A 144,179-nucleotide genomic window follows, 5' to 3' on the forward strand; every position below is an offset into this window, starting at 1 on the left:
CGTGATTACACAATCCGAAAATTACATTCGTGCAAAAATTACTTGACCATTTGGAAGTGCGCAAGTGCGATGTACTTCCGATTCGATCTCGCCAAAGCTGTTACCACGGGTATTCAATTCGATGCTATTTTTCCCTAATAATGCAAAATTACTTGCGCATCGTGTTCTGGACGGTCTATTACAGGATCATCTGCAGAACCCTCAAACAAACGTCGTTATTGTGGCAGACGCTTTGCAACGTGAAGAAAAGTCAGATGTGGGAATGTTTCCCTCGATTCTTGATTGGGCATTTTCTCTTCGGCAGCCGGATTTTATACCTGTGTTTTCAGCCGAATTCACGTCACTGGTGCTGGCTCTACGCACATTAAGCGCATAAACTGCGCCAGCCGTGATGGTCACTAATTCGTTATCATTGTGCTCACCCTTACTGCTTCTCGTCACTTACGCGTAATGAGGACGTTTCATTCATCGCACCGGAGTACTCGATAACTGTGCCTGCCCACAAAGGACTAATTATAAATGAAAGTGCAGATTCTCTAGGCAAGGCATCGATAAGCGGCCCGATTCTCCCGCATTGCCCTTTGACTGCTCATGTCACTGCTTCTAGATTTCGCAGGAGTTTCGTTATGCAGGCATTGTCAGACTGCAGAATAACTAACTCTGTCAACTACCGACATCTTCTGTACCCTTGGCAAACAGATTTTTGCCGAAGATGAAACATTAAAGTCTCCATCGCGAAGCTGCACTGCCGCATACCTACGTTAAACTTCTATCTACACAGGTTTGGCCTGGTTCTGTCACTGTTATGCTCCTTCTGTGGCGAAGCGGAGACAATAGATCATTTATTTATGCCCTGTGGTCTTTATGTCTTTATATCCGTTTTTCTGTAATAAGAAAAAGACTACTGGAAATCTAGCTTAGCAATACAGGCCTAGATTTATCTGGGCCTGTGATCTTATCTTTTGGGGCCTCCATTATTGGGTTCAGGCACAGAAATGTGTGCTTGGCAATCCAAAATTACCTCACCGAAACTAATTGATTGCCATGTTAGACTGGTCCTCCCCCATTCCCGCCATAGTTTTTATTTGGTAGTGACTACAGTGACGGGGCCCAGCACTTTAACATTTGTACTACAGTGACGGGGCCCGGCACTTTAACATTTGTACTACAGTGACGGGGCCCGGTAATTTAACATATGCACAACAGTGACGGTGCCCGGCACTTTAACATATACACTACAGTGACGGGGCCCGGTACTTTAACATATACACTACAGTGACGGGGCCCGGCGCTTTAACCTCAGCCCTGCAGTCAACACTGTAGCGACGTCAATGGTCGCACTTCTTTCAAACATTCTATGCAAACAACTTCGAGCACTTCACGGCAGGCAGTGAACTTTATTAAGGTCCTGAGGAGCGACTCCGAAACCCCCTGAGGGGGCCGCCGCGAGCCGTTCCGACGTTGGGAGGGGCAGGCCGTGCCTGACCGCCTCCTCCCACTCTTCTTCCGTGGTAAGATGACCGTGGTTCCGTAACGAGGGACACCGCCAGAGCATGTGTTCTAAAGTTCAGAATGGATCTCCGCAATCCGGACACCTGCCTCGCACGGACGCGGCGTTAGGTTGCCCCTGTGATCCACCACGGCCGCCGCGAACCGGTTGGACGAACCGTATTGGGCGACGTCGACGAACGCGACCGATCGTGGATCGTTGGCGACGGATCCGAGAAGTGCGGCCGCTCGGGCCCGGCGTGTGCCTACATTGCGTTGCGGGTGCACGTTGCGCGGGAACGGCGAGACCGTGACGGCCTCCCGCGACCACGCGTCGAGCACGCACCGCCTTTCCCTGACGGGTTAAAGTCCAGCGCCTCCAGGATCCGCCTCCCCGCAGGCGAGGAAGCGAGCCTGACAACCTGGACTAACTTCTGTGACCCAACCTCATCGAAGGTGTTGTGGACCCCCAGCTGCATGAGCTTCTCGATGCTGGCGCCTATGGGGATGCCAAGCACTTCACGGACCGCGGTATTTTATTCCAGTACTGTCCACAACACCACGTGAATTTCACGATGTCAGCAACTTCTGTGCAGTAATGGAATACATTGATTGCACACATACGGATCGAACGACCGCAATGGGTACTTGTCCACGAATGTATAATCTTTTGCGTATGCACAACACCTATGACGATTATAATAAAGAAAGAAAGTTCACTCTAATGGAAGGGGAACGGTAAACACGTTAAAAAAGGCACGGCACATGTTCCTGCTTGTGTAGCACCAGATAATGAATATTCTACTGAATTAAGAAAAAGAAGCAGCGGGTAATTGCTCGCTTAGAAGACCGATAAACATACAGTTCGATTAAATTTGAGAAATAATGATATTGAAGCTTCCAAGACTTTAGAAGAAAAGAAAAAGAAAATTAAGACTGAATCATCGCGACGGAACATATCACAAGTCGCTATAGGCGTCGAAGACCCTAGCTATAACGAAATTATTTTTGAAGAGCTCCGATAGTGTCCATGCAACAATGGTTGCCTGCGTACTGTCAAATGCTCATATGCTGCGGCATAAAGCTCACGGCACGGTGCGAAAACGTGCTCGGAGCGAAAACGAAACATTGCGCGAGGACATGCATGCAGACGCGAAGTCGGTCACCGCGAACCCGTGCGATCGCTGCATTGCAGCTTCATTCTGTTATGCTACATTTAGTTACACAGACAGCTATCCCACTATAAGAACATATTTCACATAGTTTTCTCAGCGATTGCTTACGTTTCACGCAAACCGGTTCGGTGGAATCGATTGCGGCGACCGCTCGCAGTGTCCCAGCTTACTGTATGCAGTAGGCAAAGAGATAGCGTTTGTAAACCATGGTTACAGTTATGCATGGTAGAGACGCGCCTGCCACTTATAATGAACTTCTTAAACACTTCTATCTCTCGTGGCGACGATACCCTCCTCCTCACCCCAAGCTCACTAGGCCTCAGGCACTGACATTCAGACTGTTGCAGACAGAAACCTATCCCAACCTGTTCACGTTACATGCGATATATCCGGAGATTTACACTGATGACGCGTGCCCTGCTTGCGGGGATAGATCAACACTTTCGCACATGCTCTGGGGATGTATCTCTATAGCAAGCCCTGACCGCAGCTCAGCTAGGAGGGAGGCGGCCCTCCGCAACCCACTCCTGGCTGAGCAACGTTGGGCTGTCCAGCAGGCCCACGATGCGGCTGGCAGGCTAGGCCTGTCGGTCCCGTCGTGGGAGCGGCCTGCGACGTGCTAATATGCGTTCTACAGGACTGTAAAATAAAAGTCAATCAATCAATCAATCAATCAATCAATCAATCAATCAATCAATCAATCAATCAATCAATGTAAACCATTCAGTGCTTTCTGTTTGTCCAACATGATTATGTTAAAGGTAAAATACTGCCATTTCGAGAGTACTATTGGGGGCGACTCCGTAAGTCGTCCTCGCCCCCAATACCGACATCTTTATAGTGACGGCCCCGTAGGTGTAGTGTTGTTAAAGCGACGGGCCCCGTCACCGTAGTGTGGATGTTAAAGTACCGGGCCCCGTCACTGTAGTGCAGATGTTAAAGTACCGGGCCCCGTCACTGTAGTGCAGATGTTAAAGTGCCGGGCCCCGTCACTGTAGTCACTACCTTTTTATTTACTAATTTATTTATTAAATAAACAATGATATAATTATCTATTATTAGTCGTTTATTCCCAGTTCTATTCTGATTGCGTTTTCCCTCTCGAAAATTACTTTCTAAGCTCCAATGTTGAATGGCCAATTCGATTGTTCTTTATAAACCTAAGTTAAACGCTCATTTCATGGTCAATCCTCCACTGGGGATTCACAGACCGCCTGCAGGACTTTGACACAAGGGAGGGTAACAACCAACACTCACTGCATCCTTACATCATTACACCCTGAGGCGTTACACAGGGTGCGTATCGTCTGGACACCTGGACACACCCCTCTCCATGGTAATGAACGCGCTTATTCGGCAGCCCGACAGCAGCTAACCGGGCGCCATTGGAAGAGCTGTCCAACCCAGACAACGCACCGACAGAACCACCACACTACGCTGAAACTCTACAATATTACAGATATAGCAGGGGTCCCTTACCCCCACCACATGTTTCCGTTAACCGAGAAGATGCCTTTGCGTGGCGACAGATTCAAACTAATTCATTTCCCGGCCTCTTTTACCTTCACCTCTTCCACCCCACACTTTATCCCTCATACCTACTGCGGAGCAAAGCCCACGGCATATCATTGCACCTGGGAGTGCCCACATCCTCCGGGTTACTCCCCTATTCCTTCACCTTCACTTTCCTTCTTGGAGACTGCGCTGACCAGCTTAGACCCGCAAGAGCATCGACCGTTGATCCGGCGGATATGCGGAGTGGCGCGAGCCAATGGGGCCCCGAACTAAGGGCTCCACCCTACGAGGAAGTCACCCACCTCATTAAAAATAAATGTTTTCTTTCTCTCTCTCTCTTTCCCCACTGTGGAATGCGCCACAACCACTCAGGAAAACAACAACAACAGCTTAGAGACTCCTAGAGTTTTCGTGAATCCTCGTGCAGACCCAATGATTATGGTTAGCCTGTGCCGAATGTACGGAAGAGCAGGAGCTTCGCATTTTAACCGCTGTGTAACACTACATAAGATAAAGTATTGTTTTTTTCGGCGATATAGTTGCTTCCCCACATTTTTCTTTACATTGTAGCCATCCCTGCAAGCGCTTGCGATCGTTGCGCAATGTACAATAACCGTTCTTGTCGTGATCGCTGTTTTTTTCGAGCCACGCTTTATCAAACGAAGAAGAAGAACAGCAGCGGCACGCTTCTCGCGGCGACCGTGTCATATCCATTGTTTAAACCGCAGCGGCCTAATCATTCTCGGCTGATTACGACTCTCCTTGAATTACGCCTGCGTTTCGTAACTACCGAGAAGAAGACATGGCCCAAGCACAGCGAAAACGACCGCGGCAGCCACTGCAGGCATTCGACAACGCCACGTACGTGATATCGGGAGACCAGCTGGCCGGACAGGGGCCCTACAGCTACAACCCTCCGTACGAACGAAGCCAGGGATTCGACATGACCAGGCATTCCGATGGACGGCATCCGCCGCTGCTTTACCGCCGCGATGCAGACCTTTACGCCATGAAGTCTGCGTGGCTCGCAGCTCAGCGCGGTATCCCGGTTACCGGCGAAGCAATATGGCCTACGACGCCGAAGCGGATCGACGATCCACTTCCGCCTCCGAGCCACCTGCCAACTATGGGACCTGACCGCGCCGTGACGTTTTCGGCGAGGGCCGGCGCTGGCGTTAACCACGGTCGGGCCGATCCGTCGACGAGCAGCGCGACGACAAGCGCCACGACCAGCAGCAGCAGTGACAGCGGTAGCGGTAGCAGCACCGATCGCAGCGGGGCCTGCGACGCTTGCAGCGCGACGAGCGGCGGCGGCTCGGGTTCCGTTGTCCCCGAGCGCCGCACCCTCCGCGGCCCCCGACTCGTTCGCTCTCCGCCATCCAAGCGCCAGAAACGACGGGTGTCCTGGGCAACGTGCGCGCCCGTCGTAATGATGGCGCTGATTGTGGCGTCCCTGCTGCTCGTCTCCCTCGCCGCCATGGCACGCTCGACTCGCGTGATGGCCGCTGTCTCAGCCGTCGGCCGTCTGAATGTCAATAACCGGAAGCCGGAGCTGGTCATGTCGTCTGCCGAGGCCAGAGTGACCATCCTGGCCCCAGATCTGGTCGTTAGGTCACCGAAAGCGAAAACGACGAGTGGGCGCATCGCAGGTACGCTGAACGAGACCAGTCCCCGCAGGACCGAGGAAGACGTTGAGAGAACGACGGTCGCGGATGAAGCCGCTACTCGGCAGGTTACCGCCGGCAACGAGAGCGCGAGACAAGGCAAGCCACTGAAGCAGCCCGGCGGTCTCGAGGCCCCGGCGGGCGATTACGGAAACGTCGAAGTCGGGGAAAGCAGCGAGGACCTCGTGGCTTTTCCGTTCCAACGTCCCGTGAGTTCAAAGGGACCTGTTCAGTAGCGGCTGGGCGGCTGTTTTCGCAAGCGGTTTACACATAGGTATTGCATATGGTAGATGAAGCATAGATCTTCACGTTTCGGTTAATTTATTCGCACGTGTTGACCACGTCATTGGAAAGCAAAGTACACAGTCGTTGTTATAAGGCGAGGCCTTGCACGGAGCCCGAATGGACCACGTAGCACGGAGCGGCGAACAAGATGCGTAACACGTGGCCATGCACGTGACCGCCCGGGCGCTGTCTGTTTATTGGGGCTAGCTGTTTGATGATATTGGCGGCAGTTAATTGTACACACAAATAAGGCATCACATTAAAGATGGTCATTATCATTACACTGGTGCTGATAACTTATCGCTGCCCACCCCGTTTTCCTTATTGTCTGCAATACCCTCTTAGTTCATTCCGAAAACGTGATGCATATTATACAGGGTGTTTCATTGAACACTCCCAATTTTTTTAAAGACTGCCTGTGGCAGATAGCACAATTATAGTCCATGAGCTGGTATATTCGAACAGGCGGACATTACTTGCACAAAAAAATGGAAATGCATAGTCGCCTAATTAACGAAAATTCACCAATCAAGTTTTTAAGCAATTACCCTATGGCACATATTGCAATTTATAAATTCTTGCGGGTGAGACTGCAAGACCTGTCCACTTGAAAAGAAACAGCACTAACACCGCACTAGTTCGCCACCTTTTTGAGGCGGTGGGGCACCCCGTGGAAGCATGGCAACGCCACGGGGCGCCCGCTGGGACGAGCGTAAATGTAAACGCACGGAGCGGCTGTCGGGTAAGCTTTAACATCTTTTATGAGACTCCCGGTGACTGTTAACGAGGTGTCTTCGGTATAGCCAGCTCCACGAAAATGGCTCGCTTGTTGCTGAACGCTGCACGAAGCCTGGTGCTCATAGCATTCTTTAAGAGCAGCCCTCGGGCAGGTAGTAGCTATGCCTCTCCACTTTGAATGCTCCGAATGGTAGTCGAGCAAGTGCTTCTTGCTCCTAGGAGAGTGCATCCAACACAAGGAGCTAACATTTAGAATGATGTGAATATCTAAGAATTGTAAGCTCCCCATCTACTGGCAACTCATGAGTGAACTTTAGTCCTACTGCACATTTTTCAAAAACACTCAGAACGTCTTTTACAGCAACCTCTCTCCCCTCAGGCTGTATTCCTATCAGCACAAGTCATCGACATACATAGATACTTTAGCTGCAAAAGTATTGCCAAGTAACAAAATACTACGTCTATCAAGAACAGATAAAGAAAGCTAACTTAGAACAGGCTCTACGCGCGAACCAATGTAGGCACCATCTTTCAGGATCGTAGTGTCCCGGTAAAAATCAGTAAGGGTATAAGATACGTAAAATCTTAGCATCTCCACGAAATTGTCCACAGGTGGGTCAGCGGCATTTCGAAAGTCAACGGGACCGGACTCCTAGATATGCTCCCTGACGGAAGTGAAAAGCTCAGCTTGAGGGTGGGAGTAAAAATCACCGCCCAAGCACTCCGTACAGATGGTTAACCAGCGAAGCTAAAACGTGCGGCCCCGGTGTTTATCACTGCATGAATCCCGACGGTTCATTAAACGGCGGCTTGGTATAGGCTGCCGTATCCTCGGTAAGCAGTTGCTGCTTGCGCTGGGCTGCATGAGCCCGTTCTTGTGCCCGGGCTGCAGCACCTGCACGGCGTAGACGATCTCGCTCCCGGTTCTGCTCGTGATGTCGCTGATCGAAAGCTGCCTGCTCCTCAGGAGTACGTATGAAGCGTGGCCTAACCATTTCGGAGCCGGAGAGAGTGCTGCGCTCGCGCTCGGCTGCGACGAAGAGCAGCGACGTCACCAGTGGCGCAGCTAATCCAACACATACTAGATAGCACAAGGCCTTTTCACTCCGATCCATCACGTCATGTTACCTGGCCCGGCTGCCGTATAATCTAAATGGGATGCTTCCGAGTAGGCAAAAGTTATTTTTAAGTCACCGCTTTCGTCACGCCATCAATCACTCCGTATCTTACGACAAGCCCCGCACTCGCCTGAAAATCAAATCACACTCGTCTGGATCCCAGCACACGCCGGCGTTGTCCACCCGCACCTCACCAACCTCAACGAGGTTACACACTCCGTAGCACGAGGACTAGTCAACCGTGCCGGAGACGGTGCAGGTGCACCCGCAGGACGCGACCGCCTTACAAGGTACAACGACCTTGTAAAGTCATTTTACCTTGCAAGAAGAACCTTTCCCACCCCTCACCGCAAGTTAAACAGGGCACAGGCAACCACCCTTCGCCTGTTACAGACGAATACATACCCCTCCCTCACACGCTATCACACTATATACCCCGACATCTACCCGAGCCAGACGTGCAAGGTCTGTCAAACTGAATCGGCAACACTCCCTCACATGCTATGGGAGTGCAAACATCAATACCCAGACCTTAATCCCGTGACCCTCTCGTCGAGATGGCACGCCGCCCTGCGCAGCTCCCATCTCGACGACCAACTCTGGGCGACCCAGCAGGCCTACGAAGCGGCGAAGAGGCAAGACCTCGACGTCCCATCGTGGGAGGCCTAGGCCCAGCCGACTGAACTGCTGGTGCTCATTAAAGTTTACTCTCTCTCTCTCTCGTCACGCCAGCCTTGTCAATGGAAATTTCGAGCCACGTAGCGTGACGTCATGGATCGGAGTAAACAAGCCTTGCGCTATTTAGGTGGTGCTGACTAGTCGTGCACCTCCCTTTCTCAGTTTTTATTTTTCGCGCATGCGCATCGGGTTGCGCCGGAGGAGTTGTCGGCGTGCAAGCGAATGACAGACCGACATAACGGCTAGCCATATACAGCTTCACTGTAAAAATCTCTCCCACTTCAATTGAGAAGGCATAGAACTGTTCCCTAGTGTTTCCTGCGTCGATAGGTAGTTGACCAGTTGAATGGAACAGCGCAACAAGAACGGATCGCTGACAGGCAACATTTCAAGGTGTTTCTGAAGAAATTTTGGCATTCCCGCATCAGTGAATTTCCAGGCGCTATTAACTATGTCACAGCGATTGCATGAACACGAACTAGCCCAACTGCAGTCGTTAATGTGATGAAGGAACACTTCTGGGAAGAAAAATAATGTGACACCATATCTGTTACAGAAGTGACGTCATTTTTGTTCTCAAAGGCGCGAAATTTGTTTTGGTGGCCTGCCATTAGAGCTGTATTTTCAAATACTCCGCAATTCGACTCGATGGGCCTCTGGAGCTTTCAGCGCGGATAGAGATGCAGCAAAAAGTCAGCCGCACTGATGTGGAAATCGCATGCCTGCATGAGCATCATTTCCTTGCAGGCCGAGGAAAGCTTTCTGTGCACAGTGCTGGTCGCTTTGTCGGATGCCAAGCCCGTCGGCCAGCGTAGCCGCACGAAACCTGCTAAGTTTCACAATGATCTGGCGACTGTTAACTCGCTCCTTTTGACAGTACACGCTAAGAAACGATAAAATCACCCACGGCACAAGCATTCACACAATCGTTGAGAATCAAAGCAACACAACGCGTGGTGGGGGCGTATTGTAGCAGGTGATATTTAGGAGCGCGCCTTTCTGAATACGTAATAGATGCACTGCAGCGCAATTAAGTGATAGCGGCGTTAACGCCCCCTTTTTTAGTGGGCGCTGAAAGAAGAGGTATTTATCGTTAATGATACAGTAAAGTAGTTGTCTTTTCTTTCATTGCCGCACGCGTTCCGTCCAATGAATCGAACCGCCTCTCGCCTAAATAATAAAGTTTAGGAGGCGAGGGTCCTGTCAAGCTCCACGGATTTTACAGCGAAGCTGTTTATGCGGACCCTGTGCCGTCGTTGTCGGACATCGATAAGAAGAGGCCACGTGACCAAGCGGGAGAGGAGAAGAGCTGAACAGAGGAAAAGGGGTTGGAGGGACCCCTTTCCCCCTGTGAGAATGCTACCTTGTACGCTAGTCTCGTACGGTCGTCGCAACGATGCCTTTTCGGCGATCGAGGCAGATCAGCATCGAATTTATCGACGATGGATTCCAACCTGCCGGGAAGAAAACTGTTGGCTGTTTGCTGCCAACGAACAGTATTGAAACGCGATACTAGGAGCGCGTGGCTGCCGGAACTTCTTGCGCGAGCAAGAAGTGCCGGCAGCCACGTCAACCGTCAAACCAATCCAACCAACCGTCAAAACGATTGCAGCGACCGCCGTATATTGGGTTTTGCACCCAATATACGGAACTTTGGATTAGTGGTTCCGCACATTCCATCCCAGTTACAACTACAGGAAGACCACGGGTAGTGCGTGCTCCTGAGGAAGAAGCTGCATAATACCGCAAGCGTCAGCGAGCGTTAACTCGTGAACGGGCTCATCGTCGTGGGACCGACCTCGAGCTGCACGCCAGGGATGCAGAGTTTAAACGGCATCGCCGGAGGGGGGGGGAGGGAGGGGATCCCGAAGTACGCGTCCGAGATTTATAATATAGATTGCTTGCGAAGTTTGACTTGCATGGTGTAACACTCGGTGTAACTAACAGAGCGTCGCTGTTCGATCTTCTTCACGGACTGGAAGGGGCTGCGATTTTTTCCCTAGTTTTCTTGTAGAATGCATTTTGCATTATAGTGAAATGAAGTATTCGTATTATTAAAACATCTGGCTTGCCTAACGTCAGCATAGCGGCGCGTATACGTTGAGTGCTGGCGAATTGTTCGGCAGCTTAGGAATAAAACGTCAACAGTTGGTTTCGTAACAGATCGAATGTCAAAGTATGACCAAACATAGTCTTTCACTGTAGGTGCAGTCCAGCATCAAATACATTTGCGCCAGAATGTTTAAGACTGGAAATGAAGCACGATGAAACTAAAAAATAAAACATAGGTATCATCTATTTTATTGTCACTTTCAAGCCGTACTTGGACAAGTCAAGGAAGCCGATTGATTACAGCATGCATTGTACACAAAATCACGTCAGCCGGAAAACACAGCTGGCATCTGATGCGGCGGATAGGCCGTAGTCACATGAAGTATACGTCGCGAAATACGCACAAAGCAACCTCCCACGCAAACACTTCTAAAATCGAATAAAATATGAAGCAAACCTAAAATTGCTTGTCAAATACACACGCGGAGTTATTGGTATACAGCCATATTCGGTGTCTGCCGCTGCCGTAAACAAGGCCTTAAAGATAAATCTCTAGTTGCTATGGCGTCGGTTACTTGACGGCGTATAGCTTCTGTGGCGCGGTTTCCGTGCGACGATTCGTCAAAACACGTGGTACGGGAAGCGAAGGCCCACCTTATACCTCATGCGCAGATTTTGATAACGACTCGGCTGGTAACGCAAGGTTTCGTGAAGGGCAGGCGTACACAGTGACTCACTATACGGGAAGGAAACCATTGACGGCACACGAGATGGCAGCAATAGGTGGCACCTTGTCTACGACTCTTGTGCACTAATATAAAAGAAAACAAAGCTTCATTAGGAGAACCGACACAAAAAGTACCAACAAAACCAGCAGTAGTGCCATGAAAAAGCCGTTTAAGACTGTCCAAACATCCAGCAGTCGAGCTTCTATGTCCCGGTTGTACCGTCCGACGGTGACAAGGGTTCGTTTAGGCTCCAGTCCGCCCCCGATATCGGGGCCTTTGCACCGGTGGCAAGCGCGCAGCAGCTCCATCTCCTCGTTGCTCGAATCGTCTTCCGTCATCTCGGGCTCTTCTGCGCGGAGCTTCTCGGACAGCTGCATCGCCGTCGGGCCCCTCGCGTATTTTTGCTCGGAATATTTCCAGGCACTCGGTGCGCCGTTGGTCGAAGGCGCACCCTTGTCGGCGAACGCGCGTTGTCTTGAGGCGGTTCCGTTTCCGACGCGTGCTGGAGAATACCGAGTTTGTTCGGCGATTAAGGTTTCGGTGTGCCATTCACGTTTCTTGCCCTCCATGCGCGGAGTCCTCGCCAGTGGTCGCATTGTCCACCTTGTCGTACCACACTCGGAAACACGGGACTGAGTCTGATCGTTTTTGATTCCACGCCCTGCGGCAATGGAAACGTTGATTCCGCCAAGAGCCCGGAACGCATTGACCAGGAGACACGCTCCGGGTATTGAACAATGTCGGTGCACTGCCGATTTCAAGGACAAACGGGAGCGTTGGCCACATCTACCAAGGGCTCCCGGAGAACGCAGGTGATACGGCCCTACAAAGACGAAAAAACAGCAGGGATTAGAAGCGGCGGACAAATAAACGTGATCTGAAGCACCAAGGAAAGCGAAAATCTCAAATTCGCTTTTCTCAAATCGCAAATTCGCTAGAAAAATCGAAAATCTCAAATTCGCAAATTCGCTAGATTGCTGAAGAGACAATAGGACGGCGGCACAGTCGCGAACTATGAGAGCTAGTAAGCGTGCAGACACCAATTAAGGTTCAACTTGAAATTATAGCGCACTTATACTGCCGTATCTCGGAATCTGAGACTCAACCGAACAGAACAAATTACGAGCAAGTACGGAAAGCTTACGGAAAGATACAAGGCATTTTCATACTCACGCTAGCGCTGCACGAAGGAAAAACTTTCGCGGCCGTCTCTTCGCCGGCCCGAGCAGGCGACGCGAAGCCTAACAGCTTTTGTAGCCTCGTTAGGTGCCATGAGAGAGAGAGTGTGTGTGTGTGTGCGTCAAGAGGCGTCCAGTAGTGTGCGGTTAGGCAAGTTATCGATGGAGCGCGCGCTTGCGCAGTGTTTTGACACATGCGCATAAAACGACATCGTCTGCACTTTGGCCACTTCAGTATCACACTGAGTGATGGAGCGTCTTATTTTAGAAATGAACTGGCCGCGCACTGCGCTGGCGCAGGTGGCCAATTCCACGTGAGATCGAAACGGGTGCTATATCTGATTGTTTTTTTATCATTTTTCTAACAATACTGCACATTACTTACACGTGACTCAATAGTGCTAAACTGCTACTTACAGTTTGTCAACATAAAAAAAATTATTTGAAGATTTTCGGATGACAATGACAATTAACGGATTTGCAATTTTTCTTAAATTCGCAACAACGTTTAAGGCCACGCAAGTATAATGGGGCAAACATGTTTATTTTCGGCGCAAATGGAAGTAAGTGGGAAGTTGTTCACGACATTTTCTGTATTTGTGAACAAAGAAACCTTAAAAAATATTCACCGACTGTTACGATACTCCAGAATGCGATATCCGAGCGCAGCTCTATACGAGTTTTCATTTCGCGATATATTATCTGGCGCGGACAGTCTGTCTCGTGCGGCACGTTGCAAACGGAGGGAAGCGTTGCAAAACACGTAACATTCAAGAAGAACGATAGCGGCGAGCAAAGATGGCGATCGTCGAAAATCTCATCTGCGGGTCAAGCGCGTCGGCTTTTATACGTGACTCGTCGAAGGTTTCAGTGTAATCGCTGGTGCCCGCGTGGCTTCCAGAAGGCACTACACAATTGGCGTCACACATACAATCGGATTACAAGTACTATGGCGCCATCTCGTAGTCTCCTGCTGCACTATGCTTTCCTCCTCACTCTTTCGCCATGCTCTCTTCCTCCGTTTTGCAGCTCATGCTTTCACTGCAGCCTCCTCCCCCGCTTCCCTCCTCGCGCTCTCTTCTTTCATCGGCCGCTGCGCTTCGCGTTCGCTTTCAACTTTCGCTGTGTTCGTTCACTCGGCTACGACGGACAACGCCGATGCTTGCTGAAGGAACGGGAGCCTAACAGGCGCACCCCAAATAAAAAAAATAATGCTTGAAAACGCTACGCTTTTCAAACGGGCTCATCTTTGGGACTCTGTCTTTACTTCTGCGTACATCTCATATTGTCACGTTGTTGCGATTTACAGCATAGATAAACCTTTAGGTGGAGAAAATCCTGTGCGTTTTCAGTTTCTAGCTCATTTCTTAAAGTAATAAATTTTACGGTCAGCAGATGAAAATTCGCAAAATGCTGCTTCATTAAAGAAAATGTATATGGTGCCCCCCCCTCCTTCCTTATAACCTCGTTCAATGTTCCCAAAATTGTTGTCCTAGGACTGTGAAATAACATAATGAGAAAACATGTTGCATCCTTTTTATTGTTAGAATAAGTTACAAATATTCGAATATTGTGCTTCGAAATATACGTTCGTATTCCGGCAATGAGCATTTCCTGCGAATAGGTGATAACAAGGACACCCCTCGTCCTCTTTTCATTGTTGCTCAACGGCAAGAGAGAGGTATGTGTGGTCGGTGAAAAATATTTTCGGAAAGAAAAATCCTGTTTGAATGAAATGCACTCGCGCGGTCCGTGACTTCTGTGGAGCAGCCGATATTCCTCAACAGGCAGCACACACCTAGTAGCAAGGTTGCCAGGTCCAAAAAGTTAAAGTAGACTGGAAATCGCGAAATGTAGCCACAAAAGTAGGCAATTCATTGCAGGTGCATAAAACGTAGCCAAAAACATCACCAGGCTGCCGCCATAGCTAATCACAAAAGAAGAAACATTGCTGTAGCCGATTATAAACTGCTCCTTTTGTAGCTGTGGTATAAACTTTTTTAAAACAGGGTTGAATTGCCTCAGACAGGCTGGCCAACGTTTCGATAGGTGGACCTATCTTCGTCAAAGGCGGCCTCGTCATCCTCGGCGTGTTAGTTTTAAAGGGTTAGTGCAGTGACGTCACGTGCGGGTGTTGTTGCTGGCGGCTGGTTTTAAAGAGAGAGATTACAAGAGGGAACAGGCGCTGTCGTCCGACGTCTGTGAGCCTCATTCTCAAGACGAAGGGACAAGAGCGTGAGAGTGGGCACGCGGGGAGGAAAGAAAAGAAATAGAAGCAGAAAAAAGGGGAAAAAAAAAGCAGGGGGGTGCCAGGGCCGTACCAAGACACAACAAAGGGGGGGGGGAGTGAAAGAAAAAGAAAGAGAAAAATGAAATCTTTAAGAAATATGGGGGCTTGGGAGCGTGTTGGGGATGCGAACGGTTTGGAGGTAATCCGGGGGAGTCGTTGGCGGCATGTTTTTGAGGCATTAGAACGGCCGGTCAAGCAATAGGTCGAGTAATTTTGAAATAGTTAAGGTGGCGACGGGGAGTCTGCGGTGCAATGTGTGGGGTGAATGAAAGGCAGCGGCATGGTCTTTCAAGGGGCACTGCCCCACGCGCTTGACCACGCATATTGACCGAAGTCAATATGCCTTTTTCGGCGCCTCAACCATCGCCTTCTGGATGCCGCCGTAACGACACCTACGTTAAGCGCGTGGGGCAGTGCCCCTTGAAAGACCATGCCGCTGCCTTTCATTCACCCCACACATTGCACCGCAGACTCCCCGTCGCCACCTTAACTATTTCAAAATTACTCGACCTATTGCTTGACCGGCCGTTCTAATGCCTCAAAAACATGCCGCCAACGACTCCCCCGGATTACCTCCTAACCGTTCGCATCCCCAACACGCTCCCAAGCCCCCATATTTCTTAAAGATTTCATTTTTCTCTTTCTTTTTCTTTCACTCCCCCCCCCCCCTTTGTTGTGTCTTGGTACGGCCCTGGCACCCCCCTGCTTTTTTTTCCCCTTTTTTCTGCTTCTATTTCTTTTCTTTCCTCCCCGCGTGCCCACTCTCACGCTCTTGTCCCTTCGTCTTGAGAATGAGGCTCACAGACGTCGGACGACAGCGCCTGTTCCCTCTTGTAATCTCTCTCTTTAAAACCAGCCGCCAGCAACAACACCCGCACGTGACGTCACTGCACTAACCCTTTAAAACTAACACGCCGAGGATGACGAGGCCGCCTTTGACGAAGATAGGTCCACCTATCGAAACGTTGGCCAGCCTGTCTGAGGCACTACAACCCTGTTTTAAAAAAGTTTATACCACAGTGTGCCATTCCATCTGCCAGCCCCTTTCTTGTTTTTGGACTTCCTTTTGTAGCTGTAATGTTTAGTGCCCTTTTACTTATTTGAAACGTCACTTTGGGTATCGAGTTAGAACTGGTGACTTCGTATTCGGGAATTGTTATCCCTTTATAAATTAAGTGAACGCAAGTAGTTTTGATCGAACAAAAGTACCAACGAATAAGTCGTGTGCAATATTCTCGCTCTTTAATCATTAGTCAATGCATCCCTATGCCATATCTTAACTTTACATTGCTGTAGCCGATTATGAACTGCTCCTTTTGGAGCTGTTATGTTTAGTGCTCTACTACTTATTTGTAACGTCACTTTGGGGATCAAGTTAGAAATGGTGACTTTGTATTCGGGAATTGTTATGCCTTTTTAAATGATTAGGTAAACGCAAGTAGTTTTCACTGAACAATAATACCAGCAAATAAATCGTGTGCAATATTGTGCACTATTCTCACTTTTTACTCATTAGTAAATGTATTCCTGCTCCACATCTCAAAGTTGCAAGGGAGTATCATGTACTAGTCAGGATTTCTTTCCATTATTGATGGCGGTGATAGTGGAGTCTAAGTTATGTCAGAGGGTAAACTGTGTATGTGCCATTGGGTTTTAGTTTGCTTTCAATCTTATATCTTGCTTATTAAAGGGACACTAAAGGTTATTATGAAGTCAAGTTAAAGTGATAAAGCAATGCTCTAGAACGTCTAAGACGTCAATATAATCGCGGACAGAGCTTTAGTAACCGAGAAATTGAGGCAAATGCATGACACGAATTGAGACCCCCCAGCGACATCCCGGTACTAGCCCGATGACGAAGGCACTCCTCATCTTAGTTTAAGTCACTAGTACTAAACTATTCGTATTAAAAAGGTCATTTCATGAGGTTATAAGACGGGAGAAAATGCTTCTTGTCTACTTCTGCTTGATTCTAAAAAAAAAAAACATTTCGGCGTTACCCTTTAGTATGGATGGTCGAAAGGTTTCGTTTTCGCTCGACTCTGCGCGCTCGACTCTGCGCCGCGCGCGCTTTGGAGTTTCGCTTGTTTAGTCATCGCGTCGTGCTGTGCTGGTTCTGTTGGCTCGCGAAACTTGCATTTGGAACAAGCAGCGAGAATGCCATACATCCATGTCATGTCGTGGAATGCGCGAATGGTCCGCAGAACTTGGCTAAGGGCAGTTGCAGCGGCGAATACAACGTTACTTATCACTGTGTGCCAACGAGTGAACCTCTCCATTCGAAGTGGTTAAGTGCCGTACGTCTGCCACAGCGCCTTGGCAAAGAGCCGTAAAAACGCATAGTGTGCTCACTGCACTTTCGTCCAGAGGATCGCAAGTTCAACGCCGACTAACTGTGTGGAGTGCCTTTCAATGGAATGCTTTCCCGTAGCGCAATGGTTTTCCTTTGGTCTTGCCTGCATTCTCCGAAGCGCAAGAACAACTGCAGGTCGAAGACAGGGCTGCGTCTTCGATGGCTACGTATGAATGGTGCATTTGGTTTTCACTAAGGAAAAGCTACAAATGTGCGAATATGTACAGCCATGACATACAGTGTCCGTCGTAGTAGTACGCAACGACGCCGGCAGCGCGAGCCTTCCGCTGCAGGTCACGTTCATCACTGCTTAAATTGCTGAAGTCGAGCCCAGCATCGCGTCATAGTTGGCGTCATAAAATAAAGAACCAGCTTATCGTCGCGCGCTTTCCCTACCGCTAGCCACCATAGTTCCGCTTTCCCGCTGCTGTCGGCTCTGTCTTGGCTGTGTTTCTGGCCGCGCGTTTGCGCTTTGGGCAGAAAAGCCGTAGCGCCGTCTGCGGGCGCCATTTTACTCACCGACGGCACAACGTCACTATGAGACCATGACGTCACCACTCCTCGATTGGAGGGCGGGCGACGTGAAATGCGCTAGAGGTACGCGCACGCTTGAGAACGCATTTTCTGTTAAAATAAGTCTCTTCTTCGCGTGAAACAAGCGTTTGGAGGTTTCTGGGATGGTATTTCAGCGGTCCACGTTGACTTAATATTAACCTTTAGTGTCCCTTTAATGTGAATAGCATCCATCCATCCATCCATCCATCCATCCATCCATCCATCCATCCATCCATCCATCCATCCATCCATCCATCCATCCATCCATCCATCCGTCCATCCATCCATCCATCCATCCATCCATCCCTCCATCCATCCATCCATCCATCCATCCATCCATCCATCCATCCATCCATCCATCCATCCATCCATCCATCCATCCATCCATCCATCCATTCGTCTTATGACACACATTGTGTGTCATAAAAGGCTTAGTTCAGCGAATTATAGCATCTACGTGTTGCCTGGTTTGGCTGAAGTTTTACAGAAAAATGTTGATTTTAAAATATAGCCGGGAAGTAGCCAGGTAGCCAACTAAAAAAAATTTCTGCCACGAGCCTTCAAAAGCAGCCAATTTGGCGCAAAATAGCCAAACCTGGCAACCCTGCCAAGTAGCGGCTTTCCTATTTTTCGTCTGCTAGCGTGGAACAGAATTTGCGTGGGTTGCGTCGTTGCACTATTCCATAATTTTAAAGAAATGAGATGTCATGAGGCTTTTCCGCAGCACCCAGGCATATAAACCAGCTTCGAAAGGTTCAAAAGGTTGGTGATTGCTTTAGGACACAGCCTACGGGAAAGCTTCGGTACGGTTCTTACTGCTAAGTGAGACTTTGCTTGCTCTGAGCCGGTCGTTGTAAGGGAGGGTATATAATACGCTTCTCTTTTGCAGAAGCGCCCCATGTGTGGTGACGTGTTCTACACCCTCTGCCACCCGAGCTCCCAGCGCGAGTTCCACTACCGTCGCTCGGTGAACGCTTGCGTGGAGACGGCCGCCGACGCCGTGCACACGTGCAACCGAGGCGCCAACAGGTTCGCCTCGCTGACCCACTGCCGCCAAAGCTGCAAGCACGGGGGCCGCCGCCCGGCCGAGGAGTGTTTCGGCAAGCCGCTATTCACCAGCTGTGCCAGGTGACACATACTATCCTATATGCACGCGAGCCACGCTGTTAGTGCGACGCTAGCGTGTGGTTCGCGCTTAGTGCGCCTGGAATGAGGAAGCTTTCGGTGGGCTACCGCCTCGCCGGCCGCGTTGGTTCAATGACCCTGGCCTTGCGCCGCCAGGCTCGAGGTTGCGGGTTCGATCCCAGCTGCGCTGGCCGCATTCCGATGGGAGCTTAATGCAAAAGAAAAAAAAGAAGAAAAAATCCCGCGCATGTATAGCGCATTGAATGCAGGTTTAGTGAAGCCCAGCAGGTCAAAATTATTCAAGAGTGCCCAGTACTATGGCGTACCCCATAATCAGATCCTGGTTTTGGCGCACAGAACCCCAGAATTCGATTTTTAGATTGTCACCTTGGTGGCTTCTACTGAGAGTGGAAATTTCGAACAGAAGTGAAGTACTCCTTAGATTAGAGAAATATGCTATTCAATAAATTTGATAGCAATTTTTTTTATAGCTATCGCACACACACACACGCACACTGACCGACCGACCGACCGGACTTCTATTTCGATAACCGAAATAGAAGCTTTGATAACCGAATACCAATTTTTTCTTTTACAGCCTAGTTTGGTTTTCACGTTTCTTCTACAAACATGCCTTATTACTGCTTTTCCCACATTAACCCGCTGTCAGGTTTCCAGGTTCTGTTCCCATCATAATCCCAATTGCAGCATATCGTCGGCACGGTTTACAACTTTGCATTGCGTAAAGATTCGATGGCTTGGTAAGAGAAAGCAAAATCAGCGGCTAACAAAAATGAGCCGTTTCCTGACAGTAACGACTATGCAAAGCAAGCAGAGGCCAGCGATGTAGTCACGTTACGTGTCTTGCGGCTTAGCCCCGAGGTAAGCTACGATGAACACCGAACACGTGCTGCACATGCTGTCGTGATTGATAAAAAAAATTAAATTCTGGGATCTTGCACGCCGAAACTACAATATGATTGCAAGATACGCCGTAGTCGGGGACACTGGATCAAATTTGACCACATGAACTTCTTTTACCGTGCACTGAATGCACAGTACACGAGCGCTTTTGCTTTTAACCCCCATAGAAATGCGAAAACAGCAGAGACTCGCGTTGAAGATTGAACAAGAAACTTATACACTGGCTCAAGAGTGAAATATATGAAAAAAAAAGAAAATTAAATACACAATACCATTAGCATTATTGATGTCGTGTAATAGACGTGTACGCGGTATAAGACCATACAAACTAAGAGTAAGGAACCTGTTTAAAAAAGTAATTGCACGATTGCGCAACAAAGTAAAATAAGACCATCATTTAACAGAAGTTATAACCCGCCGTGACTGCTTAGTAGCTATGGTGTTGGGCGGTTAGGCATGATGTCGCGGGTCGAATCCCGGCCACGGCGGCCGCATTTCGATAAGGGCGAAGTGCGAAAACACTCGTATACCTATATTTAGGTGCACGTTAAAGAACTCCAGGGCGTCAAAATTTCCGGAGTCCCCCACTACGGAGTGCCTCATTATCAGATCGTGGCTTTGGCACGTAAAACCCCATAATTTAATTTTTAACAGAAGTCATATAACGGCAAACGCTAGCACCTTGCCTGCAATTGAACTTGATTGGTAGTACTCTGCTGAATTGCACAGGGCAGCAAAGCCTCGCCAAGCTTGAACGCTGCTTTTCTATACGTGCCATGTGGTTCTTGAAATAAACATACACAAATTCCTTACCCGCAGCATCTGCATGAAGTCAACAGAAATTGAAGCCGAGTGAACCCTTTGAGCAGTATTTATTGAAATGTAAGTTGAGCTTCGGTGAGGGTTACATTTCGTGATGAATTTCAATAACCTTAAAAACAAAAAGAAGAATGAATCTGGGAGAAAAGACAACTTCCCGCCGAAGACAACTTCCCGCCGGTTGGAGCAGGACTAAAAGCATTTTTATGATGACTGTGATGCTGCAATTGAACTGTGCACGACCACCACTCCAATCACTGCCTTGTATGTTTTATGCGCAACGTTTATCCACAACTACCACAACCAAGCACTTGGGGTGTTAGCCAGAGCCACTTCCCTTAGTGACGGCGGATGCGAAGGATCCGTGCAACCGCTAATGTCACGTGATGCGCGATCTTGGGGGCAACTTGTCATCGCTTGTTGGTTCACATTGATGATAACATTTACTTGCCCGCTTGGTTCCTCATTGTCACCGACATGTCGTATCCTCAGTTGCGCGTAACGCATGTCCACGCGTCTGCGAGAAACCTCGAAGCCCTGGCTATATATGCTTGCGCCACCGTTCGAGCGGACGCAGCTGTAAAAAGCGCAGGGGAGTTGCGCTGACGTGACTTCGCATTCCTTTCGTGGTCGGGCAGGCAGGACGTGCTGTCCAGTTGGTGGTTCTTCGAGGGCCGGAAATGCGTCCCCTGGAACTTCCCGTCGGGCGGGTGTCCGGCCGACGACAGCACCGTCTTCCGTTCGGCCCAGGAGTGCAGGGCGCAGTGCGTGGTGGGAGGACTCGGGCGTTCCCCGTGCCGTCCTCCCCTAGCGGTCACCTGCGAGGGCCACCACCTGAAGTACCCCTTCTTTGCTGACCTGTCCGCGACGGACGGTCGCATCCGATGCCTGCGCTCATCGCCCGACGTGCTCCGGGGTCGCCGGTGCCTGACTGGCGCAAATCGGTTTCGCACCCGTCAAGCGTGCGTAGTCAGGTGCAAAAACAGGCCGACGGCCTGAGTAAAGACTGAACAGCCCATCGTGTTGTCTTAGAATATAAGATTTGCAACGCGTGCGCTGGCCTCGAGCGTCTCTGATGAGGGCAGCAATAGTGCGGTCGGGGTTGCTTCGGAAAAGGCAACTTAATAAGTTTACTTACAAAAAATTTTTGAAGTAAATATGTATTTCACTACGACCATAGTTGAAAAGCTTGAGACGGGCTTTGCGTTGTCCGTCTATTCCGTTGAATTGACGAAGACGACGTCCGAAACGACAACGTATCACCCTCGTGTCTTCGTCTGCCCTAATCACCACTGCCACTGTACACGGCTTGCGTCGCAGAATCGAGGCGCAGCAGACAAATTTGTTTTGCACACGAATTTGGTATGCGAAAACACACCGATGCTATACGTAATCTGAGATTTATTTTCTCGGTCAGTACGTTACTAGCCCTTAATAATGCTTCAACTATTGCCACGAAATGTTACGCGATGACTACGTGCGCTTAAACTCGCATTTCTGCACTACATGCTGGGCAGCTGGCCCATAATATTGCATTGCGTATTATCCGGTTATAGTTTTATAGGCAGGCATAATTCTGTGCGATTGCATTGGCCTTTTTGTCATATACCAGTAAGAAGAATGTCCTGCGGTGGTACCATTGAGTCTCGCAGATAGAGAAAAAGGATAAATGAAAGGCAAGGAGGTTACCCAGGACTGAGCCTGCTTGGCTACCCTACACCGGGGGTATGAAAATGTGGAGGGAAAGATTAAAAGTAGAAGAGAAAGTCCGCTGTGGATTTCACCGACGTAGTAACAGTTTTGTGCTCTATATCACAGATGGTCCTCAGTCCGGTTTATAGACTTACATTCAAACCGGCAGCCTTCAAAAATCGCAGCAGCGTTTTTGTAGCCTCTTGTACATCCGATGTGTGAGGCCATGGTCCCACGATCTTGTACAATATGAATGGCTTTCTATCGAACTGATTTGGAACTTTGTAGACGTCAAGTCTCCCATATTGAAAAGATGGGCAGTGGCGCAGGAGGTGCAGTGGCGTAGCTAGGTCGTCTGGCACCCGGGGCCGATAGCTCTTCTGTCACCTCCCCCCCGCGGGTGTAGTCAAGCAAGGCGAGTATATCGACAATTTTCGGGTGTCTTCAGACGTACATGACCCCCCCCCCCCCCCCACACTACTAGCCCCCGTGCACCCGGGGCCCACGGCCCCCCGGCACCCCCCCGTTGCTAGGCCACTGAGGAGGTGTTTTATAGTCTTCTCAACACCGCAGGCATTGCACTCGGCGCTATCGGCCATTGCAATCGAGCATGCATATGCATTGGTGAATGCAACGCCCAGGCGTAAGCGGCATAGTATTGTTTCTTGGCGAGACTAGAAATGAAATAGACTCTAGACTCTGCGCTAACCCTGGCATCATACAAGATGTGGACGTGCTCGGCAAGGTGCGCTGCAGTGACCATAGGATGGTAAGAACTCGAGTTAGCCTAGACTTGAGGAGGGAACGGAGGAATCTGGTACGTAAGAAGCCGATCAATGAGTTAGCGGTAAGAGGGAAAATAGAAGAATTCCGGATCAAGCTACAGAACAGGTACCCCGCTTTAACTCAGGAAGAGGACCTTAGTGCTGAAGCAATGAACGAAAATTTTGTGGGTAACATTAAGGAGTGTGCAATAGAAGTCGGTGGTAACTGCATTAGACAGGACACCAGTAAGCTATTTCAGGAGGTGAAAGATCTGATCAAGAAACGCCAACGTATGAAAGCCTCTAACCCTACAGCTGGAATAGAACTGGCAGAACTTTCGAAGTTATTCAACAAGCGTAAGACAGCTAACATAAGGAAGCATAATATGGGTACAATAGAACATGCTCTCAGGAACGGAGGGAGGCTAAAAGCAGTGAAGAAGAAACTAGGAATAGGCAAGAATCAGATGTATGCGCTAAGAGACAAAGCCGGCAATATCATTGCTAATATAGATGAGATAGTTCAAGTGGCTGAGGAGTTCTGGAGAGATTTATACGGAATCAGTGGCACCCACGACGATAATGGAAGGGAGAATAGTCCAGAGGAATTCGAAATCCCACAAGTAACGCCGGAAGAAGTAAAGAAAGCCTTGGGAGCTATGCAAAGGGGGAAGGCAGCTGGGGAGAATCAGGTAACAGCAGATTTGTTGAAGGATGGTGGGCAAATTGTTCTAGAAAAACTGGCCACCCTGTATACGCAATACCTCGTGACCTTGAGCGTACCGGAATCTTGGAAGAACGCTAACATAATCCTAATCCACAAGAAAGGGGATGCCAAAGACTCCAAAAAGTATAGACCGATCAGCATACTGTCCGTTGCCTACAAAGTAGTTACTAAGGTAATCGCAAATGGAATCAGGAACACCTTAGACTTCTGTCAACCAAAGGACCAGGCAGGATTCCGTAAAGGTTCCTCAACAATAGACCATATTCATACTATCAATCAGGTGATAGAGAAATGTGCGGAATATAACCAACCCTTATTTATAGCTTTCATTGATTACGAGAAAGTGCTTGATTCAGTCGAAACCTCAGCAGTAATGGAGGCATTACGGAATCGCGGTATAGACGAGCCGTATGTAAAAATACTGAAAGATATTTATAGCGGCTCCACAGCCACCGTACTCCTCCATAAAGAAAGCAACAAAATCCCAATAAAGAAAGGCGTCAGGCAGGGAGATACGATCTCTCTAATGCTGTTCACAGCATGTTTACAGGAGGTATTCAGAGACCTGGATTGGGAAGAATCGGGGATAAAAGTTGATGGAGAATACCTTAGTAACTTGCGATTCACTGATGATATTGCCTTGCTTAGTAACTCAGGAGACCAATTGCAATGCATGCTCACTGACCTGGAGAGGCAAAGCAGAAGGGTGGGTCTGAAAATTAATCTACAGAAAACTAAAGTAATGTGTAACAGTATCGGAAGAGAACAGCGGTTTACGATAGGTAGCGAGGCACTGGAAGTGGTGAGGGAATACATCTACTTAGGGCAGGTAGTGACCACGGATCCGGATCACGAGACTGAAATAACCTGAAGAATAAGAATGGGCTGGGGCGCGTTTGGCAGGCATTCTCAAATCATGAACAGCAGGTTGCCACTATCCCTCAAGAGAAAAGTGTATAACAGCTGTGTCTTACCAGTACTCACGTATGGGGCAGAAACCTGGAGGCTTACGAAAAGGGTTCTGCTGAAATTGAGGGCGACGCAACGAGCTATGGAAAGAAGAATGACGGGTGTAATGTTAAGGGATAAGAAAAGAGCAGATTGGGTGAGGAAACAAATTCGGGTAAATGACATCTTAGTTGAAATCAAGAAAAAGAAAAGGGCATGGGCCGGACATTTAATGAGGAGGGAAGATAACCGATGGTCATTAAGGGTTACGGACTGGATTCCAAGTGAAGGGAAGCGTAGCAGGAGGCGGCAGAAAGTTAGGTGGGCGGATGACATTAAGATGTTTGCAGGGACAACATGGCCACAATTTGTACATGACCGGCGTAGTTGGAGAAGTATGGGAGAGGCCTTTGCCCTGCATTGGGCGTAACCAGGCAGATGATGATGATGATGATTGTTTCCTCTGTTCGCGGAAGCCTCATAGATTTATTTTGCAACTTGTACCAGAGTACTAATTATGTAAAGCAATTTCACAGATAGATTTAACGGCTATATGTACTAGTTATGTAAACCTCTCTCAACTGAAGTTCTGGCGTGCGTGTGTGCAAGAAAAATGTTTTTTTGTTTATATGATAATAAACTGAAACAAATTTGGATCTATACATAGGTATAAACAGTTGGTTCGAGAGTGCCTCAAAAGCACGCAGATCTTGTAGAATAGCACATGATATTCAGTGGTTTCACTGTAGTAGTATATATACATTTTGTCACCGATGTTACTTGCGAACGTTGGCAAAACGAGCTGAGGGTAGCCAAGCACAAAACTGTCCACCAGAGGTATTCGAACTCCCGCCTTTTCGGCAGTGGCAAGTCTCAGTGGGAGCCCGTGCCTCTCCGGAAATCTGTGGAAGGTTGTGGGCGCCACGCAGACCCCGAGAGTTGCGATGCGGCTGCATGCGTTTCGGAGGCTGTTACAGCCACCATTGTAGCGGACGACGACGACCTTTGTGTGCGTCGTGCAGAAGTTCTAAATAGCGGTGAGTTCACGGCAGCGGTACTGGCCGTGTGAACTAAATAAATTGACCAATTACCGTGATACTGTCACTGACACCAAAAGCAATGAGCGCTCATCACTCACTGGTTCTGGTGTGTGTAAAGTTATGAGGACGTTTTCTGAAATGACGCCTGGATACTCGACGTACGCACATGGTCAGTTTGGGCAGCTGGCCATAAAGGACTCTTCTTCAATGAAATTGCAGGTAAGGCGACCAATTATTTCCCCACTGTTCTTTGCCCGCTTGTGTCATGGCTACTTGGTATCGTAGGTGTATCGTATGTAGGCATTATCAGACTCCATACTAACGAATTTTACGAATTACCCACGTAATTTATATACTAAGAGCATCATTTCTCTGACGAAGTGTCCTTGTTATAGCAAGAAGATTATTATGAGCCCCGCTCCCCATTCTTAGTCGGTACTACAGGTCTGTACTATAGGAGGCATAGCACGAAGTTTCCTTGTTATAGCAAGAAGATTATGAGCTGTGCTCCCTATTCTTAGTCTATACTACTGATCTGTACTATAGGAGGCATAGGAGAGATCAGTGGCCCATACTAATCCATGCCTGCAATCCTGGATTTTGGCTCCTCTATTCTTGGGTTCAGCGACAGAAACGTTTTCGCTGCGGTCAGGACTCTTTCTAGATTGACTCCCCTTTTTTATTCAGCATTTTGTGTTTCCGATGACGTCGACAAAACTGCAGCAATGTCCACTGCGAGAGCCTGCTGATGGCGCAGTGAACGAGTTCAGTATCAGAATAATCAGTGGTCAGATTTTAAAATCTTATTTTGCTGGTAGACTACTCCCTGTGGCTCTCCTCGGAGTCTGCTGGCAACTACACTGTCATGCTCAAGGAAGCGACGGCACATCCAAACGACATGGTGGTTTCAATGGAAGGTGCGAACAGAAGCGTGCGCTTGAGCGTGCGGCTCGCAAGGGGCAGATGAGATGATAAATTGCCATCTGTTAGGCGACTGAAAGTAGTAGTTCCAACATTCTCCCGTGCCTATCAGATGGCGTTAGTCAATTTCCAATGTGTAGAGCAGTTAAACAGGATGGCTGATTTCGGTTCCACATTCCGAGCGCAGAGAGTAGAATGGGACCTTTCCGTCACGTCGTGTAATGCAATTATGTTCTTTCCATTACTCAAACCCATCGAGGACGGTGTCTCCGATAACTAAGTAGCCTTTATTCAACAGGTCGGTGCGCTTCGCTTTGTTCAACGCGAAGCTCACCAGTTCACTAAGATCTCTCTCAGCCAGTGGCCCCAAAATGCTTTCAGGTCTTCATTTCTTTTCACAGTCTTTTCAGCAACAAAGCGTTTTTTAATGTGAGGCAATTCTCTCGAAGTCCGGCAGTAACGTCACGGTAATTGCTTTTCCACTTCTCGATGTTCATAGACGCATCTCTGAATATGTCGATTATTTCTTCGTGTATGTTTTTTAACGTCTACTGCTAGCTTCAAACAATGCTTCGTTATGGGGCAGAGCTGCTAGTCGTCGACCTACTAGAAATCTCGTTTTGCAAAGCGGGCAGGGCTCGTTGACGTCGTCGTGGACGAAGGGCAGAGGACGTGAATTCAGAACGGCCTCGATTTCAATGAACAGTGTGGCGAGCTCAATATGTCCCTCTAGTTGTCTTCCCAGCATCTTCTCAAGCAGCTCTTCACGGAGTGTACAAGTCTCTAGCAGCATCCTTCATTAAAGGCTATGTCGCTGTTGCTTGAAAGACAGCGCTACATACGAGCCGCTACCAATGCAGACATTATGTCAAGCCGAGCCAGCGTCGTTGTTTTGATTGGCGCCACTCGTGTCGCTGCAAAGAGGATAGTACTCCGAGAGCTGCCCGTAAAATCCTACATGCGTCGGCAACTGCTCCGTAGTTGATCCCCTTGCGTCCGCAAGGATTTGCAAATTAGTCTTAGTGATTGGACTTTTAATTCTGGCGCCCAATAATGTAGGGATGCTGAAGCCTGCAATTACCGAGCTGCAGTTTCAATGGGCTAATCTGCCTTTTGAGTGAAGATGCACAGGTGGACTCATCTCGTCGTCTTACGCATCTCCTGTCCTCCAAAAACTCCTACAGTCACTGTTTCCTCTTGCAAAAATTGGCAACCTAGTGTGCGTGATGCATTCGCAGTAATAAAGCTGGTTGACTTCCGTTGGGGGGGGGGGGGGTGTTAGCGAAAATGATCCCGTAGTACTATGATAATGTCGCGCTTGCAATTCTCGACGTCAATGTCTGCAGCTGTACGACGGGGTTCTCTTGCGGAAGAAGGCTAACAGGCACGGAGGTCACATTATCTTTCCTTGTAAAGTTCGGCGCACGCATGGAGTTGGCATGCCTTCGTGGAGAATTATCGCAACTTGCTTAAGACAACGACAGCATTGGCCGTCCTTGGCGAGAATCTTATTTTTTAATGTCAGACGCACGTCTTCAATTATCGCAGATCTAGGCGCAATGCTTGCCTGATGTCAAAGCCAGCATAGGTGAGGCTCATAAGCCCCACTCTCTAGAGTCACTGCTTATGACACACTGCTCTGTGGAGAAGACCTCGGTGTATCTCTAATTTTCTGAACGTTTTCTGACGCTTTCGAAGATGACTACTGAGCCGGAGCTTCCCGGCAATGAAGTTGATGATCGAGGTTACTGCAACAGACGATTTAGTTCTTTCTCTGCTTTTGCCATGCGTTGCGCTGCCTCACCTTATGCCCGAGTTTTTGATTCAGCCGTGGAAGCAGTCGGTGGCTTGTACTGTTTTGCACTGTTTTCGCGCGCAGAAATGCGCACTCAGACCGTCTAACGGTGTCACTCTATGAGCCCCGTTCCTCTGATTCTCTATTGTAAAGCTCGTAATACTGCAGCACCAATTTTGATGGCATGACTCGCAAGAGAACCTGCCATAACTTAGAGCAGTAATTAGCGTGGCTAGTTCAAAGGGCTTAGAGAATCCTAATGCACTTATACTTGGTCACATAGGTGTCGAAGTTGTATGATGTTCGAAGACGACGCGACCGGCCTCTAGCCGAGGAGACATCGAAGGTGCTCTTGAACGATGATACTTTTATCTCCCAAGTGTTACTTGAGGATTTCCACTGTGTCCTTAAAACACTCTTCAGCTGCCCCGAGCCCAGATATAGCTCAAGTGTTGGTTCTAGCGGCGGCACCTTATACTTGGCGCTGATCGAAATTTGTTTGCTCGTAGGTTGCAAAGCTTGAGACGTACGGCCCTTTGAACCTCGAACTGCAAGTTTCGATGTCGTTGTGACAACCTTGTCTCCATATTTGCTAACGTCTGAGGTGTCACTCTCACTCAGCTCATTCGGTGTCTCGTTTAGAATGATGTCGTCAATTTTCTTGATCTACAAGTGGAGCGCATCAATCCGGTCATGCACTACGCTCGCCTGAGATGCTGAGAGCTGTTGCTGTGCTCGTAGTGCGCCTTCCATTTCGTTTTTAAGATGCCATCCAGTTGTGAGCGCAGGCTGTGGCGTCCCTGGAGTAGCCACTCCACGAGTCCGCCGGCTGTCGGGAACTCTTGGTGAATGCTCAGGGTTGGCAGCGGGATGCAAGGAATCGATGAAATTGACGTCGTCCTGAAGGTGCCGGGTCACTCAGCACCGTGTGATACACCAAAGTATGGGACGGCTATCACGCTATCTCGTCCAAGAAAGAGACTCCACGCCCTAACGGTACAATGGCTTTAATCAAAGAAACGAAGTGCCGCATGTGCTTGAGGTTGCCGCAGCTCGTGAGGAGCAGATGAAATGATGATGACGAATTGTCGGCCGTTAGGTGAGGGAAAGAACATGTTCCAAGACTGTCCGTTTCAATGCGCGCATGTCATAGCCTCGAACTCTTGATTTATTTAGCGTGCATCTTTAAAATAAGATTAGGATTGTTTGGGAATTTCACTCACCTCCAGCTTGTCTACCTGACCAGGAGGAGGTTGCCTATTACCCTAGGTATGTGCCAGAATACAGCAAGACAGAGAATACCAATCCTTGTCCCCCCCCATTACCAATCCTTGTCCACCCTACTTTAACCACAGTGGAAGGTGTCCGTCTCCACAGGAAGCGCAAGCACAAGATATTGAGGCATGCCCCAAGCATCTGAGACTGCGGCGGGCTCGAGTACAATACACGTATATGCAGTACCATAAAATACAATACAGGTTTATTTCTTTTTTGTGATGCAGTTCGAACATATACGCCCTCTGCAGCACCAATGAGACGCTTCACTTGCACCACTACGGCTGCGTCCCTGATACAGCCTACCCGACTTTCACACTCGAACGAACAACTCGCGCGAATCTGCGAATGTGTACTCCGAAAGATACAAAACAATGCCAGAATCATGACATGTAGTACTTTGCACAGCTACTGCGTCCCTGCTTCACGCCATGGGCTAAGCTACAAACTTCCCTTATTGATACCATGATCAGCGGCTGCTGCGTTCAAAAAAAAAAGAAAGAAGAGGAAAGCGCCCGTTGCTCTCGCACGCTTGTACAGGAGACGTGTTTTAATGCGTGCAATATATGCGCAATATAGCCACGCATTGCCACACCGGGCACGTTGCTGTGTGTCACCACGGTGCAGTTCTCGGGAAAGGTTTACGGCCTGAGATTGATGGGATTGTTACGACACCTTACGAGAGTTTCTGCACGAGTTCGCAATCAACTTCTGGATAAAGGGAAGCCAGCTTAGGGTTAGGATATAGCATTTCATGAAGTCATCATAGAATATTGAACTCAGTATGAACTCATCATAAAGTAAGTATTGACCCGAAGTAGTTGAATCACTTGGTAATAAATGACCTCGTTAAATTAGCTGAACTCATCAGTTTAATGAGCTGAACGTATTAAGTCTGTAAGCGTAAAAAAAGCCATGCAAAAACGACAATACGGTTGAAATTTTTATTTACTAATATTTAAAGAAATTACAGGTTCAAATAATGTATCACTGTGTGCGGATCCGTTGAAGTCAGGAAACCGCGATAGCAACACCAATGCAAAGCAAGTAGTCCGATTTGCTGCTACGCCTGGCGCACACGTTGGGCAAAGAAATCTTGATCAAAACTCATATAATTGTGTTTATAGCTATGAACATACAGCGTGCATTGAGTGACCTCATGCTGAACGAGAAGTAGGGCATCGTTAAAGAAAAGAACAGGGAACCACGACATCGGTAACTTTATGGCGCAGTTATATTGGCCAGCTGGTGCGGTCTTTGGGGGCGCCACGCGGAGAGACCGGCTGGCTACCACACGATGCACTTCTGTTCTGGGTTCATGATGGTGCCTGCCTTGCAGTTGAAGATGGACGAGAACCGCTCGAAGTTCATCAGCGGGATGATGGTCCTGCAAAGCATGCGAGCGTGGCTTGGGGTACGAAAGCACAGAAAGTCTTACTGTACAAGCAACAGTCGGCATATGCTGCAGTTTACGGCTGTGGGCCCCGTTGACTTCCTTCAACCTTTGTGCCCCGGCCCCGACTATCTCTCCGCGGATAGTCACGTGACTTAAGGCTTAAACGTAGAGTAACAAGTACTGTAACGGCGACCAGCAGATTCAACCCCAAGTCCTGTCTCGGATGCCGCCGTCCACGTAGTTAAAACGCGTACTAGACTTGTGTATGCCATCAATTGAAGCGGCAGCAGGTGTCGTCTAATAGAATGTCTTCTATAACTGAGCATCTGGTCACAAACAATTACTGCACAGCAATGGGACCACGTAGTTGGAGATCGCAGGGAGAGGCCTTCGTCCTGCAGTGGACACAAAATAGGCTGCTGCTGATGATGATGAATGGGACCACGTGAAATTGTTTCTGAACAACGAAAAGAAGCTGGCAGAACACGTGGAACACTTATAAGAAAAAAAAAGAAAGGACAAAACCACTGGAATGATGGTTCTTGTACTCAGAAGCATTGATGATATGGTTCGTTTTTACTCGCGGATGAGCTTTTGCATTATCTGTGCGCGGAAGGGAACCCACATTGACAAAATTTCTCGTGGTGTCGCCCACGATTGCGTGTTCACGCTACGTTTGCCTTTTTGCTATCACGCCAATGACTATCCTTAAATGCTGGCTTTTGTTGATATGGGTCCAGATTGTTGCGGATACATGCTTGTAACACATTATTTTTGTATTAGCGAAAAGAAGGGGAACCGAGTGGCCCGATTTTTGTCCGCCACGACCATATGAAGCTAACAGATATAGGCAAGAAATTGATAGGAGAAATAAATCTAATTTTTAATGTAAGTTTGAAAATGGTAGGCTAAAGGTAAATTAAAGTGGACGAAAAAAAAAATTCAACTTGCCAGTAGTAGGAACGTAGCCCACAACCTCCGCATTACGCGTGCATTGCACTACCAAATAATTGTGCTACGGCTACTGATGTTCCCACGTCCAAATTGGTTAGTTGGGTAGTTCAACATATGTTCAAGATCTGACCCGGTAGTGTTAAAAGCAGAGCAATGAGGACTGAGGAAAGGCGAAGCATCGGGTCCTACCAGGGAAATCGCATGTTCGACTCCTGTTGATCAACTTGTAACAAATTTACCTGGTGACAAGTAACATGAGGTACATGGCATGATGACTCCGGAATATTCATAGGAACAAACAAACTTGCCATGGATACGGGTAGGGTAGCGCGACAGAACGCACTCTGGACCCGACCATGTGAGTGAAATGAAATCCATGGCAGTTGTTACGTCGATGACAACTCACCTGAAGCGGTTGGGTATCTGGTCTCGGGGCCGCAGGTAGAAGTACATGGAGCGCTTCCGGGAGACCTCGCACCGCGACTGGGGTTAAAAGGGACAAAGAGAAACAGGAAGTAGCTAAGAGAACACTATACAAATGCACTAGCGTTTCCTCTTCACGTTGTAATAGAGAACGCGCAATGCAATAGTGAAAGCATATCTGGTTGTTTGTCTGGTCCGTAGGTAAGAATGCGGAACTCGCTGTCGGATGAAAGACTGACGAAAATATAAAAAAAGGACAATGGCGCCGCTTTCCGTATTTGCCTCCGTGTTAGTCTTTGGGCTCCGTAACCTTTACCAAGTAGAATAGCCTTCAATTCCGGTTTAAAAATTGGGACAGCTAAAGCAAGTATCGGAGGGCAAAAATGTACCAAAATATGGAAATAAATTAGAAAATTCACGAACAGATGGACGTATACGATCTTGCTTTGCCTTCTTCGTTGAAAAAAAAAATACTAGAGGACGCTTAAGCTTCGCCAATCAAAGATCCCCGAGTGCTTCTCACGCTTCCCGGCAACTGCAGTTTATGTAACCGTAATGTTCACCGGCACACGCTGCAGCAAGCAAGGAACCGAGGGGACCGCATCGCTCCTGCTAAGACGAACTTTAAACGGCAGCTGGAAAGTGCTATCGTGCTAAAAGGGATTTGTGTTTGAGTTTCCGCGTAGCAGAATTATGTTTTCTCGTATATTCAAATTACAATCTGACGCTATCGTGTCTGTAGGTTGTGTGTAAGCCGTACTTTACGATTTTTCTACGTATTTTACCTTGAGAAATTCAATTAGTTCTGTAACTTCCTTGCGCCACATGGAGGGCCTGCATGGTTGGGTACGCGTGGTTCAAAATTATTTCTTCCGAAGCGACGTCCAACGCGGGGCGCCGGGTGCCGACACAGGATTTTCTGCGACACGGGACCCTTAACGCTGTCGCATTAATATCCGACAAGAGAGAAATCTCAAGCTTCTGCAGCCCTTTAGGCTCGTTTGAGGCGACAGAACGGTCAGTCGAATTATTCTGGCGCTATGGCATGGCAAACCAGATACTGAACTAGTCAAGAAGAAGTAGAATGTACCGTCTAGCTGTAATTGTCGATAGAATATGTGCAGCTGCCCCTAAGCGCAGCAGTGAATTGACAGCGCCAAACAACACCCCACGTTGACCCCGTTAGCTAGGGACACTGTTAGTGAGGGCTTTCACGTAGGCTGGTTCTTAGTAACGGCTCCCACGGAGGTCGCGTTCTAACAAAACATCGTCGCAACCGTGCGCACTCCCATCTGACCCACTAACGTGGTTTCTATTTTCTATGGTCGGTTCCGAACCCGGTTACTCCAGGCCGGAAGGCCGATGCTTCAACCATTTGGTTACGGACGCATGCCAAAAAGGCAGCATAAAATACGTTCACGAATTTTCCTCGTGAATCTCAGCGCTTTGGGACGCTTGACTCGTTAGGCACGACGCATAGCAACAATTTATAATAATTGAGCGTGCACCTCGTCTAGCTGGAGAACAAGGTGGAAGTTACGATTTGTTAGGATTAGTTACGAAGGTGAAAGTTACGATTATAATTTGTTGCAGAAAGGAAACTCGTTAATCGGCAAATCGGGCAAGGCCATATAGTCAGACAGTGGGTGCGAAGTGCGACTGCATGCAAAGTCGGACGTTTTTCGACTGCTCATGCAGAAGAGGATGCGCAGTCTGCTCAGTTTGGGTACAGTCCAGTCAGCGAAGTGCAGCACAAAAAGCACAAAACGCCTCTAACCTTCTCGAGACACGGCTGCAAGTCTGCACTCGTCTGCACGAAAAGAAAGGATTAAGGAAGTGTCGCCGCTAAAGAAGACAAGGTTGGCATACATGCTGGCTCAGATTACTCGATAATTAACTGTTGATTATATCTCTAGTTTCTGTTTCTTTTTCGTGCTCATTATTCACTTATTTTGTATCCTACTCGTATCGTATTCCCCGTGCAATTATGTCGTCCTTCTCTTGTTTAGCGTCGACGCTTGATTGGGCCTTTCAGAGTTTGGCATTCTGGAATGCGGCCCTTCACCTCGGTTATTTTGTTGCTCGTTCGCGCTACCGCGAGGCATAGGGCGCAGTAGCCCCGAAGTTTTACGGCTTCTTCAAAACATGCGCACGAGGATCGCGCGACACGACACTCGCACGGCTGGCGGCTTTCCGCTCTCCCTCCATCTCCGACCCCGGTCTCCTCTCAACCGACGATGATGATGATGATAATGATGATGATTTATTGGCATCCCCTTCGAAAGGGGGCGGCGACAAAACGTCACCTATACCCTGTTTGAGCTAATCAAGTAATCTATAGAGATTTATCACTCTACACACTCTAAGACAGAGGTACACCCTTTGGGGTGTATATCTGCCATGCAACGATAATCGTCACCTGCCTTGCTTGCGTTTCCTTTCTTGAAAATGCCACGCCCGCTACTTTCCGGTCGGGAATGCTATGTCATGCTGATAACGCGCACGCCGTTCGTTATTGGGAAGTACCGTGCTCGCAGCGTTAAAGAAAGGAAATGCGGACAAGACAGATGACGATTATCGTTGTGTGGCAAGATACGGCCCAAAGGGTGCAATATTGTTCAAGGGTGTATAGCAATTTGTCTATGTTTCCCTAATCGTTTATCATTGCCTTAAAACCTCGGTGTCTACCTTGTATAGTTGCGTATGCCTGTAACAAATGCGGTCCGATCAATTTCTTCCCTACTTTTTCTCTACCAATACTCTAAACGTCTCTTGCTTATCTCGACTGCTGACTGGTTAATGCTTCCATTCACCTTAATGCGCCTTCCAGAAGCGCTTCCAGCACTACTGGAAGGTGGACGTTTCCTGCGGGTCTCGCTGGGTAAATACCTTCGACGATGACAATCTATTGGCATACCCTCTGAAACGGGGCAGTGACAAATGGTCACCTAGCCTGCTTGAGTTAATCAAGTATGCTACACGTGCTTGTCATTCTAGCATTTTTGTATACACATCCTTTCACTCTTCCGAAAGACTTCTATATCTACCTTGTACCGCTACCACATTAGAAGAATATAAGAGGTGTATGAACTGCGCGGTGGTGTCGTGGGGAGAGCGACTTCACAACTCGCCATAGTTTCTCGCGCTCAGCCGGCAGATGGCGCGATTAGTTCGAGGCCTTCGGGGGGCGGGGGGTGCTTCTTGCGTTGAGATAATGGGAAAATGAATTAACATCGTCGTTTTACGCGCGCTTTCTCAGCAATGTGTCGAGCCATTTAGCGCACTATAGGCAAAATGCTAGGTGCCGTGTTGTAACACCGGGTACAATTGAGTCGTGCAAGAAAATGTTCTTGTTTTTTACGCCCAAACACGATGACTTCTCTGAACAGTGCGCGCGATACCGAAAAATGGTCGATTCTTTCAGCCGAAAGACTATGTCTGCGAAAAAAAAAAAACATTTCGAGAGCGAAGGTGCATGCCTCCGAAACAATGATGCAATATACTGACTTTAGGTAGTCGCACTGAATCGCACAGGTTTAATCCAAACAATATAGATACTACTTCGGTTATCGTGTGTGCGCTCTTTGGCGTGGATGAGGAAAATGTAAAGAGATAATTTAATTGCTACATCAGCAGAAATTCCTAACCACAGGATCATCCTCCTAGAAACTGCGTGAGTAACCATGAACGGTTTAAAAAGTTAGACTCGAAGCTGGCTAGCGAGAATGAAAACTGATAACTTGGTTGATGACGCGAACTTAATTATTCCTAACTAAAGAAATTTGAGCCAATGCCTCGTACAACAGTTTATGCGGGTTTTCCAGCATATACAGGTGCGCAAACCTACGCAATAATGCGGGATAGACCACGGATATAGTGTTGGAAATCAATAAGTGGCAACCAAGCTTTTCAGTGGTACTTGAGCTGTTGGAACCGCTGTCGAACGCGGAAGTGAACTCGGCCACTTGGCTGGGCCGAACGCTTAGCAGTGCTTAGCAGCGCAGCGCCATAGCCGCTGAGCCACCGCGGTTGACGAAGCCGCATAATGTTAGGAAGTATATTTATATCGCCGTGTTGTTCTCGTAGATAGCCCTATTTCTCTGAAAAGCACTAAGTACAGTAAACTACGTCGCTCTATACCAACATGCAACAGTCGAGGGGTAACCTGCTCTAGCTCCCCAATGGAAAGGTGAGTATATGATCCAAAATCTTGACATTGCTCACCAGGGCGTACGCGATGAAGAACACCTGCTCCATGGTCCAAGGCTCCATGCCGGGTATGGAGTACATGCCGTAGCGCTCCTCGTACTTGGTCATGTACACCCGGAAAGCCTGTGTCGCGTAGGCGGATTCAGTACGCGGTCGGCTCGTCATTGGCTCCTTCCCCGGCACTTACCTTGAAGGCGAGTCGCAGGCCCGCGTTGTCGGCGATGCTCGTCTCCAGGGTGTTGTTGACGCTTAGCTGCGGGGATCACATAGGTTAAATGAGCTTTCTTTTAAATTATAAACACGCACGCCCGCACGCACATGGACACGGCCACAAAACAACGATGGTCGCCACTAAATGGGTTCACATCAGCGTCGCCATCTCAGTGCATTTGAAACCTTTATATAGACACGTAGCATTTTATAGCCCGTGTTCTCGGAACGCTTCTGCTAGGAACTGTTCTGCAGAGACGACTGTAGTAGTAGCTATCACATAATTACACCACTGGAAACCACGTTATTTCGCTTGAGGTTTTGGTGCTGCTCGTCTTATAGCACGATAGGACCGCATGTGTTTAGCAAGTTCAAAGTTAGGCAGCCTGCTTATTATAACCTTAACATATAGGCGGAATACTTTACGAAATTGGAGGAAAATCTTGAAGGTACTTTGTTGTTTTCAGTGAGGAGTAGAGCACTGAGAATGTAAAGGAATCGAGGGTTTCATAAAACGCCTGCCCCCTCGGTTTCAGTATACATCCACAGCCACTCTGAAGCAGCGTGCCTTTCTCACTTTTGCCGTTGTGTTAGCGACTATGAGTGAACGTAAGTATTTTGTCTAGTGAAATATGACATGAATACCATGCCTGAAATTCCCGATGGTCATATTTTGACCGTGCGAATTATGGTATTAAATATCCTTCCACTGTAGTTATTTGGGTACATGTCATTTCAACGTTCGGAAGTTTGAAACTAGGCAGTGTTTAACTGGTGACTGAACCAAAATATAAACTCTGACCTGGTCTTTCGAGTGCTTTCGAGTGCTTTCGAGGGAACCTAGTGCGTCCTATTAGCTACGAAATCGTACCTTTCAGCCATGTTATCCAGAATTACATAGTTGTGGAAAAGTAAAACTTGCTTTACTGAGCCGTTGCAACTCATGCGCATAAGATTCTCTTCTTGATACTGAGACATTCAAGAGTATTTGAAGAGAAATGTGTGCGCAAAACAGCATGAGGTTGTTTCGCCGCATCAATGAACTTTTTTTGTAGCGGATTTTGCGCTGCTTAGTGGGAAAATGCTCCCTTAATAGTCCTATATAACGGCTTTTTTATCAGATAAAGGAGCCTGCAGCCGCATGAATGGCCCTATCAGATGTTTCATCATTTGGCATGATTTTTGCAGAATATCATTTAGTACTGTTGGCGAAATGCAAAAGCTACCAACGAAAAGCTACCTGGCAGAAAGACGCAAATGCATTTCCCCATTCGGCCGTTCGAAGACAGTGAATTTTCTTTAGAGGGCTGAGATTTAGCCGCAACCGCTGAGGTTATGGTCTCCCGGATAGTGACAGGTCTGGAAGCACTGTACTAAATACGTAACGTTACGTTGGGGGTCCGCCTTAATATAAGAATCGCCGTGACTAAAGCGTTAATTTGACAAGTGCTGCCCGGGGCTCGAATAGCAAGGAATAAAAGGCAACACTCCAAAGTGCTACGTCCAAGTTTAAAATTTTGAGAGACGAGAAGTTAGGTTTGCCGCTTCTGAGTAGAATAGCCCGCCTCAGAAGCATAAACGCAGCTGATGATGGCGCTCTATGTGGGATCTCCGAGCCGATCGGCGCCAAGCCCGTGCCATGTATACCTTCATGCCGGTGATGGGGTTGTTGAACTGGTCGTACTGCTCGGAGAGGCAGCGGGCGCCGGTGACGAACTTGCGGTGCGTCTCGCGGGACCACCACTCCACCAGCTTGCCGTGCTCATCGTACAGCGCGCCTGCGGGTGCGCCAGTCAGATAATCAATGACCATGGCAGAGACGTTCGACAGCAAGTAGAAAAAGAAAAGAAGGGTAGGGGGTAGTGGGTGGAATAGAAGTGGTCTCGAATGAAAGGCCGGTGTTTCTCAGCCGCAGATAATACCTGTAGCCGTGTATATTCTGCTTAATTGTGGTGGCTCAAGGTATACACGTCGGACGTATCCGTTCAATTTTTTTTACAGACACGTTATACGGACGCAGCAGTTCCTTTAATTTTAAACTAGGCCGACGTATTCATTGGTTTTCGGCATGTTTCACTTTACGATGGGTCAGCCACAAGGGCACGCGGAATGGCTGCATGCGCGCTTCCTCCGCTTCAACCTTCCGGCTTGTTCGCGTTGCGGTGAAGCCAAACTGAGGGAGCGCAGCAGGAGCATATACCTAGCGTGCTCATCACTGCTGCAACAACTGCCGCATCTGTTTCCACATCGTTGACGTGCGCTTATACGGAAAAGAAAAGTGCAACCCATTGGATGTCTTTCGACGCGATACCACGACATCATGTAATCCTCGCAAATCAATCAATAAGGCGATTGCGCTATGCACCATCGATCCCCTTAAATGATTGGTGGAAAGGCGTCAGTGTTGCAGCCGCTGTTCGTGTATTTCGCAACTGCAATAGGGTCGCAGTCGAAACTGCGATCCTCAAATTAACGAAAAGCTAACGAAACCTATTCACCAAACAGTTAGCAACGCTGACGCTCTTTTAAGTTTCTTTCAGTTTTCGTTCGCGTACAGGTACGAGTGAGCCTGTACGCGAGTGAGACTGAGTATTTTTTTTTTGTCACTAAAAAGCAGTTACTTTTTCACGCGTATACTGGAGAACGTGACTTACTTGTACCACTATGCAGATCATTATTGAAAGCTTTGAAATTTGCAGCTCATGTATACGAGTTCCATGTGAGACGCCGTGCTGCTGCATACGGTTGCAAGGCACACTCCGTCATTTTCCGTACACACTTATACGTTGATGCTTCTTCATCTACTTAAATAAGTGAATTCTGTAGTGAATTTTATAAGTGAAATCTGGTCTGCACCGGCATGAGGGAGAACCTACGTACGCACAGTAGCCTGCTTCGATGGGAATCATCGTTAGCGTGGCAAAGGGTTCTATTTTCTAACAAAACAGACGATTAGCAGTAGCTGTAAGCGTTGAACATGTTATAGATGAAATGTTAAAATCGATTGTACGTAAAATGCACAAGTACTGTCCTCGGAAAAGAGCCAACTCAACGCAAAGTCAAGCGGCAGAAACGTCTTCAGTTCGTAGTCAGTGGTTAATATTGCGAGTTCAGAAATATTATAAAGTTTCTCGTGATTAGCGTCGTGGTAGAATCTGATTGCTACGCTAAGCTATCCGGGCATGATACTGGTCACTGTGCAGGTCTTTCTTTTTATTTTTAGTTTCTGCAGCAGTTTGTCCTGCGTGGCGAAACCCATTTTTCACGCCTCATCCGTCTTGGAGGAGTTCGTTCACCATCCAGATGCGGTTCGTCTTCTGTCCCTGCATCGCTTTGTGCTCACCTTGCTCCCCCAAGTGACAAGGTAACTCAGTCTTCATCCTCCATTGCAGCACTGCCTTTCTAGTTCCTTGGATACAGTACCGTGTGGATTACACTTATCTATAGGGTGGTCCACCAGCCGATTTGGTTGCCACCGTATCAGAAAAAAACTGGCAGTGGCTTAGCTCGGCTATTCCAGGATATACGTAGCGAAAGCTAAGGCATAGCATGGTTAGTCTTGGTTAATCTTGATTGCATGTCCAGGTTAGTCTGGTTGTCTAGCTATGTTGCGGCGTTTAGCCAGTCGTTCGGCGCGCTGTTCGTCTGTGTCCTGGGCGATTCGTTTCCTCTTCATCTCGTTCCGATGTCAATTCGAGGCCTCCTCCTGCTTATCCGAATTGTCACCTTCCATAGTGCCACCTCAAATATGGTTGCGGCGCACGCGAGCTCTCCTATTCAATCCTCCAACATGTTATCAGGCATGCCATGCAGCTAGCGAAGCGAGCGGAGGCGAGCGCAACGACGAGGAACGTGATGTGACGTCATGCCAAACGGCAGAGGCGGAAAGGTGCGGCGCTGCGCAGCGGCGGAACACCTGTGGCTCGGTGCTACTAGTGGCGCATGCGCAGTAGTAACTAGGGAGCGAGCGAGAGAGAAATATTCACGGCGTGGCGTGCGTTGTGATGTCATGTGCCTCCTCGGAGCACCGCCACGGTGAAATCGCAAGTTCGCGGCCAGCAAAGCTTTCGCTTCAAAATAAGTACCGGCCAACACAGCAATCAGACCACGCGTGTTCATGCCGCATGCCAGGTCTACGCCCTATAAAACAAACTGATCTGGAACGCAGCTGCTGCAGGCGCTCGCACAGTCCACAGCCGGCCACTGGACCGCTCTGGACAAGTGGTATTCACCTTGCACGTGGTCTTGTGCGAGAAGTCTGATGATATAACGGCATTTTTCACCAACGTAACGAACTCGTCTCTCCTACCTTGTAACGTCCAAACGCACATTGACCTCCAGCGTTAAGGCTGCGAAACCATTCAGCAACAGCTTCCTCAACTAACTTCTTTGAAGAACGTCTTATCGCGTCCTTTTAAAGTTCGTGTTTAACGAAGTTTTTCTTTTGTCAATGTTACGCAACAACTCTCCGGTGTAATAATTCGGCATCGAAAGCACGGTCAATAAATAATTAAATAAACAAATAAATAAATAAATAAATGATAGATGTTTTCTCTTTTCTTTCCAAAGGAGCGTAAAGAGTCAGCAGTATAGTTAGGTATGGCAACATACATCAACATATTTTTCTGCATTAAAGGACCACTTAAGGCATAACTAAATTGAGCTGTTATAACTTAGAATTCTACAATGACACAAAAGCCAACCTTACGTTGAGAATACGCTCTGTAAGCCAGTAAAGACGCAAAAGCTAAACGCATGTGGTCAGGTCAGTTTTGAAGTCTCCGCACCAGCGTGCAGTGACGTCATGAATTTAGAAACTGTCTACTCTCGTATAGATAACTAGCTGTTTACCGGTAAAAAAAAATTGACTACATTGTTTTCTGATGGCATCGAATATCCGAACAAGCAAGTTTGCAGAACTTCTCTGTGAACATGCTTTAAACATGAGAAAATACTTCAAAATCAGCGACGTCACGCTGACATATTGGCGAAGGGGTTGTGCAACTTAATTGAAGCATTGGAAGTTCGAACTCATTTTACAACTGGTAATCGACCTCTTCCTGCGAAGTTAACAAGAATACACTTCTGTAAGAGTACCTCATTAGACTAAAGTGGCTCAGTGTTTCTACTTAAAAGTGTCCCTTTATTCTATGGCAAAATCGTTTGCCTCACCTTGCTCCCCGAAGCCGAACGTCAGCTGCTGCCCCATGATGGTTCCGAGGGCGCCGAAATTGATCGGTCTGTCCAGAGAGGCAAGGATGAAAATCGCACGGATTTGTTAGCTGCGTGCCCGTAATAACAGCAGCGAAAGGAAACACTTTCGTTGTTTCTCCCCGTTAATTCGTGTAGCATGCGATAACCCACGTCATGGAACAGCTACAGTAGCAGCTCGAGCTGGCTGAGCGACGCCAATTACTACGCCACGCAAAGCTGCCTCGCTATAACAGGGTTGGTGCAAAAGCATGACGCGAGCTACTTGGGATGACCTTGTCAGAGACAGTCGACCTGCACTCGTCGGGCCCATGTATACAGAAATCATTTCTTCTTACTGCTCCCTAACTGAATGATCGTGTTCTTGCACTAGCCATCCACGTTGCTTGAAGGCTTTTATTGAGAGCGAGAAAGGGGAAGAGGAGGAGGAGGAAATAGTATGTTCTTAGTTACAAAAGAGAGACTGAGGCGCGAGTTCCGGCTTTTGTGGTAGGCTCATGCCTCTTGGCCGAGTATATTGTTTTTATGTGCTGCACCCTGAGCGGAAACCATAATTTTTGAACGGTCGAGGAAGTAAACAAGATTAAAAAAAAAAAAGAGGAAGGGGCAAGGTTTGAAGGGGTGGAGGTGGAGGAAGGGGGGAGGGCAAAGATGGAGAGGACATTTTTTTTGTGTGTGTGTGTGTGTGAACTGGGAAGCAATCAGCAAGTGTTACGTCTGGGAAAATCGAGAAAATATTTTACACTTACGGGGCCATGTCCAGTAGAAAAAACGGGTACTGAATGTAGTCGACTGGGAGAACTAGAAAGAAGACGAGAAATGAAAACCAGTTTAAGTGGAGCGTTTCGTACTGGACACAGGGCTCACGAGACCGTTCCACACGAGTCAGCGAAAAAAAAAACAAAAGAGGCGCAACGAGTAACTGACAGTACGGACGCATATAGTTTCCCAGTAGGCTGTAGTGCATCGCTGTAGACGGGTAGGCTGGAATCCACCTGCAAAGAGACCAATGGCGACATCCAGAGCCTGTAGCAAGAAACGACAACAGCATCTTGTACAGAGCACGGACAAAACGATAAACGACGTGCTTCACGCTATCAAGTGTTATCGGCGTTCGCTCAAGTCACAGAGGGCTATAACTTGTGTTCATGTAGCGAGCGGCAACAACGTCAGCCACTGTTTCTGATCCTTCAGCGATTAGACATCTGTGATAATTGTTCTTTTTTTTTGCAGCGCACCGCTACATAGTATCTTTATGGCTCCTGCATTAATCACTCAACAGATTTTTCTGTACAAACTACGCTCTCGAGATCCTAAATGGTCGTTGGATTTGGCACCAAGCTAATCGCTGCATCTTTGTTGCTGCTGGTAGTCGCTTCGGCTAATTGCCATGTTAACTGCTGCAACAAATAGTTAATAGGCGGCTTTTCCGTCGATTTATATTTAAAAAAGAACGGAGGCGAAATTTTCGCGTGGGAACTCCGTATACAGAAAGTGGATACCGGAATGGTATCTATTTGTCACGTATACTAGAGCTGTAAGAATGACAAAAGAAAGAAAGGAAAAACAACGCATACTCTACTTACTAGAATTTGTACATGCATATAACTCGTGGTGTAAAACTGCAGACTGAAATTGTACGTATCTGCAATTATTCCATGCCACGTAGCGACGACTATTTTAGCTTATTGTTCTTTGCAGGCGCATTTGCATTTGTGCACTCCCCGCGCACTGAGATATACTGAATGCCCGTTGAACGCCACGTTAACCATGCTGCAAAAGTAAATCGCACTCGAGTATTCTATTCAGGAGGACGAGATTAAAATCGGTCTTAATAAACCGCTGGGAGAACTATCGCCGCCAGAGCATCGAAGGAAGACCACGTGGACAAACCCGCGCGCGACACTCACCCGAAGTCCTCGGCCTTCTTGAAGCGACGCAGGCGGGCGAACATGATGCGGTTGTAAATCTTGAGTGTGCGCAGGAGGCTGAGGAAGAACTCCTCCTTGCGCAGATCCGGGACCTGCGAATGTTAGAAGGCAAAGCGAATGAGCGGAAGGAGGCGGAACGGGTGCCATTGACTGGGCTTCGAAGGATAGCTGCGCGGAGCGCGAGCAGACTTAGCGCAAACGGGGCACACATTTCGTAAGCTGCACCGACGCAACGTGCCGACACCTCCAGTGATGAGCGATGCAACAATTTGTCCTAGTATTTCGGTGTATTTCATTGCTACTCGGCGGCCAAGGGCGCGTTAGAGCGCGGGCGTTGGTCACGATCGAATCTAAGAATAGATAAGCGAAATTTCTTCACGGTGTGCTGGCAGCTGTGCCGTTGACGCAAAGACGGCGACAATAAAGGAAAGGCAATGTTGTGCTTCCGGCAGAGTTTCTGCTCTTTTAGCTTCGCATATTTGTTTAAGTCCTGGCGTGGTGACACCGACGTTTGTGGTGCTTTAGCCACTGATTGATTCGCCATTATGACCGCGACATATGATGACGGCCCGCTTATTCAGTTAATAAAGGCAGAAACGGAACATTTCGCAATGGTGCACGGCTGCTCACGCTGCATGCACTCGCACTCGCGGCATGCAAGACCCCGCGAGTGAACGAAGATATTGCGGGCGCATAACTACCAAGTCATGGGCTTCAACGTCGCAAATTTGCACAATGGGTTATGGAGGACGTTTCAGTGGAGGGCTCCGGATTCATTTTTAACCACGTGGGGTTTCTTTGGCGTCCTTTGCAGCGAGCAATAATATTCACTTGAAGAAAAGGGAATCGAACTCAGTCTTGATGCTCGCCTCAGTACTCACGCTTTCTTGCCTACGTGCCGTAATCGAGTACTCACGTCCTTGTAGTACTCGTCCAGGTCTCGGTCGCTCTTGATCCAGGGAGGGAAGCCGATGTTCATCTGCAGGTGGTGCAGCTGGCCAGCAAAAAAAAAGGAAAACAGCATCAGCTTATGAGTCGATGCCTAGGATCCTTCGAAATGGTTTCGCCAGTGCAATACTCCGTTGTGCTGAGCCAGTACTCGCGGCCGTAGCATTGTCGCGCACGCACCTTCTGCCTCGCCCTCTCCTTGGTGTCCGAGTCCATCCAGGTGTTCAGGTCGATGAGCACGGCAAAGGCGTCTCGCAGCTCCTCAGCCATGTCGTAGAGCTGCGAACGAGCGCAGACGATCAAGACCTGGGGACAAGCGGCCTATGTCGTGCGAAAACAACACACGGCGCTTCGTTTTACAGGCTTCCTGTGAACTGTCCAAGGAAATATTTACAGTGACTGCGAGTGGGTGCACAGCCGGGTGAAATAAGACATCGAGGCACTGTAGAAGCCGCTGGAGAAGAACGCCCCTCCTCCCTCGCCTGACTCCCCTGCCTCGCGCGCCACAGGAGAGGGCACACATCAGGGTCACGTTTCTCGCTCGCGCACGCGAAATTGGACCGCGTTCACCGGCTCACCCTCACACGCTTTCACTCATACGGAACCTCACGGCGACGGCGATGGCAGAATTGTGCCTGAAGTGTCCATGTATTTGCTAACGCAATAATAACTTTAGTGCGGAGAAAGGTGAGAATATGAGCGAGCGTATGTCTACAGTGCCGATCACGCGCGGACACGACCGCGGAGCAGGCGTGGCACGACGTACAGTCACGTGCAATATGGCCTGCAACACCGGTGCCTGTGGTCAAAGGGGCTCCAAGACTGTATGGCTGCGTAGACACAGGGTAAGTTCCAGACTTAAACACATCTTCAATTAGTGGTATTTATTAAACCGCTATTTCGCATGTCCGAGCCACAGCGCAACCCTGGAGCCCCTTCGACCACGAACAAGGGAGTTGCAAGTCATATCGCACGCGACTCTACATATATAGCGTTGAAGACGGCGTAAAACAAGGAACAGGTAAGATAGCGGGAAATGTGTTCGCAAGTAGCATGCCACACAATTAAAGCAAGGACGTAACACGCAGCCTTAATTTTGCCGAGGCACGATTCCCGCTCGTGGTTAGACGTCTTGCGCGTAGTCATGTGGTTGTTCTCTATAAATTGTAAAATCGCGCGTAAGCTTTTGTAAAGATGATCATGTTCATATATCTTTAGGAAGGATCTTCTTCCTACATATATAAGGGTAATACGTGGCCTAAATTCGAGTTTACCCCTAAATAAAGCTTTTTTTTTTGGTGCTGGATATTAGTACTGGTAATTTGCCTAGCTCCTCCTTATACGAGTCTTAATGTGAAACCCCAACGTCTTAAAAATAAAATTTACAGGAGCTGAGAATGTGCAACTGCGGCGTTGGATTTCACGTTACAGCGTTTATGTCACGAGGCCTAGCGCTGAGGCGCATATTTGCCCTTACAGATAACATCGCTACTCCCTTTTCACTTGAAAAATAAGCAAGAGTATTCAAGTGCAGCGGTGGCGTAGAGGTAGAACACCCGCCTCGCGTGCAAGAGGTCCGTGGTTCGAATCCCGGTGCCGGCAATTTTCCACCGGATTAAAAAAAAAATCTGCGTGTTGTTGAAATTGCACAAAGAGGCCTGGAGTGTGGCCTGATCCCGGTGACCAGAACCGGTAACGCACTCCCTCACCAGAGCAGGATTGGCCACCCTGGTGCAGTACTTGGCCACAACCTCCTATATGAACACAACAATCAAACCCCGGCCCCTCAGTCCCCAGCAGCTGCGAAGCAACTGACCACGGCGGCGGTCAGACCTGCCGCGCAGCAGAGGGTGCTAAGAATCACTGGCTCCGGACAGGCCGCCATTGGAATATGAACCTGGCAACGTTTAACGCTAGAACGTTATCTAGTGAGGCGAGTCTAGCAGTGCTATTGGAGGAATTAGAGGGCAGTAAATGGGATATAATAGGGCTCAGTGAAGTTAGGAGGCCAAAAGAAGCATATACAGTGCTAAAAAGCGGGCACGTCCTGTGCTACCGGGGCTTAGCGGAGAGAAGAGAACTAGGAGTCGGATTCCTCATTAATAAGAATATAGCTGGTAACATACAGGAACTCTACATTATTAACGAGAGGGTGGCAGGTCTTGTTGTGAAACTTAATAAGAGGTACAACATGAAGATTGTACAGGTCTGCGCCCCTACATCCAGTCATGATGACCAGGAAGTCGAAAGCTTCTATGAAGACGTGGAATCGGCGATGGGCAGAGTGAAAACTAAATACACTATGCTAATGGGCGACTTTAATGCCAAGGTAGGCAAGAAGCAGGCTGGAGACACGGCAGTGGGGGAATATGGCATAGGCACTAGGAATAGCAGGGGAGAGTTATTAGTAGAGTTTGCGGAACAGAATAATATGAGGATGATGAATACCTTCTTCCGCAAGCGGGATAGCCGAAAGGGGACGTGGAGGAGCCCGAACGGCGAGTCTAGAAATGAAATAGACTTCATACTCTGCGCTAACCCTGGCATCATACAAGATGTGGACGTGCTCGGCAAGGTGCGCTGCAGTGACCACAGGATGGTAAGAACTCGAATTAGTCTAGACCTGAGGAGGGAACGGAAGAAACTGGTACATAAGAAGACGATTAATGAGTTAGCGGTAAGAGAGAAAATAGAGGAATTCTAGATCAAGCTACAGAACAGGTATTCCGCTTTAACTCAGGAAGATAACCTTAGTGTTGAAACAATGAACGACAATCTTGTGGGCATCATTAAGGAGTGTGCAATGGAAGTCGGTGGTAACTCCGTTAGGCAGGATACCAGCAAACTATCGCAGGAGACGAAAGATCTGATCAAGAAACGCCAATGTATGAAAGCATCTAACCCTACAGCTAGAATAGAACTGGCAGAACTTTCGAAGTTAATCAACAAGCGTAAGACAGCTGACATAAGGAAGTATAATATGGATAGAATTGAACATGCTCTCAGGAACGGAGGAAGCCTAAAAAATGCAGTGAAGAAGAAACTAGGAATTGGCAAGAATCAGATGTATGCGTTAAGAGACAAAGCCGGCAATATCATTACAAATATGGATGAGATAGTTCAAGTGGCTGAGGAGTTCTATAGAGATTTATACAGTGCCAGTGGCACCCACGACGATAATGGAAGAGAAAATAGTCTAGACGAATTCGAAATCCCAAAGGTAACCACGGAAGAAGTAAAGAAAGCCTTGGGAGATATGCAAAGGGGGAAGGCAGCTGGGGAGGATCAGGTAACAGCAGATTTGTTGAAGGATGGGGGACAGATTGTTCTAGAGAAACTGGCCACCCTGTATACGCAATGCCTCATGACCTCGAGCGTACCGGAATCTTGGAAGAACGCTAACATAATCCTAATCCATAAGAAAGGGGACGCCAATGACTTGAAAAATTATAGACCGTTCAGCTTACTGTCCGTTGCCTATAAACTATTTACTGAGGTAATCGCAAATAGAATCAGGAGCACCTTAGACTTCTTTCAAGCAAAGGACCAGGCAGGATTCCGTAAAGGCTACTCAACAATAGATCATATTCACACTATCAATCAGGTGATAGAGAAATATGCGGAATATAACCAACCCTTATATATAGCTTTCATTGACTACGAGAAAGCGTTTGATTCTGTCGAAACCTCACCAGTCATGGAGGCATTACGGAATCAGTGTGTAGACGAGCCGTATGTAAAAATACTGAAAGATATCTATAGCGGCTCCACAGCCACCATAGTCCTCCATAAAGCAAGCAACAAAATCCCTATAAAGAAAGGCGTCAGGCAGGGAGATACGATATCTCCAATGCTATTCACAGCGTGCTTACAGGAGGTATTCAAAGACGTGGATTGGGAAGAATTGGGGATAAAAGTTAATGGAGAATATCTTAGTAACTTGCGATTCGCGGATGATATTGCCTTGCTTAGTAACTCAGGGGACCAATTGCAATGCATGCTCACTGACTTGGAGAGGCAAAGCAGAAGAGTGGGTCTAAAAATTAATCTGCAGAAAACTAAAGTAATGCTTAACAGTCTCGGTAGAGAACAGCAATTTACAATAGGCAGTGAGGCACTGGAAGTCGTAAGGGAATACACCTACTTAGGGCAGGTACTGACGGCAGATCCGGATCATGAGAAGGAAATAATCAGAAGAATAAGAATGGGCTGGGGAGCATTTGGCAGGCATTCTCAGATCATGAACAGCAGGTTGCCATTATCCCTCAAGAGAAAAATATATAATAGCTGTGTCTTACCAGTACTCACCTACGGGGCAGAAACCTGGAGGCTTACGAAAAGGGTTCTACTCAAATTGAGGACGACGCAACGAGCTATAGAAAGAAGAATGATAGGTGTAACGTTAAGGGATAAGGAAAGAGCAGATTGGGTGAGGGAACAAACGCGAGTTAATGACATCTTAGTTGAAATCAAGAAAAAGAAATGGGCATGGGCAGGACATGTAATGAGGAGAGAAGATAACCGATGGTCATTAAGGGTTACGGACTGGATCCCAAGGGAAGGGAAGCGTAGCAGGGGGCGGCAGAAAGTGAGGTGGGCGGATGAGATTAAGAAGTTTGCAGGGACGAAATTGCCACAATTAGTACATGACCGGGGTTGTTGGAGAAGTATGGGAGAGGCCTTTGCCCTGCAGTGGGCGTAACCAGGCTGATGATGATGATGATGATGATTCAAGCCAGCACGGCTCTCTCCGATACTCGCCGTCGAAAGCTAACCTCGATAGAGAGATGCGCCTTTGCGAATGTTGCCACGAAGCGTGCGCACCTTCCGGTATCGCTCGGCTGGCCTCGAGATGTGCCGGTCGAAGTAGAGCCGGCCCACGCCGAAGTGCAGCAGGCGCGACGTGAGGCGCACGCACTCCCTCGGGATCTCGCCGACGTCCTGCAGCAGGTACCGGTACCGGTCGAAGCGGAACCGCGCTCGTCGGAACCGCTCGGTGGTGTACTGGCCCATTGTTTGCACGATGCGCCAGCCCAGGTAGTTGGCCACCGCCGAGCTGAGGGCGCGTGCGCGGTAAAAGAAATTCAGGGTGCGCCAGCGATGGTTCCAACACTGACGTACAGATACACCTGTAGACAGGCTCCAAGTTCGCAAACAAACAGCTGGAAAAAGAAACACGGGCGATTAATGTGACACTCTCGCAGTATATGCAGTATGCAGTATAGGCGGTAACCTGGCGTCATAATCGCCATTACTGTGATCCCCCTCATGTTTGCACTCTCGCTGAGTTACTGGCTTACAGGCACTTTTAAACGCTGCCGGAACGTTCCGAGACGACTAGTAATATATGTCAGCGTGTTCAAGAAAGTGGAAACTTAGCTGATGCAGCCACTTAAGCTTGTCTTCTTGCGTACAAGGGGCCTTCATACGGTGGTTGTCACCGCTGTGCTCACGGGACATGACCGAACTTTGCAACTTTCGATTATACAGAGAATTCGACTTTACAAACACGAGCGCTTCTATGTGCTCGAAAAGCGCTGACACAACCCAAGGAAAAGCGCTATTAAGCAGACCATTTGCACATAGGCAATACGTATCCTCGCATACCAACTAAAGCGTGTTGTTTCTTTTTTTCTAAAACACGCGTACGATGAAAAGTTAAACAGAAAAAAGTTGCGGCGGATAGTGAGTTAACCACGATTGGAAATATGGACGTGGGTCTTGCCTGGGAACCTCCTTGAGCAGTCGTGAGAGCCTCTTGAGATAGAGCGGATTGAGCACGACCACGTGGTCGGTCAGATCCATGGATACGCCCACGTCACGAAGGACGGTGTTGATCAGGAACGTCCACTGGATCTGGGGTGCACGGTTTGTACTATTGAGAAGCCCCGGAAATAAGCGCGCTTGGCTGTTGCGCAACATCATGGTGGCTACCATATGGTATGAAGCCAGACAGACCATGACAGAGGCACGCACTTATTTATATTGAGTCTATGGATCCCGAGAACCTCGCGTAGTGTTGCCCTGCGTCACAGCGATGGCTTAAATGGCCCCTGTAGATTAGTGGGTGGCAGAGGCGAGTCTCATTAACTCGCTTAAACAAACCTCGAGTTATAGAATGAAAATGACAATGAAGATTCTACAGTGGAACCTGATCAAAGCAGACGTACCCTCCTGAAAATTGGACGGTGAAACATTTCGGCATTCTGCTGAAGGCATGCCTTGGTCTTTAGTATACAGCGGAAAAGAGGCGAGCATTGCTGACATCATTGCGCCGGCAGGAAAAGGGTGATTTCAAGGAAGCCACATCTCACCTCTGGTATAGCTCCTTCTAAGGTCCGCAGGCTCATGAGGTTGTAGACTCTTTTTGGGTTGTGCATAGCCTCCGGCGGCTCCATAATCTGCGTGAACAGCAGCTTGACTCAGAAGCGAATCTGTATGTGATATACTAAGTTTGCGTCGCTGAAACAGCTGGCGATTCTATAAACTGAGCGATGCGAATAACTTGTGGCGCGCGCTCAAGTAACACAAGTGTTTTGCCTCCTGGATCGGCTTACGTTTTATCACTCCATCCCCGTAATCAGTCCAGTTTACTATTTCATTATTTTCACGACCGGCCCACCTTACTCGATGAGAAGCAGATCGAGCAGATGCGCTTGCCCTTTTCTTGACGTCACGGGGTACAGAATGAATAACGACTGTGGATCTGTCTACCGTCCTGTGAACAGTCGAACGCAAGTCAGATGGCAATGTTATAAGTTTTCGCTAAGCATCACTGCACAACGTAGGTAGACGAGCAGAACATTTGGTGCGTTCGATGCCGGGCTCCATGGTCGTGAACCAGATCTTGAGGCGAATGTTTCTTAAATAGGCATGGCGCTATTCTTCCGCTTATCGTAAGCAATGTTCCTTTCAGATATAGAATTGAACAGGCTCTTTAATAACCGATATGCCTGAAAGATGCTAATGGTGTGATTGAGAACTGTTTTCCTATTATTGCTGCTTACGTGTTTTTCTTGCGTTTAGAGATGTCAACCCACAAAAGAGAAAATAGTTGTACTGTTGAATCTTCGAACCTAATCCATGTGAGGACAGGCTCCTACTTTTGACTTGTACTGCCCAATTCTACCCAATTCAGTTTACATGCTTTTGACTTGTACTGCCCAAGCTACCCAATTCACTTTACAAGAGGCGAAACAGACCACTCTTGTTTAATCAGTGACAGACTAAGAAAAAAGCACCGTCATTCGCTCCATAATCTGGGCCAATGTTTTTCGAAAATGTCGCCTGAAAATGCCGCTTGCGGTTCTGCCTCGTTTGGGTTTTCGCGCTGTTACCGCATGGTTCATGCAATGTCGGTGCATGCGACGCCGTACACCGCGAGGAGTTCTCATTCGCCAGGCCATTCGGTCTACACAGGCTCCTCGCGAGCATGCGGGTCACTCACGGCGGCCAGCTTGGCCTCGAAGGCGACGATCTCGTTGACGACGTCGGCTGCCGCGACGCTGGCGCCCATCAGCAGCGCGCAACGGTAGATGTAGATCTTGTACCGGTGCAAGATGCGGAAGAAGGGCGACCGGAAGCGGCCGCGAAGCACCATGGGCTCCACGCCGAACGACGGCTGCCCGATCTGCGTGTACAGGGCACGAGAGAGAAAGGCACGAAGATACCGGTCAGGACGCACATGTCTCAAAGGCGTAAGCGGGCGTGCAAGCGCATTGTGAACTAGAATCAAAACTTTTAGATGAAGGCTGTCGGAGTTCCCTACGTGATTTGGCAGAGTTTTACAGCGGCTTTACAAAAGAACTTACGGAAGTCTGCTCTAACTGTTTGCATTACTTGATTCGCTGCGGTTTTACTGTCCGTTTTATTGTCAGGAGGATAACTGAAGAGAGCAGGGCCTCAGGCGTCGTGAATGTATCTCCTATCTGTGGACGCTCGAACTATTGCGCGTTACACGAATACCAGCCCTGGCTCCTGGAGTTCGCTAGGGAACATGCGTATCGGACTTGCTGATGCTTGCCTCTTACCCCTCTCTCACCTCTTAACCTTATACTCCCCCCCCCCCCCCTCTCACGCCATCCGTTGTCACTGAGCCGTGCCCGCACACGGGAGGCAGAAACCAGTGACTCTTCTCCCACGACAATCACTATATACTACACAAGGACGATTATCAGCTCACAGCGAAAACCTGAAAATCCGCAAGGGTTTCCAAATTTCGTCTTCGTTGGATACTGGACTCCTCACAAAGATCATTCAAGTATGCGGATGTTTGCATGAAGACTGCTATAAGCTATGAGAAGGCTCTCAGTGGCAGGCATCGTACCCGCTCTTTCTCCCAATGGTCATTGTAACTTTGCTAATGGTGGGGCTTTCGCCGTCTAATACTTCTCAGTGCTTTCACCAGCGTTTCCACTCGGTTTCCGCAATACAACTCGTCTCACTGCAATGCTTCGTAATAGTCTACTCGGCTACTTCTTTATGGCGAACATCGCATTCAGGCTCCCGCACAAGGGAGATGAACGACCATTTATTTAAGAGCCGAAGCTGTCACGTCCACATAAGACGTGTGCAAATGCGCACTTATGCACCCACGCACGTGCCCCCTTATGGGCACCCGTATTTGAATGTGCAGAAGCGAGCTTTTGCTTTTACAACAATTACGATGTAAATGGTGCGTTAACCCACAATACCTTTTGTAAAGGTACGTGCTCGCGTCCGCAAAAAAGCGCGAAAGGCGCTTTCGCGGCAAGGATTCTCTAGAATGATAGCTTGGGCTTGTTGGTTTTCCGTCCTGGTGTTAACAGCGCGAAACGTAGACGGGACACGAGACGAAAAGACAACGCCACAAGCGTTGCCGAAAAAAGCGCCGCCTTGCGCGCGCTTACTTCCGCGAGTTCGGAAATGCCTTAATGAGGTGCGTATAAGCGTCAACTCGGTTTTATTGAATAGAATATGACTTTTACGAGACACACACGCAAGCTAAGCTGTGGGAACGAGATGTGTGAACTTGAATTTGAGTTTATTCCTTCACACAATGGTTACAAGTTACGAGAGCTCTGAAATACAAAAGGAGATCCCACAAATGCTGTATTGGGACCTCTGGTCAAGATTAGCTGGTAAGAGGAGTGACTTGTATGGCAGCAAAAAAAAAAGCAAAATCATGGTGCTAACACGCTAGTCATATAACAGTAGAGCAAACATCATAGAGAACAAGTTGAGAGGAAAACTGTGTACACACAAAAAGTAGTCAAAAATACAAGTATGCGAGTATCGGCAGATGTATATTTTACGTTAACTACTCACAAACAGGGGCGTAGCCAGGGGGAGGGATTATGGGGCTTCAGCCTCACCCCCCCCCCCCCCCCCCCCGCCAAAATTTTTTAGTGCTGTCCATGCACCACCAACCAAAGCAACCCCCTGCGCCGGAAATCATTCTGGATTTTGTCTAGAATGTCTTTTTCACGCTCGAAAAGACATTTCACCGCGAACATTGCGAACTCGTGCTGGATTTCGTGGCAGCGCCTATGCACCTGGAGTCACATAACGTAAGGAGCCCCATCCGAGCACAAAGTTTCAAGGGCGTTTTGATGGCGAACGGGCTCACCGCGGCACCTCGCGGAGGCCGCGGAATCGGCGGAGCGAATGTATGTCAATTCCTAAACTTTATGGGTATAAATCTCAAACTTTTGATGTGAAAGGTGCATTGACATCTCCGAAGTTGTGCTTAAGGTTTTCAATTCCGGAAATTTGTGGGTTTAATGTTGTTTTAAACATTTGACGCCAAAGGTGCATTGACTTTTCTAAAATTTTACATCGGAACATACAACGAGACAAGCCAAATCAACACACTATCAGACAAGTTGACAAAGCACGCAGTGAGGTGCAATGAGACGAAACGTTGTGGTGGTTCATGTGTACAATCATATCACATAAAAAAAATCGACATTTTTTTCACATACACCAAAGCAACCATGTCAAGACACTAAAGCCAGCCAAGGTAACTACGTTCTTACTTATTTTTTCTGCTTTGACTTTTATTTGCGCGGACACATTGATCCTCTTCAATTTTTTTGTTCTCGTTACCCTTCCCGCGAGCTGCCAGAGCCAGCCAGAGCGCATACGTTTTTCTCGTCTTGCCCCGACGACCACGCGCTGCACTTCGGTGCGCGTTCGGTTTGCTATGGCCGAGTGGATTTTCATCTGGCAGAGTTTTGGACGCTTAGTGGCTAGCAGACGAGAAAAAGAAATAACGGCCCCTCGCCGCCATCAATGTGGGGACTCGACTGATTGCACCGCGTTCGCTTGAGCGCAGCCTCTCCGTTAAGTCTTGTCTCGCTGGTATGGAATACCGGGCAGTATGTGTACGGTTCTCGATCGACCAAGCGTCTCACGTTTTCTTCGATATTCCTTCGGTAGCCACATTAGGTACCAAAAGTAGGCATTCGAGTGCAGCCAACATTCCTTTGCGTTTCTTCATTTTGGTGCCACCGCCCCACAAGAGGGGGAAAAAATACATTGTTGCGGCGCAGCGAATTGTCGCATGGTGAAAGTTCGATTTTGTTACTTCTTTTGCGGAAGGTCACGGGACGCTTCAGTTGCCGAATACTTTTATTATATTATTCCGATACCAATTATATGGACACGCCAGGCGCATTCCTGCCGTCGCCCTCATGTTTCATATAAAAGTCCAAAGGTGATAACATCGTGACCGAGCGCCGCATGCTGTGTGTACGAGTGAAAGCCTAAGGGAGGGGGGGGGGGGGGGGAGGGCTTGAATCGGTGAGCCGACGATGGTGACTCGACTTGTGTGTGCAAAGGAGAAAAGCGGGGAGTATGCGCGTCGCGCGCGATACATCGGGGGGAATGGATGGAATAGGGGTGGGATCTAGGATTCTGTGAATCTGTGATTTCGCAACATGTTTATTTGCCTTATTTTGCGCATTATATACAGTGACTTTTTCTTAGATACGTAGATTTATTGGATACTTATGCGTATATTTAAATATCTTGTTGCGAGGTTTTATGTATACGTGCATTGAACTTTGTTTGCAATGACACTTTTTTGCCCTTTATCAAACTATCTTCGCATTTGTATATTCCATTGTATCTACGCATTTCTAATGTACGAGGGCTAATCAAATGATAGTGAGCCTACCCACCCCGCGAAATAATGGTTCGGTTCATTATCTGCGAGGCATGCGCAAAACAGAGGCATCTCTCATTTACAAAAGTGATACGCAGGCATGATGATAAAGGTTCTTTAAGGCTTTTATACACTGGGTTGATCAAGGTTGCGTGACATAAATGACACTTCAAAAGTTTAACAGCGTGTTGCCGTGCAGTTTTTGACAGCTGAAGGCATTTCCCAAAAAGAAATAAGTCGCCGTATGGCTACCGTATACGTTGAACATTGCATTTCATTGTCCACTGTGAAGTGGTGGAGCAAACGGCTCAAAGAAGGACGTGAAAGTTGAAAATATGATCCAAGACCGGGCCAAAGCCATCGTGCAATCACCCCCATCAAAATTGCAAAGGTTGATCAGCTGATCAGACAAGAACGGAGGATAAGCATCGATGAACTTGCAGAGCGTGTGAACATCAGTCAGGGTTCGGTTCAGGCCATAATTCATAAAATCTCGGTTATCGGGTCTTGTGTGCGCAATGAATGTCCAAGATTTTGAATCACCGCCAGAAGACGGAGAAGTTCGGCGCTGCCTTGACTTACCTGATGCGGTATCACAATGAGGGTGACGACTTCTTTTTTGCAATTGTGATCGGGGACGAACCATGGTGCCACTACTACGAGCCTGACACACGACAGCAAAGCTTCCAGTGGAAACATTCGAATTCACGCCCAAAGAAAGCAAAGGCCGTCATTTCCGCCGGAATAGTATTGACTTTTTTTTTTTGGTCGTCAGGGGCCATTACTGACAGAATTCGCTAAATCTTGAGAGACTATCAATTGTTTCCGATATGGTGAAACGCCAGAACGGCTGCGTATCGCAATCAAGAACAAACGACGTGAAAAATTGAGTAATGGTGTCATCTTGCTCCACGACAATGCCCGTCCCCACCTCGCTGATGTGCTTAATACAAAACTGGAAAAGTTCAAATGGAAAACGCTGTAACATCCGCCATGCAGCTAGGACCTGTCGCCTTGCGAGTTACACATTTTGGGGCAACCGAAAAAACAGCTCAAGGGAACGAAATTCGTGTAGGACGATGACGTGAAAGAGTCAGCTACAGACTTTTTGAAACAGCCACCCAAGGAGGTTTATGAGACGGGAATCACGCGACTCGTTAGTCAATGGGACAAACGTCTAAATGCTCATGGAGACTACTTTTAAATAAAGTACTCCGTGTGTCATACATTCGCATTGGCTCACTTTCATTTGACTCGCCCTCGTACACTTTGCAGAACTCCTGCTTTTCATACGTACTCTCTGTTGTGACTATAATTTCGGTGCAATTACTCACGATACACGACCGGTGACTGCTGCTACTGCGTAATAAATTGGAACAAATGACAGCATCATTGAGATTTTTCACTGGCCGTTGCATAGGTACAAGACTGTACACACGGTTCTTGAATGACAAAGATATATGACAAAGAATGACATTAACATATTTGTCCTCAACTTGTTCACTTCATGGCCTTTACATTTTTCATATCAACGGTATGCACTGCTTTGCTAGCTTCGAAGTGATATAATTGTAAAGTTCGCGTGATGTATTCTTTACTTATTAAATAGACAAAAACATGGAAGCATTGATATCAGTTATTTTGGGCGAAATTTTTGACACATACGAGTATATTCTTTTATGAAAAAATACATAACTTGCTTGTTTTGAAAGTGCGTAGCGATCAAGAATTCGTTTGTAGCATCTTTAGCAATAGTAATGCAATTATTATTCATGTATTTGATCCCTCGACAAATTGTTTAAGAGGAAGCTTTAGCTCGGTCCCAACTCCAACGCGGCCTATTCAAATACATGTAAAACGCAGAAACGCTTTTCTGAGATAACCCCTGGATCACTTTGAATGAAATTTGTTGCATTTAAGAGAGCAAGTTAAATTCTAGTGCCTGTTGGAAGCGGAATTTCGATTTAGGGACTGAATTTTTTTCGGAAAGTTAGAAAGTTCGAAAAAGATAGGAGTACAACGTTTACAATATAATAGCTCTGTATCAAGAACAGACATTGCGGTTCTGTAAACAGCAAAGCTGACGAATTTCGTATGTCAATTTGTACCGTACGTTAATTGGTTACGTCGTGTACAAGGGTACTGCAAAAGCCGTATTTCCATAATACTAAATCCTTTTTGAGATTCATGTGTAACGTATCAATTTTGTCCACTGTAGATGTACTGTTAGATGAAACTCACAGAATTATGATATTATTTTTAATTGTTGAGTTACAGAGTTCTAAACTTGATAATTTCGTTTTCTGCAAATGTGCGATTTTGGCCAATCTTTAACAAAGAATTGACAACGTAAATGAAACATTCAAAACCAGCTGTGAATAGAATTTAAGTGTTTCTTTTTAAGTGCAACAAAGCTCTTCAAATTTGGAGCACCGGTTGCCGAGAAAAACGAATTCCCCTTCTAGATTTATTTAGATCGCAGCACCCGAGCTAAATTTGCAGGGACAACATGGCCACAATTAGTTCAGGACCGGGGTAGTTGGAGAAGTATGGGAGAGGCCTTGGCCATGCAGTGAGCGTAACTAGGCTGATGATGATGATGATGATCCGAGCTAAACCTTCCTCTTAAGGAGGAGGCCGAGTTGCAACTTGAGCCCCCCCCCCCCCCCCCGAATGAAATATCTGGCTACGCCACTGCTCACAAATGATACGCATAACAAGCAAAATGCACTTTGGTCCAGCCCAGTACAAAGACACATGAACTGCCAAAATAATTCGCTATGAGCAATATACGTGCAAAAAAGAAAGCTAGGGTACCAGCCCAGAAAAAGTCTCATAAACCATATGACACACAGTGAGCAAAAAAAAGAACACATAGCAATTAGGGCAAGTTAATCAAGAACTAAGATCCTTTTTAAATTTTCATGTGGTCTTACACTCTTATTTCTAAGCGCAACAAGTTCCAAATGAAATGAGAGAAAAAATTAAATATGAGTATGAATCTCATCAGGTATCATGCACTCTTTAGTAAGACTGAATTCATTTTTGATTAAGGCTGTCAAATCGTACTTTCTTGCAGTTACCTCATTTGCATCGACAACCTTTTCTCTCAACAGCCATCTCAAAGGAGATGGCTGTCGGAGGTGCAGCTACTGAGAGTTTCTACTCCCTCGCTCCCCTTTCCCCAACACATGTACTCACGCGCGCAGGACGGACAGGCTACTTGAACTCACGTAGACTAGGTATCTGTCGCTGTTGTGGTAGTCGATCCCGACGCGGAGCGAAAGGATTGCGTCCAGGCCCAACTCTCGGATGACGTTGCCCAGGATGAAGAAGGTTCGGAACACCGCCGTCCGGTTCAGAGTGGGCCAGCGTCCGAGATCAAAGTACTTGATGAGGTCTTCCAGGGGCTTGACACCCCTGCTGTTGCGGAGGTCTGCATCGAGGTTGCATGTACCGGCATGTTGCCATCATAAAGCTGCCGCTGTTAGCAAAAAGTGCAAGTGCTGAGCCTATAGACATGCATGCGCGGGGTACTCGATAGACGTTGATCGTGGCCGCAGAGCTGGAAACTGCCGAGACGTCACATCTCGAGAGTGATCAATGTGACTGATTATATCCTTAAACTGGTGAACTTAAGTTTGCCAACGCGGAATTCGAGACCATATGTGTGCAGATTGGGCGAAAAATGAGCAACATAGGAGTTGCGCCTCGGTGATAAGACGTGGACGTGCTCCGAGTGATAGGAATGTAGAGGCGAGGAGGAACTCACCGATGTTGATGCAGCCTTGGTAGAGAGCGGAGGCCTTCTGCGTGGCCGTCTGGTCGCGGTACGATATCACTGTGTTGTTCAGGATTTCTGCGTATGACGAGTTAGCGCACATTCTGTACATAAAAGCTGAGTGCAGAAAACGCCGTTCGTTAGTCTGACGTTTTCGCGTTGAATACCGAGTCTTTCAAAAGTTAAGCAGAGTTGACAATAACTGATTTGATGCCCTGCAGAGGAAAATACGGGACGAGTTTTGGAGTGCATTGAATAATTCCAGTACGTACAGGGGAAATGAGCACCAGGGGTTCCACGTCGTCGTCTGACAGGAAGCAGGAGAGTTGCAGTCAAACGAAGTGGCACCAGTTACTGAGCGAATACAGATCAGATAAGTTCTGCTTAATAGCTTTCAGTCATTAACTAAGGATGCCTCACTAAGGATCCCTAAGGATAACACTTATACGTAAAATGTAAGGGTGAAAACTGCATCAGTTGGCGACACTTTTTTCTTTGCGAGGGGTGTCATACCATTGTTATAACACCAGCAGCGCCCGTGACCTTACGGAGTAGGTCTATGTGAATCGCAACCATTTCTAGTAATTAGAAAAAATGAAGCAAGCTAAAACACATCGGCAAGTTAACTGTTTTGTTTAACTAAAAGCTGCAAATTGTAAGGTAAAGGGTAAATGAAGTGGGCGAAACTCGCCGGCGGTGGGAACGGAACCCACACCTTCCGCAATGCGAGTGCGGTGCTTTACCAGTTGAGCTACCGCGGCGGGCATCCTCACGTCCAATTTTTTTAGCATTTTGCGCTACGCGTACAAGATCGCCTTATGAGTGACGCTGTCTAAGAATTTTAGGGCTAATCGGTGTGTTCATAAGGTTGCGACTTACAAAAAGTTAGCCCCTCAGACCCCAATGTTTTGCGCTTGGTGCCCCCCCCCCCCCCCCCCGCATTAGCGGGGGCCTCAAATTAGTGTCAACTTTTCAGGCAGCCTTTTTCTCTTCTCCTTCTTCGTCTTCGCAGCAGCTGCAGCAGCCGCCTGTTATTATGACCACTGCAGGACAAGGCCTCTTCCAGCGATCTCCAAGTATCCCTGTCTTACGGTAGTTGATTTACTAGTAGCCTTTACTAGCGATTTGCTAGAAACTTACTAGAGCAGCTTTACCAGTCTCTAATTTGGCATTCGTGATGCCCCGAGGTACAGCAAACATGGGTTCATCGGCCAATTGCCAGCACCTAAGCTCACGTAGCACGCGACGCCTACTCGATCAAGAAGGACGTTCCGCAACCCCAGGGTCGGCCGTGAACGGCGCCGGCTAACACTCCCAGGGCTAATCCCAGGAGAGTCTGGCCCACGAACAAACTGGCTCGTAGACGTAGTATACGCATGAACTCCTGCGGTACACAGTCGGCATATACAACAGCCACGCTCACCGCTGATCTCGTTCTCGACGCGGCGGTGCACGTCGGACAGGCTGCTGTAGACCACGTCCTCGTGAGGCACGCGAGCCGCCTTCATCCAGCCGCCGCAGATGAACTCGTAGAAGTCCTCGCAGGGTTCCATGAACGAGATCAGGCTCGAGCGCATCATGGAGCCTGCGTGATGGCCACACGCGGGAAAGCGAGAGGCGAAGCAGCGCAGATGTCAGGCGTGGGTTTCATTACAGTGTGCGAGGGCGCTGCCGATGCCTATCTCTATCCGAAGAATAATGGAGCTCGAAGGGGCCTGCGCATGGAGTCCTTGTTTTCAGAGTCTTATTTGTGCGTGCATAGTGCAGCCATTTCCTAATAAATCATTTGCTGAAGATAGCACTTGTGTTGCTGCTCTTCGGCCTATGGGGTATTGCACTATAAGCATCCGAAAACGGCGCACCGTCGAGAAGGAAGACGACGCCATCTTTACAGGAAATTACGTTCGTGGAATCGGGATGATCATTTAAGAACGTCCGTGGCAAAGAAGAAGCTTTAAGCGCAAAAAACGGACATATTAACACGCGTTCGAATGTAGTTTTTTTTTTTTGGTGGTGGTGGCTATTTCTGCATCAGCGTATCCCTGTTAAGAAGTTATCGCTGGGCGCAAGGTGCGTCAAGGTATGTCAGAAAATTTCTGTATTTTGTCGCCTGTCTTATGAGGAAAGACGCAATGTCGGTCCGACACCGCACTCTCACTATAGGCGAACGACGAACCGATTTACATTGAATTTGTCCTGGCAACATCATCGATGGACCATGGTCCTCGAGCTTTAGCACAACATTACCGACCGAAATAGTCTGAGGGAAACCATTTGAATGACTCGTGCATTGTGCACTCCGTGAGCTATAGAAGGCTATGCGCAGTGCTAGGGCAGTGTTCCCGTTAAAAATAAAGGCGCATGCAGGACCTAATCCACACGCGTGTTTACGGTTGGATACCTTTCTTTCTCGATCGAGTCAATTAGAAAGACAAGGCAGAGGAAGCAAGAAGACAACGAAGGGCAGAGGAGGGCAGGGCTAGACAGGCATGCGAAACGACGCCCATCCCGCTTCAGGGAATTCGCTACGTAACGAAAAGTAAGATGTTAGAAGGGAAAAGTGATGGACCGTTGCATCAATTTGCAAAACGGAGTAGAGAATGTGGTGCCTGCAGTGCGTTTTGCTTTCTAGGCTTGCGCCGTGGTGAGACGGGCCTCTGAAGTGACGTGGCTGTTTCCCTCACTTTAAGGAAACCTCAGGTGCTCGAAATTATACCGGAGTCCGACTGTGCTATGGTGTGCCTCATAATAAAATCGTTTTTTTTACACGTTATACCCGAGAACTTAATTGATTTTATGTTCCCTCATTTGCCGAAGCACTCGCCCATTACGCCTGTTTCCGCCTATGACAAGCAAGCGTGGAATGTTGTTGTCAGTGTTGGAGAATCGTCACGCCACAGAAATGAAAAGTGTTCGGGAGACGCCGCTCTCACCGTAGTCTCGGCAGTCCTCGGACTCGCAGGTCAGCGACACGTTGCTGTATGGGTTGTATGGGCCTTCCACGCGCGGGCAATCTGCGGAGAGAAAGAAAGGAAGCAGGTTGCAAGGCAGTGTTACGCCACTCTTCAACGATCTCTCACTCAGAGCAGCCCTGCTTTGTGGAAACACTGCTCGTCTGCTTGCTTCCGTACCGATACAAGAGCGGAATGTAACGCTACATGCCAACGGCAAAGAGGTGTAGTGTAACGTGCCCTCTACTGTAGTACTTACGGTACGTTAGGGGTATCTACGTTGTAGAAAGCCCCCATACGGCAAACTTCACGTACTGCTTGGAACGCTTTTTCCCCCCAATCTTGCGGAGTTAGCCAAGCATGCCAAAAGCCTTAACCATAATATATATATATATATATATATATATATATATATATATATATATATATATATATATATATATATATATATATATATATATATATGTATTTTTATAAACGAGAAGAAAGGGGGTTAATCGAGGGGCCCGATTTTTATTAGTCATATCATAAGAAGCCAACAAGCACTGACACCAAGGACAACGCAGGGGTAATTAGTTGTGCTTAATAAATGAAATAAAGAAACGATAAATTAAAAAAACAACTTGCCGCAGGTGGGAATCGAACCCACAACCTCCGCATTTCGCGAAATGCGGAGGTTGTTACGTTAGGTTACGAGATGTATGCTGAGCAAGAGCATACTCTGATTCCGGACCGTGCTATAGCCTGAACGAGCGCGAACCACCCAAACCGCGAATGCGCAAGGCTATTTTGAACGTCTGACGGCAGAATGTGGAAGTGCGAAAGAAGTATGCCCACGTGATCAGGATTTGTAGTAGGACAGGGTTCACTCACCTTCTCGCCCGGAGAAACACTTGAGCAGTATGACGACCATGACGATAAGCGTGATGACGATCAGGACGGCCACGATGGTCACACATGTGTTCAGAAAGCTGTCTGGCTGCGTCTGCACATCGCTGCATGGAGGTATAGCGGAATCAAAGCGGGGTGCGGTGCAGTCACCATGGCCTCCGAGATGGGAGGGGCGCATTCTCCTGTTTCAGAGGCAATCTCGAAGTCCAGCTGGGGACTTAAGATACCGCCAACCGCTTGTTAACCTGCATTTGTCTATTTCCGTGATACAAAGGCACAAGCGGAAGCACCAGCGTGGGTTATTAGGCTAGCATGAGTTAATAAGTTGCAGGACCATCGCCATAATGTGCTAATACTTTGGGTGCCTTGACCGGGATATAATCTTCATGACAATATGCCTGGCTCATTCTTTTACGAGTGCGATTAACTATAACAGATAATTTGATTTCTGCTTCGTCGCGGAAAAAAGTACAAAGAAAAGGAGGGTTAGCTTGCCTACATTGCAAGTATGTGGATATCTTGTGGCCGGTGCAGACCGCTGAAGGCTTTCACTTGAGTGCACGGCGGATACTGAACTTGCTGGTGCTTCTGAGCAGTTCCACGGTATCACCCCTACTGATAACAGCTGACAACAGCAACCCTCGCTGAAAGCACCGCGATTGACGCAGTGTCTAACAGGACAACCTTTACGCTTGGCGGGATCACTGAAAGTACTTGTTCACATGTAAGCACCACTTTCTAGTGGACACCATTTAACACTTTTCCATACACTCTAAGAAAAGTTTACACCCTTTGAGGTGTATATTTGCCACATTCTTAGAAAAATTTACACCCTTTGGGGCTTATCTTGTCCCACAACAATAATCGTGATCTGTCCTGCCCGCGTTTCCTTTCTTTAACGCAGCGAGCCCGGTACTTCCCAGTCACGAAGGGCATGCGCGTTGTCAGTATGACGCAGCATTCTCGACAGGAAGGTAGCGAGCGCCGAGTTTTCGAGAAAGGAAACGCAAGCAATGCAGATGACGATTATTGTTGTGAGACAAATATACACCCCAAAGGGTGCAACCGTTTTAAGAGTGACAACAATAATCATCTGTCTTGCCCGCATTTACTTTCTCGAAAACGCTGCGCTCGTTACTTTCCTGTCGAGAATGCTCTGTCATGCTGATAACGCGCATGAAGTTCGTGATTTTGATTTAGGGCTCGCAGCGTTAAAGAAAGGAAATGTGGGCAAGACAGATGATGATTATTGTTGTGTGGCAAATTTACACCCCGACGGGTGCAACTGCGTTTAGAGTATAAGGCGACTATCAGAATTTGAACGCTTCTGACCACTGAGTTCACTGCCTCCTCCTGGTTACGCATCGGACTTCATTGTTACAACTGCGCATAAGATTTAGGAACAACACCGGATTACTCATTACCCTTCGACATGCTGCGGTGTCACTTCAACGGCAACGTTGACGACGCCGTCCTGTACTGTGCATGTGTTCTATCTTCTCCATTTTTAATATGAAAGTGCCCAAGTGAATTTCACGAAAATGAACTCTCCATTCAGCGTCGCCTCCAACTGCTCTAGCACACAGCCGCGTTTGTCCGTTCTTATTTTAATCAGCATTGTACAGCGCAATGAATATGTCTGTTTGAAAAAGAACAGCGCGGATTTGACGGGGACAAGGAGGGAGACATGACACGAACGAGCGCTGACTTGCAACTGAAGTTTATTGCTTGGAACGACGAATATATAACACAGATCCAACCAACAAGAGAAGCAAAAAAAAACATGCATATATTCACAGTGAATCATACATGCCGCACTGAACAAGGGAGATAACTGCAATCATCACATCCCACCGCTAAAAATGTCAGTTCTTTGGACGTATTCGATAAAGAGGGGCTACTGACGCATGCGTCTTTTGACCAGGCGATGTGCGCTGCTTCGATGATTTCAGGCGTTAATTGGTTGCTATGTTTACTTAAAACTTGCGTTCGAGCGAAGTCAGGGTAGCAAGCCTTGCTGTCGCAGTCTCTACAGTGGATGCCAAGATGCCATTTTACAGTATTATGCACATCGTTGTTGTGCTCCTTCAGGCGTTCATTAAGGCATCTCCCCGTTTGACCGACATTTAAGCCTGCCACATGACAAGGGAACGGCGTGGACAACTGCCTCTTTAGAGGAAACGCATTGATTTTCATGTTTGATGTTGCACTCTCTTGGAACGAAATCGGTAATAACCATTTTGCACATCTTCCCAAGCTTATTCAGAGCCGAGAAAACTACTTTGACACATGCTATGTTAGCTATCTTTTTTATTCTATGGGAGACACGATGAATATAAAGCACTGCAGAGGTTTTCTTTTTTTCCTTTCCTCTCATTTAATCTACCCGTTGTTCTTTTCTGTTTTTACTCAAACTACTGAAGATAGTTTCTGACACTGACACTGTAGTGCCTTATAGTGCAACTGTAATGCCTTATATTCATCATGTCTCCCATAGAATACAAAACGCAGTTAACAGAGCATGTTTCAATGTAGTTTTCTCGGCTCCGGATAAGCTTGGGAAGATGTGCAAAATGGTTAATACCAATTTCGTTTCAAGAGAGAGTGCAACATCAAACATGAAAATCAATTCATCTCCTCTAAAGAGGGAGTTGTCCACGCCATTCCCTTGTCATGTGGCAGGCTTAAATGTCGGTCAAACGGGGAGATGCATTTATGAACGCCTGAAGGAGCACAACAACAATGTGCATAATACTGTAAAAGGCCATCTTGGCTTCCACTGCAGAGAGTGCGACAGCAAGGCTTGCTAGCCTGACTTCGCTCGAACGCAAGTTTTAAGTAAACATAGCAACCAACTAACGCCTGAAATCATTGAAGCAGCGCACATCGCCTGGTCAAAAGACGCATGCGTCAGTAGCCCCTCGTTATCGATTGCGTCCAATAAACTGGCATTTTCAGCGGGGGGTATATGATGATTACAGTTATTTCCCTTGATCAGTGCGGCATGTATGATTGATTGTGAATATATTTATGTTGTCTTGGTTTCTCTTGTTGGTTGGATCTGTGTTATGTATTCGTCGTTCCAAGCAATGAACTTCAGTTGCAAGTCAGCGCTCGTCCGTGTCGTGCTTCCCTCCTTGTCCCCGTCAATTCCGCCCTGTTCTCTTTTAAGTATGGCCAGAGTCCTTCCATAAACATGGAAGGACTCTGGTATGGCTTACCAACTCACCGAAACGTCCTTCTCAGTGAATATGTCGTTTTAGTATTAAAGCTTCCACGCATGTATGAGTGCGATAAAATTAACATTCAGGGCCTGCCGGGAAACCACTATGTCACGCCGTGGTAAATCGTCACGTTGGAGAGATTTATTGAAAGGAAAGAACAAGTGCATATAAGTGCTCCATACTACGACTTCCACGCAAAACATGAACGTGAACGTGTTATATGACTTACAGGTGTCCAGATGTATGCCCCCCGTCTCCGGTTCTTCCTTTGTTAGGAGGGAAGACGTGCCTGCAATGGGCGGTTGGTTATTCGATGCAGAAAAATTCAACTCAGGCACTTCATGCCGCTAATAATTTATTGACGTACTAGCAGTACTGTACAGAGCCGCGAAGCTAGTTTTTCCTCAAGTGGAATAAGGCTTTTCGCAGCTTCGTTTCTTTAGCTCAGTACATTCGCTTTAGTAAATAGCGCTTAATTTAGGCTTATGTCAATAAGGAGTCAAGAACGTCCTCGAACTTGTCCACAATGACATCATGGATTTCGACTTCCCACAGATGGGGATGGTAAATTGTCTATTAGTAACGAAGGAGTAGGTTGTATTGCAAAGAAAGACTCCACGTAACAAGTTTAAAAAATATATATCTGACGTGCCAAAAGGACTCAAATGCGAAAAAAAAAAACATTGGAATCTGTGTCGTCTGAGTGACGTACGGCGACGAGTCTCCGGCGCGGAAGCGAAACATTGAATTCCTTCTCTCCGTTGATTAATGACAACCAGGTCATTTCCATCTAGTGAAACACAACTATATAGTTTCGAAAGAGTTCACCAGAGTGAACTGATTTAGTGTTGCTTCTTTAGTACCCTTAAATGCAGCTTTGGTTTGTTTCACCCGCAGAGGCCACATTTTCATGTCCACGTGAAGAAGGAAACATCACTGCGGGTGAGTGGGCACAGTTATGGGCAACGCATTGAATTCACCGTAATCAGCTCAACGGGCTTTCACCACCAACTCGCACCACCGTCGAGACCCTGCTGCAATAGCGACGACGCGCGAGCGGTTCGGGCTGCTGCCATTTTTTTTTCGACGCGCGATGAAATTCGTGAGAAGCGGCTCTGCTCGTTCAGCGAAGAGTGTACGATGGCAGTGTTAATTCATATACTTACTCTTCCTTGAATCCTGGTTGAGGTGGTGAGCTGCACAGGTAAGAACGTGAAGGTAATCAAAAACGGAATAGTCATGGGCACAATGATTGAACACTGTATCACGCATGCGGTATACTGTGCGCTAATATAATAACAGCAGCAGCAGCAGTTCTTGCTCGGCCAGTTGGTGAAACACTGCAGTTGCGAAGAGGGGGTCGCACTTTGGGCACGCAACGCAGAGACGGACCGACAAGGTGAGTGCCGCTGTCAAACTGGCATAATTATTAAAACATTTGGCAGTGGCGTTCCCGTGGTCCGTGCTGTGGGCACGTGCGTCAGTTTGTGCTTTTCGTTCTGATAGCGACGAGAATGTACTCATCCCGTGCATTTGCATTGGCCACGCTTTCTTTCCTGCCATATCCTTTTGCACACCAAGTCTAGATGCCATTTCTTGCCTAAACATCTTGCATGACATCGTCGAGTAAGTCTCGCAGAGTCGCTGCCTCGATTCCACTGTCCGTTTCGTTGACAGTGTTTACATCACAGAGATCAAAGTGACGACCCGACTCTTCGATACAGTGGCGCATATAATGAGTGGCGACCCACTAAGATGATCCCGATGTGGTGCTGCTCCTATAACTTGGGCGCACCCGGCGGCCCAGAAATTTAAGCGAGAACGGCAACGCCTTACCTTGTGGGAAAGGCCACGTGATTTGTTTCTTCTCTCTCTCTCTCTCTTTTTTGACAAAGGAAGAGGGAGAAGTGTTCGCCGCCCACTCCCCCTCAATCTTTTTAGCGTGGACATATGAGAATGCTCATCCGGACAAAAATCGACAAAAAGGCCTGTAGGCTTGCACAAACTATTTGCTGAAGAAAATATTTCCAAGTGGAAACGTTGTAATCGTAATATTAGAAATGGTCCGTCGACAATTTTTGTTTACGCCTTGTAAGGAAAACAACGTTGTGCGCCTGCAGTCTGTGGACAATAAATGAACACTATCGTTTCTCATGAAACTGCGTGCCAGTCACGTGACGAAGACTTCCCTGCTGCGTCTTTCCTCACGAAACAATTGTGCACGTTTTCTTTTATCATTCTTCGACGAATAATTCGGAATACATAAAATATCGCAATCAATTTCTGCAAGAGCTGGGTTGTTAGCTCAAAGAAAGCTTTTTGAACTAGAAACAGTTTACGGAAAAACTGGTATATAAGTTATCATACATCGTAAATATCATAATAGCCAGCATTATATATTTCACGCATATGCAATTGCCGTATTTGCACCATTCTAACGCGAACTTTTTTGGATAATAAGTGCGTTCAAATTTGCATGCGCGTTACAATAGTAACTAATACAGTGAAAGCTCGTTAATTCGAACTTCAATAATTCGAATTTATGGATAATTCGAACTGTACGATTTGGTCCGGCCAAGCTCCACAGAAGTCTATGTATAAGAAAGTCCGTTAATTCGAACGCGAGAAGGTTCCCTCACGGATAATTCGAACTACGCTCGCCTGGCACACGGCCTACTGCCTACACACAAGGCTGTATTGCCTCCGAAACGGAGAGAACGGCGAGAGAAGGCAAAATCGGAAAAAAATCTAACCGACGCGGGGTCAGCCAGAAGGCAGCGGCGGCTGCCGCCTCTCCGTTCTACGTAACCTCCGAGACTTCTTGCCCGTTGGGAATCTCGGAGGTTTTGAAAATCTTGTACAGCTGCTAATGTTGTGCGGAGATGGCAAGGCAAGCGCCAAAACACAGTGAATCAAGTACGTCGCGGCTGCGTTTGCAATCAAGAACCAACGAATCAGGGCCTTCGCCACCTTCACATGTTCACCGTCTTTGTCTCGGCAGTCTTCATCGGTTGTGCACCTCTGTTTTCAGATTAGGAGGTATCGGCCGTCGCGATTCATTGTGACGGTGTTAAGCCTCGGCTAACGTTCGTTTCGGTGGACATCGGTGGTGTGGCACAGTCAGACCCAGAGCTTCGACTTGAAGATGGCGTGTGCCCGCGGCACACGCCATCACTTTCTGACATGCACTACTGCTTCCAAATCGCAGTGTACTGTTGCTCTCCTTCACTTTCGTTAGTTCGAACTTTCGTTAATTCGAACTGAAGCGGCTTCCCCTTGCGGTTCGAATTAACGAGCTTTTACTGTACTACAAAAAATCAATAAGGAAACCGATTCTTACTAAAAAATAAGCTCAATGCAAGGTAGCTAGCCCCACTGCCATCGAACGGAGTTTTTTTTTTTTCTGCCGGTGTTTGCGTTCGCCATTTTCCAGTTTGCTGCACATATGACATTTCGAACGCATTATATGAAACTGGAGATGACTTTCTGTGGTCGGTAGACAACGAAAAGGAGGTGTCGTCAGACTCCGATAGCGACAGGCCGCTAAGATTCAGCTGCCTGCGTGCCTGTGTGCATTTGGCACCAGTTACTTTTTTTAATATTTGCGTGGTAGTATAGGTTGGCGCTACAATTGAGGCGCGGTAGAATCGTGCAAATACGGTAATTATTTATCGCACAATAACCCCAGCAGTAATCAATGTTATGCTAATTACATAATTTGTAGACCTTTTTATTGCAGGAAATTGTCGCTCCTCCTGAAATTTCACAAATATCAGTGGGTTGCCTCACGCTGTGGCTGGGCCTCCACGCTCAATATTTTTGGAGGCTGCAGAGTGATGCATGTAACCTGGGGCGCTATAACGTAAAGCTATTAAAAGCTTTTCTATTCCAATTCTGAAGTCAGCCCTCCGCGATTGGTCAAAAACATTTTTGGGCCACCCTTACTTCGCCTGTCAGTCACCCGACGTCAGGCACAGCGCGAGAGCTCCCCATCTGATATGACGTGTATACACTGATTATGCATGATTGGAGCGACCGAAAGTAAAATAGTAATTTCTGATCGGACATCTTTTCGCCATTATAGTCCCCCTGGCTATTGGTCAAAAGTTTTCGGGCTGCAGCCATTTCACCTGCCTGTCATGTGACGTCACAAAACCGCAAGAACTCACCACGTCAGAGTGACGTGTACGCGTTAAAGATGCATTAAGATGCCGAACAAAACTGAGGTTTTTTTTTCTGAATAGCCGCAGGCTGCCCCGTTCCGAAAGGAATAAAAGATGGCTGCTGCCGATCGCTCGGGCACTGGCTGCTCGCACCTGCCGAAGAGCATGGGTTTATTTGAGCATAATAAAATTTTTTGTGTGGCCGTGTAACGTTTTCGAGCACTGTCGGCACGTTTAAGACCTCGTTCTGCCAACTCTTCTTCGCTGAGGATTCGCTTTAGCATCATTCTTAAGCTTCCTTTGCATGCCGCCACGATTTTCGACCAGCCACAGCAAGCCAAGTGAGGGAAAGCGGACCAATTGTGGAGGCCGGCACCACCCTCTTCATCCGGTTATCGATTTCAAGTGCACTGGCTCGGCGCCATCGAAATCCTCTCCACTTGAGTTTGCTGATCGCCTCTTGTCAGCCAATCAGATAAGACAAGCCGCTCAGTGTAGGCAATGTTATTCGTTTTTCAAGCCAACAAAAGTGACCTCCTAGAACAAGGAGAGCATTTGATTAGTCTGTTCTTACAACCCTGCGGGTCACCGCCCGATGCTTGCGTCAGCGGTTACGTTATAGGGCCCCTGCCTTAGCTAGGCGGCACGCAAAAGTGGTCTTCACATGCACATGCTCTGACAATATTTCAGACCATTAATTATTATTGTGGATTGAGAAGTCTGAAGAATAACCACATGCTGCCTGCAGCAAGTTTCAGTTGTTGGCAGTTCTTGAGAAAAAAAAAAAAGAAAACCTTCGATTCATTACCAAGACTACCAGTGTGATTTGTTTCTTGCTTTATTTTTGTTCTTGCTTATAATCATAGGGGTTTACGCGCCCGAACTATTACCAGATTATGTGGCGTGTCATAGTGGTGGACTCCGAAATGATTTTGACGTCGGGCCTCTTTAGCGCCCACCGAAATCCTAAGTATGCACGAGCGTTCTTTCGGCCGGCACCGAACTTAGGACCTTGAGCTCAGAAGGGCAACGTCCGTGGACGCTAAACTACCGCGGATGGGCCTTCCCCGAATTTTGTTATTCAGGTTGCACGTAATGTGAGCTTTTTCACTTCGTTTAAGATTTGGACCCTTTGGAGCACCAGCCGCGCTTATAATCCACGGAATTCGGCAGAATTCGCTTTCGAATTTCGTGCACTCCGATCACGAGTTTCATTTTTTTTTCATTCGCGATCGCGATCGCGCGAGTACTTACGCCTGGATAGGCACCATCGCTGGTTGTCGTTAGATTTCAATCTGAAAAGGCAACACCAAGGAACATCGAACCCATGAGACACTATGCGGGTAAAATTCGGTCGGCAAGTACACTGAGATCTGTCCGTTTGCAATGCTAAGTTACAGTGTCAGATGGTGTGCAAAACTTGGAAAGTTACCTATCGACTTCAGAAAAAAAGCATGCTTCGGGCTTTATAACACGACCGTTTTCATCCACGCTGTCGTGCCCAATTATTCACACTATGGTTATTGCATTTAGTAGCAGAGTCACGTTATATACCATATGTTTCAGCCACAACAGTGTGAGATTACCAAAATTAGGGGATATTAGGGAATGATACATGTTTCACTGCCTTCATAGCAAAAGCGGAGATAAGAGAGAGATAAAACTTTATTGTGTCCTTGATGGGGTTAAGGGGTGGCGAGGGTCGGGAGACTAACCCCCAATCCCCCCCTTCCTCAGACGGCGGCCAGTTCTTGCTTTCTGGCGGCGTCTTCGGCCATCCGGACGGCCCAGAGCTGCTCCTCTGGGTCTAAGCTGAGCAGCAATGTCTCCCACTGCTCGGCCGTACTAATGATGCGTGTGTTAGTGCGGGAGGTGTTGGTGGGTGAGGCTTTGGGGCATTGCCAAATAATATGATTGAGGTCGGCGCGGGCTTTGCACGCTTTGCAGAGTGGTGAGTATGCGTCGGGGTACATGCGGTTGTAAAGCACGGGGTTCGGAAAAGTTCGTGTTTGAAGGAGTCGCCAAGTGGTGGATTGAGACTTAGTCAGTGATTTGTGTGCTGGGGGGTAGCGTAACCGCTCTCTGCGGTAGTGCAGTAGAATTTCTCCGAACGTGACCATTCGGTCCCGCGCGTGACCGCGATGCAAAACAGAGGGCTGGTCGGGATTGGAAGACGCAGGAGAAGGATGATGCGCCCGGTGTGCGAGAGCTCGGGCGGCATCGTGTGCGGCTTCGTTTCCAGCCAGACCCGAGTGACCAGGGGCCCAGATGATCTGCACGCGGCGTTGCCTTGAGGGAGGAGTCCCAGAGAGAATCCTCTGCGCTTGGGGTGCTATTAGTCCTCTTGCGTAGTTACGAATGGCCGTTTTTGAGTCGCTGATGATGCAGTGTGCATTGGTAGCCGCGTAGGCCAAAGCGATGGCCGTTTCTTCTCCTACTTCGGGTTGCGTGGCGAATATTGATGCGGCCGCGGAGAGGTGGTACTGCGAACCCGCGACTGCGACGACCGCCATGGCGTTTTGGTTGGGGTAGTCTGCTGCGTCTACGTAGGTTACGTCAGCGGCTTGGTCGTAGCGCTTTTGTAGTTGTTTAGCCCTTTCTGCACGTCGCTCCGGATTGTGTTCAGGGTGCATATTGCGAGGTATGTACATTAGTATATACAGGTATATATATATTAGGTATGTATATATTAGTATATTGCGAGGTATGGGCGGGATAACTAGCTGATCACGAATGTTTGGAGGGATGGGTACTTTTGGTCCGGATTGCGTGGTGTAGGTTATGCCTAGGGTGCCTAGAATGTGCCTGCCCGTGGTGGAATGGGCAAGTCGTTCGTATTGCCTAATACGTTGCGCTTCAATAAGCTCGTCTATGGTGTTATGAATGCCTAGGGCGTCCAGTTTCTCGTTAGAGGTGGTGATGGGAAGATGTAGGGCTTGTTTATAGGCCCTCTTGATCATGGTATTGAGTTTGGACTTCTCAGTTGCATTGAGGCTAAGGTACGGGGCGACATAGGTGATCCTGCTCAAGGCGTAGGCGGTTACCAGGCGTATAAGGTTGCTTTCCTTCATGCCGTGATGTCGATTTCCGATGCGTGCAATGAGGCGAGTGGTTTGGTGTACATAATTATCTAATTGCTTGAGTATGTCCGTGTTTCTGCCGTTTTGTTGGATGCGTAAGCCAAGGATACGAATGCTAGGTACTGTAGGTATGCGTTGCTGGTGCACGCGGAGTTCAATTAGCGGAGATAAAGATGCGCGCTGTAATTGACAGTGCAATTATAAGTTAGTAGATGTTGTGAAAATTTTCGATTAGTGGCTTTAGGGGCGTTTCTTCTTGCAGAATTGAAATCAGCCAGTGCCCAAAGCTCCAGCTTTCGCTACAAAAACCTTTTGCGCACACCACTTTTGAGGAACACATATCCAAATGTGGCGTGAAATTCAGTGCCTATTTCATCGCAGACTCTGAAAATATAATACAAGTCCTTAATAAAATTAGTTAAATATTGTTAATAATTGCACTGGTGGTTATAGCGCGATATGTGATATGTACATCTACTTTGAAGCACCGGCCTTAAATATAATTTGATCTTGAAAGTTAAACTTTATATAATCCGATATATTCATCGCCTAAGCACAGGGCGATTAGTTATTTCATACAGAAGTGCTTTAAAATTTTCCATAACATCACCATTGAAATAGCACAGAGGCTAAAAGATAGGAAGTAATAAAAATTTCATATCCATAAGTACATCCCACTATACAGAATTCAACACTATACGATGTGAAACGTTTAAAAAAGCGGGACATTTAGCGAATATTTTTCAACAAATAAGTCACTTCGCTGCTGGTTGACCTAAGGGCCATTTCACACTCCATGAACATCGAGTTTGTTCGTCACGCCAGCCGCAAACGATGCGTTGATAGTAACCGTGTTATGCCGATGTAGCAAAGATTGTCCGTCTTTAAGCTTTCGTCATGAACCCTAACAATGGTTGCTCGGTTATTGTTACAATGACCGGCAAACATATGTACCTCGTGGAAGGTGTTGACAGGCTTAATGACAAGTGTGACAATGCAAAACCGGATAATGCGCATCTACGTGTCCGCTTTCCGCAAGTATCAGAGGATGTTTACGTCGTATACAGTAACGCTGATGAAGGCACCAGGAAGCACGGTAATACACGGGAAAAAGCTGTCGTAGTGTCTGCACCGCAGTACGTGCCGCCGATGAGGGTGGAGAAAAAAAAAAGTATTTTGCTGGCCAGGAAAAATGCATTGACGGACTTGCGAAAGCACCAATGGGATCGTAGGCCAACGCCTTAAACGCCGATACACCGCATCATGAGCCTTATCCACAAAGCTTCTAGTTCGCAAGTGCCCTTTGCATTTGGCCAGAGACGTTCGTTGGTAATATGTCTGGCAACAGGAATGACTGAAATTATCTTTAAAAATAGTCCTACCGTAAAAGTTTTAGCTAACGATATTCGCAGTGTTAGGATTGGCTGGAATTTTCTCTCACGAACAATTCTGGCGTAAGAGCTCGCTGTGAATACAGGGCCAGTAGAACAGGTCGCAGCAAAAATTTATACAGCGGAAGCGTTTACAAGCAAAAGAAGATTTTACAATCGAGTAAGTGAAAAACGCAAGTCAGAAGTATATGCTTAGGAGATTAGTGCGTGCTATCTCGTAAAAAAGCTCAGACGCCGTTTCGACTAATATTTCCGAAGAATTAGGGTCTTTATAACAAGATCAATAAACCTCGCAGTCGTCGGAAATAAAGAAATAGACGTTGGTAGTTGCATATCTCACTCATTTTTAAAAATAGAAGCTTGAACCTAGGGCGTGGAAGATGGCCTCACAACTTCTTTATTTTTTTTTCTGTCTCTTTTCGAAATATACTTCGTGTTCATCGCTTACGTCCTACAAGAAATCCCTAGATTTCTCGGTTACTTAGATATTGGGCAATGGTTGGGTTTGCTTCTTATGCGCGCGTGTGCAGAAATATTTACATCAGTGCTTAAAACCTGCATATTTCAAAATGCTATATAAACAAGATGAGGGGTCGAACCGTTTCATTCCCAAGTGCTGTTTCTCATTGGCCGGCCGCCTTCCTTAGTAACACGGCCGACATTACCAACGGCTGGGACCTGCTCTTACGAACAGTTCTAGTGTAAGAATAAGGGCGCATATTACAGTATCAGTCGATGTCTAAAGAGAGCGGGTGATATCTACGCGACATCTAAACGCCGGTGGAGCTTCTGTTACGTGTGCGTCAACACAGAGCGAGCAAAGAGCACAAGGAGCAAACTCGACAAGGCGACAAGTTCATCGCCACGTTCAGCGAACAATCGCGTGCTGTGCGGTAGCTCGAGGATATGCGCTGGTCAAGGTTAGGATTGATGTCACCCCTCAACCGAATTTCAGTGGTGTCTTGAGCCCTAATGCGGTTTCTTACAACTTGAATTGAGCCGCCGTTCGCGTAGATTGTCTATAAATCATGCACATGACGCAACTAGCAAGCTGGTTGCCTCAGATTATGTTTACGTCATTGTATGGCAGTATACACAAACCGCACCGCTCACGTTTGAAATTCCGCGAACTAGCTGTGCGGAAGCTTCGAACTCTTACGTGTCATGTTCGCCTATTAGCGCGAGGAAGTTTCGCATTCACAATGTCACCCGAGATACTATGTCGGTTATCTACAGCACGATCAGCTCCGTCTATAGTCCTCCCGCACGCAGATTAGGTGTCGCAACTGCTGTTAAACCACTGGCTATCCACTCATTTGTTTTGCCGGCCACAAACAGTGCTCCGCTTCGGAAGGTTCATCCGGTATAAATTAAAACACGAATAGGGAAAAAAAATGCATAAGACATTTAGGCACTGCTACATAGTTGTTATTTCGGGCGTCTGCGATGCGGCGAAGTTTAGAAGCACGCGTCCGCCACTAAATGTAGCCTGCGTCCTGCGCGCCGGAGAACTAGGAAACTACAAAAGACGGGTTCTCATTTGCATTGACTCGTCCTCGTTTCGCCGCATACCGATGGCACGCCACAGTTAAACCTGGCCAAGTTGCTCGCGCTCGCGCCACGCTATACGCTCTGCGCTGTCGAACGATCCGTGAACCTGTGTGAGATGCACGAACTCACCGAGGCTCGGGGAAGAGGAGTTGACGCTCCGATGGCAAGTCCGATGGCGAAGGCCGGTGTCCGTAGCTGCCAGCAGGAGAACAGAGCTCGTGACCGCTGCGAGGTCCGGGGAACGCGAATGCTGGCTCGTGTCGGCTCGCGTGCGGGCGGTGATCGCGCGACCTGCGTCGTCTTCCTTGACGGCAGTGTCCGCGAGCTCGCAGAAGAAGTTGAAGTCAGCGAAGCTCGTGCGCCATGGGCCTTGCGCCCGCAGGGCATTCTGCCCAACGACAATGCTAATCATGATGATTCTAGGCATTGGCACAACTTTGTATGGGCAAAGAAGCTGGCAGTGGCACAATAAGAAAATGGCGGAAAAGACTGCGTTGTTTAATAATAAGGGCGCGTATTCAGAAATCGCTCTTATGCGAGAATTGTTATTAAGGGAGAATCCTAGCATATGCTGATGCTGTGCATATAGCATCTATTAGAGATATATAGATATGTATAGTACATATAGCATATATGAGAGAAGTCGGCTGGCCAATGGCAAGCCGCTCATACGAATGAAAAGCTTCTTGTTTTATTCGTCTCAAGGAAATCATTGCCAGGCATTATTATTTTTCGCACTAATATTTAGTGGCGACCGCAGTCTGAGCATGCTTTTCGTCTTTCTCACGTAATGCACTTTCAATTCGGCCTCTTGCGACTCCTCGCGATGAAGTTGTTGAAAATGTTTTATTTGGAACAAGTCGATTAGGTCCACCCTCTGTGTGGTGGGGCTCTCTGGGAAGAATCTCACCTATTGCATCCCCTTGCCCCTCCCCCAGTACAGGGTAGCCAACCGGAGATAATCTCTGGTTAACCACCCTGCCTTTCCTTTGCCTTTCTCTCTCTCTCTCTCTGAGGGAAGAAAAATACTTCTCTCACAAATTATGCAACAAACTGCAGACTTTACCTGATAAATATACTTCGTACCACATGTTAACCGACCGGATTATTGGAAAGTCCATATTTCCTCCTTTGCACCGGGTGTCCACCATTTTGGGGTGCGAGTACTATTATGGGTTGGGTTAAGAAGTAGTTTACTGACTTTGTAGTGCATATATAAATGCATGTTTCTCTCGTTTGTGCCTATACGCGCCTACTTTTTCTTTTAGCGCCACCTGAAAATGCTTTTTGGGGCACTCTTCTTATTTAGAGAGCACCGGGATGTTATTTATTTCTGCAAGACCTGGCCCCACTGGCAGACGCTGTTGCTTAAGGCAACGCACTTGCCCATATAACGCAGTAAATAGGTGCTTGCGTTGTCAACGTTAATTGAGCTCTCAAAAGCCTTTCACCGTCTGCCTGACCCTCGTTAGAAATGGGAAAAAAGATTCGCAAACAGCCTCATTCGGTAGCGGACATGAAACTAGTACATGTTTCACTGTAGGTAGCAATTTGAGACAGAAAGGCGCAGAATTTTGTGCAAGGTTTACTGTAGATTGCAGCTTCGAAATACTATTTACTGCAAATTGCATTGTGCATTTGTTAGGCGGAACAGCATAACTTCCGCTGATAGTACTGTCGACTTTTGTTACGCGGTCCCCTTTATAGCCGTTTCCTTTTTTTTCTTTCTTTATTTTTTTGAGGTTGTATAAATACACCAGCCGATGGTTTACATTAAACTCTGCAATCTATAAGGAACAAACTCTGTCCCTCATCCCACTCCACTGCGTTGCTTTTCAACGAAGGTGTTAATGCGACTAGAGAAGCGCTATAAAAAAAGTTATATGACTGATCTTCCGCCGGAAGAATTTGGTGAAGAGCACGGCTGGCGCTCCGTCGCTGTCAAGAAAAACGCCCTGCGCGTCTCTCGTCGCGACAGCACCCGTGAAGCGGCAAGCAGCCAGGGGCACCGCGAGCGTTTCAATGGCAGCAGAAAGCCCATTAGCCTAAAGCACAAGATCATCAAGTCGTCGCGAATGCCTCAGCTCCCGAAGGAACACTGGAAGATTATCGCCCGCCCGAGGGGTGGTCTGGATGTTAAGAAAACGGGCTCCGCTCGGCTTGGTCGGGCCGTCGCCGCCGCGGCAGGACTCACGTCCGAGCAAGCTAGCCATGACATCATCTGCCCCAACGCAACACAAAATATTATCGTCCTCAGCACCGCGTCTCACGATAACGCAGATGCTTATCTAAAGATGAATTGCATCACCCTGGGCATCAAGCAGTACGAACTCAGCACTTACGAAGCCGCACCGCACGCCACGTGTAAGGGTGTCATACGTCAAATTGATGTGTCGGAGAGCCAGGCCGACCTGGACAGAAGCATTCTCAACGAGAGAAATCCGTTAGCCCTGGGAGCCAAGCGAATCAAGAATAGCGAGACGGTAGTCATCGTTTTCGACGGCTACAAGGTCCCCAACTTCGTATTCTACGGCTCGGCGCTAGTCAAGTGTTCCTTGTACCTCAGGCAGCACGACTGCTGCTATGCCTGTGGCAGACTAGGCCACAGAGCCGACGTCTGCGCAGCGCCGGAAGACAAGCTATGCAGGAAATGTGGGGCCAACAACCCCGACGACAACCACACCTGCTCGCCTACTTGCAGCCTCTGCGGGGGCCCGCACGCCACAGCGGACAAGATTTGCAAGCAAAGGTTCCAACTCCCGTACATCGTTCGGCGGAGGAGAAGGGAAAGAAATGCGGAATCCAGGAAGCGAGACCCGTCACCAGCGCAGACAAGCGCCGACAGCGAACCAGCTAGAACATCGAGCAGGCGCTCCCGCTCGAGAAGCCGCTAGAGGTCCAGCTGTTCCCGGTCCAGGTCCAGGAGCCGTTCCAGGTCCAGGTCCCGCGGCCGCTCCAGATCGGGAAGCCACTCCCGGGTCCCACAGAACAGGGTCCGGTTCGAGGAGCCAGCCGGTGCTGGGAAACAAGGCGCCACTTGGGCAGCCAGGGTGCGGAGTGGAGGAAGAACTGCCGTAAAGGTAACTGGGGGTGCGGCACCAGGGCATGGTTCGTCGGAAATAGCTCAGCTTAGAAAAGAAAATGCCGAGATGCGCAGCATAATCGAGTTACTGCGAGCCGAAATAGCAGAGCTCAGAAAGGCTAATCAACCTCACCACGTCCCAGTCCCTAGTTCAACCCCCTCAGGAATCCCTTCGGCGACCCCCTCTCCCCAAACCCCTCGGGGACCTCACGCCGTTCCAGTCCCTAGTTCATCCCCTTCGGGGACCCCCTCTCCCCAAACCGCAGACGTTCCCATGGTTGTGGATGCGAGCCACTCGGGCAACCCAGCCAAAAGAAAGGCCGTTCTCAGCATGCCCGAAAATGTACCGGCTAAAGCCAAGTCCGAAGTCAGAGAAATGTTGAATTCAATCTGCTACGAGATCAAGAAGATTACCGAACGACTATCTGCAGTGGATCAGCGACTCTTGGTCGTGGATCAGAAGTTAGACGCACAAAATGTCAAAATTCAATGCTTGAAAACAGAATGCCAGAGATAGAGTCCAAGGTGCAGCAAATGGACATCATGACGTCAACCCACGTACGTCCAGTTTACTTCGCGGATGGCGCGTTGGTACCTACGCCGCCACCACTGCACATTCCCGGACCGATTAATAGAACCACCTCCCTCGAGACCCTAGTAGCAACGCCGGAAGGCGCTCTATACAGCAAGGATGGAGCCACACACCCAATTTAGGATTTGGCAGTGGAACTGCAGGGGACTCCGCCATAAAAGATGCACCCTGCAGCAGTTTGTTCGCACTCACAAAGAAAAGCCACTTGTTATATTATTGCAAGAAACGATGACTGCTCAGGTTTCACTCCAGGGATACAAAGCTCTTACTCTCCGTGGGGATGGCAGAGGAATCTGCACATTAGTCAGCAACAAGTTCACTTTCGTCGCACACGATCTAGGGGTCCGGCCTAGCAAGACGGAGACCTCCCTAGTAGAAGTCATCCCAAGCCAATCCAATACCTCTAGCATTTTTATACTTAACGTATATAGCAGCCCGAGCGATCACAGACAACGTTTCAAAACCATCATCACTAGGGCAACGAAACTCGCCGGAAACTCTCCCCTGGTTGTGGCCGGCGATTTCAACGCCCCCTTTCACGCGTGGAACTACACGCACGACACGGTCAAGGGCAGAAGCCTGTGGCAGGAAGCGGGAGATGCGGGACTCTCTCTATTGACGGACCCAGCCTTTCCCACCAGACGGGGCACCTCCTCGACCAGGGACTCGGTCCCGGATCTCGCCTTTGTTAAAAACGCTGGCTCAGCCATGTGGTCAAATCTACTCATAGACCTCGGTAGTGATCACTACATCACGGTCACCAGCTTACAAGTGGAGCAGAAAAGAAAGAAGGCGTTCTCGGTGCCTGACTGGGAAAAATTCCGTGAGGTTCGCAAGGCCCGCGCCGCCCGTGGAGAAAAGCCGGAGAGTCTCGTCCAGTGGTGCGCACTAATTCTGCAAGATGTCTGCTCCACCACCAAAACCATAGAGACGGATCTACAGACAGACAAAATGGATAGCAGGCTGGCACACCTCCTCGAGGCTAAGCAATCACTTCTCGAGAGGTGGAAAAGCCAACGCTTGAATCGCAAGCTCAGAAAAAAGATAGCCGAGATCAACAAGCAGATCGACGAGCACTGCCAAGCCCTGTCTAGGCAGCAATGGGACGAAATTTGCAATTCAATCGACGGGCAGATGTGCACGGGGGGGAAGTGGAATCTTCTCAAACACTTGCTCGACGACTCCGGCACCAAGTCAAACCAGAGAAGTGTCCTCGCTAAAGCGCTCCACGAAGCCAAGAAGTCGTCTTCGGAAAAGGACATGCTGGAGATGTTGGCTAAGAAGTACCTGCCGCTCAAAACTGTGGCCGATGAGGCGGCATACCCGGTATACAAAGGGAAGCCGAACTCCGCGCTGGACGAGCCTTTCAAAATCAGTGAAATCCGCCGCGCCCTACACGACCTCAATGGTAGGTCAGCACCCGGCCCGGATCACATTAACAACAAGGCTCTCAGAAACCTAGACGACGCATCGATCGAGTTTCTTACAGATGAGATAAATCGGATTTGGGAGCAGGGAATTGTACCTGAAGAATGGAAGTTGGCGAAGGTCATACTAATCCCAAAGCCCGGTAAACCGCCGAGCCTGGACAACCTCCGCCCAATCTCACTGACGTCATGTGTAGGGAAGGTGGCCGAGCACGCCATCCATAACAGAATTGCCGAGTATATCGAGACCAACGACCTTTTCCCTCACAACATGATAGGTTTCAGGCCAGGCCTCTCCACTCAGGACGCCATGAAGCTTATCAAGATCCAAATCCTGGAACGCTGCACTCGGGACACGAGAGCCATCCTTGGTTTGGACCTGGAGAAGGCCTTTGATAACATCCGTCACGAGTTCATCCTTGACGCCATCTCCAAGCTCGACCTGGGCTCGTCCTTCCATGCCTTCGTCAGGTCTTTCTTGAGCAAACGATGCGCCATCCTCAAGGCTGGAGATTTGGAATCGGAGACAATGGAGCTGAGTAGAAGAGGCACCCCCCAGGGATCAGTCATCTCACCACTCCTCTTCAACATCGCAATGGTTGACCTCTCAAGGTATCTAGGCAAGGTCCAGGGCATCGGTCACACGATCTACGCGGATGACATCACTGTCTGGTGCGCGGGTGGCAGTGACGGACAAGTCGAAGCCGCTCTCCAGGAAGCTGTCGACACTACAGAGCGCTTTTTAACCAACACGGGACTCCGGTGCTCCGCAAAGAAATCGGAGCTCCTTCTCTACAGCCCAGGTAGAAAGGGCCGCAAGCCACAGAACTGGAAACCCCCCCCCCCCCCCCCCTGAAATTGACATTAATCTCTACACCAGTTGCGGAGATCCCATTCCCAAAGTCGCGTCCATTCGAATCTTGGGAATGACACTCGAAGGGACAGGCACAAATAGCATCACCATTCACAAATTAGCAAAGAAGACGGATAGCGTCATCGGTCTAATCAGGCGGGTAGCTAACAGAAGGAGGCCTGAGCGAAGAGAATCTGTTAAGGCTAGTCCACGCTTTCTTGTTGTGCCATTTTACGTACGTAGCGGCCATGCACGTCTGGAAGAGGGCCGAGCGAGACAAACTAAATGCCATGATAAGGAGGGGGATCAAGAGCGCGCTCGGACTACCAAACTACACACGCACCGACCGACTCCTGCAGTTGGGTATTCATAATACCCTGGAAGAGATTGCAGAAGCACAAGAAAGGGCACAGATTCTCAGGCTCTCCGGCACCAGGGCGGGCAGACGACTCCTAACTGAGATGGGCGTCCCCCCGGCCACTGTCGAAGACGTCTACCAAGGCCTACCGAAAGAGCAGAAAGATAACATCATCATATCGCCCGCCCCGCGCAACATGCATCCCCAGCGCAACGTAGAAAGAAGGAAGGCCAGAGCGGTGGCGCTCCTACGCCGCGCAACAGAACTCCCTGGCGGCAGCTGCTTCGTTGACGCGGCCCAGTATGGCAACAGCGACAACTTCACCGTAGTGTCAATCAACCACAGGGGTTCGACCGTTAACGCGGCTTCGGTACGAAGCACGTCGTCGCGTGCGGCGGAGCAAGTGGCCATTGCCTTGGCCCTCCTGGATGACGGACATGCCAACATCTTCAGCGACTCCAGGGCAGCCATCCGCGCCTTCAGCGTTGGCGCCGTGTGTAAGGAAGCCTGTCGCATCCTCGACGGCAAAACCATCACCACCCACACTCTCACGTGGTTCCCCGCTCACATGGGATCCATCACGGGAGGCCCCAGAAACCTCAACGAGCTGGCCCACTCCAAGGCGCGAGGTCTCACTTTCCGCGACCATGGAGAACTCCAACGCCAGCCCGCAGCGGTGGAGAATAGAGATCAACCGACTACATATAACGAAATTGCGCAGCACTTTTATCTCGGCAGGAGAGAGTTTCCCCTTCCACACAAGAAGTTAAATAGAGCGCACGCATTGACCCTCAGATTACTGCAAACAGGCTCATATCCCAGCCCGGCTTTATTCCACAAAATTTATCCCGACACCTATGCCACTAGTTCTTGCAGGCATTGCAATGACATCGCTAGCCTAGATCATATGCTCTGGCGTTGCCCCTCGTTACGAGGCACAGAAGAAATCAATGAAGACAAGTGGCTCTCCGCTATCAAGAGCCCTGATGCCGGGGTGCAACTATGGGCTGTCCAGAGGGCCCACGATGCGGCGGTCGGGCAAGGCCTGGCTGTCCCAACGTGGGAGCGGCCCGCAGTGCGCTGAGTCGCGTACCTCAGGACCTTATTAAAGTTTCGCATCCATCCATCCATCCATGACTGGTTTCACGTACAATTTTATTAAGTACATGCTTCGTTTGTCGATAAATTCGACTTCGCCCTGCCATCTTCTAGTAGCCTGGTTAGCTCAGATGGTAGAGCGGCTGCCTCGGAAAGGCTGTAGTCCCGGGTTCGAGTTCCGGACCAGGACGAATTTTTCTTCAACTCTCACGCTTTTCTTTTGACGAACCCGTATGCGTTTACTTTGTAGCAATTGCTACGAACAAGTGGATGTCTGGTTTTCCCTTTATTAAATAACTGAATAATTCACGAAGCATATATCTTCAAGAAATCTGGGTACTGCTGGAGTGATTATGCAGGCAAATTTTGAAATGTATGTGATAACTAGGGGCTTTACGAAAATTCTGTAATACTCGTTTTCAACTTCTTTGGAAGAGATAAGAAACGCTTAACAAGTTTTCACTGTGCCATGGAAACATCATTCAAGGCAGAAATTTAAGCATATGAGTGATTTAGGGCAGCTCTATGGATGACCAGACCAGAAAGCTTGTATTATCAAGGGTAGTTAAGCGTTTATAGAATAATTACCGAATGCTCGTGTCCTTCCGATTTTTCTACTTTACGCAGACCGTATAGTTGCTGTCCGTGGTCTCTATTGGTGAACTATGCGATGCACGCTGTTTATGTTTGGTTGGAGTAGGAAGCATATTGTGTGCGACAAATGATATATTCTTTGTCTTTTTACCTCAATTGCAGCCTTGTTGAAGCGTTACTTATTCAAGCGTTCCAGAGTGTTATACTGCCCGCGTTCGCTACATTTCTCAGTGTCGCGAAATTGTACAACTCTACAAGTCTCCAACTGCAAATTCAGTGATGAACAAAGCCACGTTGAAGTTTAATATGAGGCCAAGCTTTCGTGTTCCTGAAATAAATGGAAGCATCGCAAATAATTACAGAACCCTTGCTTTTTTCCCCTTACTTTCATATGTGATACGAGGCTCGTTGTTCGTTTCTCCAGTTTTCTCGGGAAGAATACATGGTAACTTGCTTATATTTCGTAAAAGTAAGGTGTAAGTTGCTGCTAATTCGAACGAAAAGCCCAGGATATGTGGGTTATTTGCAGGATACGCAATAAATGACGTATGCAAATACTTCAGGTTAGTATAAATGTGCTTTACGAGTGGCGCAAAATATGACCCGCTCTCTTTCTCTTTCTTGTTTCCGTTGTACGCGGTTTATAGTAGGTTTTCCCGGTGTCCTCTATGAACTACAAAAGGCACCTTGCTTACATTTGTTTAAAATATGAGATAAATTATAGTTAGTGTGTAAACAAAGTCCAAAGTGAGTTGACAAATTGCAGCCTTAAGTGTACGTTACATATGCAGGCTATCCGTCGCATTAAAGCTTTGTTTTAGGAGCCATGCAGAATTTAAGCTGCTGCCCTAGGGCAAATGCAAAGGCCAGCAAGATCACATTTTGGTGAAAATAGGAGAAAGATTATGGCTAATGTTCTCACGAAGTAAAATATTGTAGAATTTCTTTACAAGCGCCCGAAGATGTTAATGCTAGCAAGGTTTCAAACAGACCAGCCATCCGGGGGAACATCTTAAATGGCGTGATTCTATTACAGGCAACTTAAATATTTATTACCTGCCGTGGTTGCATTGTGGCTTTGGCAATGCTCTGGTAAGCCCGAAGGCGCTGGGTCAATTCGCTACCGCGGCGGCCGCATATTATATGGTCACAAAATGCAAAAAAAAAGAAATTATAGGACGCTTATTTTTCGCCTTTAAGAGTGGAACGCGATAGCATTAAAAGTTCCGCGAGTTGTTCTCACGCTTCCCGGCAACTGCAGCTTATGACACCGTTATGTTTACGAGGAAACTGGCCGCGAACGCTATGCACGAAAGCGAGTGCCATCTGGAGGCGTTGCAAGGAACTGGACGCACCGCTCCGTAGCCTCCAAAATCTGCGCACGCCGGCGCGCGCAAATGGCGGACCCCGTGGCCGGTCCATTTCTGGTAGAAACGCTGGAAAAAGAGGTTTGTTTGAGTTTCCGCGTAACAGAATTATGTGTTCTCGTATATTCAAATTACTATCCGACGCTCTCATGCCGCTGGGTTGTGTGTAAGTCATACTTTATGATTTTCTTGACGTATTTTGCTTTGAGAAATTCAATTAGTTCGGTAACTTGTTTGCGATACACGGAGGGTCTGCGTGGTTGGGTACGCGTGGTGGAGTTTGCACGATATCAGATCATATTCGTCTAAAAGACGGTCGACGCGGGACGCTGACGCCGGATTTTCTGCGACGCGGGGCCCTTAACGCTGTCGCGTTAAAATTATGGCAGAACGCATCTCACAACTGTCGACAATAGTGCAAATGGCAATGCAGCGACAGATATTTCTGAAATCACGCTTATTTATTAGCGGTGTCACGCTGAGGCACCGTGTCGCCAAAAACCCACTGTCAGCGTCGGTTGTCGTTTCGCGGAAAATCATTCCGAACCACAACCACGCAGGCCCTCAGCGTGGCGTAGAGGCGTTACTTAAGTAACGGAATTCCTCAATGTAAGACGCGTCAGAAAAATCGTAAAGTAAAACCTAAACACAGCCTACATAGATGACAGCATAGGAGTTTAATTTGAACATACCAGAAAGCATAATTCTGTTATGCGGAAACTCAAACACAAACCCCCTTTTCTAGCGTTCCTACCATTCACATAGCGGCGTGGCCCGTTGGGTTCCTTGCAACATCATCGCACTCGTCTCCACGCATCCGCAAGAAAGCTGCGGTTGCCGGCAAAGCGTGATAGGCAGTCAGGAATATTTGAATGCTATCGCGTTCCACTCTTAAAGGTCCTCTTAAGCTTAAGCGTCCTCCAAGTTTGCGAATGTAAACGCTACGGTAATGACAAAACGAAAGCTCGTTGTTTTTAACTAAAACATTATATATCGCTGAATGTCGATATTAAGAACTGTAAGCAAATGTGCCACGGGATTCAGGTTTCTCCTCCTAAAGAAAGCTATTATTTTAATAAGATCTGTACTGTGAAAAGAGAGAGAGAAAAGGGTGCATAGAAAGGCAGGGAGGTTAACCAGAGGCAGTTCCGCGTACTGTGAAATTAGCCATCTCGAACATAGAAGAGGCGAAAAGAAGGCGTTCCCTGTATTCCACTATTTCCTGATGCCTCTTCGTGCCCTGAGAAAGGTGGCGGCGGCCTGGCTTCACTTTCGGGACATCATCTCCGCTCCAGGACTTTCTTTAAACCACCGTGGTCTGTATGCGTGTCGTACGACACATCGGAGTGAAGGAGTAGGCCAAGTATGGGTACAGTTGTCATGAGGCTCTATTGAAACTCATGGGAGCGGACAAGACGAGAAAGACGACGGCGGGCTCCAAAGGCGCGCGCTAAAAAAAAAGCAATAAAGAGAAAAGAAAGAAGTATAGTGGTTTCGTTCGCATCGAATGCTGCTGTCTCGTCTAGTTTCGGCGACAGGCTCTAATTATACTTAGGGAACTCCATGCGTTTAAAGACGTTTTTATTGCCGAGCAATAGAAAACCACGCGATTTGGTAGTGGGGCAAAATAGAAAAAAGAGAAGCGAGAACGAGATTATACTAGTATGTATCAAATTACATGTAAATAATAACTTCTAATCGATATCAATTCTTGGTAATCTTATAATTTACCTATTACTATTTTTTCCCGGTAAGGGTCACTGCAATTCAAATACTTTTTTCAGTAATAAATTACATGTGAGCAGTTCCTTTATTGGCGGGACGAGCTGTCATTCAAATTCTCCTAAGCCTCATGGAATAATTGCATTGTACCAGGTTCCTTTTTTTTCTTTCACGTGTACAAGTCTGATCGGCACACGGAGACAAAGACGGCGACACGAGGGCTTACCATGAGTTTTCTGTTTATCATTTATTAAAAGATATACAGAGTATGTACAATCGCGCACGCGCGCACACACACACACGCACACGCACACACACACACTCTTCTAATCAAAGAAACTCTGCTTGAAAAAATTTTTACGATTTATTTCAGAGAAGAGCGCTTCGCATAATTCAAATATTTTCTAAAGGCGAAAAAAACGTTGCAAAGCACGACACACACATCCCGTATTTGACTCTTCAGCTCACTTCATAAAGGTAAGAAAGCAGCCAATGAAACGTGACGCGTTGACTGACACACGGCGATCAGCTCAGAACGTGAATCGCGGCAGCCAAGGAAGTATTGAAATTCTAGATGCAATAAAGCCAAAATAAATAACCAAAACCAAAACGGGACGGCATATACTAAGCAAACTAGGAATGAATTATCACAATCTATACGGGGAAAAGAGGACGATAACGAGAGAAATTCGTGACAAACTCCTAGTACCAAATATACCCAAGAACATGCATCCAGGTTACAACGACGGCAGACGCAAGAGTAGAGCAGAGAAAATTATCCGAAGCTTTGGGTCAGACGACAGAGCAATCTTCGTAGACGCGGCTGAATACCCAGACAGAAATAGCTATGTAGCAGTAATCGTAGATCACACCCAAAAACCCCTTACAAGTGTATCAGTTAATACCAAACATTCCGAGACCGCAGAGGAGGTAGCCATTGCACTAGCATTGGTCTCCACGAATGCTCAATACATCATAAGCGATTCTCAAGCGGCCATTAGAAATTATGCAAAAGGTAGGATCTCTCCTGAGGCATGGCACATCATCAGAGTCAATGAAGCGAAGTTCTCCGATGCAGAGAAGAACGGCAGGCAATTGCTCTGGTTCCCAGCGCATACGACTCCAGACATTCCCGCAGTCAACCTCAACGAGGTAGCACACCGCGAAGCTCGAGGTCTTACTCGCCGAGCTGAGCAAAGAGTGACTTCCATCGGTCAGGAGAACGCGGAGGAGGAAATTTGGAGAGAAAAAGATATATTAACAAGATTTAGTGATATTACCAAATTCTATCAAAATCGGAGGCGAGTATTACCACCGCCTCACACTAAACTGAACAGAGCTGAGTCCGTTACTTGGAGGCGACTACAAACAGAAACTTATACGAGTCCCGTGCAGCTAAAAACTTTCTACCCCGATATATACGAGAGCGATATGTGCAAGCTATGCAAGTCTGTTAGAGCCACCCTTCAACACATGTTGTGGGGATGTGAAATATACCAAAATAAAATGGCAGCCTCCCCAGACAATCTACGGGCGCGGTGGTCGGCCGTGCTGCTCAGCTCAGAACTCCAAGACCAACTTTGGGCCGTCCAGCGAGCCAAGGAAGCCGCACGGGAGCAGCAGCTCCCAGTGGCCATCTAGGCGGCCCCAGGCCCGGGCCTCCCAATCGCCGGATTCCAAATAAAGTTATCACATCACATCACAATAAAGCAGCACGTGATTATCACTCACGATTGGCTTTGGGATGCTTGCCGGCTAGAACTTCACGACTACATTGTATATCTAAAAAATTATGGAGTTTTATGTGCCAAAATAATTTTCTGATTATGAGGCACGCCGTAGTGGAGGACTCCAGAAATTTCGACCACCTGGGGCTCTTTAACGTGCACCTAAATCTAAGTACAGGGGTGTTCTCGCCCCCATAGAAATGCGGCTGCCGTGGCCGGGATTCGATGCCGCGACCTCGTGCTCAGCAGCCCAACACCATTGCCACTGAGCAACCACGGCGGGTTACATTCTAAATCTCACGCAAGGTCTGGGCTAGTGGATAACAGGCTTAAAGAGCGAGGTGAAGTTGTTAGGAAAATCAGTGGGGGAGTGTATTAGCTTTTACGAGAGAATGACATGAAATCGAGATTGTACACGGCACACTTTTTTTACCATGTGGTGAAAAAAAAAAAGAAGGCGTTTCCGCATGCCTAGCAGCCCTGCTGCAGGTTGACATTGCCGTGAGGTCGGTGGGGTCGTCTGTGCATGTCGTTTTTCTCCAGGCAGCCTGCATCACTTCTGTATCACCAGATTTCGCATCTGCTGCGTGGATTCATTAAATCGTCGTCTTTGCAGTGGAAGACGGCCGCGAAAGCCTGCAAAAGGGAGGACACCGAAAATGCACATGCACATTGAAAAATGTGGAAAGATGAAGCTAAAGATCGGCAAGATTTCATTTGTCGCTTTTGAAGAGACCCAAATTCTGGAGATGAACAACAGTGGGAACAAAATAGAAACACGTTGTCCAGTCGTTGTGCGTGCCAAGTCTCTTTTCTGTTCTTCGTCTTTTGACTAGTTTATATCTCAAGAATATGTCCCAACTGACCCTGATCGCAACTCTTCTAGAAGCACACGCAGAGGTGCCGTCTTTTTGAAGACAATGTCTCCTTTGCAAACTTCAGATCAACTTGGGGTTCATGGCACCTGGGTACCTGGCTGCCACTTTTAGACCTCTTTCGTTAAAACAAGTTAGTTTGATGCCTTCTCGTGGCCGTCAAAGTGAAGCATCGAAAGAAAAAGACTCGCCAAGTTAGGCTGTAGCAATCTATGCACACCAGTATTATTGCGTAATTAGCGCAAGGCCGAAATTAAATCCAGATTTTTTCATGCAAACTGCGCGCCTAGAACCGGCACCGGAAGTGTGACTTTACTCAAGGAACAATTTAGGCCAATCTAGAGTGTAGTGCAGTCTAAACAACAAACCACACTGTGCAGTAATGCACAGTGGAAGACCTTCTCTTTCTTCGATGTCGACCGCTGTTGGCTCGCCTTTACTTCTTCAGTTCTTGTTGACTTTTGATCAACGGGGCAGAAAATCAGGATATAGAGCACTCTAAGTTATGCAGGAATGTTAATCACGCGCATTTTAGATATTGGGCAAGGTATTCGCTAAAGCAATGTCGAACAGAATGGGAGCAACAGGTTAACTTCAATAAACGCAGAAATGAGGCTGGTCATAGTAAAGAATACTAAACAATGCATCGCACCTATCTGATGAATCAGGTAATTGTGAAGCCCGTGGAACACAACACGACATTCCCTTGAGATTTCTAAAATGCGTACTATTCACTAGAAATCCCAGCAGTCACGCAGGCATCGCGCAAATAAGGCACCGAAGAAGCATACGTAAATATCTCGTCAAATACCTGCATACGCTTCAAAGCTAACTTACTACTTCACAAGAAAAAGATAAAAGTAGCCATTAAAAATGAGGTTACACAGAAGGAGACAATCTCTCCAATGTCATTCTCTCCGTGTTTAGAAGTACTCAAGCTGTTAGCTCGCGATGTATTAGGCGCGAACACCAAAGAATAAACCAACTTATTGAACGCTAAGAAGCTTTCTATATGTGTGGTTGGGATGTGGGGGAAGGATACACCGGCATCGTATACTTTTTCTTCCTTCACAACATGCCTCCGGCCAACTGGAAGCATTTCTGTGTACATTCCTTTGTGTATCTGAGCATGTTCCCTTGGGAGAAGAAAATTACGTCCACTTCTACGCTTCTAATATCTGCCATCCTCACAGATGACCTGAAATCGTGCACAGCACACACACACACACGATTCCTGTGAAAGCGGGGTGCACGACCGTAGGGACCACCGCCAAGGCGCACCTCGATCAATTCGGTGTGTCTATATCACTGAGGAAGACGTTACTTGTGGTAGTTGGCATGGATTGAAGAAATGATCGCCCGGATTTATGGCGTTCCAGTTAGAAGTCGCGTATCCAGGCGTAAGCCAATGGGATTCGAGCGCTCCACATGAAGCCATCCGAGGTGCACGCCTTTAGAGCACGCAGTCTTACAGAGTAGACGGGTTATAGCAATAGGAAAGTGAAAGCTGCAGAATGAATGCTGTTGATCTCGGAGGTCACAAACTGGCTTTGTGATGACAGCTCACGAGGACTAAATCAACAAACTCGAGGTCTTTGGGAATCACGCGGACACAGAGGAACAAGAGAAGTGGCGCGTATAGAAGATGGCAATATCTTTTCTTGAAAATTTCTTCGTGTTACGTGTTGGTGCCTGCTTTACATTCAAAAGACGAGCCCTACGCTCTCAGTATCAAAAGAGCGTACGATAGGAGACATTCGCAAGTTCTTTCGAATGATGACACATTCAAAGAGGAAGCAGAACTGTGCACATGTTGCGATGGATATGAACACGCTGAAGAATAACTCCGAACTGACGCCTGCTTCAAAGAATGGAGACAGCGCCGCGCAAGAAGATGAAAGAATGGCACCGGCGTCACTACCTTCACGACGCAACATGCCTCAATATGTAGAGAAACAGACTGAATGGGACTCGACCACAGCATTGGAAAGTGCAAGATATTATGGCTTCGCGCTACAGCAAGACATATTTTTTTGCAAACGTCTGTTACTGAAACGCAGAGATTCTCTCCGCATGTCGGACGCGTGTTACTTCTATGTTTCACAGCCGTTCAGGGAGTGCGGCTCAGGGCTCGCAAGGCCACCGTGTGGTTTTGCACTCGGGCCACCATGGATGAACTCAACCGACTCCGCCTCGCCGTCCGAATTCAGGAGCATCCTGCTATATGAAAATGTGCTCACCGGATGTCTGCCACTAACAGGCGTCTGCTTCGCTGGTGTGAGCGCGAGGCAGTCATAACCAGTATTTGTTGCGTTCGTGGTCGTGTCGCGGTGACGACACAAATTCTTCCGTTGTACGGTCTGCTTTGTGCAATTTGTGTGCGTCGAAAGGGCAGACAGGACAATGTGAAAAGCGTCGCGACGCTCGAGCGTTTATGTGCCCCTCAGAGCAAGAGGAATCACCGCAAGCGAGGAGCTCAACTTTACCGCGATAGCTGGTATGGCCTCACTCCCCTAAGTCGCTTGGATGCCTGCCGATCCGGCCGGTGTCTGTGGTTCGAATCCCAGAGTGCGTTGCCGGAACGTTATAAATAAAGTCACCCGCGCCTTGAGACGATTTGCACTCCCGGCCCACAGATCACACATCCTAGATTTTACCTCAGCCATCCGCCACAGCTGTAGCAAAGAATACTAAGCCTGGAAAATACTGTGCCTGTTCTCTTTAAAGCTGGCTGAAGCGATTGACCGATGAAGCGCCCTCCACAGCTTGTATATAAAACGGCTCCGACGCGAAAGGGAGAGAATAGGTGAGAGAAGGGGCAATGACTGGCGCTTCTCCGCCTCTCCATCACCGGAGAGCTCCACCTATAGAAAGGAGGGCAAATCGAACTAGGAGCATGAGTGAGTAACATTTTTCTTCACAAAAACAAATATCTCGCGAACCTGAAAATCTTTCGTTCAAGGATTTATTGCACGAAAGGATGCTAGACTTACTGTCCATAATACTGCGCCTGCCTTTGCATCACTGCTTCGCATAATGGGTTTTGGAAGCGTGCTGTTTAGTTAGTACTATACCCGACGCCCATGCATAGCCTCAATACGACGCGACCGAATTATGTTCGATAGACTACTTTTGGGATGAGTGATAGCCTCACCCTGTTCCAGCGACTGTCGGGAAGTGCCGTTCGCTTACCCTGGAGTTCATGAGAGCCACGTTGAGTCGCGCGGCCGGCGACAGCGCCCTCTCTCCGTCGGCCGAAGCTGCCACGTCCACCGACCGCGGCGAGTGCTCGCAGTGGGCCACAGCGTAGTTGACGAAGAACAGTTCCAGCGAGTTCTTGCCCGGCAGCTCTGGAATGTTCGGGCCATCACGCAGCTCGGGGTACTGGAGGGAGCGAGATTGGAACCGTGTTCCGGTGTCAATGTGGAAATATCCTGCACGACACTGCCTCGAGGAGGCTGCTGGAAGTGTCTGACTGGCATAAGAAAGGAACGAGCAGAGGTCGCGGCAAAAACCAGTGTGTACGAGCACATGTACTAAAATGTGCACAGTCAATACCAAAGATTTAAAGGGAAGAGATTTATATCGCCACAGCCTCAGAATTATACAGCATATAGTATCCCGATTTCCCAGCCTGTACGATTATACAAGCTACGATCCAGAGCGCCTTGGAAATTCAACGTTTCCTGAGAACGACAGTCAGTAAGCTTTCGCGGTTGACTGTACATTACAAAGCCTGCCTGCATAAGTACGCCTCTTAAGTGCTAACTAACTCGTGTCATCAGAGTGTAGCGCCAAAATATAGCAGAGCGAGCTATTTTCAGACCATTCATTTCTTTAGTATTGTGCGGCTTTGTACTTCTATTAAAAATCGCCGCCATTTTAGCTCCCCAATATTTTTGTGGTTTGAAGGATATTTTTGTGCTTCGCTTTAAGGCGCTCCGGGCCACTTTATAGTAATCGTTACTTTTTGTCGCAGAATAATTACCCTTGCGAAAGTGACCGCGGTACCTTTGAAGAACGTGCTCGAAAGCACTTTCCTGAAAGATGCTACTACTGTGCTCTTCAATAAAGAAATTTGAAACCACCTGCTAGGAATCTCACCATATACAGGCTTAATGTACACGCGGACGAACGTGTAGATAGGTGCAGCCTCCTTTGTCGAAGGTTGGCGGCAGTTATAACTTTGTCAAAAGTTGAAGTTCTGGTGACCTAAATGTAATGCGCTCTTTCACAAGTATATACCACCTTACTTCGGCATTTCTCCACCTGTCAATAAGGCTGTTTAAAAATCTGAACTCTCCGTCGAACTCAGTGTGTCCAGTGCATTTAGGGCTCAAAGGCATTACGCTTTAATAAAATGAACTCCGTTGCTCTACTCGCTTAGACAGATCAGCGAGAAGCATCATTTAAAAAGACGAACTTTTGTTTCTAAGATTTTCTCTTGAGGAACACACCACTTAATTCAAAAATAAGAGCGCTATCCTGCGATCGGCTAAAAAAAAAGCACGTTTGCTTTAGCATCTCATTGTATGACAAGCGCCTTTTCCGAAACACGTGCTCTAAGCTGCAGATTCTCTTGTTTATCACATTTTCGGTGAGTACAAGTGTACTCACCGAAAAGGGTTACGGGCTAGATTCCAAGGGAAGGGAAGCGTAGCAGAGGGCGGCAGAAAGTTAGGTGGGCGGATGAGATTAAGAAGTTTGCAGGGACGACATGGCCACAATTAGTACATGACCGGGGTAGCTGGAGAAGTATGGGAGAGGCCTTTGCCCTGCAGTGGGCGTAACCAGGCTGATGATGATTATGATGAAGTGTACTCAGGCTACTATGTTCTGATGTTACGCCTGAGTTCACGGCTTTGATTCCCCACCAAGACAGCATCATTCGGCTGGTCAGAGAATTCAAAGAAAGAAAAAAAGAAACGAACGTTTCTTGTAGTTACGTTTAGCGCGCGTTGAAGAGCCCCTGGGTGGGAGAAATTTTTTCGGCGCTCATACAAAATCGATATCACAGCATCTGCGTTGCAGTGCGACATTAAACTTCTGCCTGTATTGAAAAAGACATTTCAAGGTACTCTTGCCCAGCTACGGTAGGCTATGCAAGGGAAAAGCAGATATAACAAATCTTAATCAAGAGCATTAAATCGTCAAATTGCGAAGCAGGATTTGAATTAAGATCACAAGAGGGGACATCTTCGGGCTTTTCGGTTTCAACAATTCGATTAAGAACTCGTACACCTCACTCCAATACGAGCTCGTGCAATTCTTTCCCTCTAATTCACCTATCAACTTTCTTGTGTCATGATGCTTGATGATTTCGTGATAAGTGGGGATGACTGCGAAGAAAGTTATCGTGTTGCAGCTTACTGTGCTTTCATTTCAGCTGCTATTGTTTCCAGGCGGTCGGTGCCCGCGTTGTTAGCGCAGTTGTGCCATAATATAACCTCCTACAAGACAAGGCTTTGGTCAGATGCTAGGTATCTAATGAACGATGCGAAAACATTTTCGAGCAAGGTCAGACCACCTTTGCGAGGTACGCCCTGTAGAGTTCGAACAGGGGCTCCACGACAGCCGAGTCGAAGAAGAGCTCCTCGCGCAAGCGGGGCCACGCCCTGCGGTCGCCCGTCACGTTGGCGTACTGCTCGGCCAGGCAGCGCATCGCGTCCTCTCTGCGTCGAGTCACGTGGCGAGCGAGCTGCGCAGGCGCCCGCGAGCCCGTCTCTCCGGCGCCCTCCGACCGCTGGCTGCCGACCACGACGTTCAGCAGGGCTCGGACCACGTCGGTGCCGAGCACGGGCACGACGAGCGGGTCGAGGTCCACCATTATCGCCGACAGGAAGGAGACCAGGCTGGGCGAGATGAGCAGCGTGTTCCGCGGCTCGAAGTAGTCGGCCCGCGGCTTGACGCGCAGCGAAGGCCACCGCGTCTCGAGGTTGTCCTCGACTCGCCCCGGGTCGTTCCAGTAGAGCTCGTTGGTCGCCCTCTGCTGGTGCACGTACTCCTCGAGAAGGGTGCCCCTGGCGGCCGACCTCGACGAAAAGGTGGTCGCGCTGTGCGAAATTTCGCTCTGCGACGCGGAGGCCCCCCCGATAGCGTTCCCAGTGAGTCCGAGACAAATGACCTGTGGTCGTGTTCCAGAGTGGTGAAATAATTGCATCTGTTGACTTCTCTATAGAGATAAGAAACGCGACAAACTAAGCATTGCTGAGGAGCAGCGGCACAGAATAGCGCTAGGAAAGGTTCCTTCGAGCACCTGGTCGACACGTTAGGATAGGATTCCCCCCGTCTCTGTCACCTTTGAGGAACACAAGGCAAAGATAAGATCTATGATAAAGTGGGCTAACGCTCGTTGCACTGCCTAAAAACTCGAATTAACATGGAGTGAAAAATACATGCGGTTTTCTGCCGAAAACAGATTGATCGCATCCAACTGCCTCGTCAACAGGAGCAACTATTGGTTACATGCATTTAATAAAACTGAATCTTATCCCCAATTGGGGAAATCCTGTGTGCAGCGAACTGACTAGCCAAATGACTTTAGTTGGAAGAATTTAGAGGGCGCCTGCCATTAGCAATGAGGATCAACAAAACTACGTGCGAAGCCTCAACGGCACAACCAAGATCGATTCAGTCTGGTATCAGCTAACGTCAGCAACTGAACGGTACCAGCGATGGCAGCGTGGTGAAAGGCAGGAGCTGCGAGATCGATTCAACTGCTATTCTCCACCCGCAGTTTTGATGTTATCAAGCCTGAAAAGGCAAATGGATTAGGCACGTATCTCTTGCAAGAACTTCCAGCTGCACGGACAGGTTGGGTATTTTAAATAATTAACTGCAATATTAATTTAGATATCTATGTTAATTACGTACGTATTTGCGGCAAATTATATTCGCCTATAACTAGCAATCTCTACACAGGCACGGCAATCCTAAGGCCACCCTGTCTTTCAATTTCACATTCATAAAAACTTGTATGTGCATACTCGTATGAGGCATCCTTAAGTGCCTCATTTTAATGTGAGGGCCGCCAGTGTTCCAGAGGGGAAGCATAGCGAAACGCACCAAATCATAATCTATGCCCAGCCGCTATCGTGATGCTGAGGCTTCGAAATGCCCAGGCTCCCACCGCGTAAGTGACGCTTGTCCGACTTTCGAATTCTGGTGACAGCTGAGGAAAACTTAAGACTCCCTCAATATCCTCATGCTGATGCCGCCGCGTGAACATTTTTTTTTGTGTATTTAAACTGGCGGCCTTTGTTACATATTCACGGCGTCAGGCTGCTGCTGCAGCTGCCTTAGTGGTTAAGTGAAGCGTGTGCAGGAGTGCACTTGCCATCGCCGAACCGCGTGCCCGGGCCAACGACTGTCCCGCGCCGATGCCGGACAGCGCAGCTGCGTAGTACTGCGACAGGTGCTCCGCGCTGTCGTCGGGCTCCCCGAGGAAGACCACCCGCAACGCGTCGAGCCTCTGCAGCGCCGTCCACAGCTCGGCGGCCGTCATCCACGCCGTGCGGTTGCGCAGCAGGGCGGACACTTGCTCGCGCGCTCCGTCCACCAGGGCGCGCACGTCGCCCTCGTACCTGCATGGAGAAACGAGCAGCGCGGTGCAGGTAAGGCCTCCGGGACAACGATGGCTCCGCAGCGGTTGCACTCGCAGAATATGCCCCATGAGGAATCTTGGGTCATTAAGCACGTACATCACCTTAACTCCTGCCAGCGCGCGTGCATTTATTCATTCATTTATTTATTTATTTATCTATTTATACTGCCAATCTCGTCACAGATTATAGCAGCGAAGGGACATGAAACGTCTGTTGGTTTCACAGAGTCATACATGCATAACATTTACACTGCTATTTGAACAGTACATAAAAAGAAAATGGTTTTGGTTACATCATCTATACATAGAAGAAAAAGAATACGTTTGTAACAGTGACATAGGCTAGACACTCAGTAAGTTGGATATTTCTGTGTTTGTTATGTTTCATGCTTTTTCAGATGTCGAGTGTCATATTTCCGGTTTTATATAAAACCTGTAACTTTAGTTTGGTTTCGTACTTCATCTTGTATCATTAAGACGTTCTGGTGCTATCCTCCTCCGCCAGTAGTCAGAACCTTTTCTTTACTAGTGGTATTATTTCTTGTTTTCATATTGGTCAGAATTTTCTGATCAGTGTAATTAAGTTCTGATTCTGCCATTTATATCACGTACGTATATTTCTGTCAAGACGTCCCACTACATTCACTGACTACGGGACCTCTTTCTGTATATTATAACTTGTAATTCTGTCATTCTGAACAAATAAAGTTTATGCAGGACATAAATGTGTACTCAATGAGCATAAGGGGCCGCTCAATGGAGAACAGGTACTAGCTCTCACCATCTTACTTTCGCCACGTAAATCGGCAGCCTGTTCCTGAGAGCAAACTCAAAAGTCCCATCGTTTCTTTCTCGGGAAAATAACCCAAGCGACCACGGAACACAACGATTAATATGTGCGCCAGCGTTGGCGCAACAAAACTTCCAGGTTCTTTAACAGCGACGTCGTGCAGCACGTGCAGCCGTAATGCGTTTCTGCGTGACAAAGACGTGCGCCCATGTCCGAACTCGCCGTGCAGCACTGACTTGTAGCTGTTCCCGTCGTTGATGTCCCGGCTGACCGCCTGGCGGGCGAGGGAGAGGGCGCCGAAGCGGTACGTTCTTGCCAGCAGGTGAACGCACGCCTGCAGCTCTTCGGGCACCTGCATATTTATTTATTGTTATTTTTCTTTTTGAGACGCAAGCTCTTGCGTATCTATACTCTCGGCATTTAGAATCTATCTGGAAGCGCAGCAGCTGCATCCTAAGCTCCATAATCGGTGAAATGCGCCGCGCATATATATATATATGCAGAAGTGAAACAAGATGGAGGTCCACGGGGACATGAAGACGCAGTGATCGATAGTCGGGCGAACAACGTAATGAGGAGGAAACAATTCGTGCCGCTTCTTTCTATCTCATCGCCGCTTTGCTGCGGCAAGAAAAAAAACGAATAGTTAATTTTCCTCTTCGAAGTCTTTACCTGAGTTTTAAAAAAAAGCTGTTATTGTTTTGTTTAGGGCATATACCGGTTGATTAAGCCACTAAAACTTTCCCTCCACGGCCCAGGAAGTTCTTATTGAGTCGGACCGAAACCCCTATTAAATTAGCATCTCATTGCTTTTCTTGTGCAATGTTCAATAATGATTATTGAATCTTACTGCTTTAAGTGCTATTATTTTGACATGTAATTTTGCCTTTGAAGAACATTTACCTCATATCAGTCCTGAAGATCGACCTGTAATTATAACTTGGAATTATTCACCCATTTCTTCCTCAATCCGCCATAATGGTTATGAGTCACATGTTCGTTGAACAAACACAACAACCTTCAGCACTTCACAATTTGTGCTTCAATTAGCATGTGCGTTCCAAGATAAGTGTGCATGAAAATGCACACCTAAAAATAATATGTTGCTAACAGCAGGTGTGACATCGTCCAAAAATTTTATTGTCACATTACTCGTGAACGGAATGTTTCGAGGGCAGAGTGTAAGAAGGGAGGACAAAATAGGCCGATGGAAAATATTTACATATTGTTAATGTGGTAACGATAATAACAAAATAAAATATAAGCAACTACGTTAGAACGAAAAAAATATGGTTCGCGTGCGCTGTCACTTCGGCAAAAGTGCGAGTTACCTTGGCAAGCTTGGCGAGACAAAGTAAAACATCAAAAAAAGGAAAAGAAGGAAAGAAAGGAAAAAAGAGACGAGTGCTCAGTAATTCTTTTCAACGTTCCTAATTAAGCTAGAAACGTTAATATGTCGCTACACACTGCACTTATTTTATTTCTCATCACGATCAGACAAATTTATTGTATATGGAGTAGAGTTCGCTCGAGACATCGAGAAACATTGCTGATAACGGTCGTAGATGCATCTCGGAACACCACCTTAAGAAGTATTCCGCAAAGCTTATGCATTCTTATGTTGCATTATGTGGTGTTACTGTGATTACTATAGTTAGTAATAATATTACTATTACTATTATTAGTACTTATGTAGCATTAGGCACACGTATTTAACTTCCCCAACTGTTTTGCCACAATGGTTGCCCCGTTTTTTGTAACTTTCATCCCTGTGGTAAATGTAATTATGCCGACAGGGGGCTAAATATTGTTCTGCTCGTAAAACACAACTATTTCAAACGCTCCACACCACTTGAATGCGCCACTTATTGAAGACCGCTCTAAGCACAGACATACTCAACTTACCCCGCCTTTGCCCATAACGTCCCCCTTATTTTCACTACATATAAACAGACGGCTCGATTAATTCACTGAGGACAAGGGGCAAAGCAACACGAACCCCGTATAACACACGAAAGTGCAAATAAAGCAAAGGTTAAGTGAATAGAGGCAGTGCTAATTAGGTCAGTAGCGCTAAAGTCTTTCCACAAATTTCAAGTAAAATACGCCTCCCCACCCTCCTCTTTCACTACCACCGAATTTTACCTCGGTATCACATATAGTTTTTTAGGAATGTGGGAAACATTGTGGATAACGGCAGTACGACACACCGGAACGCTTGAACAAGTTATGTTCTACAAAAACTTTTATTAGCGAGAACAGATAATGCACTTAAAGTACGTAGCCCACAACATGATTCCTACTTCAACGAAAATTAAACAAAGCATTGGGTATAGTTCACCGAAAACACCGCAAAAAGAAACTACGCGCTTCGTACAACGCATGAAAACTCTGAGAAAATAAGTGTTGCGTAATTTTTCTTTTTGCGATAACAATTAAGCTCAAACCCCATGTCACCGATCTTGTGTGCCAAAGCGACGAGACGGGCCATCGCACGAACACATCGCTCGGTTCTAGAAATCTAGTATTCGTAGCTCGTCGCCCGGAAGTGTTACGACTTGCCAGAAACACAATGCACGTCAGTCAAGTACTACCGGTTATCACGCGGAAACCGCAAACAACCGAATTTCGATACGCGGAAAGGTAAAAAAAAACCTACTACAAGACTTTCAGAATAAGGTCAGACGTCACGCCAGTTTCGGTGCGTATTTGCTGCCTCCTACAGGCAATTAACCGTGGAGAGCCGTCACTCAAAGCATTCACTCGCGTTGGGTTATTTGTAGGCGACGAGTGGACGCAACAGCCATTTCAACGCGTCGCTTGTCGTCGTCGCGCGCAAAGTCGCTTACATGGGGTTTATATTTCTATACGGACACTCCAAGCGAATTTTTCCGCTGCCACCGACGTGGGGCTCCGCATATATTTAGGCATATGTATGCTGCATGCTTATTCATGCCGTCTTTGCGGGTTATGCTGCCGCACTGTTCAATCACAAAAGTTGCCCATACTAGGTTATACGTTCTCGACTAAATCATTTCTCAGAATTTTGAGAACGGCAGCCCGCAAACAAATTTCTAGATAGAGAAAATTCACAGCGCATCACCGTCCGAAGAGTTGAAGCGCGAAGTTATAAATCTTGCTATCGATCGCAGTCCGTGCTTCGCCCTTCGGGCGAAAGTGACAATGTTTTTCATGACACTTAATAATTTTTACGCGCCTCAAAGACCCTCAAACTGTGGTTATAAATTGTTCCGTATACTCCGCCTCGGTTGAGTGCAGCTCTCACCTGAGGCACGTGCTCTCCGTGGCTCAGAGGGAGCAGCTCTTGCGCGGTTCCACCGTGGGGCAAAGCAGGGGACAGAAAGACCGCAAGCGAGAAGGCCACGTAGTTGAGCAGCGCGGTCACCTCGTGTTTGCCGAGCAGCGCAGACAGTTGCGCCAGTTGTTCGGGACTGTCGACCTGTGCAAAAGGACAGAGCAAGCACGGCACCGAATTGAAACATTGTCTTCTCACTAAACCAATCACCTCAAAATTGCCACTTTTACAGCCTAGTTTTCAATGCCAAACTAAAGACTATAGGTCTAAGCTTGGTCACGGTCGTGCTCAACCGCGCGCCTGGGTTAAATGGTTTGAACGCCTGGAAATCGGCCCAGCCGATGAAGTGCCTAGTTTTTTTGACTGCGGTACACGGCTGACCTTTTTTTTCCGCGGCTCAGCCTACGAGTTTTTTTTTTTGGAGCACAGTGGCCCGTACCTCCTTATACGGGTGAACGTTGGAATTTCAAATATTAAAGGTGATTAATTCATTGGTTAATGAGTATGTGAGTACACGAGCGTATTCTTCAATCAAATGAACATCCGTGAGAGCTCAGAGCAAAGTATGGAGGCCTAGAAACATTACGAGTGGCGACTTGTGCGCACTACAAAAAAAAAAAAACATGTTACACAACATTCCTCACATAACATATTGCGCTAAAACATTTTTGAACGTATATGCTACGAACTAATATTTAACATCTAAAAGCATTGCCGTACATCTACGTTACAGGAAACGAAACTAACGTGTCCTAAAAGAGAAAACCACGTCATCTTAAATGCGCGATGCTACGGAATGTGCAAGATGTGGAGCACCACACGTGTATTGCGCACAATTGCGTGCGGTAGAGCGTAAAAAAAAAAATCACGCCAACGAAATTTCCGCAAGCTGATCGATCGCAAGTGCAGCTGCGCTGTCTTACCTGAACAAGAACGCGCGGTTCTTTCGAGGCATTTTTGCCGAGGACCACGTCGCCCAGCAGAATGCGTGCGTACTCCTCCCACGACCATGCCTTGTTGTTGCCGTACTCCATGGCCAGTGTGCTAACGTTGGTAAGAGCGACATGGCGAGGGGGCTCAGCGCCGGAAGTTGCCGAAGTCGAGTGTCCGGAAGAAGACGCGACGCGGCCCACTCGAATGATGGCGGACAGTTCCTGGTCGACCCCAAGCACCTGAAAGAGCAGCACGGCGCAGCAGGTTGCGGATATCTACGTACAAGCCTCCCCTCCAGGTGTCGGTTGATTCTGTCGATTGAAAATTTAGTTTCAACGCAATTCAGGAAACTTGATAACCATGAAAACCGAACAGCCGCCACCGAACTGTGCATCGAATTGGTGGCGTCGCCGAATGCACGCATTTGCAGTCGCTTATCTACGGGCGCGTAGCTAAAAAAAAAGCAGGTGTGACCCTGAAATCTCACTGTAATCGTCATGTTTATTGTTTTGCATTTGTTCACGTGCGCCGAAATCTGCCGTCTCTCTTTGTTGCCCCGTTACGTCGTTCGCGCAAACATTTGGTAAAAGAGGGCTGGCGTTTCGTCAGGTTGATGACTGCCGCTTTTGTTCTCTCTTTGAATAATAATTTCTGTTGCTTACATCAGCTTCAAACGAAAGCAACGCAAGCTTGAAAGACAAAAAGAATTAAATAGAGAAATAAAACTCAGCACGATCTGTAAGCGGATGTAAGCCAATCTTCGACAACGCACCTGCGAAGCTTCCTTCGCGAGCCTTCGAGACGGCGCCTTGAGGAGAGCGAAGCCGGCGAGGATCTTATTCAGCAGGGCGTCCTTGTCGGGCTTGCCCAGGACGCCTCGGAGGCGAAGGGAGGGCGTGGACTCCGGCGGGTCTAGGAAGAGGACCACGCTCTGGGCTTGTCTGCGGCGACGCGCAGCGGTCAGCGATGGCCGGAAGATGGCCGCCAATCCGAGCTCACGGTCTAGCAGCCCCGCAACGCGGGTCAGGTTGGGCAGAGTGAGCGACGACGACGTGTCCTCCGGCGATGCTTCGAACGGATAGCGCTGGGCCGACATAAAAGTCCTCTCACAGCGACAGTCAAGCACATATCGGCGCTCACCTTAATTGACATCAGTGGCAGCTTGAAAGGGATGAAAATCACGCAGGCACCACGTCATAGAGGAGGCGCTTCAATAAGAAGCAATATTCCGAACTACAAAGACTCGATATACAGTAGTGTATCCTACCAAAGTCGCAGCAGCTTTAATGTTTTAAGGAAAGCTTTGTGTGCGAATGAAACAAAGTAAGTTTTTACCAACCTCCCGTAGAATTAGGCGGCAGTATTGTGTTTTTATGCCACCCGCCGCGGTTGCTCAGTGGCTATGGTGTTAGGCTGCTGAGCACGAGGGCGCGGGATCGAATCCCGGCCACGGCAGCCGCATTTCGATGGGGGCGAAATGCGAAAACACCTGTGTACTTAGATTTAGGTGCACGTTAAAGAAACCAAGGTGGTAGAAATTTCCAGAGTCCTCCACTACGGCGTGCCTCATAATCAGAAAGTGGTTTTGGCACGTAAAAACCCATAATTTTTTTTTGTTTTTATGCAAAATGCTGCCAATAGGTTGAAGTCATGAAGCTTTAAATCATGATGGTTAAGGCCACAATTTCAATGCAAGATTTGTAGAGCACACTTGAAAAGGTCCCTTTAAACTGTTTTCCACATTTAAAACAAAGTTTCTCTGAAGACCAAGCCACATACCGCGACGGCGTTTACACATTTAAACATTAAATATTTGGGGCATCATTAAATCATACTTTGTCAATTTCCATCACCCTATTCGTCACTGGCCTCTAATTTCTTGTCTTTTAAATAACATTTCATTCACGCAGAGTCAATCACGTTTTAGGCATCTTTGGTATCATTAGTTTTTGCTGATCGCCAACGACCCGGTCTCGGGCAGTCCTGGAAGAGTTATCATGCACAAAGGCCCGAGGCGCTACGTACGCAAAAAGCTTGTTGGCTGAATGCAGCTCCTCAGAATTCCTGGGCGATACGGGACAACGAAACTAATATACCGCAGTGTTCACTATCTAGCGCAGCCAGAAGAGAGGCCTAATCAACGCAGTTCTTACGTTGCAAGTCTAATACCTATTCATCGCAACTCGAACACCCTGCAGACGTTGTCACAAAAGACCAACTATAGGCGAAACATTGACCGTAAGTCGAGTGAACAGGGGTGAGCGCGACCTTCAGGCATACGGCGACAGCGGTGTATAGATTAGCAAACGGGCGTAGCCGATGAATGAATTGAGTTGCGCAGATAACCGGTGGCCTACTATAACTAGGCCATGGTTGGACCTAGTATGGGCCAAGAGAAAGGAAGCGAAGTCGAGGACGGGCAGAGAATCAGGTGGCGCGATGAAATAATCGAATTTGCAGGCCTAAGATGGTTCCAGTCAGCCAACCCAACACGGGAGTGCAGTTTCAGACCACTGGTATAGAGGCCTCCGTCCTGCAGTCGGCATACATAGGATGATGATTATTATTATTATCTATTCACCACGATCGTCCCTTCGAAATGCCAGAAGCTTGGCGAGGAAGCATTTAATTCCGAGGGCGCACCAGTCAAGAACGCACCTCGAGACCATAGTGACGGAAGAGGTCCTCGAGGTCCGGCCACGGTCCTCGGCTCCTCTCTTTCGAGACGCAGCGCAGGAAGAAGTCCGAGGCGCGCGCCATGAAGCTGGCGTTGCGGCTGCTCGCGTCCACGCTCGCATCGGCTTGGTGGAACTCGTGGAACATGTTCTCCAGGCGGTACCTGAGTCACGTTCGTAAACAATGTTTAGGCGAACTTTCACAGTTATGCACACGACACAGCCCCTACAGCACCACGTAGACCCTGGCTAATCAGTTCCACAACCTGTTGCGGAAGCGTCCGTCTTGTGGACTTTCGCAGAAATTTTTCGCCATAGGCGGTGCCCCTGTGTTTAGAAATGTCGAGCGACTCAGCCCCGCCCTGCGATCAGCTAGCGTCTTGGTTTGCTCCAACGGCAGGCGACCGACCGCCCCTCAAGCCCGGATGATAAAGGTACAGTGACGGACGGGATTGCCACTGCGGTAGTAGGATGGTCGAGTTCCGATAGATGCGAGTTCTGCTCCTCATCGGCGGAAAGTTGCCTTTTCCTTAACTTAAATTTCCCTTTTCCATATATTTCCTATATTTCATTAATAGAACAGTTAATTTGCCCTGTGCTTTCCCTAAATTCATAGTCTGTTATGTTCATGTCAAGCAAGCCCTTGTGTGCCTCCGACGTCTTCTGCGTCCTATGTCTTGTACTGTGCGGTAAAGGTATCAAAAGCAATCGAACACACAAAGAATGAAACAAAGAAAAGAAGAAGCACTAACAAGCCTGATCTTGTACCTTGCTTTCCTAAAACTTAATATTTTTATTGCTGCACATGTGAAGTAGAGGATGCGGCGAATGAGTACTCCACCCGTTCGTCTTTGTAATTTTTTTAGTACTTGAAGGCTCTCATAGCTTTCCTGCAAAACTGATCGGGCGATATGATGTGCCATCGTGCGCGTCGTCCACATGTGAGGTAGTTAAGTAGATGTGTGCGAATATTCCAAAATTTCGAATGGAAAATCGAACATTCTTCTATTCGGTAAGGTTTCCGAATGAAATATACTCTTTTCATAAATACGATTATCGTTTTAATAGTGTTTTCATCTAGGAAACATGAAGTGCGTTCAATGAAACATAATATTACGATATATTTCAGTCACATGGTCAAAGCAGGTGTTATAAAGTTAATTAGTAGTTAACAGGCTTCGTCGTTCAGGAAGTCAGACCTTACCGGGTAAACCAGGTTCATTCGCGCTCTCCGAAGAGTCCTGTGTATACGAGCAAACTACATATTTGTTCCTAATCGTCCATTTTGTGCTATAAATCAGGAATGATTTGTAACCTGAAACGTAATGACGGAACCCTGCAAATACTATGATATGAGCATTGTTTCGGAATAATGGTGAAAGCAAGTGTTCATTATTCGAAAACTATTTCTTAGAGTATTCGATATTCGATTCGATTCGCTTCTGGAGCTATTCGGTTCGTGCTCGAGTCAAATTACTAATCGCACTCCCCCAACGCATGCTTGACACACGAGCGTAAAAAAAAAAAGTGGCTGTGGCTTAGCTAAGGTTAAGCCCAGGATGCGAAGCATATACTAGCCTTTATTTTAGTTGTTGAACCACTGTTTAGCCTGGTGAACTGCTGTTGCTTGGCTATATTTGGTTCGGCTAGACGAAGAAACAACTCATGCAGGTGAGCGCACGAGCTGAGACCCGGCTATGTAGCTACGCGGCCGCAAGCGAGCGCACGAGTTGAGCCTCCGCTTTTGCAGCTGTTATGACGTCATATGGTAGCTACGCGGCCGCGCGCGGTGCAGCAAGGAAGAGTGTGGTTGTGCGGCTAGTACGCCTCGCATAAAAGAAAGCTCCGCACAAGTCGCTTTCCTGTTGTTGATGAACCACGTCGCCATGCGACTCGTCGCCAAACACAACTGCACTCACATGAGCTGTCCCGCCGCGTAGAATCTGTAGGGCATGGCGGCGAGGGTGTCCTGGTGGAACCAGCGGCTGGGACATGCGTAGCTGTAGAAGTCCATGCACGGGTCGACCGTCTCGTCCAGCTTGCCCCCCAGGTACTCGCCCTGCCAGCGGCACACGGTCGAGCGGCAGCCATCCACCTGGCGGATGTACTCGGGCTCGCCCGTCTCCGCGCCGGCAGCGTTCAGCTGGCGGTCCTCGGCTGACGCAGCCGATCGCCGTGCTGCCCCCTTTCGACCGCGTTCGGCGCCGGAACGCACGAGGAACCCGGAGTGTCTCGAGTTGCTGCGGTTCGGTCGCCTTGCATTGGTGTGAGCGCCGGCCGCAAAGACCATCTAGAGTCCGAAATAGTCGTACCTGCTTTATAATTACCAGGGAGCACTATCCCGCCCGATGGTTTCGGTACAATGGGAAAGGAGGGCAAATGAATGGCTTCAGTCTAATCTATTTGTTCTCGGGTTTTGTGAGGTTCTTGTTGCGTTATTTATTACGCTTTCTTTTTTGTTATTTCAGAACAATTGATTTCGCTAACCCTTGAAGGCAATGAGTATCGGCATTTATGAATAATCAATGCAAGTTATTTCAAATAAAACGCGATAATTCATTCAAAATGGCGAATTTAATGACCAGACAATCGTTTCATGTTTTAAGAACGAAGTTAAGAACGTTTCTAGCGCCAGAATTTACTATGGGTAAATTTCCAAGAAACTGTATAGGTTGGCATGCCACGCAGACTCTGAGAGTGGTGGTGCCTGCCTCTGCATGGACTTCTGAGAACACGGCAGGCAATAATGTCACAGATGATGGCGATGTCGTGTGCATCGCGAAGAAATTCTTCCTGAAATGATGCTGTTGTTAGCTGTCAAAACCTGTTGCAGGCCTCAATCAATTATTTGAGAGCCGGAGGCATCGGTGTAGCCTGCCTGCATCAGCCAGGGCTAGTGTGCTGTTTTTGCGCATCTGTGCGTGTGCAGCTATTAGCGAAAAGCACAGGCACATTCGAATGAGCAGCTCACCAACTTGGCGAGTCATACTTCCTTCCAGCGAAGAGAAACGACTCCAAATGTCCAATAGGAACATTAACACCATCGATGGCACCAGTGTAAACAAGGAACGTACCAAGCGTTGACTACGTTGCGACAGCCACTTTGCTTTTTCAAAAGTTCACTAACGGTTCCGTTCCCTCGGCTATGTTGCACTGATGCGGATGCTCTCGTGCGACGCAAAAATAACCATCGTTAAAAAGTGGCCGAAATACCGGTGTTCAAGGCGTAGCGAAATTCTACCGTGGCGTGTGCAGCAACGTTTGCAGTGCTCTGATTGAATAACTCGTGTCTGCGACATTAAGTGATACGAAAGCGACTGTCGGTATGTTAAAACTAATCTAGTGTCATATCCGAAGCGCTCGCACAACGCCAGTGTTCCTTAATAGCAAACTGTTCCTGTAATGCAAAAAAACCACGACGTCTGTAGTGCCATCAGACCCCCTCCCCCACCCCCCGCCCCCCGTTCCCCGAAGTAGGCGGGAAAACAAATCACCTGTCAATAAGTACGCGACCCATAGTTCCTGTTATCTCCGCCTTTTCGGAAGAGTAGTTCACCCTCCTCATCAACAGAGCGACTTCGGCTCGAGCGCGGGTGTACTAGTCTGTACGATCTCGTCTTCCGTCATGGCGTCAAGTTCCATCACGTAGGCAGTCGGAGCCAGTCACAGGCCGTCGCCGCTCTGTGAGCCTATCAGAGATGACAAGGTCGCGAACTCAACAAAATGGCGCAACCTCATAGTGTTGGGAATAGCACTTCCGGCTCTCGACCTGTCACTGCAAGATGCGGCCACCCGCGCTCGCGCAACGTGGCAGTTGACGACTGGCGCCGGGTGCTACACTTCAGGTCGCGTGTCGCCTACTATACGCTGCCGAACTATTCGTTTTCTACATGCTTATTGTGTCGTTTGAAAATTTTCACGTTGGCTTATGTGTTTAGTCTGGGCTTTAATTGTGTTGCACAATGATGCCATTTGCAATGGGTAAATTTGTTCGCACTGTGACAAATAATGAACTAACATCTACTCAAGCGCAGTACGCGCCACTGTGGCGGGACATGCCACGCGGCTAAACGCGCCCTCCGCGATCACTTGCGAAGGTAGCAGGAACAATGTGGAACACTCACGTCCGCTGCCCCCCGCCATCGCTCTGGAGCCCACTGCCGGGCGAAAGTGGCGCCGCGAGGCGGGCGTCGGCGTCGCCCCCCGATACCCGGTGCCTGTGCGCCGCTAACTGCGAGGCGGCGCCACCGACGTCGTCACGCCTCGCCGACGTCGCCATCATGGAAGAGACGACGAGGATGCCGGCGATGGCTGTAAAAGTCCAGATGTACGAGCGGGAGCCGATGGCGGCTGACACGTGTTCTGAGAAGGTAGACGGCTTGCTTCGCGGCTCCCCAGCTGGTGCCGGGCAAAGCACTGCTTCTTCCTCGGCCACCGCGTGCAACATCCTGCGAGGTAGGTAAGACGGAACGCCAGGCGCGCGTGTGAAGCTCGACGACAACCGCGCCAAACGCCTAGAGAATGTGGCATCAAATGACAGCGCCTACAAACGGTGCCAGGGGAAACGCGGGTCATAAATCTCGACAAGGCATATTAACACGTTTATTTCGCCGACAGTGATAATAAGATCTCTTCACAAACGATAAAGCAGGCGACAACTAGCAAACAATAATATAACGCGGCCCGCATGCCGCCTACTCCACTCTTTTATGTTCATAAGGGTTTATATGGGAACATTACAGTTTTCATGCAGTATCGAATACGATCACATAGGATTGTGGATAAAGAGTTTGGGAGGTGCACGTTAAAAAAAAAATCTGCATTGTATATGTGTGCTTCTCTGCCGAACGCGTTCCTTGTCATTTTCCCGATACAGCGCACACACGCAGCCACTCGCGACCGCGCTGGCGCGTCTTGACGACCGGCCACTTTTGAAGCAGACCGTCCTGGAACGCCGACCTATACAGTCGTCACACCGCAAGACAGTGAATGCCCTCTTGAAATTTTTACGTTCGAGGGGCCTATTGGAGAGACTTATTCGCATGGAAGTTCACGACCATCCCTACACCCTTTTCCCGTTAGTTTGCTTTTTCTCTCCGCCAGTTTCTCCCGTCTTTAATTTCCCCTTGCCCTTCCTCCAGTGCAGGGTATCAAACCAGAATATCATCCGTTTAACCTCCCTGCCTTTCCCATCCCGCTATCTCTCTCTTGCCTTTGTCGTTTCTTGCGCTGAAAAGTTTTTATCTGTATAGGGTATGTGTTAATATATTCAGTAGTGAAAAAACAAGTAACTCAATTTGGCTATTTATTTCGTCATCATATCCTCCACTGATAGCAGAGAAGTTTACCTTAACCTCTATCTCTTCACAGCCTGACAGAGCCGTGGACAGTTCTTTAAGAAGACTTTTGCGATGTAGCCTCAAGCACCAGAAAAATATATAACAGTCCATCAATTCATCAACTATTATTCTCATACCGTTCAATTGCAACGACTTAAATATACATGAGTGAAGTCAATATGCAAGCAGCGAGTGCTTAGTGAATAAAGTTCACGTAAGGCCCTCAACCACACAGTGTGAAAAAATTTCATGTAAAATATGGTTGCAGATATACTTGCGTATTGAGGCAAAGTTTTCAAGGTTTTGTGTAGGGGTTCGTGATATGTGCTCCTGGACGCGTTGGATGGCTTCGCTTACTAGTGATGAACACACATGTGAAACGCACTACAGGCAGACGTGTTTGTTATATTATGTCGAAAAGCCCCTTCCCACTGTAATCAGACTGGTCACATCCGTAGCTCAACTCCGTTGGGACGTAGGGGGCGCTAGCTCATGCTGGCTGCATATAACCTGTATATAACACGCCCTTTTATTTCAGTTTTTCTTATAAGTTCATTTCGTTTGGAGGACGAACTTGTTTCCCAGACCGGGTATAGGTCGTGGCCGGCAGACAGCCGCTGTTGCTGCCTTTGGAGGTTCTGCATCAGAATATGCTGCGGCTGCGGTGTCAGGTGGCGCATCTGCAGCAGGCGCTGGCGCATCTGCATGATCCACCTGCTGAGGCCATAGCTGCCTCTGCCACAGGGCCTTGCTGCGACCCCCCTATTCGCATGACTGGTGGGAACTGCTGCCTTTGCTGCATCTGCTGAAGCGGCTGTCACTTCTGTTGCATGAGCTGCATCTGGGTGACAGGACGAACCACCGTGCTATCCGGTCACACTATAGAACTGCCCTGTGGCTGCTCCAGCTGCTGTTGCTGCTGTTGCTGTTGCTGCTGTTGCTGTTGAAGTTGCTGCGGTGACATTTGCTGTTGTTGAGACATTTGCTGTTGCTGAGGCATCTATTGCTGCTGTGCCATTTGGTGCTGTTGCTGAAATTCCTGCTGGTTCACCTGTCGCTGGTTTTCCTGATGCGAAACCTGGAGCTGTGCAAACTGTTGCTGAGGAGTATGCTGTTGGTGTGGCGGTGGCATCAACTGCTCGTGTATCTCCTAAAATTGCTGCTGCTGCAGAGTGATAGCTTGTTGCTGCTGGGACACTGACAGCTGCAGTGCTTGTCATCAAAGACGTCGTCAGTGGCTGCGGAGTAGGTGGCTTTGGTGGCGTCGGGGCCTTGATTGCCTAATTGCGTTTTCGAGGGTCAAGGCAAATCCGATTATCTTCAAGAATGCTTTGTGGTGTCTCATTTCTCGCTTGCGTGTCATCAGTTGGTTTACGCGTTGAATTAGCTTCAGTTTCCGGCAGGCATCTAGCCACAAGATGGCAGAAGCTGAAGCAGCAATTATGCAGAACTTCAATGTTGCTTGTGTGCCAGATGAGCTGCACTTAAGAATGCACTCTCCCCGCAGTCTCAGTGATCCACCAGTGCATGTGGCTACGCAGGCACTGGGATCACTGAGCAGTGGGGGAGTGGGCCATTTCTACAGTTCGTCTGCCAGTATCCAATTTGAAAGAAACGTCATGTCCATTCACTTCGATCGTTTGGAGCCAAGACAACGATGAGTGGTGGACGGCATGAACAGTCAGCACATCTAACGAGAGAGGCGAATCTTCGTTGTTGTCGTACAACACGCCATTGGTCTGGGTGGCACTGGCGTGGTGGCTGCGGCTGTTGACACAATGCAGCGTAGTGGTTGAGTTTGCCGCAGTTGTGACATCGTTGACCGTATGCTTGGCAGTGGCTTGGCTGGTGCTGCTGGCCACAACTCGAGCACGTTCTTTTGGCGTTAGCATGATGATGTGACTGTTCACGGTATTACGTTGTGCCTACCCAGGGTCTGTCGTCAGATTGTGAGACTGGTTGGTTGCGCCGATCCAGTGCGAACACCTCATGTTTCTGTGGTTGCATTTCTTGGGCGTGCGTCTCGGACAATTGCGCCGCCATGCACTGGTCCATCACGTTCTCCAATGTAAGCGTTTTCTCACGTAGAAGACGTTCTCGAAGTGCGTTGTCGTTATTTTAAAGGGCCACTTGATCCGTGATCATACGGTCGCGTGCGGTGCCAAGCGCACATTGATCCGCTTGTTTAGGAACTGCGCGCGCAAATGCTTCGACGGTCTGACCTTGCGTTTGGTTCATGTTGTAGAACACGAAAGATGCATACATCGTATTGCGGTACTTGGCAAAGTGTGGTTTCAGGCGTTCCACGACGTCTTTGAATTTCCGGTCCGCTGTCAGAAACCCGAGGGTCTGGTACTTCTGCAAGAGCTCCGGCCCTTCAACGTCTAGCAGCAACGCGAGCCGCGTCTGGTCGTCATCTTTGTTGTATTTTGTAGCCACCTCGAAGATATCAAACTTTTGCTTCCCATCTCTCCATCTTCTGCGGGCTTGGAGCTTGACGATAGCGGCGGGATCGGTGGCAGGAACGACGCCATCGCACAGAAAAATATAGTTACTGTTCCACCGGAGAAACCACTTCCGACACGATGTTATGCGTGGGTTCGCTAAACACGCTCCGGGACGCGTTGCATGGCTTCGATTATCACTGATGAAGAACGCACATACGGAATGCACTGCAGGCCGACATATTTATTCTATTATGTCGAAAGGCCCCTTCCCGCTTATCCAGACTGGTCACATCCGTAGCTCAACTACGTTAGGACGTAACGGGCGCTAGCTCCTGCTGGCTGTATATACCCTGTATATAACATAGGGAACTCCGTTTAGTTGAGGAAGCTACGGCAAGGAATACACAAGACGGAGTGGAAATAAAAAGAAATGTTCAGTGCCTGCTTGTTTAAGAACCTTTTTAGAACAAACGAGTGCCTAGAACGGTACAAAACATTTTAGCGTAAGGCGGTACGTTCACACGCGTTAACTTGATTTACAGCTATCAGCGTAATACTTGTGCTCTCTATCAAGGGCAAGGCATCTCTTTCTGCATTGATTCTATGCGAAGCCCGATGCTATGCCTTTTATTTGTCGGCGGTACGAGCAGCATTTTGCCTATGTTGTGGGGCCGCCATGAACGGTGGATGATAAGTAACTGAGTTGAGTGGAAGTAATCCTTACATTATAGCACTCGTGGTAGCCTGCGCTACAAATGGCGACGCTGAAGCAACGTTCGGCTGTGACTTGTAGCGCGCTCCTCTATAGTCACCAGTAAGAGGCATCTTTACGAACTCACTCGCATGGGCTAACAAAAGGATTGCTAATGCACGCAAAAATGAGACTATCTGCCAAGAGAGGGGCGTGTGCTCTTACCTTCTTAAATTCTTGTTCGTTGGCTGCGCTGCTCGGAACGCTACGCACCGGCCAGCCGGTTGTCACTTCTTCTTTGCCGCACGAGATCACGTGCGATCGCGTGCCCAGCTGGTAGACCTTCAGTGGACGGATAAACGCTTTCTTCTTTTTTCAAGCAGGGCTGCCTTGCGACATAGTAACAAAAAACTATAATTATGAGTGTATACCATGCATCGTGCAGCAAGTCCAGTAAAGCTCTTAACGACAATCACCTTGACTCCATTTGCTGAAGTCAACATGCCGAACAGCGCGCAGGCCAGACTCCCTAAGCAAGAGCTCTCGAATGTGCCGCGTGCTTGGACAAGTCCACAACAGGTGGTAGACATCGGTGTCTCGTGCCAGGGACTTACAGTTGGGGCAGCTGGCGTCGTCCTCGATGAATACCTTCTAGTTTTGTGATGATATATTGGCCCCAGCACCTGTCGTTGCCTTTGTTCTCTACGGTAATATATTTGGGACCAAACTTATGAGTTGAAAAATAGGCTTACTATCGTAACGCAGCCAGGCGCAGAGCATTCAGATCGTCTGCGCAAAACCGTGAAGTGAGCGGCAACGCTATTGTTACGTTCATTTCTGTTTTAAGGTGGTAACGTTAAGGGCCCCCCGTCGCAGAAAATGCGGTGTCGCTGTTAATGTTGGCGGAGTTGTCCGTTAGCGAAAACTTCCGTATATATTTAGGTATGTATATATGCCACGCCTTGTGTTAGATATGGCGCCGTTTCCTGAGGCTACTTCGAGTTCCCCAAACCACTTCGAATCGCAGCACAGCTAATTGAGGAATGCAGAAGCAGGAAAGCACATTCGAGAGGAGCGGACGAGTCAACAAGTTTGTAAGCCGCGGTAGCTATTCTCTGCTTGACTCTTCCAGAAAGCGAGGGGATAGCACGGCATTGTTGGAAGTGAAGTGGGTGCCAAACCAAGACGGCGGTAATGCGCCGTGACAGCCAGACGTGCCGGGAAGGCCCAAGCGTACCTCTTCATCGCCTTTGAAGAAGACAATTGCTACCGCTGAGGGGCCGAGCCACTGGGAGCAGGTGGGCCCTTGTGCAATGGAGCATGAGCGCCCCCCCTCCTTCTCCACCTTAGGAGTGGATTGCCAGTCTGCGAGGCAAGATCGCAGGGGGATCAAGTGATCAAGAGAGGAGGCCCAAGCTGCGACTCTCTTCGCCGGGTATGACACCATCGCACGGGCGCCTACCATTGGCTGAAAGTGGCGTCATCTGAGCGGACTCTCCCATTGGCCAAACATGACGCGACTTCCAGTGCTCTAAGGGTTTATAAGAAGCCTTCCAGAGAGACCAGAACATTCCCTGATTCCCTGCAACCTCTCTCGAACTTCTTGCCGCGGGCCGCAGCGTCCGAGTTGCTGCCGGCCCGTAATGACGGTACGAATGTTCATTGACGCTCACCTCCTTGTAAATAATGTAAAATAAATACTCCCAAGTTTGGTTTTCATCCCGAAGCCCGTCCTCCAACCCCTACATCTGGTTGGCAGCGGTGAGATCGCCTCCGAATGCATCAGCTGGTGGCAGCGCTACGGATGAACCTTCGTCGAGACAGATCCTAAGGAACCGGGCAGAGCGAAGTAGAGAGAGCCTTCGTCGAAAGAGGTCCGAAGAAACTGGGAGTAACGAAGAAGGAGCGAGCCTTCGACCCAGGGAGACCGGAGGAACCGGGAACAGCGGACAAATGGACCGGATGGCAGGGCGCTGCAACCGTAAGTGAGCGCGTGGTTTTTTCCTTATGATTCGCCAGACTCAAATGTTGTGTGTTCATTTTGATAGTTCTGGGAATCGGGAGTTTGATGCATTGTGTGTTTGCACAAATTAATTAAGGAAAACAGTTTTAACCACCTGTCGGGGCAGCTGCCATGGATCTTAGAAGGTTGACGAGGTTAAGCTTGTTGTTGGTGTGCGACGATTTGGGAGTTGAGGCGGACGAACGGATGAAAACGCCAGCTATCATAAAGGCGATTAACGATAGTGGCAATGATGACAAAAGCATTGAGCTTGCTTGGGAGGTGATACAGGAGCCACGGGAGCGTGAGCGTCGTGTACGTGTGCGAGAGCGTCGTGAACTTAAGAGTGAGAATAAGCGTGAAGAACGCGAGAATGAACGGAAGCATGAGCTTCAAGAACTTACTCTTAGGTGTGAGCGTCACGAACATGAGAATAAACGCGAACGTGAGTATCAGTTACGTAAGCATGAGCGGGAGCAAAAATATGAGAGAGAGAAGGCAGCACTGATCAAAGTGATACAGTATTGTGATCAGTTATTGGCACAGAGACCACGGCTGTCTGAGAATTCTGTAGGTAGTACAGAGCGAAAGAATGAGCAAGTGTCTAGAAGATTTTCGCCAAAAGCCGACGAGAAGAGTAGTGCCTGTGAGATTAGCTGCAGATTCATAGAAAAAGGGAAGAGGCTAGCTGCTAACGATGCCTTAGTGGCAACAGAGGCCGTTAAAGGCCGCAAGGAGAGCGACGAGGTGCTGTGCCAACGGATGACTGTAGAGACAGCTAGGCCAGCTGCGAACAAATTGGCACAGCTACCGCGTGTGTGCGTCACTGGTAATGTTAGCGAGGTTGCTAGCGAAGAAAAGGGTACTTCTGACCCGACAGAAGCGAGCACAAATGTAGAGCCAGATCTGCGTGCAGAAGTGAGGTGCGAACTGGACGATGCAGTTGAGAGTAGTTCTCGGGATGGCGAGCTCCGTAGTCCACGAGAGAACAACTGCATTGTTCAGGGATCGGTGCGGCTCTCCGCCAGTCTAGATAGCCTAGATAGGGATGATTCAGTTAATTATCATTCGGACTGTGCGCGTGAGACAGCGATCGATACCGACGGGCTGTGTGCCGATGCACAGCGTGAGCTGGGCAATGTAGTAGAGGGCAGTTCGCAAGAGTGCGAGTTGTCTAACTCCAGTAAAGCCTGCTGCATTGTGCCAGAGTCGGTTGGGCTGTCCGCCACTCCAGGCAGAGAGAGTGTTGATTTAAGTGAGAATCACTCAGACTGTGTGGGTAAGAGACCGATCCGGGCCGACGAAATGTGTACCGGCCAGCACGAGGCACGAGAAGGCGACATGAAGGCGACTGCAAAGAGAAAGCACCGTAAAAAGAAGCGCGGTAAAGACCGAAAGACGGTAACTTATGTAGCGCCGCCAAAGATGGCGAGAAACCCAAAAGGGCAGGGCGCGAGGAAAAAGATGCGGTCGTCACGGACGATGTTGACGCATCGAAAACGAGCGAGCCACAGGTCAAAGGGGGACCGCGAAGCATGTTCTGCACGGACGCGGACAAAGGGCATGGGGCAGTTAATCTCCTCGTCGTTCCGTAGTTCTTTTCAAAGCTCAGCGTGCAGTTCGAAGAAACGCAAATTGGCAGGACGAGACAAGGTGAGGAGTAGCGACGCGGTCAATCGAGCTTGTGTTGAAAGCGGGGCGCCAGGACGCAAATTGGACGCAAACCGCGATCACGCAAGTGCACGTGATAGAGAAGTCAAAATGGCCGCGCTAAGACGCGTTGCCTTCACCGTTGAGTTTGGCAAAAAATGCGCGTACAACGAGAGAAAATCAAAGTGAAGAAGGAAAACGGCGCACATACGCTGTCTACAAGTGGGCGTCTGCTGAACCAAACAAGTGCAAAAGTACAAGAAAAACTGTGTGCTGCATGAGCTACCCGATACCTGCTCAGTCAGTTCGCCGCACTTTTGAACATTCTTTGACGCGGAATACAAGTCAAAAACACCACGCAAGTGCCAGTAAAGGAACAGACATGTTCGTTGTACGGAAAGAACAGTGCGACACATTTAAGAAGGTCACCTACCAGATATTCAATCCCGCGGCGTGATACGGTGCCTGTGGTCGATACTTGTGATGTTATAGCCGTAGACAGAGGTTAAGGCAATAAATACACCATGTTGTGGTCGTTTTATTTGCCTCAAAACAACGACATCGATTTATTATCAACTTCTTCGTTGTCTTCATCCGCCAGGGAATTTGGCGATCCTATTGTGGACGCATCACGTACTCTACAGCTTTCGTCCTAGCCCTTCCTGGGGCAATATGGTAGTGTTTTTTTCACACCACTGGCTTTTATGTTTTTTTTAGGTCCTTCATGATAAACCATCCTTAGAGTCACACAATTCACACAAGTTCGTTTCACAATTTTTGTCCCCATCTGTGATCCTATAAACGCACACGTGGAGTCATCGAGTCCTTTCACGCAAAAATGTGGGTCAGTGGTTTCGGCGCAGTGTTGTGATCTGGCTGGTTAAATGGGCTGACGGGAAGTGCGGCGAAGCCATAGAAGTGCCAGGAACTCGTGCCGATGATACGGCTAGTGTGATGTAGTGATTGTCAGGAAACTTCTGTGAATTTGTCAGCGTGCATGTCAACGTGGAAAGTCGACAAGGAGAGGTCTGACGCCGTGGCCAAGAGCACCTGCACAAACGCTGGTAGTAGCTTCAGGTGAAGCTCCCGCAGAAGATGCTGGTGAAGAAATTGCTGCTCGATCTTCTAAAGGGGCTTGCGCTCGATGGAGAAGTTGTGCAGGTTGGAGGTCACCGAGTTACCCGAGGAAATAAATGAGCTGTCGCAGACGCTTACGTCCGGGCAGCATGGTACGTTCGAGTACTCCTTTGTCACTGGGGGATTGGGGATTACGTCGTGCACTTCCATTGCGACGTCGTTGGGAAGGGAGTACTGGATGAGGGCAAAGCGAGCGTGTTGTGATGTGATGTGGTGTAGGCGGAACAATATTTCAGTTTGCGCAAACCATACTTCAGGATATGTTGCCACAAAGGGGGAGTGCAAACAAGGGCTGCTTGAACGGCCAGTGGAGAGGATGACTTGGATGCATGTTCTTCGTTGGAAGCGTTCTGTTGGACCATTCCTGGTCATTACAGAAGAGCCAAAGCCCAGATGACACGAGCCCCTGTCACGGAAAAGCCCAATACAGATGTAGATGCAGAACCTAGATGTTAGTCGCACGTATCCACTCTGGGATAGGATAGAATAGGATAGGATAGGATATCCTTCTTCAAGGGCGCGTACCCGCTGCGGGAAATTGGCCAATATTTTGATGGCATTAGGAATATGTTGGTATTACATAAACTGGTAAACGTGCCATTCGGAAACGGATAAAAAATAATGTAAGAAGAACTTGAGAGAATCGTCTTTAGACAACTATGAATTCCTCCACGGCTGAGCAGACATCCCTGGGGTAGTTTTCAAAAGAGGAGGTTCTTAGAGAAAGGAAATTTAATATGGAAAAATGGAAACCAAGTTGCGTGAACGTTGGTTGTAAAATGTCTTTTCTCAAAGAAAAACGGTGGCAGAATAAGAAAAAAATGAAGTATGGTCTCATCTACTGCACAGAATGGGCACAGAGCGGAGGGTGCCTGGCCAGCCCTGTGACGATAAAAGTTCAATAATGGTGTTCGACAGCGTAACAGGGTAAAAATTGTTTCAGTTTTTCTGGTGTGAAATGAATTTCTGTGCAACGTGAATAGGAGGTGTTGATATTCTGAAAAACTTGCCATCGCTGGGTCCAAAAAGTTTAGAGCAATTGCATATCTCCTGAATCTAGTAGTAGTTAGGTAAGCTGAGGCCGGAAGTAATTATAGTACAGGGCCATTGAGGGCTGTTGCGAGACTGTTAGCCATTTTGTTTATGCATAATCCCCTATGACCAGGCACCCAAAGTAATCTAATTAAATTCATGTGGGCAGGCACTAGAAAATCAAGTGTACGTAAAAGGTTAGCACAGCTATTTGTTGTGATTGATGTACATAAAGATAAAGAATCCGTTATGACTACCATCGATAGTGATGAATGTAGTTTGCATAAGGCTAACAGTACGGCTATAAATTCAGCCAGAAATACGGATAAGTAGTCCGGATTCCTAATTGAGAATGACAAGTCTATAGCAGGAGTGAAAACGCCAATTTCAGATTTTTTTCCACACTGTGAGACGTCTGTTGCAATGACCGTAAGCACGACATCAAAGGTACCACCAAAGAGGTATGTGCCGACCTCCCAGTGGAAAGGATGGACAGTCGTCTGGCTCACCTGTTGGAGGCCAAGCAGTCCCTCCTCGCCAGGTGGAAAGGACAACGGCTCAACAGCAGGCTCAGAAAAAAGATATCGGAAATCAACAGAACTATAGAGGAACACTGCAAAGCCCCCTCTAAACAGCAATGGGATGAGGTGTGTAACTAGATCGACGGGCAGATGCGCAACGGGGGCACCTGGAACCTCCAAAAGCATCTCCTCGACGACACGAACACTAAAACCAACCAACGCAACACACTGGCGCACACTCTACACGCAGCCAAGCGAGAATATTCGAGCAAGGAAATTTTATCCAAACTGGTGAAGAAGTACCTATCAGTCGCATCGGGCCCTACAGCACCTTCCCCTGACTACGAAGGCTCCGAGAACCCTGAGCTCGACGCAGAATTAGGGATTGAGGAGATCAGGCAGGCGCTCCACGCCCTCAACGGCAGATCGGCTCTGGGTGCGGACAAGATCACAAACAGAGCTTTACGGAACCTGGACGAGAAGTCCATCGAATACCTAAAGGACATTCTTAACCAAGAATGGAGCAGTGGTAAAGTCCTGGAAATGTGGAACTCGGCCAACACCATTCACTGCGCACAAACGACGGTGGCTATATTCCGAGGGTGGATGCTATCCGGATTCTCGGCATGATGGTAGAGTCGAGTGGTTCAAACATCAAGACAGTGCTGCGACTCACTAAGAAGATGGACAATGCCATCAGACTAATCAGAAGAGTGGCCAACCGGCAGCAAGGCCTCAGAGAAGATAACCTCGTGAGATTGGTACATACGTTCGTAATGTGTCATTTCACTTACGTCGCGGCCATGCACAACTGGCAAAGATCGGAGCGGGATAAACTCAACGCATTAATCAGGAAGGCAACCAAGCGAGCTCTCGGCCTCCCCATATACACTTACACGGAACGCTTACTTCAACTTGGTATGCATAACACGCTAGAGGAAATAGCGGAAGCACAGGAGAGGGCCCAGTTCGTCAGGCTATGTACCACACAAGTTGGAAGACGCATCTTACAGGAGCGAGGTGTTCCCCCAACAGTAATCAAAACAAAGTTCTGCAGCATCCCTCGAGAGCAGCGGGACCACATCACTATCACCCCGATCCCACGAAACGTCCATACAGAACACAACGTGGGAAGACGTCGGGCACGCGCGAAGGCTCTCCTGGAAAAGGCTCGTGAACGGGCTTCGGAGAACAGTTTCGTAGACGCAGCGCGCTACGCCGACGGACAGGCCTTCACTGTAGTTAGCGTAGATCGTGAAAGGCAAATAACGAACGCTATCTTGATTCGGACGACGTCCTCTGAGATCGCAGAGCAGGCTGCAATAGCAATGGCCTTATTGGACGACAAGAGGACATCAACCTATAGTGACTCGATATCAGCTGTTAGGGCATTTGCCAAAGGAACCATATCCGAGCAGGCTCTAGGGATACTAAGAAGCAACGAGATCGAGCCACACACATTGATCTGGTTTCCAGCCCACATGGGACAGATCGAGGCTGCCCCGCCCAACCTCAATGACTCGGCACATGGAGCTGCGCGAGGGATCATCAACCGCGTAGCTACCGGGCAGCATCACGCTGGGGGTACTGACAATGGAGACTCTCCTTCCTCGTAAACCGAAATTACTAAGCAATTTTACTTATCATGGAGGATCTACCCCCTCCCACATTGCAAACTCAATAGACCTCAGGCTTTGACACTAAGGCTTCTACAGACGGGGGCATATCCAAACCCCCTACTTCTTCACAATATGTACCCCGAAATGCAGACAACAAATGCATGTGCACTATGCAATGACTTAGCTAACTTACCTCACATGCTCTGGCGATGTCCCGTGTTACGCGGCGATGAAAGCAACAGTTCTTCATGCACGGATGCAGTCCTACACAGCCCCAACCTCGAAGAACAGTTATGGGCTGTCCAACGGGCTCGCGACGCAGCGGAAAGGCTCGGCCTCTCTGTCCCGACGTGGGAGCGGCCCGCTGCGCGCTAGTGCGCTCCCTAAAGGACCCTAATAAAGTTTTTCATCCATATCATTATCTACTTAGGCGAAATGCAAAAAACGATCTGAGTATCTCCAAGCAACGGCAACATTTCCTTTGTTCTGTAACCAGCTACGTGGTGTTTGCATATATTTAAATCCTCGTGCATAATAGTTGGGACACCTTGTACATGTTGTAGCCTGCATGATGTTTTATCCCGCACCAAGGAAACACGCAGCCGCGCGTATCAAAAGTTACACTTTCTATGACATTTAGTGAACTCTGTGTGAACAACATTCATACCTCAACAGAACCAACATTTCACTTTAAACGGAAGCCGTCAGGTGCTACGTGCGGACTCTAATGGAAAGCCGAAGAGTTCCCGCAGCCCAAAGGCCTTCGTTGTCCAGAGTCATCGAGGGTATGGGATCCGTAAGGCGAAAAAGCACTTTGCCGACGCCACCGATGACAACAGTCCTCTCCCCCTGCACGGCCGACACAATGTAGAACCTGCTCTTCGCTGAACACGTTGGGTGGTGTATGATGAACTCCAGTCTGCCACAAAAGGGCCACGGAACGGCAGGGTTCTCGAGGCTAGCGCACAGCTGAGCAGAAAACGAGAGCATGGCACAACCGCCCGCAGTTCCGCATCGCGCAGACAACTTCACCATGTAGCCCGACCACTCCGAGATGGGGCTAAAAACTTCTTCGACGTATCCGTTAGAGTAGTAGCAGGCGCGGCTTACCCGAAGGGCTAGGCTATTGGGAGTCCACGTCAGTGACGGAGGTTCAGTTGCAGGCACGTTTCCCAACTGCTGTTCGTGCGAACGAGGCTGCCATCTGCTTTGTTGTTCACGTCGTGTAGCTCCATATGTGGCGGAATAATTGCCTTCGGCCAATTGGCACAGCCTACCATCGCTCATGGCCCATTCTTGTTCATCTCTTTGAGGATCAGTGATGGCCGGAGCTTCTTGCGTACGGTCTGCTACGGGCGTCGTACTAGACGGCCAGTCGCGGTGAAGGAAACGCCGGGGACGTGTTCGTGGCGCTGCGCTGGGTACAGAGCCGGAGTCTAGAAGAGATTGGAACTGCATACGTGTGTCGCCATCCCTTGAGAGCTGTCGACGTTCAGAAGGTGTGTAGTTTTTGGCGGTGACAATTCTCTGTGCGCCGTCAATGACAGGCGACGTACCGGGCGGCATCGTTGATGACGACGCTGAACGGGCACTGGCTGGAATTGTCAGGAGCGAAAGGAAGCCTCGCTCTAACATATACAAAAGCAGAAATACCGCAGCCAGACGACGTTCGACACTGGCCAGCTGCACCGTCGCGTCGGTAGATGAGTGGCCGTTGGGACTTGTGTATTGCAGATTGCTCACGTCGGCTTCCAACCGCTGGGATGCCAGAGCAGCGTTGTCTCTTTCCGTTCTGGCAGAACCCGTGCAGAGCATTCGCTCCGTCGGCGCAGGGGCGAATGGGAGTGCGCACGTAATAATCTCGTGTGCTCGAAAGGCGCCAGCTTTCGCTGCCCGAAGCTCTCTTTCGATAAGATAGTGTGAGGTCGACTCGCCGCGGATGATTGTGGAGGTATTCATTCCAAGGTCACCTGGACTCTCTGCAGAGCAGCATACCCCTGAGTCCAAAGAAGAGGTCGGGCTCTCTCCCATTGTGACCACCAGGCTCTAGTTGTGACAACTGTGCAGCAAAATTAGGATGTAACTTTTCGCTGCTTTAAACAGGTTGCTCGCAGCAGCTTCCACCGGCTGAAGGGCGACAAAAGTCTGCGACTTGCCTTTCTTTATGCTTGCGACACGCGCCAGCGACGTCGGCGTTTTAGTGTGTATATCACTCGGAGCGTTCTCTACACCGTCAACGCTGATTCTAAGATAATGCAGCCACCGTTCAGTCAGATCGGCAGTAGAAGCAGGACTGACAAACTCGCTGCTGTCGGCAGTACGTCATACGGTGTCACCATGGCTACTTGCTTATCTCACACCGAACCACTGCGGATGCGCGAACTGTATCGAACATTCGCTGGAAAGCAATTGAACCTTATCGCAGTTTCACGCTTTGTTTGCCTTTCGTGACCAAGCAAGCATCGTTTACGTTGAACGATGTCATTGCACAGCATCTGCATTCCTTGTTGTTCTAGGTAAATAAATATAGATGCTCCGCCTTTGTATCGGGCGATTACGGCGAGTCCAATGTTATCTGCACGCACCCCCGCAGTTATTTTCTCACCCCTCCCCAGCGACCATTTAGTGTCATATTGTGCATATTAGGGTCGTATGGTTTCGTCCCAATACTTCCTGGACGTCTTATCTACTATTTGTTGCTCTAATAAAGTACGCTGCTGCTGCTGCTGCATTTGCATTTGCATTTTCGACTACAACTGCAGTGGTTAGGTTGTCTACTTGGTCTAAATGGAAACATTTAGACCAAGTTGTGTGAACGTTGATTCTAAGACGTTTTTCCTTAAAGAAGAAAAACGGCGGAAGAATAAGAAAAAACGATATATGGTCTCATCGACTGCACAGAATGGCCACAGAGGGGAGGGTGCCAGACCAGCCCTGTTGCAAAAAAAGCTTAATAATGGTGGTCGACAGCGTAACCAGGCAAAAATTGCTTCAGTTTTTCTGGTGTGAAATGAATTTATGTGCCAAGGGTATAGGAGGTGTCGATATTCTGAAAAATTTGCCATCTCTGGGTTCCAAAAGTTTAGAGCAACTGCACATCTCCTGAATCTAGTAGTGGTTAGGTAAGCTGATTCCGGAAGTAATGATAGTACAGGGCCATTGAGGGCCGCTCTCACGAGACTGTCAGCCATTTTGTTCATATATAATTTCCTATGACTAGGCAGCCAAAGTAATCTAATTAAATTCGTTTGGGCAGGCACTAGAAAATGAAGTGTGCGTAAAAGCTTAGTACCACTATTTGTTGCGATCGATGTACTTTATGATAAAGTATCCGTTATTACTACCGTTGATAGTGATGAATTTAGTTTAAGTATGGCTAATAGTACAGCTATAAATTCAGCCAGAAATGAGCATAAATAGTCCGGAATCCTAATTGAGAATGACCAGTCTAAAGCAGGAGCGAAAACTCCAATTCCGGATTTTTCTCCACACTGAGAGGCGTCTGTTGCGAGGAGCGTATTTTTACGTAAAGTCAATAAATTTTATATTTTATATTTATTTATACAATACTGCGGACAAGAAGTCCAAGCAGGGTGAGCAGCGGCTTAATTATCTTGCAATAGTCAATTTAATATATTATGAGAGGTAAATTTTTCGGTAGATGCCATCATAGATGATCACAAATAGGTGGCACCTCGCAAATACGTACATTTAAGGGGTTAATCAATGTTTGTACAAAGACCACCTGTGGTGTATGAAACTGGAGTCATTCTACTCCGAAAAATAATGCAGGCTGGGAGATGAATTTGTTTTCCAATCCTCTAATAGGGGATTCGTGCATATTTAATAATGTTTGCACCGTCGGCAACCGAAATCTGCACGATAATGAAGGCAACCTGACTTGTTGATGTAATACATTATTAGCCACAAATTTCGGTAATCCGCAGCACAATCGCAGAGATTACCGCTCAATTAGAACAAGGGGGCGTAATTTATAATCTGTCGCACCAAAAAATAGCATATATCCAATCTAAAATGATTCGCACGTACATTTTATATATCATTAGTAGTGGGTCTCTCCGCGTCACCGACCGATTGCTGCATAGCTTACGTAGCATGCCAACTGCTCTCATTCCTTTTTTAACTATGTGGTCAATATGGCCAAGCCAACTGAGGGAGCCGTCATAGACTACACCTAAGTACTTCAACGACTCCATTTCAGGTATAGGTTCGAGATGGTAGGATAGCGATATATTAAAGGAATTATTAAGGGCGAAAACCAATATCGAGCATTTTCTCACGTTAAGTGGAAGGCGAATCTTGTTTAACCAGGTATCTTTGTAGGTATCTTTGCAGGTAGTCGATAATGTATGGTGTGAATATCAATGTCTGGTACATAGAAAGCAATATCGTCTGCGTATGCATATGTTTGTACATCTGGATGCTGAGGAATGGCACTCATCAGAACGTTGAATAATAAAGGAGAAGTAACAGCTCCTTGAGGAACACCTCGTGATTCATTATGTATGCTCAAAAAACCCTCTTAGCGAGCAGTAGAATTTCCGCCCATTTAAAAATTCACATGACCAGTTTACAAGGTATTTTGGGAACTCTAGATTTCATAATATACCCAATAAAATTACATATTATACACTGTCGTAGGCTTGCAAGACGTCTAGTGTCACAAGAGAACCTATATGACTTTGGCGCCGTGCTAGTTTTATTCTACTTTCAAGTCCACGTGAGCGTGCCAGACTAAACATTATGGCCGGAATCCAATTTGGCAGGAATTAGACAAGTCTTTGGTGCCTACAAATTTTAGCATACGGGCATATAGTATTCGTTCAATTAATTTCACGAAATTTGTGGTGAGCGAGTTTGGTCTAAAGGTACCTACTGTATATCCTTCCCCACGATTTTTAAGAACTGGAATTATTTTAGCAATTTTCCGTGCAGACGGAACCCATGAAAATCTAATCGAGTGGTTTATAACAGCTAAAAGGTGATCAGGAGCTCCCTTAAATGAAATATTGATCATGGCAGAGGTTACCCCATCTCACTGGGAGCTGAATCTTGCAGTCGCTCAACGTACTCAGTCAGTTATAACATGGTAATTTCTACAATATCATATGATGCCCTTCGTTAGCTATGACAATGTGACAAAGCTGAAGAAAATCTCATTTCTAATCCTTTCGCGATTTCTTCTAGTGACTGTTTCATTTCATTACTACCTAAGACTATAGAGTCAATATTATTTGGACGCGGAAGAACTTTCCTACTGCGGAGAAAACTGAACAACGCGCGTTTATTTTTATTGTTAGATAGGAAGTGAAAATTCTTGCAGTCTTATCGTCTTTGGCTTTTCAAACTGTATGTTTAAAGACGGCTCGAAAAAATTTGTAATCGCTCCAATTTTGAGGATTCTGGTTATGCAATATTTTTTTTTCCAGGTGGCTTTTCTCTTTCTATAATCACGAGCGCATTCTTCATTCCACCAAGAGCTGTATGAATTTATATTATTTAGATGCATCTCAAAGTCAGACCTCGTTGCGGGAACCTTCCAAAGCGGAACAGATAATCTTGTTTTTTTTGCTCAGTGCACGCGTCAAACAGTGATGAAAGTGCATTTCACAAGCATTTTATAAAAACATTGTAATTAATGAAAGTTCGCACCAGATCACTCAAAAACGTTACATGGCGTGCTAATTCAAAAACTGCTGGGAGGTGAGCACTGCTTGTCGCATACTCAACAATCGACCAAGAAGATACGGAGAGACTCGGGCCACAGAATGTACGAACTATTGCAGAGCAAGATCAACCTCGCATAAACGTGATAGGTCCTAAGTATACACACATTAACCCATTGTCTGTGGTCCAGTTCCATTATCTGGTGCCACAGAAATCAGTTTTTATTTCTGTGAGAGTTGAAGTCACCTGACAGTAGGATGTCCCGTCCATAAGAACGAAGAAGCCTATCCTGTGTGCCTGTGTCCTGTACTCCAAAAGGAAAATACGCATTTACTACGGTAAAGGGGCAACATCCAGAGAGATTCAGCTGTATCGCTTGGATTTCACAATCAGGGGTAGAAAGCTGAAACTAAATTTTGGCCTTATGGCAAGTTTGAGACGAAATAAATGTAATTATTCCGCCACCTCTAGTAGGATGGCCTCGATAAAATTATATGTAAAATTTTATTTGAAAATGTTTTGTAGTATTTAACCAAGTTTCTTGTAAAAGAATTAAATCAGGCTTAATTTGAGTAGTTAGACAAGATAAATCTGCTGAAGCAGAATATGAAGAGCGACAGTTCCACTGAAGCACTTTCAGGGACCCTATGGTTTAGAAAGTGCCGCAGCCGAAACTGTCTTCTGTAGCATGCTTTCTTTTGGTGTAGCATGGGGCTGACTTTTCTTAGCTTTTGAATGAGGACAGGAGGAAGAATCATTGATTGATGACATTGTTCTTTTATACGCTCAAGTGCTTCGTTCCTCATCTGACATTTCTATATCTGTGTTAACCAAATTACCATTAGCAGACCCTCACGGAAAAGGAAGTCGAAGGTTCGAGACCTTCGTTAGAAGGATGGGTACCTCAACTTCTAGCACTACTTTGTAGCTTAGAATCAACTGCTTGGGTCGTTGTAGGACTAAGACAACTAGCTTGCATCAAATGAGATGATTGACTAGAGATGGCTTGCGATATATAATCCCCATGGCTCATTGCCAGCCTTTCTTTAGCTTTTGTAACTGCCTTTTCCTCAGGCGCCTCTGTAGTCGTTGTTTGCGATACGCCCGAGGTAAGAGTTTGTCTCCTAGTAACACCCGCATAACCAAGCACCCTTTCTTTCACAATGCTTATCGCCTCCTTCTTAGAGCAACGTCGTTTGTCAATTATTTCTACCACGTGCAATTATTAAGCCTTAAGAGAGCAGTTAGAATAATTGGCTGGGTGACTTTCACCATAGAGGCAGCATCGCTAATCTTGGGCACTACAATTACTTTGATCGTGCTCTTCCCCACATTTGCAACAACGCTGACTTCACGTGCATCCTGCACTACCATGGCCGTATCGCCAGCAATTACGACATTGTAGGGGATGCGATGCCAGAGGTTGCACTCCGAACACAAGGGCCCACAGCTTTAGTTCTGATGGAGAGGAAGTACTTGGGAAGGTTGCAACCACAGATTCTGTTGGGACCCTCTTATTGTCTACCATTCGATTGCAGCGATAAACAGCAATTACCCCGCCCCAGACAATATCTCTGATGTTCTGATGAAGATAAATCAGCATCGACACCTATGACTATTCCCTTAGTGCATGTGAGGTAAGCAGGGATGAAGGCACTCACCGGCAGTGACGCAAATGATGAAGACTGAAGCAAAACCGCGACGCAGGTCTGGTCTGGTGATCTGCACACGATATCTCGGCGGCCGAACTGTCTCGCTTCTGTGATGGTCTGGTATGCAGAGGCAGAAGCACGGAGAGATTTCTTGATTGCCTGGGGGCTGGTGAGCCGTATAGAGGTTTCATTAGAAGGAACAAGAACCACCGGGATGCTGCTCGCGCCATTGCGGGTAAGCAAATCATGAGGTAATTCGTCTGTCGGAATAGATGCTGTCCAAGGGGAAAAACCCCTGCCTGGGGAGTTTTTGGACATCAGCTAAGGATGCAACAGGCGCAAGAATAGTTAGGAGACCGACCAATAGGGTTAGAAAATCCTAATGCCACCCAAAACCTGCCCAAGTAACAGAAACACTGGCGCTGCCCATCCTAGGGAATTGACCATGAATTGGGTAGTGAGAAAACTGTTGTTATCAATTGTTTAAAGAAAATAAAGTGAACGAAATGTGTCTTGTAAACGTGAATTAAAATGTCTACTGTTACAGTATGTTTCATTGCTGCTGAGGCTCGAGAGACTTCGTCTTTCTCGGCCTAAGGGCACAACCACAAAGATCTGCGTTCGATTCACAATCTCATTCTTCCTTTATTGCAAATAATTCTTCGCGTCATTCCCGTTACCTTGCGGTAGGTGTGTATTTTTTGTCTCAGCACGCTTCGAACTTCTCAAATAAAAAGAAATGCATAACCGACAGTGCAATGAAGCTTTTTTCTTCGAACGCAGCATCTCAATGCACTACCACTAGGCCGTGATCGCTTTCTTGCTTAATTGGCTGCACAACATCAGTGGAATGCATTCGCAATGACGGGGATATTTACAGTTCAGTGGCTTTCTTTAAGCACACTCACCGACGTCCATAAAGAAAAGAAATAGCGGAAGATAAAGCGTCCTCAAACATGCAATATCATCTAATACGGCGAGCCAGTGTGGCGGCTATGGTTGAGCTCTGTAGGCCTCACGGATGTATGCGAGACTTTCAATAAACGCTTTTGAAGAATGTGCGTTAATGTCGGCATGACGTGCCTGCATTCTTGTCTTCCACAGGTTGTGAAATCTTAGGAACAGGAACATGTCGTACGTGACGCCGTCCTTGCTGTCTGCAGTTAAGAACTGAATTATACGCGGTGTTGTTGGACATTCTTATTTATGTGTACTTCAGTGCGCACCTAGATCACGACCGCACGCATATTCATCTCACGCCAAAGCCGGTAGCTCTTTGAAGTTGGGTGCGCAGTCACGCGCCAGCTTTTCGAATTCGTTCCTCGTGACAGCTCGCCTGCTGTAGACGGCACTGTCCTTGGGGCAGACACATTAGCTAGGAATTTCCTCGTAGCAGCTTACGCTACATAGAAACTGTGCTACCCTGTACCGCCTTCATGATCGGCCCAGTTCCAGAGGTTGTAACGTTTTATCGCCGGAGTGCAAAGGGCATCGTCGTTTTAACGTACACTACATGACTTATCCATACTATGTACGTGCCATTGTATAAGAAATAGTCGCTCATGATGTAACAATCCATGTTTCTCTCGCTTACGCTTCTCCAGCACTTATCTGGAACCAAACAGTCAGCATGTCGTAAGTTGATGTCAAACGGCCGGAGTAGAAATCATGCTGTCAGCGTCATACGATCGTCGTCACTGTCATCTCGCTGCTGTCGTCACAGACACAACTACTCTATTTACACAAACGCGAATGGGTTCACCTGGTAGCGCGTTGCAGAATCCCAAACAATGCTGGAAAGCCGGCTACCAGAAAAATACTTTGCATGACATCGATTCCCACAGTGCCTGTCATGAGTGCCTTGTTTTATTTTTAACTTCGGCAAAGTACAGTTGCACAACCTCGAAAGAATACTTCGAGCAAATTGGAATTGCTATATCTTTACCGCGTGAATTATATATGCCTTTGCTGTATTACATTTATAAAGCGTTTTACATATTCGCAGATATGATTTTTCTTTCATTAAATACGCTCCTGCAACTTCGCATGTTTTAGAAAGCCGTCATGGCGTCCTGACTCTAGGCTGTCATCATATAGTTTCAGGGTATAGGGTATTTTGTCGGCGGCCCGTTCTAGAACGTAAAATTTGTTTTCATATAACACTTTATTTCTTACGTGCCTTCCGGGATAGTTGCCACGTGCCCATTCTCACTCGTCGCATTCTTCACCGTGGCCAGTCATGGCAAAGCATCGTCATCAGAAAGCTTGTCACCTGGACAATGTGCAACATGAAAGAAAAATTGTTCTGTTTCGGTCACCCGTATTCCTATTCTGCCTTTCAGTTGAGCAAGACAGGAGGTAGGCGAGACTTGAAGTGCCTCTTTTCAATGTACCTTCAACCTTAGAGCTAGGACTACTGCAAGTGGCTTTCTATGCTGCTAAATAAATGCATTCTGGTGTGGTGCCCAAATAGATTACTTGGCCCCCTGTATTTGTGCAGCTAGGCATGCGCCATCGGGTAGGTAAACATTCTTGGTCGATTTCCCAAAATCGGCATGAGAAGCGAAGAAGTCAGCATCAAAAGCGGCCGAGAGGAGAGAAAGACGGGAACAGAAGTGAACGCCAAGCGTGTGTGTTGCGAGGAGGGTTGAGTTAAAGAGAAGCGAAGCAGTTGCCGCTAACAAAAAAAAAAGAAACGAAGAAATCGGCCACAGGAAAGTCAAGAAACAGCATACCCGAGTGGAGAAAAATATCAAGTGAACAAAATGGGACCAGGGCGTGCATTGAGCGAGGAACATTGAGGTACAGTCTTGGTCAAAAAACTTGAGCCCGCTGTGAACAGCCGGGAAGCAGCTGCGTTCCGCGATCGCGGCGCTGCCATCGTCGGCGCGCGCCGCTGCTCGCTTGCGTCGAGTATTGGCGGCGAGGAGTTACGGAGTCGCCCTCTATCGGAAGCGCCTCGATGCCGTAGTATGAGGGATCACGTGACGCGCTCCTCATAGGTTTTGCTGTCAGCGCTCACTGAAAACACCACGCGCGAGCTCTGCCGGACATTTCTGTAAGTACTTTCGAAACGAGAGAAGTTTCTTACTGTCTAAATAATAATCTTGGGCAAGCTGAAAGCACACAATCGTTTACAGCCGCTATCTCTTTACCGAATACGTACAGTGAACGCCACTGCGCGCGGTCGCCGCTATGGGGTCTCCCGAACCGGCTTCTTGCGTGAAAGGTAGGTAAACGCTGAACGCAAACTATGTGAAATATGTTCTTATAGTGTTTGTATAACTAAATGGAGCGTAATAGAATGAAGCCTCAATGCAGCGATCGCGCAGATTCGCAGCGACCGACTGCGCGTCTGCATGCTTGTCCGCGCACTGTTTCGCTTTCTCCGCGCGCGCGTTTTCGCACCGTGCCATGAGCTTTAGGCCGCAGAATATGAGCATTTGACAGTATACTGGCAACCATTGTTGCGTGGGCGCTATCAGAGCTATTCAAAAATAATTTCATTGTAGAGACTTCGACGCCTACGGGGACTGTGATGTGCCGTCGCGACGATGCAATCTTTTTTCTTCTAAATTCTTTGACCTTTCAATACTATTGCTCGAGTTGCGTCGCACTGTATGTTTATCGGCGTTCTCAGCGTGCAATCTCCCGCTGCTCGTTTTTTGTAATCCAGTGCATTAATTCATAACACAAACATGACCATATGCCATGCTTTCTTTAAATGTGCTTCTCACCGCTGCCTTTCCACTCCACTGAACTTGGCAGTATCTATAGTATCGACAAGTTCATAGACCAAACCGTCATGACATTAGTCGGGCAGCGGACTCGGGCGAGCGTCTCAGTGCGCGTTTTGAGAACATCGCAGACCGGGCGCCGTAGCAGAAATCTTCCTCGCGTCTGTGCTTGCTGCATACCCGAGTTGTAGCCGATGACTGCCGGTTTTATGTTTCGCGAGCCAAGCTTCACACAGCTTCTTGTCCTGCGGCTACGTGTGAATAAGGCCGACACCGGCCTCCGTTACGTGCGTCCGGCACTGCAGCACCGAGCAGTAGCCTACCATGTTGCGCGCCTTCAAAGGCAGCCACTACCTAATGCAGTGCTTTCAAGCGTTGTAAAGGAGACACTCGAAGCGGGAAAATTTCGCCACTAAATGAAAACCGCAGCGTACGAGGGAATTTAAACTCGTTTTCAGCTCGCTTCGGCGCGCCCGAAGCAGCCGACGCGGCCGCTATGTCCACGTGATCCCTCCTACCACGTCACGCCGACGGTGGCGCCAGCTTTTCCAGTGGTGGAGCTCGAGGCCAATAAAGAGGGCGAGGGAAGCATGGCTCTTACTCTCAAGCGTCGTTTGATAACAGCGCTCGTGAAAAACTAGTGAGGCGAGCGCGGCGCGAACGCGACGGTGGCGAAGCGGAAGCCACTCGACCGGCGAGCATGCCGTTTGCAGCGTATGCTGGATCAGAAGGCGGGGGTCTCTGGCGACCGCTGTCACACGCGATACACTCAAATTTCGCAATTCTGAGTATCGTAATCAGTTATTGTTTTCCGGTATCAAAGTAAAGGAATAGCGCTACGAATAGCCCTGCACATGCTCGAAGACGGGCACCTTGCGAGGATCGTAGCTAGGATCTGACTTCAGCAGCTTAATGATATGTTAAATAACATGCCAAAATGGCACCTAGTATTTCTAATCATGAATGTCATAAGTAGAAAATTAATCAAGAAAGCGTAAGCTTCAGGGTGGCACCTGCGCCTCGACGAAATCACAGGGCGGAGCATGCCTTCAAGGCATTGAGTGTGGCTTTGTCTGTGGTTGCCCCGAACCCGTCTGACTGTTTTTCTATTTTGGGATTTAGCCTGGTTTGGTGGCCTCCCGGCGAATTATTGCGTTCATTCGGAACTTCGACAAGGCAGCACTGCACTATTGGACTACGGCAAGGTGAGAAACTTTGTTCGACAGTCTGCGACGCACTTCAAGCAATTAGGCTTACTGCCCGGCAACTAGGCTAGATTTGTGACGCAGTTAACGAAAAACAGCGTGGCCGTCGTGGAGCAGTTAATTTGAATTAAAGAATCGCACTGGGAGATGTTTGCGACGCTTCCTGTAAGCCCCAATATTGTTTTAACTAATTTCGGTAGTTTTTGGGCACGCTAGTCGCACAGGGTGCTGTGACGCAGTTTCGTGTGTACTGAATTTTACTGCGACAAGTTTTGGCGCTTTCTCTGACTGCCAACATTATTGAAACTAATTTCATTACTTTTTGTGCCACCTTTCGAGCACAGTGGGTGCGCCTGGTGCTGTGACTCGGTTAGCGAAAATCAGCTCGGCCGTGGTGCGCGGTTTCGCGCTTTAATGCACTGACAAGTTCATGGCGCTTTTCTTTCTCTGACGCTCAACATTGTTGAAAATTATTTTCGATACTTTTATGTTATGAGGCCCGCTCGCCGCGCCTGTTGTGACGCAGCGAAAAGCAGCTCGGTCGTGGTGACAGTTAGTTTGGCGCGTACTGAATCTTACTCCGACAAATTTGTCGCAATTTTTATGTCCCCGCAACAATTTAAGCCTTCTTTCGGTACCCACGCTTGTCGAAAACGCGACGAGCAATCGTCAAGAGTGATAACACGGGAGTGCGTTGCTTGCGCCTGCAGAACGCAGAAGTGATAAGCCAAGGAAGCTCAAACGCCAGGAACTAGTAACTCGAAAATTCTGTCTTATGAACGGCACCCACGCATTTTGTCTTGAGTGCGAGTAGAAGGAATTCTGCGAGCGTCCAGCATGCTCTGGTTGAGAGCCTGTGTTGTGGCCACCTCTGTGTATTCGTAGCGTACTATCGCGTCGGTTGTAGCCAAGTTCGCGAAACGCGCCGTTACCCGCGCATTCGTGCCATTAAAGTGCAGGAAATAAGTATTGGGAAGAGGGGAATGTTTAGAATTTTAGAATGTGTTTGTGGTATGTACGGTATTGCTTGGGATGAGTCGGGTATTTTCTACGCCGTGTGTGTAAATACGAACTGCTTTTGTTTGTAATGCCACCCACTCACCACTTTCGCACGCTTCGCCTCTACAGGCATTATTCTTAGATGGTAATACCAAAATAACGCTTGTAATTTTTTCCAGCTGACGTCGTCTGGTGGAGCTTCCTGCGGAAACTACTGCTGCTTACCTGGTGCCACAACGCTGGATGAATGCACAAAAAGCCCGCGACGAGCATTTACAAAGAATAAAATAAACGTTAATTTTTCCACATTTCACAAGGTGTCTTGCGTCTTTATGAAATTGCACGTGGCACATATTCAATGGAGACTTGTGAAGATCGTTCGCAATCAATTTTACTTTATAAAATAATTTGCACATAAATATTCAATAAATAAAAAATAAATATGTAAATAAATATTTGCTGCAAAGGCAAAAAAAAAAGAACGGAGCCGGCGTGACGCGCACCAGCTAGAATTCAAAACGCGCGCGCACAAAACCGAAACCGGAAGTATGATTCAGGTTTTAACATCGACGGCTTGGTGCGCTGCAGTCAATTCGGCCGCTGGGCTCTATGGGAGTGTCCGCTCTTATTGTATTCCTTTCTCTATGCTTACACTGACCTCATGTGTGCATGAAAGTGGGCCCTAACGACAATGAGGCAGTGTGCACGAAGACATAAAAAAAGATGAGGAAGTGGGCACTTTCCAAAATGCCGAGGGAATGGGTCTAACTCAATCGGCTACTCAGGCAGGGCGAACGTCTTCTAGTCCCGAAAAGTATTCATAATCTCACGGTGGGTTTAATTAAAAAACTTCAACGCCAAACGCACTCGTTTGGTCGTTCTTTAATGGAGAAGTGCGGCCACCGGATTTGAAATATTGTAACGGTGGTTACGAGCCCTTTCCGAAGAGAGCCTTCATAGTCGAAATTACTGCTTCTGATCTTTTTTAAACGAACGATGATTGAATTGCCCGCATATTACAATAAAACTTGGAACAACGCTAGACAACTATGAGAGATGTTAGTTATTTTTTATCTTTTGTTTTCATCGCACTCAGAAACACATTCAAAATGTCTATTTAAAAGCATAATGCGATGGCTCTCGCCTTTGAATATGTAGAATAAAATTGTAATAGATAATTTCGATGATTAGGAAAATTTTTATACTATAATGCGCTGCATGGAAGCCAGGCAGTTTCGCCCAGGCCACCGCATTTACTCGCACGAAGCGCCGTGCCACGGCGGCCGCAAGACGACCTCCCAGCTGGCAGAACGAACGCTGCACTTGTTTTTTACGAGCCCTGTTATCAAAGCATGCTTGAGAGTAGGAGACATGCTTCCCTCGCCCTCTTTATCCTCGGCGCAAGCGAGCAGCGGTGCGCACCGGCGGTGGCAGCGCCGCGATAGCGGAGCGCAGCCGCTCCCCGGCCGTTCACGGTGGGTTCAAGTTTTTTGACCAAGACTGTACATAGAAATAAAGTGAAGACATTTAAGTAGACATGAAAGAAAGCTTCCCTTATAACTAATTCCCATACATACGTAAGATGCGCCATTTTTTTTTCTTTACCGTTTTAAGTCAAGGAGAACTTATCACCTCAAAGAGATGTCGGCTACTGGTCGTCACAGGTAAAGCAAAAAAAGAAGCTCGCAGGACGGCTGCAATTGTGTCAAGCCTAAAGGCGTTTCAATTCGCTCCCTATCTCGAGCTCGCCAAATCGCTTCGAGGTCTGAAGGTCCTGCTTCATCCATGACATTTCAGTGTAAGTTATGCTTTATTACGTTCTCGTCTGACCTACTGTGCGCCTCTTCAATGCCCGAGTGCTCGCCGGCATACTAAGCATGCGGTATGGAGACGACGGCATGATAAAGTGATGACGATTATGAAAGGATAAAGATAGTACAACAACGACAGCGTGACGGCGATGGCGTGATCGCTACAGTACGACAGTGACTGTATGACGACGATGGCGAGAGGATGACGGTATGACGACAGTCTGGTGACGAAGCTGGAATGGCGACGATAGGACAATAACGACGGCACCACGACGACGATATGACAATAACTGCATGAAAATGACTATGACGACGCAATGACGACGATGGCATGACACCAGCATAACCACTATTGACTGACGACAGCGTGATTACGATGAAATGACGAAGAAGGAATAACGTCGATGGAAAGACGAAGGCGATATGACGATGACGTCATGACGAAAATAGGATGGCGACGAGTGTGTGACAACGATGACATGGCGAACACGACGTGAGGACGACTGCATGACGACGATTGCACGATTAGAATCGGTCGACGACGGTGGTGTTACGATAGTGTGACGACGACAGTGTGGCGTCGTCGGAGAGATGACGACGGCGTCACGATGATGACGCATGCCCAGCGGCACGATGACATACCCAGTGGCACATGCCCATTGGAACTGTAGACTGTACTATCTCCGGGATCGGCCCACCATTGCGGATGGCGCCAACGGCGCAGTACTGAGCAACGAAAAAGCTTTAAGAAAAAGCTTTAAAAGCGTCAAAGTAACGACAAACGAAAAAAAAACAGTCTGGAAGCACCAATACTCATGCAGAGATGTGCGCCCTAGTTAAATCAAGGTACAGCAGAGCGAACAAGAACAAGCATGGACAGGGGCTGTTTCGTAAACGAGTGAAAGTACTGAGAAACAGTCTGAGAACGGGCACAGAAGCTGTGCCCTCCCTCCCCTCCCACACACATATACACACCTCACGAACAATCACAGTCACTCACCTATGTACGCAGCTACGTACGTATGCACACATAAACACGGCACAGCTCTCCGATATTGCCGAGCTGTGAATGGTCTCATTTCTTCCCATTGACGTATTTGTTCTTGGTTCGTAGCGTGAAGTGAGACAAGAAGAAGACAGACAAGAAGACAAGAAGAAGACAGGAAGAGCGCTTCCGCTAGTCTGTGTGTGTCACTTCATGCTACGAACCAAAAATATGTTGCCGTACCAACTCGCCCAACTTTCGATCCTTTTGTGACATATTTGTGTTCTGCGTTTACGATAAAAGAGAACATGAAACCATAGGTGTATCATCCCCGGACCATCGCTTATTGTAACACGGCTTATCAGGCAGTATGTGCGGCAAAACACTTTACGACTTGTTCAATGTCTGTAAATGTAGCTAATCTTAGAAGGAGTCGTGTCTCTGAAGCACAACTGTCGCACAGAGGGCTTGAGACAGTTTCCTGACGCTTGTTGTTGACAAAACCAACTCGCCATCTTCTTTCTTTCCCTGCCTGCAACTCTCTTGAGATAACACCAATGCCTCGAAAAGCCCAGGCGTAATCTGTGTGCACTTCAAGTGCTCGATAACTTCGTCCCTCCACGTGCCGCCACCTAATGCTTTCTTTAGTGCCCCAGAGAAATGAGACTGAAGGATGCGTGGACAGACCTGTGTGGATTCCCGTTGGCACTTACTATCTTATCTGTGGGTGTGTGGAATCGGTCAAGGGTGTGACAGTAGAGTAAACCGCTTTGTCGCACAGCCACGGCATTACGAAACGTGACAATTTGGGATCCGGACAGATAAGGATTGGCATACGTCGGCTGGTAGAAAGGGAAGTGCAATGCTGCACTTTTAAACGAATGACGTACGTTCCTCGTTGTGACTAGAGGCAGTGAGATGAACCACACCTTGCACGACCAAATGTACGGATGGAGGCAGACGATTCCCAATAGGCCGACAGTGCGTTTACTCACCTCTAGCTTGCGTTCGGTGGATCGGTTCGGCCATTATCTTCACTTTAACTAGGAAGAATTCTTGTTTTTTCTAGAAGTTGCTCTATGGCATTCGTGACCGAGACATACTGTTGCCAAGCAGTCTTGAACACAGGCAATCAGCATAAGAAACGTAATTATGTGATTTCACGACCCAAACCTCTACAGTGGGTTATGAGCGGCGCTGCAGTGAAGAACTCCGGAATATGAGAGTTTGAGAAGTAAGGGAAAGCTCTTCGCAGATGAAAACTCTCCCTGACAAAACATCATTGCAATGAATACCCAGAATGTTGACACACCTGGCACGTTTAGTATCTAAACTTGCCGTGGTTCTGCAACGTCTGACAAGCATTCATATTGGATTTGCCCAAAAAGCATGCATTTGACTGCTGGAATTGTATACTGACCTCTTCCCCTTCTTGGGTCTCTACAGTCCTGCAAGCGCGGCAACTGTTTCTGCTGATGCTTCATCTGTTGAGACTCGGAGCAGTGCTAGTACAGAAACAGATTACAATTTCTGAGATATCGCTCACGCTTCACAATTTTTGTAGGAGGCTAGACAGTGCTACCCAGAAATTTAAAAGGAAACTCTCGCGCTTGTGTGGGCCTGTGTAAAGCTCAATGACTATCTTGCTGGCAAAACGTTCATTCTGGATACTAACCACAATCCACTAGTGCGTATGTTGACTTCCAAAGGTCTCGATGATCTCACTCCCAGGCTACAGAGACTGAATTGAAGGATTATGATGTAAAATTACGACATTACCTCTGTTCCTGTCAAAGAACTCAAAGGCATTGGCACACTGCAAAAAGCCCCTCTACAAGAGACAGATCATTCAGACTTTGAAGATGAGGTCGAAGGCACTGTGACAGGTTTAGTCCCGGCTCAAGACATATTATCGGAAACAACTTCGACAAAGTCAGAGGTTAGACCCAGTGTGTCAGTAACTCCTCGAGCTGTGTGAGAGAATATAACTCCCCAGATGAGACATCTCTCCTAACATATAAGCCTTTTTCGAACACAGACACAATTTCACCACTGACTACGACTTGCTCGGGTATGAAATTCGTATGGTCTTTCCGAATCACTGCAGGCACGAAATTTTCATTAAGGTCATTTTGCCATCATAAAGACTCAAGTACGCGCAAACGACTGTCTATTGGCCATCAATTGTAATTCAAATATTACTGGCTGTAAAAAAACTGTTCAGTGTCCACTAAAACTACATAGTGCTCGTCATGCAAATTAGCAATACTCAGTTAAAAATATGGGATCAAGCACTTTAACTAAGCTCACATTATCATCAAAGCAATGGACTTTAGGTGGCAGCCGTGAAAATTATCAATACATCTAGAGCTAAAACAAAAAAAACATACGTAACCGTTTTAACTTACACAGCTACATTCAAGAATGGCTATAGTCCAGCTACAAGAAAGGGGCTGGCAGATGGAATGGCACACACGGAATCATACCTCATACACAAGTTTAATTGCCTACACCCGACAGGAATTAATTTGGCACGCGGCAACTTAGAATCTTTAAAAGCTGTAACTTAAATCTGAAACTCTCATATCATCAACCAATACACAAAACACATTAGGCCACCAGCCAACTTTATTTCTTAACCTCACCTACTCTTTCATTTCGGAGGAAAAGGGGGGAGAGGGGGAGAGAGGAGGAAGGGAAAAGGAAAAAAAAAATTTTCCTGCCTACTACTCAATTTAATGTACTCTTTCAGGATTTTACGTCTATACCAAGTGTACTACGATCCCCTTCTTCCATGTACACTTGCCCGCGCCCGCTTCTGCACGCGTCGCCCTCCTGTTTGCTATACCGATTTCGCCCCCCCCCTTCCCCCTTACCCCTTTTTTAGTCCTTTTTTTTTAAACCCCCTCGACAACACATTCCGAAGTCAATATGCCTTTTTCGGCGCCTCAACCATCGCCTTCTGGATGCCGCCGTAACGACACCTACGTTAAGCGCGTGGGGCAGTGCCCCTTGAAAGACCATGCCGCTGCCTTTCAGTCACCCCACCATTGCACCGCAGACTCCCCGTCGCCACCTTAACTATTTCAAAATTACTCGACCTATTGCTTGACCGGCCGTTCTAATGCCTCAAAAACATGCCGCCAACGACTCCCCCGGATTACCTCCTAACCCTTCGCATCCCCAACACGCTCCCAAGCCCCCGTATTTCTTAAAGATTTCATTTTTCTCTTTCTTTTTCTTTCACCCCCCCCCTTTGTTGTGTCTTGGTACGGCCCTGGCACCCCCCTGCCTTTTTTTTTCCTTCTTTTCCCCTTTTTTCTGCTTCTATTTCTTTTCTTTCCTCCCCGCGTGCCCACTCTCACGCTCTTGTCCCTTCGTCTTGAGAATGAGGCTCACAGACGTCGGACGGCAGCGCCTGTTCCGTCTTGTAATCTCTCTCTTTAAAACCAGCCGCCAGCGACAACACCCGCACGTGACGTCACTGCACTAACCCTTTAAAACTAACACGCCGAGGATGACGAGGCCGCCTTTGACGAAGATAGGTCCACCTATCGAAACGTTGGCCAGCCTGTCTGAGGTACTTCAACCCTTTTTAAAAAAGTTTATACCATAGTCCAGCTGAGTCACTCATGGGACAACGACTGAGAATGAAGCTTCCTACGTCTCACGCAGTTGTCGTTCCAGAATTTCCTGCAGCACAAGAGCTTGGAAATTTGAAGAAGCCTTTTGTACTCAAACGCAAAGAGACTACAGCAAGCGCCACAGAGAACGCTGGCTGCAAGAAATTCTGAATGGAGATGGTGTTTGAATTACAGACCATCAAAAGATTGGAGACGTACAAGAACGCACCGAACACCTGTCGTCTTAAATCATCAATAGGTAGCTTGGTGCAGTTAGGTGCAATTAAACCCAGCTAGCACCGGCACAACAACTTGAGGGGGACAAAGGAACAACATATGAAGAGCCGAAGGCTAAGATTTCTGAAGGTACTGACGCACGTGTGGGGTGTGGTGATATCTCGCATGCCCACAATAGAGGAAGCTGATGTGTAAAACTGGCCACCGAGAGACACTTGATTTAGTCCGTGGAGGAATATGTGTAATGGGTGTCACATATTGCTCGAACTGGTTTCCAAGTCAATGTACAATGACGGCGGTGGCGCCATGCTATGCCGTGCTGGTGGGTTCATCCAGGAACACTAATTCGAGCTTCAAGCGCAAAATAAACTCATGTCGGAACCCATCCTAGGTACTTAGAGCACATCTTCACGCGCATATCCATTCTGGGGTATTGACCAAGAAGGAGCACGTACTGCTACGTTTGACCGGCGGGGGCTGGCGATCTTCGGTGAAGCGACCGTCGGAAAGGCGCGGCTGCATGTCTGCGGCGGCGACTCGTTTTGAAAGGACGACGATACGTCAGTTCCCAGCAAGACGGCGCCATCATGTCTAGGGACGGTTGGGGAAGCAAATACTGTTAGTGTGTACGCCCACTCCGGCACGGTCTGTTTGGAGCAGGGGAGTTCCGGAAAGATGCTTTGCGGGGCCGTCTCACGCAGCTTAGAAGTCAGCTTAGAAGGCTTCAGTCAATGGACAGACGCGGCAGGCATTGTCTGCGGGGTCGGCTCTGGGTTAAAGAGGCGTCTGCTCGGGGCAGCACCATGTCTGTGAAAATCCTGTCACCTTGGTGTGGTCAGTGCAACCTGTGCGGAAGTGAGTTCGTAAACCCTCCCCCTCAAGGGCGGGTCGGCTACGATGACTTTGGACACGCCGTTTGGTCGAACGGCCATTTTTCCTCACATAGGGATCTGGGGAGGACAGAGTGTTTATAAGCAGCCGTGGCGCGGCTGCTCAGTGTGCATTCCTCTTTCATTCATGTTAGACTGATGAACTGTAACGGTCTCATGTAGATAATGTAAATAAATCGCATATTCCTCGTTCTCGATGAGAACAAGTGTCTCCCTTCAACAACGTCCTCAGCGTGGATAAGTTGGACGACGGCATGGGCCAGCTACCATCTATTTCATGCCCGACCCCAATCTTTACAGTGTCCAGTGGCTCAAGTCCCCATGCGATAGCAGTCAGGAGCATGCCAAAGAGGGTCGGTATATAATAATGGTAATCGTATTGAAATTTGTGTCTCTAAGCCTTTGCATTTCTTAGGTTACACTAAGCCTACCATGTACAACACTGATATATCTCAGTGTGCTTAAGGTAAAGGAAATGTGTGGGGTTAATACGCGTCCGTGTTTCGCTGAAACGGACGCTGCAGCTGCATCGATATATTTGATTTATTATGTTGTTACGCGAAGGAGGGATTACATATTGAGGTCTATTTACAAT

General features: G+C 47.9%; 3 protein-coding genes and 2 long non-coding RNA genes across 6 annotated transcripts; 2 read left to right on the forward strand and 3 right to left on the reverse strand.

Moving 5' to 3' along the window:
- The first annotated feature begins 4,853 nt into the window (after nt 1-4,853).
- LOC135908229 (uncharacterized) lies at nt 4,854-21,860 on the forward strand. The gene is made up of 3 exons (XM_065439983.1): nt 4,854-6,051; nt 18,707-18,945; nt 21,324-21,860. The coding sequence occupies exons 1-3, from the start codon at nt 4,981-4,983 to the stop codon at nt 21,682-21,684; spliced, it is 1,671 nt and encodes a 556-aa protein (XP_065296055.1). The 5' UTR covers nt 4,854-4,980; the 3' UTR covers nt 21,685-21,860.
- Nucleotides 10,940-12,868, reverse strand: LOC135908189 (uncharacterized). The gene is made up of 2 exons (XR_010566239.1): nt 12,615-12,868; nt 10,940-12,264 (listed from the first exon to the last, which is right to left on the reverse strand). It is a non-coding gene; the product is annotated as an uncharacterized lncRNA (long non-coding RNA).
- An 8,917-nt stretch (nt 21,861-30,777) lies between the features above and the next one.
- Nucleotides 30,778-77,624, reverse strand: LOC135908190 (neprilysin-1-like). Its single transcript, XM_065439939.1, has 24 exons — nt 77,437-77,624; nt 72,540-72,580; nt 68,289-68,318; nt 67,352-67,411; nt 63,881-64,002; nt 62,990-63,070; nt 61,480-61,641; nt 60,048-60,134; nt 59,509-59,711; nt 52,577-52,759; nt 51,444-51,530; nt 50,855-50,985; nt 49,954-50,185; nt 45,310-45,408; nt 45,098-45,175; nt 44,161-44,273; nt 43,187-43,245; nt 43,000-43,051; nt 42,212-42,279; nt 38,687-38,817; nt 37,017-37,082; nt 36,845-36,952; nt 32,604-32,680; nt 30,778-31,234 (listed from the first exon to the last, which is right to left on the reverse strand). The coding sequence occupies exons 2-24, from the start codon at nt 72,554-72,556 to the stop codon at nt 31,135-31,137; spliced, it is 2,346 nt and encodes a 781-aa protein (XP_065296011.1). The 5' UTR covers nt 72,557-72,580; nt 77,437-77,624; the 3' UTR covers nt 30,778-31,134.
- A 12,906-nt stretch (nt 77,625-90,530) lies between these two features.
- LOC135908191 (neprilysin-like) lies at nt 90,531-115,179 on the reverse strand. 2 transcript variants are annotated; one of them, XM_065439940.1, is made up of 12 exons: nt 115,022-115,179; nt 110,444-110,767; nt 108,239-108,559; nt 106,303-106,483; nt 104,417-104,728; nt 103,635-103,883; nt 102,682-102,855; nt 99,632-99,747; nt 98,339-98,585; nt 96,530-97,072; nt 94,195-94,386; nt 90,531-90,763 (listed from the first exon to the last, which is right to left on the reverse strand). In XM_065439940.1, the coding sequence occupies exons 2-12, from the start codon at nt 110,764-110,766 to the stop codon at nt 90,692-90,694; spliced, it is 2,730 nt and encodes a 909-aa protein (XP_065296012.1). In that variant the 5' UTR covers nt 110,767; nt 115,022-115,179; the 3' UTR covers nt 90,531-90,691. The 2 variants fall into 2 exon arrangements, with proteins under 2 accessions (XP_065296012.1, XP_065296013.1); XM_065439941.1 differs by lacking the exon at nt 96,530-97,072.
- A 19,549-nt stretch (nt 115,180-134,728) lies between these two features.
- Nucleotides 134,729-136,346, forward strand: LOC135908230 (uncharacterized). The gene is made up of 2 exons (XR_010566253.1): nt 134,729-135,039; nt 136,218-136,346. It is a non-coding gene; the product is annotated as an uncharacterized lncRNA (long non-coding RNA).
- Nucleotides 136,347-144,179: the final 7,833 nt, after the last annotated feature.

This window comes from Dermacentor albipictus, chromosome 2 (genome assembly GCF_038994185.2).
Source record: "Dermacentor albipictus isolate Rhodes 1998 colony chromosome 2, USDA_Dalb.pri_finalv2, whole genome shotgun sequence".
NCBI classification, from domain to species: Eukaryota; Metazoa; Arthropoda; class Arachnida; order Ixodida; family Ixodidae; genus Dermacentor; species Dermacentor albipictus.

Coding starts and splice junctions, on each gene's coding strand:
- LOC135908229 (XM_065439983.1), top strand. CDS start 4,981: ATGGCCCAAGCACAGCGAAAACGACCGCGGCAGCCACTGCAGGCATTC. Junction 6,052..18,706: donor CTTTTCCGTTCCAACGTCCC/GTGAGTTCAAAG, acceptor TCTCTTTTGCAG/AAGCGCCCCATGTGTGGTGA. Junction 18,946..21,323: donor CTATTCACCAGCTGTGCCAG/GTGACACATACT, acceptor GTGGTCGGGCAG/GCAGGACGTGCTGTCCAGTT.
- LOC135908190 (XM_065439939.1), bottom strand. Junction 45,176..45,309: donor AGGAGAGGGCGAGGCAGAAG/GTGCGTGCGCGA, acceptor TTTGCTGGCCAG/CTGCACCACCTGCAGATGAA. Junction 37,083..38,686: donor ACCCCATCACCGGCATGAAG/GTATACATGGCA, acceptor TGATCCCCGCAG/CTAAGCGTCAACAACACCCT.
- LOC135908191 (XM_065439940.1), bottom strand. CDS start 110,766: ATGTTGCACGCGGTGGCCGAGGAAGAAGCAGTGCTTTGCCCGGCACCA. Junction 108,560..110,443: donor GATGGCGGGGGGCAGCGGAC/GTGAGTGTTCCA, acceptor ACCGAACCGCAG/CAACTCGAGACACTCCGGGT. Junction 103,884..104,416: donor TCGCGAAGGAAGCTTCGCAG/GTGCGTTGTCGA, acceptor CTGCTCTTTCAG/GTGCTTGGGGTCGACCAGGA.